General features: G+C 50.1%; 12 protein-coding genes and 1 pseudogene across 12 annotated transcripts; 11 read left to right on the top strand and 2 right to left on the bottom strand.

Moving 5' to 3' along the window:
- Positions 1 to 2578: 2578 nt before the first annotated feature.
- Positions 2579 to 5589, top strand: LOC129395863 (protein FAM90A15-like). The gene is made up of 4 exons (XM_055107288.1): positions 2579 to 2701; positions 3196 to 3395; positions 3854 to 3962; positions 4627 to 5589. The coding sequence occupies exons 1-4, from the start codon at positions 2579 to 2581 to the stop codon at positions 5587 to 5589; spliced, it is 1395 nt and encodes a 464-aa protein (XP_054963263.1).
- Positions 5590 to 18556: 12967 nt separating this feature from the next.
- LOC129395865 (protein FAM90A15-like) lies at positions 18557 to 20893 on the top strand. The gene is made up of 3 exons (XM_055107290.2): positions 18557 to 18699; positions 19158 to 19266; positions 19931 to 20893. Exons 1-3 carry the CDS (start codon positions 18557 to 18559, stop codon positions 20891 to 20893), a joined length of 1215 nt encoding a protein of 404 aa, XP_054963265.2.
- A 4620-nt stretch (positions 20894 to 25513) lies between these two features.
- Positions 25514 to 28524, top strand: LOC129395866 (protein FAM90A15-like). The gene is made up of 4 exons (XM_055107291.1): positions 25514 to 25636; positions 26131 to 26330; positions 26789 to 26897; positions 27562 to 28524. Exons 1-4 carry the CDS (start codon positions 25514 to 25516, stop codon positions 28522 to 28524), a joined length of 1395 nt encoding a protein of 464 aa, XP_054963266.1.
- Positions 28525 to 33162: 4638 nt separating this feature from the next.
- LOC134730861 (protein FAM90A15-like) lies at positions 33163 to 36173 on the top strand. The gene is made up of 4 exons (XM_063606542.1): positions 33163 to 33285; positions 33780 to 33979; positions 34438 to 34546; positions 35211 to 36173. The coding sequence occupies exons 1-4, from the start codon at positions 33163 to 33165 to the stop codon at positions 36171 to 36173; spliced, it is 1395 nt and encodes a 464-aa protein (XP_063462612.1).
- A 12300-nt stretch (positions 36174 to 48473) lies between these two features.
- On the top strand, positions 48474 to 51484 carry LOC129395867 (protein FAM90A15-like). Its single transcript, XM_055107292.1, has 4 exons — positions 48474 to 48596; positions 49091 to 49290; positions 49749 to 49857; positions 50522 to 51484. Exons 1-4 carry the CDS (start codon positions 48474 to 48476, stop codon positions 51482 to 51484), a joined length of 1395 nt encoding a protein of 464 aa, XP_054963267.1.
- Positions 51485 to 54456: 2972 nt separating this feature from the next.
- Positions 54457 to 59692, top strand: LOC129395868 (protein FAM90A15-like). The gene is made up of 6 exons (XM_055107293.3): positions 54457 to 54664; positions 54951 to 55107; positions 56064 to 56242; positions 56737 to 56936; positions 57395 to 57503; positions 58168 to 59692. Exons 3-6 carry the CDS (start codon positions 56120 to 56122, stop codon positions 59128 to 59130), a joined length of 1395 nt encoding a protein of 464 aa, XP_054963268.1. The 5' UTR covers positions 54457 to 54664; positions 54951 to 55107; positions 56064 to 56119; the 3' UTR covers positions 59131 to 59692.
- Positions 59693 to 63764: 4072 nt separating this feature from the next.
- LOC129395869 (protein FAM90A15) lies at positions 63765 to 66775 on the top strand. Its single transcript, XM_055107294.1, has 4 exons — positions 63765 to 63887; positions 64382 to 64581; positions 65040 to 65148; positions 65813 to 66775. Exons 1-4 carry the CDS (start codon positions 63765 to 63767, stop codon positions 66773 to 66775), a joined length of 1395 nt encoding a protein of 464 aa, XP_054963269.1.
- Positions 66776 to 71421: 4646 nt separating this feature from the next.
- LOC129395870 (protein FAM90A15) lies at positions 71422 to 74432 on the top strand. The gene is made up of 4 exons (XM_055107295.1): positions 71422 to 71544; positions 72039 to 72238; positions 72697 to 72805; positions 73470 to 74432. Exons 1-4 carry the CDS (start codon positions 71422 to 71424, stop codon positions 74430 to 74432), a joined length of 1395 nt encoding a protein of 464 aa, XP_054963270.1.
- Positions 74433 to 79061: 4629 nt separating this feature from the next.
- On the top strand, positions 79062 to 82072 carry LOC129395871 (protein FAM90A15-like). The gene is made up of 4 exons (XM_055107296.1): positions 79062 to 79184; positions 79679 to 79878; positions 80337 to 80445; positions 81110 to 82072. The coding sequence occupies exons 1-4, from the start codon at positions 79062 to 79064 to the stop codon at positions 82070 to 82072; spliced, it is 1395 nt and encodes a 464-aa protein (XP_054963271.1).
- A 4640-nt stretch (positions 82073 to 86712) lies between these two features.
- LOC129395873 (protein FAM90A15-like) lies at positions 86713 to 89723 on the top strand. Its single transcript, XM_055107297.1, has 4 exons — positions 86713 to 86835; positions 87330 to 87529; positions 87988 to 88096; positions 88761 to 89723. Exons 1-4 carry the CDS (start codon positions 86713 to 86715, stop codon positions 89721 to 89723), a joined length of 1395 nt encoding a protein of 464 aa, XP_054963272.1.
- Positions 89724 to 96895: 7172 nt separating this feature from the next.
- LOC129395835 (proline-rich protein 23D1-like) lies at positions 96896 to 99049 on the bottom strand (annotated as a pseudogene).
- A 9506-nt stretch (positions 99050 to 108555) lies between these two features.
- Positions 108556 to 113468, bottom strand: LOC129395874 (beta-defensin 107A). The gene is made up of 2 exons (XM_055107298.2): positions 112614 to 113468; positions 108556 to 109008 (listed from the first exon to the last, which is right to left on the bottom strand). Exons 1-2 carry the CDS (start codon positions 112681 to 112683, stop codon positions 108866 to 108868), a joined length of 213 nt encoding a protein of 70 aa, XP_054963273.1. The 5' UTR covers positions 112684 to 113468; the 3' UTR covers positions 108556 to 108865.
- An 8777-nt stretch (positions 113469 to 122245) lies between these two features.
- On the top strand, positions 122246 to 125741 carry LOC129395875 (beta-defensin 106A-like). The gene is made up of 2 exons (XM_055107299.1): positions 122246 to 122294; positions 125593 to 125741. Exons 1-2 carry the CDS (start codon positions 122246 to 122248, stop codon positions 125739 to 125741), a joined length of 198 nt encoding a protein of 65 aa, XP_054963274.1.
- Positions 125742 to 128353: the final 2612 nt, after the last annotated feature.

Here is a 128353-nt window from a genome sequence, read left to right as displayed (position 1 = left end):
CTTTCCGGATGTCTGACACCGTGGTTCTCCCCCTGATCCTAAGAGTAGCTGAGGTAGAGACTCACTGAAAGATCTAGGCAGGGAGATCCCATCATGCACAGGCTCTCTCCATTCTCTGACCTGGGAACAACTCTGAGCAGGATTCCACATCTAGGGGGCCTCGGAACTGAGCGGGATTTTCTGAGACACACCAAATGGCTGCTCCCTTTCCGCCGCTGTTGAGGGTCGTTATCTGGATTATCCAGATCACCTAGAAAATATCCGTATCCAGAATCAATAAGATCAACTCTCTGCTCCTCTGACAGCAGAAGGAGCAGGACCATAAGGAACCAAAGAGCGTGGAAGGAAACGATGTGACAGGAAAGCTCAGAGAACGGCCACAGGGGGTCGTCAGCAGGCCTTCCAACCTGAATCATGAATAATTAATGAAGCGCAAATCAAAGGGGACTCGAGTTTCAGCAGGAGCAATTCATCCAACGGGAGATCGCCGGAGGGCCAACACGATTGAGAGACTGGGAGCCGGGTGCAGTGTCAAAGGGGACGCGACTGGTTCCAAAGCTCAAGAACACCATGGGGTCACTTGGGCTACGTGAGAAAATGCCCCAGTGTGCTGGTTCATCATTCCGACTCCTGCCTGTCTCTTCCCGTCCAAGGAACATGGACCCTAAGTCGTGCAGCTGCAGATGACCATGGGCAGAATTAGGGGCCGTGGCACAAAAGTTCACCGACACGGGAGTTCCACAGAAGGTGCGGTGGATCTTCGCAAATCCAGAGACATGGCAATGGGACCCAGGGAATTAGAGCCTCACAGGCGTCCGGGAGACTTTTCAGGCATAATGCCTGGAGTCGCAAGACAAGCTGAAAAAGGAGCCAGGCACTGAAGGACAAAGCGTTGTTGACTTTCCTCATCTGTGTTTCCCAGTGCGGTCCAATTCACGGTGGTTTCCAAGCGCCTCCTGGAGGAGAAAACACATGAGGGTGCGGTCAGGGTTCTCTGCTGACAGACTTACCTTGGGGAAGAAAGAGAAGCTCTGAAGATGGATCATGGCCGTGACTGCACGTCAAGGAGAATCTCCTTGATGACACTGAGGCCCACGTCGAGATAGACTAAATGTGGTCCAATTAAAAGGTGTCTATTTTACCACATTTTTTAAAACAAAACAAAACAAAACAAAACAAAAAGATGGAAAAGAAGACAGGGGTACAGGCACCAGTGTTACATGTCTGACGGGGAGCATCTATTCTTCAAAGCTTGCAGCTGTACACGTAGGTTTTAGAATGTCTGTCAGCAGTGGACATGATCTTAGAGTGGGCTGTGCAGATAGACCTTTCCAGGTCACGTAATTGGATTAAGTTAATTGCAATGAAGGTACAGGTAACTGATTAGGTTAGGGTACGTTCCACGTCAGGTGACCAGAGACAGCATAAAAGGCAGCCTGGAAAGCAGAGGTCCCTCTCCGCCCCTTCCTCCGTCGTCCTGGATGCTGCATCGCTTCCAGCGGGGCTGCTCCAGCACCTGCCCATCTCAGCGCCAGCCGGGGAAAGCAAGTAGACGTGTAATTTCAGGTTAGTTTCACTGAACTATTGTTTTTTTCACGCAATCCCTGAGGGGTGTGGGGGTGGGGGGAAGAGACACAGGAGGCCGAAAGAAACCGATCACACTGGGGCTTGCTGGTGGGTTAGGATGTGTTCTCGTTACTAGTAATTCTTGCAACAGAAAACGAGAAAACATATCCGTCTCCACGTGTGGGATAAGACCAAGATGGGAATGCGAAAAGAAATGTACTGCAGCATGCTGAATTGGTGGGTAAATGGAAAAAGGACTTTGGAAAAAAGGGTGGTTTGCCCTTCAGCCGTGTAAGACGTCGATACGATGTGGCACTTGTTCCCCGTTTGTTCAGATGAATTCGTGTGGTATGCGTAAAATACCAGAAAAAATAAATAAGCAAAGAGGGGCTGGAGCTAAAGCCAAAAGGTAGAACAGGAAAGACCATCACCTGCTAGTGTGGTAGAGAGGAAGGTAACTTCTCTCTATGAATTTGTGCTTGGAAGTTGCCTAATGAAATGGCCAGAGTAGCGATTCAAGTTGTCACAGGAAGCATCCCATATCCCTGACTTCAAACAGACCTGCCAAAGGGTGGCGCAAGCCATGCCCTGTGTCTTCGATCATTCTGTCCGTCAAGGGAGATAGAATCACCGTGTCTTCTACCGGAGTGAATCGTGAGAGACCTAAGTCCAGTCTCCAGAATCAGTTGCTTGTTTGGGGTTGAAAGCTCAACTCCCCATACCTAGGCCACGGGCCCTGTGGCAGGTGCGGTTTACTCTTGGACTAGGTAGTCATGGCAGAGGAACACACAGTATCCGAGGATGCACACAGCACATTGTGTTCTACAGATTTGACCGACTGGTGGTGAGGTCTCCTCATGACCACACCGGCAGGGAGTTAGCAGGTGGCTTCCTGTGGGTGTGTGAATATCCAATGTGCTTAACCATCGACATGTGTGTGTTTGTGTGTGTTTCAGGTGACCCAACAGTCAACCCCTGAAAAAGGCGGTCACAAAACCCCCAGGCGACGAAGATGATGGCACGTCGGGACCCCAAATCTTGGGCCGAGAGACTGGTGAGAGCCCAGACCCTCCAGAAGCAGCGGAGGGCCCCAGTTGGGCCAAGGGCTCCCCCGCCCAGTGAAGAAGATCCCAGGGTAAGTCTAGCCCTGGATCTCTTGGGTATCGGGGTGGGGGTGGGGACGGGGGGAGGGGGTGTCACACGGTCCTCAGAGACTGGGTTGGATTCCAAAGAGCTCTGTCACCACCACCCAGGTTGCTTTTCCCATCCAAGGTGGGCGTGGCTTGGGACCTTCTCCCCGGCCCGATAGGTCCCTTGAGAGACTCTTGGGGGCAACCTCCCTTTCTACTTAGAGTCCTGTGTAGCCACGTTTGGCTGTGTTGTTGACTTCGGGTTCACCGTCGTGCCCCTTGGAACCTTGAGTCCTTCCTTTCAGAGTTCCTCCGTCACGTGGGCTTTGGGAGGGAACATCGTATCCGAACTCTCCCAGCACTTAACGGCCCCCATGCCGGTGTCCCCTCTTTGGAATCCTTATTCAGCTCTGAATTCACAATCCGTCCCAATGTGGACGTGGGATCGCTGCCTGTGGCTTCAGCTCACTCACCGACATCACTTCCTTTCCACCCACAGCTCAAGTGCAAAAACTGCGGGGCCTTTGGCCACACGGCCAGAAGTACCAGGTGCCCCATGAAGTGCTGGAAGGCAGCCCTGGTTCCAGAGACCTTGGGGAAAAAGGAAGGGAAGGAAAACCTGAAACCATGGAAGCCCCAGGTTGAAGCCAACCCGGGGCCCTTGAACAAGGATAAGGGAGAGAAGGAAGAGAGACCAAGGTGAGCAGTGGGAGGGGTTTTCACCACTCTTAGGGTACTGCCTCCTAAGGACATGGTGTCTCTGCACCTGCACACCGTGTGCCTTTCCGTCTCCGGGCCAGGGAAGGAACGCTGCAGAGAAATAGGCCGGAGCTCCGTGTCCTCCGGGGTTCCACACCCAGGAGCTCCTTTGGCTCTGGGAGATTCAGGGACGGGGAGAGGCGGGGGCGCTTCGTGCAGGTTCCCCACGACAGGGGGAAAAGCGATGGAATCCAAATCACAGTCCTTAGTTGGGAAGCCTAGAGGGCCACCTGGGGGACGGGAAGGTTGGCACGTGAGGGAAGGTGCAGAGGCGGAAAGGGCACCAGATGTCCATTTCTGTATCACAAAACACGGAACGGGGCTGGGCCCCACACAGGGTTCTCCCTGTCTCCTGGGGAAAACCAGGGGGCACGGCCTGACCTTTTTCTGTTCTGCAGGCAACAAGACCCGCAGAGGAAGGCTCTCCTCCACATATTTTCTGGGAAACCTCCAGAGAAGCCGCTGCCGAATCGAAAAGGATCCACGGAATCTTCTGATTATCTGAGGGTGAGTGTCACCCCGGGCCCCTGGTCCTTTTCTCCTCTAGGTCACCCTGGTTGATTTCCTTTCAGCTTCCCGTCTGCGGGAGGAAATCGGGGAACCCCTCTTTCTTGCCTTCTTGGGGTCAGGGACTCCACGATCCTTCCAGGTCAATTTGATTCCAGGCCAAGGCATCTGAAGATGCCGTATTTCCTGTTGCTTTCTTTCTGTCCAATTATGGCAAGCCTGCCAACAACATATTCCTAGCGGCATGAGGAAATTAGTCCCTCAGAGGCCCCAAACGTGGAGAAGGCTAAACCCAGGAACATGCATGTGTTCAGAGAAGACGTCCTGAGTACCCTTGAGCCACCAACCTGCCTTCGGAAGGGCATCAGTCCGTTCCACTTCATGGAAGGCTGAGTGGAGGCGCTTTGATCCAGTTAATGCCCAAGACGCGATCTTTTGAACAATGGTGTGCTTAGATCAGCTACACATAGCTCGAGAGCGCATCTTTCATGTGTCTTGTCCTGATCAGCACTCAGGTGGAGGGTCTGTCCCTACTTCCAAGGACCGCCTGTCGATACTGTACTAAGAATTTCATGGCGTGTGCACCTTGTCTTTGGATGTGCTTGATTTTCACGTTGGCTCCATGCGGAGGAACTTCTAACCTGTGTTGTTTCCTCTCTTTCAGGTTGCAAGCGGGCCAATGCCGGGCCACACAACCAGTAAGAGGCCGCGCCTGGGCCCTGTCCTCGCTGATCGCTCAGCTACCGAAAGGTCTGACAGGGGCTCCGTCTTGGCTTCGCCGTCTCCCCTCAGAAAAGCCAGTCTGAGCTCCTCCTCAAGTCTTGGACCAAAGGAAAGACAGACAGGGGCTGCGGCCGACATCCCTCAGCCTGCAGTCAGGCAGCAGGGCCCCGAGCCTCTCCTCGTGGTGAAGCCGACACACAGCAGCCCTGAGGGTGGCTGCCGAGAAGTTCCCCAGGCTGCCTCCAAAACCCACGGCCTGCTCCAGGCCATCAGACCCCAGGCACAAGACAAACGTCCTGCGGTGACCTCACAGCCCTGCCCGCCAGCCGCCACACACAGCTTGGGCCTAGGCTCCAATCTCAGCTTCGGGCCAGGAGCCAAGAGACCTGCCCAGGCTCGGATTCAGGCTTGCCTGAACTTCCCCAAGAAACCGAGACTGGGTCCCTTCCAGATCCCCGAAAGCGCCATCCAGGGAGGTGAGCTGGGGGCCCCGGAGAATCTCCAACCTCCGCCAGCCGCAACCGAACTTGGACCAAGTACGTCGCCCCAGATGGGCAGGAGGACACCCGCCCAGGTGCCCAGCGTCGACCGGCAGCCTCCGCACAGCAGACCTTGCCTGCCTACTGCCCAGGCCTGCACCATGTCCCATCACCCAGCGGCCAGCCATGATGGGGCCCAGCCTCTCAGAGTGCTCTTCCGGAGACTGGAAAACGGACGCTGGAGCTCCAGCCTCCTGGCGGCCCCCTCATTTCACTCTCCTGAGAAGCCGGGAGCCTTCCTCGCTCAGAGCCCTCATGTGTCAGAGAAGTCTGAGGGTCCCCGTGTTCGTGTCCCACCGAGCGTCCTCTATGAGGACCTTCAGGTTTCCTCCTCCTCAGAGGACAGCGATTCTGACCTGGAGTGAGACTGCAGGTGGCAGGGGCTCCTTGGCCTCCAGCTCCCGTGACTTGGAGGGGACTGTGGGACTGAGGAGTGCAGAGCAGAGAGCAGACTCTGTGCGGTGACTCCGAAGCTCCCCGGCTGTGGCGCTTCTGTGGATGTGGGAGTCCAGGCCAGGCAGGGAGCAGATGCAGGGGCTCTGCCTCATTGAATTCTGGTGAGGGACGTTGTAGTTCGCGTGGTTCTCCGGAAACGCGCCAGGAAAAGCTTCCGTGCCAGAGATTCGTTGCCTCAGAAACTGCGTGACGCGCAGGAGTCAGACTTCCGCTGGGACGTCAATAGGAAACTGGGGAATTACTGTGTATTTGCTCTCTAGATGACTGAATAAGGGAAAAGTTAGGGAACCCTGAGAGGTGCAGCCCTTCCGCTGTGTCCCGCCCTGAGAGCAGTGTTTCGGACGCTGGGAAGCGTGCTGTGCAGAGCGCTCTCGGGGTCTTTCCTCAGCCTCGAAAACTGGGCTGTGGAATGCCTTTGTACATGTGTGTGTTTAATTGGTTTTGAAGTGAATAAAATTCTCAAAAAGATGACATATTGTCTTTTGACTCTCATTCCGTGTTTGTGTTTAACTGATTTTCCGAGTGAAGGGGTGGCCTGCCCCTCCACACCTGTGGCTGTTTCTAGTCGGGTGGGATGAGAGACGGAGAGAAGAAATAAGACACAGAGACAAAGTATAGGGAGACAACAGTGGGTCCAGGGGACCGGCACTCAGCTCACCAAGGACCTGCACCGGCACCGGCCTCTGAGTTCCCTCAGTTTTTATTGATTATGATTTTCATTATTTCAGCAAAAAGGAATGTGGTAGGAGAGCAGGGTGATAATAAGGAGAAGGTCAACAAAAACAAACAAACAAACAAACAAACAAACAAAAACACACACGTGAGCCAAAGAATCTATATCATTACTAAGTTCAAGGGAAGGTACTATGCCTGGACGTGCACGTAGGCCAGATTTATGTTTCTCTCCACCCAAACATCTCAGCGGAGTAAAGAATAACAAGGCAGCATTACTGCCAACACGTCTCGCCTCCCGCCACAGGGCAGCTTTTCTCCGAGCTCAGAGTTGAACAAATGTACGATCGGGCTTTACACCGAGACATTCAGTTCCCAGGGGCAAGCAGGAGACAGTGGCCTTCCTGCATCTCAACTGCAAGAGGCTTTCCTCTTTGACTAATCCACCTCAGCACAGACCCATTACGGGTGTCAGGCTGGGGGACAGTCAGGTCTTTCCCATCCCACGAGGCCATATTTCAGACTGTCACATGGGGAGAAACCTTGGACAATACCCTGCTTTCAAGGGCAGAGGTCCCTGTGGCTTTCCACGGTGCATTGTGCCCCTGGTTTATTGAGACTAGAGAATGGCAATGACTTTTACCAAGTATACTGCTCGTAAACATTTGGTTAACAAGGCACGCCCTGCACAGCCCTAGATCCCTTAAGCCTCGATGTTATACAACACAGGTTTTTGTGAGCTCCAAGTTGGGTCAAAGGGGCCGCGGCAAAGCTACAAATGATCAACATCTCAGCAAAGCAATTGTTTAAAGTACAGGTCTTTTTCAAAATGGAGTCTCTTATGTCTTCCCCTTCTACATAGACACAGTGACAGTCTGATCTCCCTTTCTTTACCCTACATCCAAGGGCTTGAACATTTCTTGACTTGTTGGCAATCCAAATCGTTATGTCTCCGAAACAGAGTTGACTGAGGGGACCGCAGGGCTGGGCAGGACCTTTGACTTCGTATACAACCACAGGAGCAAGAAAACCTCAGCCCCACTCTACCAACACGCACCTAGTAAAATTCCGCCAACCGAATCTCACCCACGCTAACACGTGGGGAGCGTTGCTTGCACCACGAGTCCCCATTTGGCTCAACCGCCGATGCCAAGTGTGTGGTTCCAGTTGCGACGGCCCCCCGTGAAGTGGCTTCCGGATGTGCGAATGAACCAGGCAGAGTTTCACTGGCCAAATAGACCCCAGCAAAGCTGAAGTCAACTCCCACATTTGGGATGTACTTCAGAGGTAAAACATTCATCCCGTCTTCTTTCCGGATGTCTGACACCGTGGTTCTCCCCCTGATCCTAAGAGTAGCTGAGGTAGAGACTCACTGAAAGATCTAGGCAGGGAGATCCCATCATGCACAGGCTCTCTCCATTCTCTGACCTGGGAACAACTCTGAGCAGGATTCCACATCTAGGGGGCCTCGGAACTGAGCGGGATTTTCTGAGACACACCAAATGGCTGCTCCCTTTCCGCCGCTGTTGAGGGTCGTTATCTGGATTATCCAGATCACCTAGAAAGTATCCGTATCCAGAATCAATAAGATCAACTCTCTGCTCCTCTGACAGCAGAAGGAGCAGGACCATAAGGAACCAAAGAGCGTGGAAGGAAACGATGTGACAGGAAAGCTCAGAGAACGGCCACAGGGGGTCGTCAGCAGGCCTTCCAACCTGAATCATGAATAATTAATGAAGCGCAAATCAAAGGGGACTCGAGTTTCAGCAGGAGCAATTCATCCAACGGGAGATCGCCGGAGGGCCAACACGATTGAGAGACTGGGAGCCGGGTGCAGTGTCAAAGGGGACGCGACTGGTTCCAAAGCTCAAGAACACCATGGGGTCACTTGGGCTACGTGAGAAAATGCCCCAGTGTGCTGGTTCATCATTCCGACTCCTGCCTGTCTCTTCCCGTCCAAGGAACATGGACCCTAAGTCGTGCAGCTGCAGATGACCATGGGCAGAATTAGGGGCCGTGGCACAAAAGTTCACCGACACGGGAGTTCCACAGAAGGTGCGGTGGATCTTCGCAAATCCAGAGACATGGCAATGGGACCCAGGGAATTAGAGCCTCACAGGCGTCCGGGAGACTTTTCAGGCATAATGCCTGGAGTCGCAAGACGAGCTGAAAAAGGAGCCAGGCACTGAAGGACAAAGCGTTGTTGACTTTCCTCATCTGTGTTTCCCAGTGCGGTCCAATTCACGGTGGTTTCCAAGCGCCTCCTGGAGGAGAAAACACATGAGGGTGCGGTCAGGGTTCTCTGCTGACAGACTTACCTTGGGGAAGAAAGAGAAGCTCTGAAGATGGATCATGGCCGTGACTGCACGTCAAGGAGAATCTCCTTGATGACACTGAGGCCCACGTCGAGATAGACTAAATGTGGTCCAATTAAAAGGTGTCTATTTTACCACATTTTTTTAAAACAAAACAAAACAAAACAAAACAAAACAAAAAGATGGAAAAGAAGACAGGGGTAGAGGCACCAGTGTTACATGTCTGACGGGGAGCATCTATTCTTCAAAGCTTGCAGCTGTACACGTAGGTTTTAGAATGTCTGTCAGCAGTGGACATGATCTTAGAGTGGGCTGTGCAGATAGACCTTTCCAGGTCACGTAATTGGATTAAGTTAATTGCAATGAAGGTACAGGTAACTGATTAGGTTAGGGTACGTTCCACGTCAGGTGACCAGAGACAGCATAAAAGGCAGCCTGGAAAGCAGAGGTCCCTCTCCGCCCCTTCCTCCGTCGTCCTGGATGCTGCATCGCTTCCAGCGGGGCTGCTCCAGCACCTGCCCATCTCAGCGCCAGCCGGGGAAAGCAAGTAGACGTGTAATTTCAGGTTAGTTTCACTGAACTATTGTTTTTTTCACGCAATCCCTGAGGGGTGTGGGGGTGGGGGGAAGAGACACAGGAGGCCGAAAGAAACCGATCACACTGGGGCTTGCTGGTGGGTTAGGATGTGTTCTCGTTACTAGTAATTCTTGCAACAGAAAACGAGAAAACATATCCGTCTCCACGTGTGGGATAAGACCAAGATGGGAATGCGAAAAGAAATGTACTGCAGCATGCTGAATTGGTGGGTAAATGGAAAAAGGACTTTGGAAAAAAGGGTGGTTTGCCCTTCAGCCGTGTAAGACGTCGATACGATGTGGCACTTGTTCCCCGTTTGTTCAGATGAATTCGTGTGGTATGCGTAAAATACCAGAAAAAATAAATAAGCAAAGAGGGGCTGGAGCTAAAGCCAAAAGGTAGAACAGGAAAGACCATCACCTGCTAGTGTGGTAGAGAGGAAGGTAACTTCTCTCTATGAATTTGTGCTTGGAAGTTGCCTAATGAAATTGCCAGAGTAGCGATTCAAGTTGTCACAGGAAGCATCCCATATCCCTGACTTCAAACAGACCTGCCAAAGGGTGGCGCAAGCCATGCCCTGTGTCTTCGATCATTCTGTCCGTCAAGGGAGATAGAATCACCGTGTCTTCTACCGGAGTGAATCGTGAGAGACCTAAGTCCAGTCTCCAGAATCAGTTGCTTGTTTGGGGTTGAAAGCTCAACTCCCCATACCTAGGCCACGGGCCCTGTGGCAGGTGCGGTTTACTCTTGGACTAGGTAGTCATGGCAGAGGAACACACAGTATCCGAGGATGCACACAGCACATTGTGTTCTACAGATTTGACCGACTGGTGGTGAGGTCTCCTCATGACCACACCGGCAGGGAGTTAGCAGGTGGCTTCCTGTGGGTGTGTGAATATCCAATGTGCTTAACCATCGACATGTGTGTGTTTGTGTGTGTTTCAGGTGACCCAACAGTCAACCCCTGAAAAAGGCGGTCACAAAACCCCCAGGCGACGAAGATGATGGCACGTCGGGACCCCAAATCTTGGGCCGAGAGACTGGTGAGAGCCCAGACCCTCCAGAAGCAGCGGAGGGCCCCAGTTGGGCCAAGGGCTCCCCCGCCCAGTGAAGAAGATCCCAGGGTAAGTCTAGCCCTGGATCTCTTGGGTATCGGGGTGGGGGTGGGGACGGGGGGAGGGGGTGTCACACGGTCCTCAGAGACTGGGTTGGATTCCAAAGAGCTCTGTCACCACCACCCAGGTTGCTTTTCCCATCCAAGGTGGGCGTGGCTTGGGACCTTCTCCCCGGCCCGATAGGTCCCTTGAGAGACTCTTGGGGGCAACCTCCCTTTCTACTTAGAGTCCTGTGTAGCCACGTTTGGCTGTGTTGTTGACTTCGGGTTCACCGTCGTGCCCCTTGGAACCTTGAGTCCTTCCTTTCAGAGTTCCTCCGTCACGTGGGCTTTGGGAGGGAACATCGTATCCGAACTCTCCCAGCACTTAACGGCCCCCATGCCGGTGTCCCCTCTTTGGAATCCTTATTCAGCTCTGAATTCACAATCCGTCCCAATGTGGACGTGGGATCGCTGCCTGTGGCTTCAGCTCACTCACCGACATCACTTCCTTTCCACCCACAGCTCAAGTGCAAAAACTGCGGGGCCTTTGGCCACACGGCCAGAAGTACCAGGTGCCCCATGAAGTGCTGGAAGGCAGCCCTGGTTCCAGAGACCTTGGGGAAAAAGGAAGGGAAGGAAAACCTGAAACCATGGAAGCCCCAGGTTGAAGCCAACCCGGGGCCCTTGAACAAGGATAAGGGAGAGAAGGAAGAGAGACCAAGGTGAGCAGTGGGAGGGGTTTTCACCACTCTTAGGGTACTGCCTCCTAAGGACATGGTGTCTCTGCACCTGCACACCGTGTGCCTTTCCGTCTCCGGGCCAGGGAAGGAACGCTGCAGAGAAATAGGCCGGAGCTCCGTGTCCTCCGGGGTTCCACACCCAGGAGCTCCTTTGGCTCTGGGAGATTCAGGGACGGGGAGAGGCGGGGGCGCTTCGTGCAGGTTCCCCACGACAGGGGGAAAAGCGATGGAATCCAAATCACAGTCCTTAGTTGGGAAGCCTAGAGGGCCACCTGGGGGACGGGAAGGTTGGCACGTGAGGGAAGGTGCAGAGGCGGAAAGGGCACCAGATGTCCATTTCTGTATCACAAAACACGGAACGGGGCTGGGCCCCACACAGGGTTCTCCCTGTCTCCTGGGGAAAACCAGGGGGCACGGCCTGACCTTTTTCTGTTCTGCAGGCAACAAGACCCGCAGAGGAAGGCTCTCCTCCACATATTTTCTGGGAAACCTCCAGAGAAGCCGCTGCCGAATCGAAAAGGATCCACGGAATCTTCTGATTATCTGAGGGTGAGTGTCACCCCGGGCCCCTGGTCCTTTTCTCCTCTAGGTCACCCTGGTTGATTTCCTTTCAGCTTCCCGTCTGCGGGAGGAAATCGGGGAACCCCTCTTTCTTGCCTTCTTGGGGTCAGGGACTCCACGATCCTTCCAGGTCAATTTGATTCCAGGCCAAGGCATCTGAAGATGCCGTATTTCCTGTTGCTTTCTTTCTGTCCAATTATGGCAAGCCTGCCAACAACATGTTCCTAGCGGCATGAGGAAATTAGTCCCTCAGAGGCCCCAAACGTGGAGAAGGCTAAACCCAGGAACATGCATGTGTTCAGAGAAGACGTCCTGAGTACCCTTGAGCCACCAACCTGCCTTCGGAAGGGCATCAGTCCGTTCCACTTCATGGAAGGCTGAGTGGAGGCGCTTTGATCCAGTTAATGCCCAAGACGCGATCTTTTGAACAATGGTGTGCTTAGATCAGCTACACATAGCTCGAGAGCGCATCTTTCATGTGTCTTGTCCTGATCAGCACTCAGGTGGAGGGTCTGTCCCTACTTCCAAGGACCGCCTGTCGATACTGTACTAAGAATTTCATGGCGTGTGCACCTTGTCTTTGGATGTGCTTGATTTTCACGTTGGCTCCATGCGGAGGAACTTCTAACCTGTGTTGTTTCCTCTCTTTCAGGTTGCAAGCGGGCCAATGCCGGTCCACACAACCAGTAAGAGGCCGCGCCTGGGCCCTGTCCTCGCTGATCGCTCAGCTACCGAAAGGTCTGACAGGGGCTCCGTCTTGGCTTCGCCGTCTCCCCTCAGAAAAGCCAGTCTGAGCTCCTCCTCAAGTCTTGGACCAAAGGAAAGACAGACAGGGGCTGCGGCCGACATCCCTCAGCCTGCAGTCAGGCAGCAGGGCCCCGAGCCTCTCCTCGTGGTGAAGCCGACACACAGCAGCCCTGAGGGTGGCTGCGGAGAAGTTCCCCAGGCTGCCTCCAAAACCCACGGCCTGCTCCAGGCCATCAGACCCCAGGCACAGGACAAACGTCCTGCGGTGACCTCACAGCCCTGCCCGCCAGCCGCCACACACAGCTTGGGCCTAGGCTCCAATCTCAGCTTCGGGCCAGGAGCCAAGAGACCTGCCCAGGCTCGGATTCAGGCTTGCCTGAACTTCCCCAACAAACCGAGACTGGGTCCCTTCCAGATCCCCGAAAGCGCCATCCAGGGAGGTGAGCTGGGGGCCCCGGAGAATCTCCAACCTCCGCCAGCCGCAACCGAACTTGGACCAAGTACGTCGCCCCAGATGGGCAGGAGGACACCCGCCCAGGTGCCCAGCGTCGACCGGCAGCCTCCGCACAGCAGACCTTGCCTGCCTACTGCCCAGGCCTGCACCATGTCCCATCACCCAGCGGCCAGCCATGATGGGGCCCAGCCTCTCAGAGTGCTCTTCCGGAGACTGGAAAACGGACGCTGGAGCTCCAGCCTCCTGGCGGCCCCCTCATTTCACTCTCCTGAGAAGCCGGGAGCCTTCCTCGCTCAGAGCCCTCATGTGTCAGAGAAGTCTGAGGGTCCCCGTGTTCGTGTCCCACCGAGCGTCCTCTATGAGGACCTTCAGGTTTCCTCCTCCTCAGAGGACAGCGATTCTGACCTGGAGTGAGACTGCAGGTGGCAGGGGCTCCTTGGCCTCCAGCTCCCGTGACTTGGAGGGGACTGTGGGACTGAGGAGTGCAGAGCAGAGAGCAGACTCTGTGCGGTGACTCCGAAGCTCCCCGGCTGTGGCGCTTCTGTGGATGTGGGAGTCCAGGCCAGGCAGGGAGCAGATGCAGGGGCTCTGCCTCATTGAATTCTGGTGAGGGACGTTGTAGTTCGCGTGGTTCTCCGGAAACGCGCCAGGAAAAGCTTCCGTGCCAGAGATTCGTTGCCTCAGAAACTGCGTGACGCGCAGGAGTCAGACTTCCGCTGGGACGTCAATAGGAAACTGGGGAATTACTGTGTATTTGCTCTCTAGATGACTGAATAAGGGAAAAGTTAGGGAACCCTGAGAGGTGCAGCCCTTCCGCTGTGCCCCGCCCTGAGAGCAGTGTTTCGGACGCTGGGAAGCGTGCTGTGCAGAGCGCTCTCGGGGTCTTTCCTCAGCCTCGAAAACTGGGCTGTGGAATGCCTTTGTACATGTGTGTGTTTAATTGGTTTTGAAGTGAATAAAATTCTCAAAAAGATGACATATTGTCTTTTGACTCTCATTCCGTGTTTGTGTTTAACTGATTTTCCGAGTGAAGGGGTGGCCTGCCCCTCCACACCTGTGGCTGTTTCTAGTCGGGTGGGATGAGAGACGGAGAGAAGAAATAAGACACAGAGACAAAGTATAGGGAGACAACAGTGGGTCCAGGGGACCGGCACTCAGCACACCAAGGACCTGCACCGGCACCGGCCTCTGAGTTCCCTCAGTTTTTATTGATTATGATTTTCATTATTTCAGCAAAAAGGAATGTAGTAGGAGAGCAGGGTGATAATAAGGAGAAGGTCAACAACACCAAGAAAAAAAAAAAAAACAAAAAAAAACACGTGAGCCAAAGAATCTATATCATTACTAAGTTCAAGGGAAGGTACTATGCCTGGACGTGCACGTAGGCCAGATTTATGTTTCTCTCCACCCAAACATCTCAGCGGAGTAAAGAATAACAAGGCAGCATTACTGCCAACACGTCTCGCCTCCCGCCACAGGGCAGCTTCTCTCCGAGCTCAGAGTTGAACAAATGTACGATCGGGCTTTACACCGAGACATTCAGTTCCCAGGGGCAAGCAGGAGACAGTGGCCTTCCTGCATCTCAACTGCAAGAGGCTTTCCTCTTTGACTAATCCACCTCAGCACAGACCCATTACGGGTGTCAGGCTGGGGGACAGTCAGGTCTTTCCCATCCCACGAGGCCATATTTCAGACTGTCACATGGGGAGAAACCTTGGACAATACCCTGCTTTCAAGGGCAGAGGTCCCTGTAGCTTTCCACGGTGCATTGTGCCCCTGGTTTATTGAGACTAGAGAATGGCAATGACTTTTACCAAGTATACTGCTCGTAAACATTTGGTTAACAAGGCACGCCCTGCACAGCCCTAGATCCCTTAAGCCTCGATGTTATACAACACAGGTTTTTGTGAGCTCCAAGTTGGGTCAAAGGGGCCGCGGCAAAGCTACAAATGATCAACATCTCAGCAAAGCAATTGTTTAAAGTACAGGTCTTTTTCAAAATGGAGTCTCTTATGTCTTCCCCTTCTACATAGACACAGTGACAGTCTGATCTCCCTTTCTTTACCCTACATTTCTTGACTTGTTAGCAATCCAAATCGTTATGTCTCCGAAACAGAGTTGACTGAGGGGACCGCAGGGCTGGGCAGGACCGTTGACTTCATACACAACCACAGGAGCAAGAAAACCTCAGCCCCACTCTACTAACACGCACCTAGTAAAATTCCGCCAACCGAATCTCACCCACGCTAACACGTGGGGAGCGTTGCTTGCACCACGAGTCCCCATTTGGCTCAACCGCCGATGCCAAGTGTGTGGTTCCAGTTGCGACGGCCCCCCGTGAAGTGGCTTCCGGATGTGCGAATGAACCAGGCAGAGTTTCACTGGCCAAATAGACCCCAGCAAAGCTGAAGTCAACTCCCACATTTGGGATGTACTTCAGAGGTAAAACATTCATCCCGTCTTCTTTCCGGATGTCTGACACCGTGGTTCTCCCCCTGATCCTAAGAGTAGCTGAGGTAGAGACTCACTGAAAGATCTAGGCAGGGAGATCCCATCATGCACAGGCTCTCTCCATTCTCTGACCTGGGAACAACTCTGAGCAGGATTCCACATCTAGGGGGCCTCGGAACTGAGCGGGATTTTCTGAGACACACCAAATGGCTGCTCCCTTTCCGCCGCTGTTGAGGGTCGTTATCTGGATTATCCAGATCACCTAGAAAGTATCCGTATCCAGAATCAATAAGATCAACTCTCTGCTCCTCTGACAGCAGAAGGAGCAGGACCATAAGGAACCAAAGAGCGTGGAAGGAAACGATGTGACAGGAAAGCTCAGAGAACGGCCACAGGGGGTCGTCAGCAGGCCTTCCAACCTGAATCATGAATAATTAATGAAGCGCAAATCAAAGGGGACTCGAGTTTCAGCAGGAGCAATTCATCCAACGGGAGATCGCCGGAGGGCCAACACGATTGAGAGACTGGGAGCCGGGTGCAGTGTCAAAGGGGACGCGACTGGTTCCAAAGCTCAAGAACACCATGGGGTCACTTGGGCTACGTGAGAAAATGCCCCAGTGTGCTGGTTCATCATTCCGACTCCTGCCTGTCTCTTCCCGTCCAAGGAACATGGACCCTAAGTCGTGCAGCTGCAGATGACCATGGGCAGAATTAGGGGCCGTGGCACAAAAGTTCACCGACACGGGAGTTCCACAGAAGGTGCGGTGGATCTTCGCAAATCCAGAGACATGGCAATGGGACCCAGGGAATTAGAGCCTCACAGGCGTCCGGGAGACTTTTCAGGCATAATGCCTGGAGTCGCAAGACGAGCTGAAAAAGGAGCCAGGCACTGAAGGACAAAGCGTTGTTGACTTTCCTCATCTGTGTTTCCCAGTGCGGTCCAATTCACGGTGGTTTCCAAGCGCCTCCTGGAGGAGAAAACACATGAGGGTGCGGTCAGGGTTCTCTGCTGACAGACTTACCTTGGGGAAGAAAGAGAAGCTCTGAAGATGGATCATGGCCGTGACTGCACGTCAAGGAGAATCTCCTTGATGACACTGAGGCCCACGTCGAGATAGACTAAATGTGGTCCAACTAAAAGGTGTCTATTTTACCACATTTTTTAAAACAAAACAAAACAAAACAAAACAAAAAGATGGAAACGAAGACAGGGGTACAGGCACCAGTGTTACATGTCTGACGGGGAGCATCTATTCTTCAAAGCTTGCAGCTGTACACGTAGGTTTTAGAATGTCTGTCAGCAGTGGACATGATCTTAGAGTGGGCTGTGCAGATAGACCTTTCCAGGTCCCGTAATTGGATTAAGTTAATTGCAATGAAGGTACAGGTAACTGATTAGGTTAGGGTACGTTCCACGTCAGGTGACCAGAGACAGTATAAAAGGCAGCCTGGAAAGCAGAGGTCCCTCTCCGCCCCTTCCTCCGTCGTCCTGGATGCTGCATCGCTTCCAGCGGGGCTGCTCCAGCACCTGCCCATCTCAGCGCCAGCCGGGGAAAGCAAGTAGACGTGTAATTTCAGGTTAGTTTCACTGAACTATTGTTTTTTTCACGCAATCCCTGAGGGGTGTGGGGGTGGGGGGAAGAGACACAGGAGGCCGAAAGAAACCGATCACACTGGGGCTTGCTGGTGGGGAAGGATGTGTTCTCGTTACTAGTAATTCTTGCAACAGAAAACGAGAAAACATATCCGTCTCCACGTGTGGGATAAGACCAAGATGGGAATGCGAAAAGAAATGTACTGCAGCATGCTGAATTGGTGGGTAAATGGAAAAAGGACTTTGGAAAAAAGGGTGGTTTGCCCTTCAGCCGTGTAAGACGTCGATACGATGTGGCACTTGTTCCCCGTTTGTTCAGATGAATTCGTGTGGTATGCGTAAAATACCAGAAAAAATAAATAAGCAAAGAGGGGCTGGAGCTAAAGCCAAAAGGTAGAACAGGAAAGACCATCACCTGCTAGTGTGGTAGAGAGGAAGGTAACTTCTCTCTATGAATTTGTGCTTGGAAGTTGCCTAATGAAATGGCCAGAGTAGCGATTCAAGTTGTCACAGGGAGCATCCCATATCCCTGACTTCAAACAGACCTGCCAAAGGGTGGCGCAAGCCATGCCCTGTGTCTTCGATCATTCTGTCCGTCAAGGGAGATAGAATCACCGTGTCTTCTACCGGAGTGAATCGTGAGAGACCTAAGTCCAGTCTCCAGAATCAGTTGCTTGTTTGGGGTTGAAAGCTCAACTCCCCATACCTAGGCCACGGGCCCTGTGGCAGGTGCGGTTTACTCTTGGACTAGGTAGTCATGGCAGAGGAACACACAGTATCCGAGGATGCACACAGCACATTGTGTTCTACAGATTTGACCGACTGGTGGTGAGGTCTCCTCATGACCACACCGGCAGGGAGTTAGCAGGTGGCTTCCTGTGGGTGTGTGAATATCCAATGTGCTTAACCATCGACATGTGTGTGTTTGTGTGTGTTTCAGGTGACCCAACAGTCAACCCCTGAAAAAGGCGGTCACAAAACCCCCAGGCGACGAAGATGATGGCACGTCGGGACCCCAAATCTTGGGCCGAGAGACTGGTGAGAGCCCAGACCCTCCAGAAGCAGCGGAGGGCCCCAGTTGGGCCAAGGGCTCCCCCGCCCAGTGAAGAAGATCCCAGGGTAAGTCTAGCCCTGGATCTCTTGGGTATCGGGGTGAGGGTGGGGACGGGGGGAGGGGGTGTCACACGGTCCTCAGAGACTGGGTTGGATTCCAAAGAGCTCTGTCACCACCACCCAGGTTGCTTTTCCCATCCAAGGTGGGCGTGGCTTGGGACCTTCTCCCCGGCCCGATAGGTCCCTTGAGAGACTCTTGGGGGCAACCTCCCTTTCTACTTAGAGTCCTGTGTAGCCACGTTTGACTGTGTTGTTGACTTCGGGTTCACCGTCGTGCCCCTTGGAACCTTGAGTCCTTCCTTTCAGAGTTCCTCCGTCACGTGGGCTTTGGGAGGGAACATCGTATCCGAACTCTCCCAGCACTTAACGGCCCCCATGCCGGTGTCCCCTCTTTGGAATCCTTATTCAGCTCTGAATTCACAATCCGTCCCAATGTGGACGTGGGATCGCTGCCTGTGGCTTCAGCTCACTCACCGACATCACTTCCTTTCCACCCACAGCTCAAGTGCAAAAACTGCGGGGCCTTTGGCCACACGGCCAGAAGTACCAGGTGCCCCATGAAGTGCTGGAAGGCAGCCCTGGTTCCAGAGACCTTGGGGAAAAAGGAAGGGAAGGAAAACCTGAAACCATGGAAGCCCCAGGTTGAAGCCAACCCGGGGCCCTTGAACAAGGATAAGGGAGAGAAGGAAGAGAGACCAAGGTGAGCAGTGGGAGGGGTTTTCACCACTCTTAGGGTACTGCCTCCTAAGGACATGGTGTCTCTGCACCTGCACACCGTGTGCCTTTCCGTCTCCGGGCCAGGGAAGGAACGCTGCAGAGAAATAGGCCGGAGCTCCGTGTCCTCCGGGGTTCCACACCCAGGAGCTCCTTTGGCTCTGGGAGATTCAGGGACGGGGAGAGGCGGGGGCGCTTCGTGCACGTTCCCCACGACAGGGGGAAAAGCGATGGAATCCAAATCACAGTCCTTAGTTGGGAAGCCTAGAGGGCCACCTGGGGGACGGGAAGGTTGGCACGTGAGGGAAGGTGCAGAGGCGGAAAGGGCACCAGATGTCCATTTCTGTATCACAAAACACGGAACGGGGCTGGGCCCCACACAGGGTTCTCCCTGTCTCCTGGGGAAAACCAGGGGGCACGGCCTGACCTTTTTCTGTTCTGCAGGCAACAAGACCCGCAGAGGAAGGCTCTCCTCCACATGTTTTCTGGGAAACCTCCAGAGAAGCCGCTGCCGAATCGAAAAGGATCCACGGAATCTTCTGATTATCTGAGGGTGAGTGTCACCCCGGGCCCCTGGTCCTTTTCTCCTCTAGGTCACCCTGGTTGATTTCCTTTCAGCTTCCCGTCTGCGGGAGGAAATCGGGGAACCCCTCTTTCTTGCCTTCTTGGGGTCAGGGACTCCACGATCCTTCCAGGTCAATTTGATTCCAGGCCAAGGCATCTGAAGATGCCGTATTTCCTGTTGCTTTCTTTCTGTCCAATTATGGCAAGCCTGCCAACAACATATTCCTAGCGGCATGAGGAAATTAGTCCCTCAGAGGCCCCAAACGTGGAGAAGGCTAAACCCAGGAACATGCATGTGTTCAGAGAAGACGTCCTGAGTACCCTTGAGCCACCAACCTGCCTTCGGAAGGGCATCAGTCCGTTCCACTTCATGGAAGGCTGAGTGGAGGCGCTTTGATCCAGTTAATGCCCAAGACGCGATCTTTTGAACAATGGTGTGCTTAGATCAGCTACACATAGCTCGAGAGCGCATCTTTCATGTGTCTTGTCCTGATCAGCACTCAGGTGGAGGGTCTGTCCCTACTTCCAAGGACCGCCTGTCGATACTGTACTAAGAATTTCATGGCGTGTGCACCTTGTCTTTGGATGTGCTTGATTTTCACGTTGGCTCCATGCGGAGGAACTTCTAACCTGTGTTGTTTCCTCTCTTTCAGGTTGCAAGCGGGCCAATGCCGGTCCACACAACCAGTAAGAGGCCGCGCCTGGGCCCTGTCCTCGCTGATCGCTCAGCTACCGAAAGGTCTGACAGGGGCTCCGTCTTGGCTTCGCCGTCTCCCCTCAGAAAAGCCAGTCTGAGCTCCTCCTCAAGTCTTGGACCAAAGGAAAGACAGACAGGGGCTGCGGCCGACATCCCTCAGCCTGCAGTCAGGCAGCAGGGCCCCGAGCCTCTCCTCGTGGTGAAGCCGACACACAGCAGCCCTGAGGGTGGCTGCCGAGAAGTTCCCCAGGCTGCCTCCAAAACCCACGGCCTGCTCCAGGCCATCAGACCCCAGGCACAGGACATACGTCCTGCGGTGACCTCACAGCCCTGCCCGCCAGCCGCCACACACAGCTTGGGCCTAGGCTCCAATCTCAGCTTCGGGCCAGGAGCCAAGAGACCTGCCCAGGCTCGGATTCAGGCTTGCCTGAACTTCCCCAAGAAACCGAGACTGGGTCCCTTCCAGATCCCCGAAAGCGCCATCCAGGGAGGTGAGCTGGGGGCCCCGGAGAATCTCCAACCTCCGCCAGCCGCAACCGAACTTGGACCAAGTACGTCGCCCCAGATGGGCAGGAGGACACCCGCCCAGGTGCCCAGCGTCGACCGGCAGCCTCCGCACAGCAGACCTTGCCTGCCTACTGCCCAGGCCTGCACCATGTCCCATCACCCAGCGGCCAGCCATGATGGGGCCCAGCCTCTCAGAGTGCTCTTCCGGAGACTGGAAAACGGACGCTGGAGCTCCAGCCTCCTGGCGGCCCCCTCATTTCACTCTCCTGAGAAGCCGGGAGCCTTCCTCGCTCAGAGCCCTCATGTGTCAGAGAAGTCTGAGGGTCCCCGTGTTCGTGTCCCACCGAGCGTCCTCTATGAGGACCTTCAGGTTTCCTCCTCCTCAGAGGACAGCGATTCTGACCTGGAGTGAGACTGCAGGTGGCAGGGGCTCCTTGGCCTCCAGCTCCCGTGACTTGGAGGGGACTGTGGGACTGAGGAGTGCAGAGCAGAGAGCAGACTCTGTGCGGTGACTCCGAAGCTCCCCGGCTGTGGCGCTTCTGTGGATGTGGGAGTCCAGGCCAGGCAGGGAGCAGATGCAGGGGCTCTGCCTCATTGAATTCTGGTGAGGGACGTTGTAGTTCGCGTGGTTCTCCGGAAACGCGCCAGGAAAAGCTTCCGTGCCAGAGATTCGTTGCCTCAGAAACTGCGTGACGCGCAGGAGTCAGACTTCCGCTGGGACGTCAATAGGAAACTGGGGAATTACTGTGTATTTGCTCTCTAGATGACTGAATAAGGGAAAAGTTAGGGAACCCTGAGAGGTGCAGCCCTTCCGCTGTGCCCCGCCCTGAGAGCAGTGTTTCGGACGCTGGGAAGCGTGCTGTGCAGAGCGCTCTCGGGGTCTTTCCTCAGCCTCGAAAACTGGGCTGTGGAATGCATTTGTACATGTGTGTGTTTAATTGGTTTTGAAGTGAATAAAATTCTCAAAAAGATGACATATTGTCTTTTGACTCTCATTCCGTGTTTGTGTTTAACTGATTTTCCGAGTGAAGGGGTGGCCTGCCCCTCCACACCTGTGGCTGTTTCTAGTCGGGTGGGATGAGAGACGGAGAGAAGAAATAAGACACAGAGACAAAGTATAGGGAGACAACAGTGGGTCCAGGGGACCGGCACTCAGCTCACCAAGGACCTGCACCGGCACCGGCCTCTGAGTTCCCTCAGTTTTTATTGATTATGATTTTCATTATTTCAGCAAAAAGGAATGTGGTAGGAGAGCAGGGTGATAATAAGGAGAAGGTCAACAAAAAAAAAAAAAAAAAAAAAAAACACACGTGAGCCAAAGAATCTATATCATTACTAAGTTCAAGGGAAGGTACTATGCCTGGACGTGCACGTAGGCCAGATTTATGTTTCTCTCCACCCAAACATCTCAGTGGAGTAAAGAATAACAAGGCAGCATTACTGCCAACACGTCTCGCCTCCCGCCACAGGGCAGCTTTTCTCCGAGCTCAGAGTTGAACAAATGTACGATCGGGCTTTACACCGAGACATTCAGTTCCCAGGGGCAAGCAGGAGACAGTGGCCTTCCTGCATCTCAACTGCAAGAGGCTTTCCTCTTTGACTAATCCACCTCAGCACAGACCCATTACGGGTGTCAGGCTGGGGGACAGTCAGGTCTTTCCCATCCCACGAGGCCATATTTCAGACTGTCACATGGGGAGAAACCTTGGACAATACCCTGCTTTCAAGGGCAGAGGTCCCTGTGGCTTTCCACGGTGCATTGTGCCCCTGGTTTATTGAGACTAGAGAATGGCAATGACTTTTACCAAGTATACTGCTCGTAAACATTTGGTTAACAAGGCACGCCCTGCACAGCCCTAGATCCCTTAAGCCTCGATGTTATACAACACAGGTTTTTGTGAGCTCCAAGTTGGGTCAAAGGGGCCGCGGCAAAGCTACAAATGATCAACATCTCAGCAAAGCAATTGTTTAAAGTACAGGTCTTTTTCAAAATGGAGTCTCTTATGTCTTCCCCTTCTACATAGACACAGTGACAGTCTGATCTCCCTTTCTTTACCCTACATTTCTTGACTTGTTAGCAATCCAAATCGTTATGTCTCCGAAACAGAGTTGACTGAGGGGACCGCAGGGCTGGGCAGGACCGTTGACTTCATACACAACAACAGGAGCAAGAAAACCTCAGCCCCACTCTACTAACACGCACCTAGTAAAATTCCGCCAACCGAATCTCACCCACGCTAACACGTGGGGAGCGTTGCTTGCACCACGAGTCCCCATTTGGCTCAACCGCCGATGCCAAGTGTGTGGTTCCAGTTGCGACGGCCCCCCGTGAAGTGGCTTCCGGATGTGCGAATGAACCAGGCAGAGTTTCACTGGCCAAATAGACCCCAGCAAAGCTGAAGTCAACTCCCACATTTGGGATGTACTTCAGAGGTAAAACATTCATCCCGTCTTCTTTCCGGATGTCTGACACCGTGGTTCTCCCCCTGATCCTAAGAGTAGCTGAGGTAGAGACTCACTGAAAGATCTAGGCAGGGAGATCCCATCATGCACAGGCTCTCTCCATTCTCTGACCTGGGAACAACTCTGAGCAGGATTCCACATCTAGGGGGCCTCGGAACTGAGCGGGATTTTCTGAGACACACCAAATGGCTGCTCCCTTTCCGCCGCTGTTGAGGGTCGTTATCTGGATTATCCAGATCACCTAGAAAGTATCCGTATCCAGAATCAATAAGATCAACTCTCTGCTCCTCTGACAGCAGAAGGAGCAGGACCATAAGGAACCAAAGAGCGTGGAAGGAAACGATGTGACAGGAAAGCTCAGAGAACGGCCACAGGGGGTCGTCAGCAGGCCTTCCAACCTGAATCATGAATAATTAATGAAGCGCAAATCAAAGGGGACTCGAGTTTCAGCAGGAGCAATTCATCCAACGGGAGATCGCCGGAGGGCCAACACGATTGAGAGACTGGGAGCCGGGTGCAGTGTCAAAGGGGACGCGACTGGTTCCAAAGCTCAAGAACACCATGGGGTCACTTGGGCTACGTGAGAAAATGCCCCAGTGTGCTGGTTCATCATTCCGACTCCTGCCTGTCTCTTCCCGTCCAAGGAACATGGACCCTAAGTCGTGCAGCTGCAGATGACCATGGGCAGAATTAGGGGCCGTGGCACAAAAGTTCACCGACACGGGAGTTCCACAGAAGGTGCGGTGGATCTTCGCAAATCCAGAGACATGGCAATGGGACCCAGGGAATTAGAGCCTCACAGGCGTCCGGGAGACTTTTCAGGCATAATGCCTGGAGTCGCAAGACGAGCTGAAAAAGGAGCCAGGCACTGAAGGACAAAGCGTTGTTGACTTTCCTCATCTGTGTTTCCCAGTGCGGTCCAATTCACGGTGGTTTCCAAGCGCCTCCTGGAGGAGAAAACACATGAGGGTGCGGTCAGGGTTCTCTGCTGACAGACTTACCTTGGGGAAGAAAGAGAAGCTCTGAAGATGGATCATGGCCGTGACTGCACGTCAAGGAGAATCTCCTTGATGACACTGAGGCCCACGTCGAGATAGACTAAATGTGGTCCAATTAAAAGGTGTCTATTTTACCACATTTTTTAAAACAAAACAAAACAAAACAAAACAAAAAGATGGAAAAGAAGACAGGGGTACAGGCACCAGTGTTACATGTCTGACGGGGAGCATCTATTCTTCAAAGCTTGCAGCTGTACACGTAGGTTTTAGAATGTCTGTCAGCAGTGGACATGATCTTAGAGTGGGCTGTGCAGATAGACCTTTCCAGGTCACGTAATTGGATTAAGTTAATTGCAATGAAGGTACAGGTAACTGATTAGGTTAGGGTACGTTCCATGTCAGGTGACCAGAGGCAGCATAAAAGGCAGCCTGGAAAGCAGAGGTCCCTCTCCGCCCCTTCCTCCGTCGTCCTGGATGCTGCATCGCTTCCAGCGGGGCTGCTCCAGCACCTGCCCATCTCAGCGCCAGCCGGGGAAAGCAAGTAGACGTGTAATTTCAGGTTAGTTTCACTGAACTATTGTTTTTTTCACGCAATCCCTGAGGGGTGTGGGGGTGGGGGGAAGAGACACAGGAGGCCGAAAGAAACCGATCACACTGGGGCTTGCTGGTGGGGAAGGATGTGTTCTCGTTACTAGTAATTCTTGCAACAGAAAACGAGAAAACATATCCGTCTCCACGTGTGGGATAAGACCAAGATGGGAATGCGAAAAGAAATGTACTGCAGCATGCTGAATTGGTGGGTAAATGGAAAAAGGACTTTGGAAAAAAGGGTGGTTTGCCCTTCAGCCGTGTAAGACGTCGATACGATGTGGCACTTGTTCCCCGTTTGTTCAGATGAATTCGTGTGGTATGCGTAAAATACCAGAAAAAATAAATAAGCAAAGAGGGGCTGGAGCTAAAGCCAAAAGGTAGAACAGGAAAGACCATCACCTGCTAGTGTGGTAGAGAGGAAGGTAACTTCTCTCTATGAATTTGTGCTTGGAAGTTGCCTAATGAAATGGCCAGAGTAGCGATTCAAGTTGTCACAGGAAGCATCCCTTATCCCTGACTTCAAACAGACCTGCCAAAGGGTGGCGCAAGCCATGCCCTGTGTCTTCGATCATTCTGTCCGTCAAGGGAGATAGAATCACCGTGTCTTCTACCGGAGTGAATCGTGAGAGACCTAAGTCCAGTCTCCAGAATCAGTTGCTTGTTTGGGGTTGAAAGCTCAACTCCCCATACCTAGGCCACGGGCCCTGTGGCAGGTGCGGTTTACTCTTGGACTAGGTAGTCATGGCAGAGGAACACACAGTATCCGAGGATGCACACAGCACATTGTGTTCTACAGATTTGACCGACTGGTGGTGAGGTCTCCTCATGACCACACCGGCAGGGAGTTAGCAGGTGGCTTCCTGTGGGTGTGTGAATATCCAATGTGCTTAACCATCGACATGTGTGTGTTTGTGTGTGTTTCAGGTGACCCAACAGTCAACCCCTGAAAAAGGCGGTCACAAAACCCCCAGGCGACGAAGATGATGGCACGTCGGGACCCCAAATCTTGGGCCGAGAGACTGGTGAGAGCCCAGACCCTCCAGAAGCAGCGGAGGGCCCCAGTTGGGCCAAGGGCTCCCCCGCCCAGTGAAGAAGATCCCAGGGTAAGTCTAGCCCTGGATCTCTTGGGTATCGGGGTGGGGGTGGGGACGGGGGGAGGGGGTGTCACACGGTCCTCAGAGACTGGGTTGGATTCCAAAGAGCTCTGTCACCACCACCCAGGTTGCTTTTCCCATCCAAGGTGGGCGTGGCTTGGGACCTTCTCCCCGGCCCGATAGGTCCCTTGAGAGACTCTTGGGGGCAACCTCCCTTTCTACTTAGAGTCCTGTGTAGCCACGTTTGGCTGTGTTGTTGACTTCGGGTTCACCGTCGTGCCCCTTGGAACCTTGAGTCCTTCCTTTCAGAGTTCCTCCGTCACGTGGGCTTTGGGAGGGAACATCGTATCCGAACTCTCCCAGCACTTAACGGCCCCCATGCCGGTGTCCCCTCTTTGGAATCCTTATTCAGCTCTGAATTCACAATCCGTCCCAATGTGGACGTGGGATCGCTGCCTGTGGCTTCAGCTCACTCACCGACATCACTTCCTTTCCACCCACAGCTCAAGTGCAAAAACTGCGGGGCCTTTGGCCACACGGCCAGAAGTACCAGGTGCCCCATGAAGTGCTGGAAGGCAGCCCTGGTTCCAGCGACCTTGGGGGAAAAGGAAGGGAAGGAAAACCTGAAACCATGGAAGCCCCAGGTTGAAGCCAACCCGGGGCCCTTGAACAAGGATAAGGGAGAGAAGGAAGAGAGACCAAGGTGAGCAGTGGGAGGGGTTTTCACCACTCTTAGGGTACTGCCTCCTAAGGACATGGTGTCTCTGCACCTGCACACCGTGTGCCTTTCCGTCTCCGGGCCAGGGAAGGAACGCTGCAGAGAAATAGGCCGGAGCTCCGTGTCCTCCGGGGTTCCACACCCAGGAGCTCCTTTGGCTCTGGGAGATTCAGGGACGGGGAGAGGCGGGGGCGCTTCGTGCACGTTCCCCACGACAGGGGGAAAAGCGATGGAATCTAAATCACAGTCCTTAGTTGGGAAGCCTAGAGGGCCACCTGGGGGACGGGAAGGTTGGCACGTGAGGGAAGGTGCAGAGGCGGAAAGGGCACCAGATGTCCATTTCTGTATCACAAAACACGGAACGGGGCTGGGCCCCACACAGGGTTCTCCCTGTCTCCTGGGGAAAACCAGGGGGCACGGCCTGACCTTTTTCTGTTCTGCAGGCAACAAGACCCGCAGAGGAAGGCTCTCCTCCACATATTTTCTGGGAAACCTCCAGAGAAGCCGCTGCCGAATCGAAAAGGATCCACGGAATCTTCTGATTATCTGAGGGTGAGTGTCACCCCGGGCCCCTGGTCCTTTTCTCCTCTAGGTCACCCTGGTTGATTTCCTTTCAGCTTCCCGTCTGCGGGAGGAAATCGGGGAACCCCTCTTTCTTGCCTTCTTGGGGTCAGGGACTCCACGATCCTTCCAGGTCAATTTGATTCCAGGCCAAGGCATCTGAAGATGCCGTATTTCCTGTTGCTTTCTTTCTGTCCAATTATGGCAAGCCTGCCAACAACATGTTCCTAGCGGCATGAGGAAATTAGTCCCTCAGAGGCCCCAAACGTGGAGAAGGCTAAACCCAGGAACATGCATGTGTTCAGAGAAGACGTCCTGAGTACCCTTGAGCCACCAACCTGCCTTCGGAAGGGCATCAGTCCGTTCCACTTCATGGAAGGCTGAGTGGAGGCGCTTTGATCCAGTTAATGCCCAAGACGCGATCTTTTGAACAATGGTGTGCTTAGATCAGCTACACATAGCTCGAGAGCGCATCTTTCATGTGTCTTGTCCTGATCAGCACTCAGGTGGAGGGTCTGTCCCTACTTCCAAGGACCGCCTGTCGATACTGTACTAAGAATTTCATGGCGTGTGCACCTTGTCTTTGGATGTGCTTGATTTTCACGTTGGCTCCATGCGGAGGAACTTCTAACCTGTGTTGTTTCCTCTCTTTCAGGTTGCAAGCGGGCCAATGCCGGTCCACACAACCAGTAAGAGGCCGCGCCTGGGCCCTGTCCTCGCTGATCGCTCAGCTACCGAAAGGTCTGACAGGGGCTCCGTCTTGGCTTCGCCGTCTCCCCTCAGAAAAGCCAGTCTGAGCTCCTCCTCAAGTCTTGGACCAAAGGAAAGACAGACAGGGGCTGCGGCCGACATCCCTCAGCCTGCAGTCAGGCAGCAGGGCCCCGAGCCTCTCCTCGTGGTGAAGCCGACACACAGCAGCCCTGAGGGTGGCTGCCGAGAAGTTCCCCAGGCTGCCTCCAAAACCCACGGCCTGCTCCAGGCCATCAGACCCCAGGCACAGGACAAACGTCCTGCGGTGACCTCACAGCCCTGCCCGCCAGCCGCCACACACAGCTTGGGCCTAGGCTCCAATCTCAGCTTCGGGCCAGGAGCCAAGAGACCTGCCCAGGCTCGGATTCAGGCTTGCCTGAACTTCCCCAAGAAACCGAGACTGGGTCCCTTCCAGATCCCCGAAAGCGCCATCCAGGGAGGTGAGCTGGGGGCCCCGGAGAATCTCCAACCTCCGCCAGCCGCAACCGAACTTGGACCAAGTACGTCGCCCCAGATGGGCAGGAGGACACCCGCCCAGGTGCCCAGCGTCGACCGGCAGCCTCCGCACAGCAGACCTTGCCTGCCTACTGCCCAGGCCTGCACCATGTCCCATCACCCAGCGGCCAGCCATGATGGGGCCCAGCCTCTCAGAGTGCTCTTCCGGAGACTGGAAAACGGACGCTGGAGCTCCAGCCTCCTGGCGGCCCCCTCATTTCACTCTCCTGAGAAGCCGGGAGCCTTCCTCGCTCAGAGCCCTCATGTGTCAGAGAAGTCTGAGGGTCCCCGTGTTCGTGTCCCACCGAGCGTCCTCTATGAGGACCTTCAGGTTTCCTCCTCCTCAGAGGACAGCGATTCTGACCTGGAGTGAGACTGCAGGTGGCAGGGGCTCCTTGGCCTCCAGCTCCCGTGACTTGGAGGGGACTGTGGGACTGAGGAGTGCAGAGCAGAGAGCAGACTCTGTGCGGTGACTCCGAAGCTCCCCGGCTGTGGCGCTTCTGTGGATGTGGGAGTCCAGGCCAGGCAGGGAGCAGATGCAGGGACTCTGCCTCATTGAATTCTGGTGAGGGACGTTGTAGTTCGCGTGGTTCTCCGGAAACGCGCCAGGAAAAGCTTCCGTGCCAGAGATTCGTTGCCTCAGAAACTGCGTGACGCGCAGGAGTCAGACTTCCGCTGGGACGTCAATAGGAAACTGGGGAATTACTGTGCATTTGCTCTCTAGATGACTGAATAAGGGAAAAGTTAGGGAACCCTGAGAGGTGCAGCCCTTCCGCTGTGCCCCGCCCTGAGAGCAGTGTTTCGGACGCTGGGAAGCGTGCTGTGCAGAGCGCTCTCGGGGTCTTTCCTCAGCCTCGAAAACTGGGCTGTGGAATGCCTTTGTACATGTGTGTGTTTAATTGGTTTTGAAGTGAATAAAATTCTCAAAAAGATGACATATTGTCTTTTGACTCTCATTCCGTGTTTGTGTTTAACTGATTTTCCGAGTGAAGGGGTGGCCTGCCCCTCCACACCTGTGGCTGTTTCTAGTCGGGTGGGATGAGAGACGGAGAGAAGAAATAAGACACAGAGACAAAGTATAGGGAGACAACAGTGGGTCCAGGGGACCGGCACTCAGCACACCAAGGACCTGCACCGGCACCGGCCTCTGAGTTCCCTCAGTTTTTATTGATTATGATTTTCATTATTTCAGCAAAAAGGAATGTGGTAGGAGAGCAGGGTGATAATAAGGAGAAGGTCAACAAAAAAAAAAAAAAAAAAAAAAAAAAACACACGTGAGCCAACGAATCTATATCATTACTAAGTTCAAGGGAAGGTACTATGCCTGGACATGCACGTAGGCCAGATTTATGTTTCTCTCCACCCAAACATCTCAGCGGAGTAAAGAATAACAAGGCAGCATTACTGCCAACACGTCTCGCCTCCCGCCACAGGGCAGCTTTTCTCCGAGCTCAGAGTTGAACAAATGTACGATCGGGCTTTACACCGAGACATTCAGTTCCCAGGGGCAAGCAGGAGACAGTGGCCTTCCTGCATCTCAACTGCAAGAGGCTTTCCTCTTTGACTAATCCACCTCAGCACAGACCCATTACGGGTGTCAGGCTGGGGGACAGTCAGGTCTTTCCCATCCCACGAGGCCATATTTCAGACTGTCACATGGGGAGAAACCTTGGACAATACCCTGCTTTCAGGGGCAGAGGTCCCTGTGGCTTTCCACGGTGCATTGTGCCCCTGGTTTATTGAGACTAGGGAATGGCAATGACTTTTACCAAGTATACTGCTCGTAAACATTTGGTTAACAAGGCACGCCCTGCACAGCCCTAGATCCCTTAAGCCTCGATGTTATACAACACAGGTTTTTGTGAGCTCCAAGTTGGGTCAAAGGGGCCGCGGCAAAGCTACAAATGATCAACATCTCAGCAAAGCAATTGTTTAAAGTACAGGTCTTTTTCAAAATGGAGTCTCTTATGTCTTCCCCTTCTACATAGACACAGTGACAGTCTGATCTCCCTTTCTTTACCCTACATCCAAGGGCTTGAACATTTCTTGACTTGTTGGCAATCCAAATCGTTATGTCTCCGAAACAGAGTTGACTGAGGGGACCGCAGGGCTGGGCAGGACCTTTGACTTCGTATACAACCACAGGAGCAAGAAAACCTCAGCCCCACTCTACTAACACGCACCTAGTAAAATTCCGCCAACCGAATCTCACCCACGCTAACACGTGGGGAGCGTTGCTTGCACCACGAGTCCCCATTTGGCTCAACCGCCGATGCCAAGTGTGTGGTTCCAGTTGCGACGGCCCCCCGTGAAGTGGCTTCCGGATGTGCGAATGAACCAGGCAGAGTTTCACTGGCCAAATAGACCCCAGCAAAGCTGAAGTCAACTCCCACATTTGGGATGTACTTCAGAGGTAAAACATTCATCCCGTCTTCTTTCCGGATGTCTGACACCGTGGTTCTCCCCCTGATCCTAAGAGTAGCTGAGGTAGAGACTCACTGAAAGATCTAGGCAGGGAGATCCCATCATGCACAGGCTCTCTCCATTCTCTGACCTGGGAACAACTCTGAGCAGGATTCCACATCTAGGGGGCCTCGGAACTGAGTGGGATTTTCTGAGACACACCAAATGTCTGCTCCCTTTCCGCCGCTGTTGAGGGTCGTTATCTGGATTATCCAGATCACCTAGAAAGTATCCGTATCCAGAATCAATAAGATCAACTCTCTGCTCCTCTGACAGCAGAAGGAGCAGGACCATAAGGAACCAAAGAGCGTGGAAGGAAACGATGTGACAGGAAAGCTCAGAGAACGGCCACAGAGGGTCGTCAGCAGGCCTTCCAACCTGAATCATGAATAATTAATGAAGCGCAAATCAAAGGGGACTCGAGTTTCAGCAGGAGCAATTCATCCAACGGGAGATCGCCGGAGGGCCAACACGATTGAGAGACTGGGAGCCGGGTGCAGTGTCAAAGGGGACGCGACTGGTTCCAAAGCTCAAGAACACCATGGGGTCACTTGGGCTACGTGAGAAAATGCCCCAGTGTGCTGGTTCATCATTCCGACTCCTGCCTGTCTCTTCCCGTCCAAGGAACATGGACCCTAAGTCGTGCAGCTGCAGATGACCATGGGCAGAATTAGGGGCCGTGGCACAAAAGTTCACCGACACGGGAGTTCCACAGAAGGTGCGGTGGATCTTCGCAAATCCAGAGACATGGCAATGGGACCCAGGGAATTAGAGCCTCACAGGCGTCCGGGAGACTTTTCAGGCATAATGCCTGGAGTCGCAAGACGAGCTGAAAAAGGAGCCAGGCACTGAAGGACAAAGCGTTGTTGACTTTCCTCATCTGTGTTTCCCAGTGCGGTCCAATTCACGGTGGTTTCCAAGCGCCTCCTGGAGGAGAAAACACATGAGGGTGCGGTCAGGGTTCTCTGCTGACAGACTTACCTTGGGGAAGAAAGAGAAGCTCTGAAGATGGATCATGGCCGTGACTGCACGTCAAGGAGAATCTCCTTGATGACACTGAGGCCCACGTCGAGATAGACTAAATGTGGTCCAATTAAAAGGTGTCTATTTTACCACATTTTTTAAAACAAAACAAAACAAAACAAACCAAAAGATGGAAAAGAAGACAGGGGTACAGGCACCAGTGTTACATGTCTGACGGGGAGCATCTATTCTTCAAAGCTTGCAGCTGTACACGTAGGTTTTAGAATGTCTGTCAGCAGTGGACATGATCTTAGAGTGGGCTGTGCAGATAGACCTTTCCAGGTCCCGTAATTGGATTAAGTTAATTGCAATGAAGGTACAGGTAACTGATTAGGTTAGGGTACGTTCCATGTCAGGTGACCAGAGGCAGCATAAAAGGCAGCCTGGAAAGCAGAGGTCCCTCTCCGCCCCTTCCTCCGTCGTCCTGGATGCTGCATCGCTTCCAGCGGGGCTGCTCCAGCACCTGCCCATCTCAGCGCCAGCCGGGGAAAGCAAGTAGACGTGTAATTTCAGGTTAGTTTCACTGAACTATTGTTTTTTTCACGCAATCCCTGAGGGGTGTGGGGGTGGGGGGAAGAGACACAGGAGGCCGAAAGAAACCGATCACACTGGGGCTTGCTGGTGGGGAAGGATGTGTTCTCGTTACTAGTAATTCTTGCAACAGAAAACGAGAAAACATATCCGTCTCCACATGTGGGATAAGACCAAGATGGGAATGCGAAAAGAAATGTACTGCAGCATGCTGAATTGGTGGGTAAATGGAAAAAGGACTTTGGAAAAAAGGGTGGTTTGCCCTTCAGCCGTGTAAGACGTCGATACGATGTGGCACTTGTTCCCCGTTTGTTCAGATGAATTCGTGTGGTATGCGTAAAATACCAGAAAAAATAAATAAGCAAAGAGGGGCTGGAGCTAAAGCCAAAAGGTAGAACAGGAAAGACCATCACCTGCTAGTGTGGTAGAGAGGAAGGTAACTTCTCTCTATGAATTTGTGCTTGGAAGTTGCCTAATGAAATGGCCAGAGTAGCGATTCAAGTTGTCACAGGAAGCATCCCATATCCCTGACTTCAAACAGACCTGCCAAAGGGTGGCGCAAGCCATGCCCTGTGTCTTCGATCATTCTGTCCGTCAAGGGAGATAGAATCACCGTGTCTTCTACCGGAGTGAATCGTGAGAGACCTAAGTCCAGTCTCCAGAATCAGTTGCTTGTTTGGGGTTGAAAGCTCAACTCCCCATACCTAGGCCACGGGCCCTGTGGCAGGTGCGGTTTACTCTTGGACTAGGTAGTCATGGCAGAGGAACACACAGTATCCGAGGATGCACACAGCACATTGTGTTCTACAGATTTGACCGACTGGTGGTGAGGTCTCCTCATGACCACACCGGCAGGGAGTTAGCAGGTGGCTTCCTGTGGGTGTGTGAATATCCAATGTGCTTAACCATCGACATGTGTGTGTTTGTGTGTGTTTCAGGTGACCCAACAGTCAACCCCTGAAAAAGGCGGTCACAAAACCCCCAGGCGACGAAGATGATGGCACGTCGGGACCCCAAATCTTGGGCCGAGAGACTGGTGAGAGCCCAGACCCTCCAGAAGCAGCGGAGGGCCCCAGTTGGGCCAAGGGCTCCCCCGCCCAGTGAAGAAGATCCCAGGGTAAGTCTAGCCCTGGATCTCTTGGGTATCGGGGTGGGGGTGGGGACGGGGGGAGGGGGTGTCACACGGTCCTCAGAGACTGGGTTGGATTCCAAAGAGCTCTGTCACCACCACCCAGGTTGCTTTTCCCATCCAAGGTGGGCGTGGCTTGGGACCTTCTCCCCGGCCCGATAGGTCCCTTGAGAGACTCTTGGGGGCAACCTCCCTTTCTACTTAGAGTCCTGTGTAGCCACGTTTGGCTGTGTTGTTGACTTCGGGTTCACCGTCGTGCCCCTTGGAACCTTGAGTCCTTCCTTTCAGAGTTCCTCCGTCACGTGGGCTTTGGGAGGGAACATCGTATCCGAACTCTCCCAGCACTTAACGGCCCCCATGCCGGTGTCCCCTCTTTGGAATCCTTATTCAGCTCTGAATTCACAATCCGTCCCAATGTGGACGTGGGATCGCTGCCTGTGGCTTCAGCTCACTCACCGACATCACTTCCTTTCCACCCACAGCTCAAGTGCAAAAACTGCGGGGCCTTTGGCCACACGGCCAGAAGTACCAGGTGCCCCATGAAGTGCTGGAAGGCAGCCCTGGTTCCAGCGACCTTGGGGGAAAAGGAAGGGAAGGAAAACCTGAAACCATGGAAGCCCCAGGTTGAAGCCAACCCGGGGCCCTTGAACAAGGATAAGGGAGAGAAGGAAGAGAGACCAAGGTGAGCAGTGGGAGGGGTTTTCACCACTCTTAGGGTACTGCCTCCTAAGGACATGGTGTCTCTGCACCTGCACACCGTGTGCCTTTCCGTCTCCGGGCCAGGGAAGGAACGCTGCAGAGAAATAGGCCGGAGCTCCGTGTCCTCCGGGGTTCCACACCCAGGAGCTCCTTTGGCTCTGGGAGATTCAGGGACGGGGAGAGGCGGGGGCGCTTCGTGCACGTTCCCCACGACAGGGGGAAAAGCGATGGAATCCAAATCACAGTCCTTAGTTGGGAAGCCTAGAGGGCCACCTGGGGGACGGGAAGGTTGGCACGTGAGGGAAGGTGCAGAGGCGGAAAGGGCACCAGATGTCCATTTCTGTATCACAAAACACGGAACGGGGCTGGGCCCCACACAGGGTTCTCCCTGCCTCCTGGGGAAAACCAGGGGGCACGGCCTGACCTTTTTCTGTTCTGCAGGCAACAAGACCCTCAGAGGAAGGCTCTCCTCCACATATTTTCTGGGAAACCTCCAGAGAAGCCGCTGCCGAATCGAAAAGGATCCACGGAATCTTCTGATTATCTGAGGGTGAGTGTCACCCCGGGCCCCTGGTCCTTTTCTCCTCTAGGTCACCCTGGTTGATTTCCTTTCAGCTTCCCGTCTGCGGGAGGAAATCGGGGAACCCCTCTTTCTTGCCTTCTTGGGGTCAGGGACTCCACGATCCTTCCAGGTCAATTTGATTCCAGGCCAAGGCATCTGAAGATGCCGTATTTCCTGTTGCTTTCTTTCTGTCCAATTATGGCAAGCCTGCCAACAACATGTTCCTAGCGGCATGAGGAAATTAGTCCCTCAGAGGCCCCAAACGTGGAGAAGGCTAAACCCAGGAACATGCATGTGTTCAGAGAAGACGTCCTGAGTACCCTTGAGCCACCAACCTGCCTTCGGAAGGGCATCAGTCCGTTCCACTTCATGGAAGGCTGAGTGGAGGCGCTTTGATCCAGTTAATGCCCAAGACGCGATCTTTTGAACAATGGTGTGCTTAGATCAGCTACACATAGCTCGAGAGCGCATCTTTCATGTGTCTTGTCCTGATCAGCACTCAGGTGGAGGGTCTGTCCCTACTTCCAAGGACCGCCTGTCGATACTGTACTAAGAATTTCATGGCGTGTGCACCTTGTCTTTGGATGTGCTTGATTTTCACGTTGGCTCCATGCGGAGGAACTTCTAACCTGTGTTGTTTCCTCTCTTTCAGGTTGCAAGCGGGCCAATGCCGGTCCACACAACCAGTAAGAGGCCGCGCCTGGGCCCTGTCCTCGCTGATCGCTCAGCTACCGAAAGGTCTGACAGGGGCTCCGTCTTGGCTTCGCCGTCTCCCCTCAGAAAAGCCAGTCTGAGCTCCTCCTCAAGTCTTGGACCAAAGGAAAGACAGACAGGGGCTGCGGCCGACATCCCTCAGCCTGCAGTCAGGCAGCAGGGCCCCGAGCCTCTCCTCGTGGTGAAGCCGACACACAGCAGCCCTGAGGGTGGCTGCCGAGAAGTTCCCCAGGCTGCCTCCAAAACCCACGGCCTGCTCCAGGCCATCAGACCCCAGGCACAGGACAAACGTCCTGCGGTGACCTCACAGCCCTGCCCGCCAGCCGCCACACACAGCTTGGGCCTAGGCTCCAATCTCAGCTTCGGGCCAGGAGCCAAGAGACCTGCCCAGGCTCGGATTCAGGCTTGCCTGAACTTCCCCAACAAACCGAGACTGGGTCCCTTCCAGATCCCCGAAAGCGCCATCCAGGGAGGTGAGCTGGGGGCCCCGGAGAATCTCCAACCTCCGCCAGCCGCAACCGAACTTGGACCAAGTACGTCGCCCCAGATGGGCAGGAGGACACCCGCCCAGGTGCCCAGCGTCGACCGGCAGCCTCCGCACAGCAGACCTTGCCTGCCTACTGCCCAGGCCTGCACCATGTCCCATCACCCAGCGGCCAGCCATGATGGGGCCCAGCCTCTCAGAGTGCTCTTCCGGAGACTGGAAAACGGACGCTGGAGCTCCAGCCTCCTGGCGGCCCCCTCATTTCACTCTCCTGAGAAGCCGGGAGCCTTCCTCGCTCAGAGCCCTCATGTGTCAGAGAAGTCTGAGGGTCCCCGTGTTCGTGTCCCACCGAGCGTCCTCTATGAGGACCTTCAGGTTTCCTCCTCCTCAGAGGACAGCGATTCTGACCTGGAGTGAGACTGCAGGTGGCAGGGGCTCCTTGGCCTCCAGCTCCCGTGACTTGGAGGGGACTGTGGGACTGAGGAGTGCAGAGCAGAGAGCAGACTCTGTGCGGTGACTCCGAAGCTCCCCGGCTGTGGCGCTTCTGTGGATGTGGGAGTCCAGGCCAGGCAGGGAGCAGATGCAGGGGCTCTGCCTCATTGAATTCTGGTGAGGGACGTTGTAGTTCGCGTGGTTCTCCGGAAACGCGCCAGGAAAAGCTTCCGTGCCAGAGATTCGTTGCCTCAGAAACTGCGTGACGCGCAGGAGTCAGACTTCCGCTGGGACGTCAATAGGAAACTGGGGAATTACTGTGTATTTGCTCTCTAGATGACTGAATAAGGGAAAAGTTAGGGAACCCTGAGAGGTGCAGCCCTTCCGCTGTGCCCCGCCCTGAGAGCAGTGTTTCGGACGCTGGGAAGCGTGCTGTGCAGAGCGCTCTCGGGGTCTTTCCTCAGCCTCGAAAACTGGGCTGTGGAATGCCTTTGTACATGTGTGTGTTTAATTGGTTTTGAAGTGAATAAAATTCTCAAAAAGATGACATATTGTCTTTTGACTCTCATTCCGTGTTTGTGTTTAACTGATTTTCCGAGTGAAGGGGTGGCCTGCCCCTCCACACCTGTGGCTGTTTCTAGTCGGGTGGGATGAGAGACGGAGAGAAGAAATAAGACACAGAGACAAAGTATAGGGAGACAACAGTGGGTCCAGGGGACCGGCACTCTGCACACCAAGGACCTGCACTGGCACAGGCCTCTGAGTTCCCTCAGTTTTTATTGATTATGATTTTCATTATTTCAGCAAAAAGGAATGTGGTAGGAGAGCAGGGTGATAATAAGGAGAAGGTCAACAAAAAAAAAAAAAAAAAAAAAAAAAAAACATACGTGAGCCAAAGAATCTATATCATTACTAAGTTCAAGGGAAGGTACTATGCCTGGACGTGCACGTAGGCCAGATTTATGTTTCTCTCCACCCAAACATCTCAGCGGAGTAAAGAATAACAAGGCAGCATTACTGCCAACACGTCTCGCCTCCCGCCACAGGGCAGCTTTTCTCCGAGCTCAGAGTTGAACAAATGTACGATCGGGCTTTACACCGAGACATTCAGTTCCCAGGGGCAAGCAGGAGACAGTGGCCTTCCTGCATCTCAACTGCAAGAGGCTTTCCTCTTTGACTAATCCACCTCAGCACAGACCCATTACGGGTGTCAGGCTGGGGGACAGTCAGGTCTTTCCCATCCCACGAGGCCATATTTCAGACTGTCACATGGGGAGAAACCTTGGACAATACCCTGCTTTCAAGGGCAGAGGTCCCTGTGGCTTTCCACGGTGCATTGTGCCCCTGGTTTATTGAGACTAGAGAATGGCAATGACTTTTACCAAGTATACTGCTCGTAAACATTTGGTTAACAAGGCACGCCCTGCACAGCCCTAGATCCCTTAAGCCTCGATGTTATACAACACAGGTTTTTGTGAGCTCCAAGTTGGGTCAAAGGGGCCGCGGCAAAGCTACAAATGATCAACATCTCAGCAAAGCAATTGTTTAAAGTACAGGTCTTTTTCAAAATGGAGTCTCTTATGTCTTCCCCTTCTACATAGACACAGTGACAGTCTGATCTCCCTTTCTTTACCCTACATCCAAGGGCTTGAACATTTCTTGACTTGTTGGCAATCCAAATCGTTATGTCTCCGAAACAGAGTTGACTGAGGGGACCGCAGGGCTGGGCAGGACCTTTGACTTCGTATACAACCACAGGAGCAAGAAAACCTCAGCCCCACTCTACTAACACGCACCTAGTAAAATTCCGCCAACCGAATCTCACCCACGCTAACACGTGGGGAGCGTTGCTTGCACCACGAGTCCCCATTTGGCTCAACCGCCGATGCCAAGTGTGTGGTTCCAGTTGCGACGGCCCCCCGTGAAGTGGCTTCCGGATGTGCGAATGAACCAGGCAGAGTTTCACTGGCCAAATAGACCCCAGCAAAGCTGAAGTCAACTCCCACATTTGGGATGTACTTCAGAGGTAAAACATTCATCCCGTCTTCTTTCCGGATGTCTGACACCGTGGTTCTCCCCCTGATCCTAAGAGTAGCTGAGGTAGAGACTCACTGAAAGATCTAGGCAGGGAGATCCCATCATGCACAGGCTCTCTCCATTCTCTGACCTGGGAACAACTCTGAGCAGGATTCCACATCTAGGGGGCCTCGGAACTGAGTGGGATTTTCTGAGACACACCAAATGTCTGCTCCCTTTCCGCCGCTGTTGAGGGTCGTTATCTGGATTATCCAGATCACCTAGAAAGTATCCGTATCCAGAATCAATAAGATCAACTCTCTGCTCCTCTGACAGCAGAAGGAGCAGGACCATAAGGAACCAAAGAGCGTGGAAGGAAACGATGTGACAGGAAAGCTCAGAGAACGGCCACAGAGGGTCGTCAGCAGGCCTTCCAACCTGAATCATGAATAATTAATGAAGCGCAAATCAAAGGGGACTCGAGTTTCAGCAGGAGCAATTCATCCAACGGGAGATCGCCGGAGGGCCAACACGATTGAGAGACTGGGAGCCGGGTGCAGTGTCAAAGGGGACGCGACTGGTTCCAAAGCTCAAGAACACCATGGGGTCACTTGGGCTACGTGAGAAAATGCCCCAGTGTGCTGGTTCATCATTCCGACTCCTGCCTGTCTCTTCCCGTCCAAGGAACATGGACCCTAAGTCGTGCAGCTGCAGATGACCATGGGCAGAATTAGGGGCCGTGGCACAAAAGTTCACCGACACGGGAGTTCCACAGAAGGTGCGGTGGATCTTCGCAAATCCAGAGACATGGCAATGGGACCCAGGGAATTAGAGCCTCACAGGCGTCCGGGAGACTTTTCAGGCATAATGCCTGGAGTCGCAAGACGAGCTGAAAAAGGAGCCAGGCACTGAAGGACAAAGCGTTGTTGACTTTCCTCATCTGTGTTTCCCAGTGCGGTCCAATTCACGGTGGTTTCCAAGCGCCTCCTGGAGGAGAAAACACATGAGGGTGCGGTCAGGGTTCTCTGCTGACAGACTTACCTTGGGGAAGAAAGAGAAGCTCTGAAGATGGATCATGGCCGTGACTGCACGTCAAGGAGAATCTCCTTGATGACACTGAGGCCCACGTCGAGATAGACTAAATGTGGTCCAATTAAAAGGTGTCTATTTTACCACATTTTTTAAAACAAAACAAAACAAAACAAAACAAAAAGATGGAAAAGAAGACAGGGGTAGAGGCACCAGTGTTACATGTCTGACGGGGAGCATCTATTCTTCAAAGCTTGCAGCTGTACACGTAGGTTTTAGAATGTCTGTCAGCAGTGGACATGATCTTAGAGTGGGCTGTGCAGATAGACCTTTCCAGGTCACGTAATTGGATTAAGTTAATTGCAATGAAGGTACAGGTAACTGATTAGGTTAGGGTACGTTCCATGTCAGGTGACCAGAGGCAGTATAAAAGGCAGCCTGGAAAGCAGAGGTCCCTCTCCGCCCCTTCCTCCGTCGTCCTGGATGCTGCATCGCTTCCAGCGGGGCTGCTCCAGCACCTGCCCATCTCAGCGCCAGCCGGGGAAAGCAAGTAGACGTGTAATTTCAGGTTAGTTTCACTGAACTATTGTTTTTTTCACGCAATCCCTGAGGGGTGTGGGGGTGGGGGGAAGAGACACAGGAGGCCGAAAGAAACCGATCACACTGGGGCTTGCTGGTGGGTTAGGATGTGTTCTCGTTACTAGTAATTCTTGCAACAGAAAACGAGAAAACATATCCGTCTCCACATGTGGGATAAGACCAAGATGGGAATGCGAAAAGAAATGTACTGCAGCATGCTGAATTGGTGGGTAAATGGAAAAAGGACTTTGGAAAAAAGGGTGGTTTGCCCTTCAGCCGTGTAAGACGTCGATACGATGTGGCACTTGTTCCCCGTTTGTTCAGATGAATTCGTGTGGTATGCGTAAAATACCAGAAAAAATAAATAAGCAAAGAGGGGCTGGAGCTAAAGCCAAAAGGTAGAACAGGAAAGACCATCACCTGCTAGTGTGGTAGAGAGGAAGGTAACTTCTCTCTATGAATTTGTGCTTGGAAGTTGCCTAATGAAATGGCCAGAGTAGCGATTCAAGTTGTCACAGGAAGCATCCCTTATCCCTGACTTCAAACAGACCTGCCAAAGGGTGGCGCAAGCCATGCCCTGTGTCTTCGATCATTCTGTCCGTCAAGGGAGATAGAATCACCGTGTCTTCTACCGGAGTGAATCGTGAGAGACCTAAGTCCAGTCTCCAGAATCAGTTGCTTGTTTGGGGTTGAAAGCTCAACTCCCCATACCTAGGCCACGGGCCCTGTGGCAGGTGCGGTTTACTCTTGGACTAGGTAGTCATGGCAGAGGAACACACAGTATCCGAGGATGCACACAGCACATTGTGTTCTACAGATTTGACCGACTGGTGGTGAGGTCTCCTCATGACCACACCGGCAGGGAGTTAGCAGGTGGCTTCCTGTGGGTGTGTGAATATCCAATGTGCTTAACCATCGACATGTGTGTGTTTGTGTGTGTTTCAGGTGACCCAACAGTCAACCCCTGAAAAAGGCGGTCACAAAACCCCCAGGCGACGAAGATGATGGCACGTCGGGACCCCAAATCTTGGGCCGAGAGACTGGTGAGAGCCCAGACCCTCCAGAAGCAGCGGAGGGCCCCAGTTGGGCCAAGGGCTCCCCCGCCCAGTGAAGAAGATCCCAGGGTAAGTCTAGCCCTGGATCTCTTGGGTATCGGGGTGGGGGTGGGGACGGGGGGAGGGGGTGTCACACGGTCCTCAGAGACTGGGTTGGATTCCAAAGAGCTCTGTCACCACCACCCAGGTTGCTTTTCCCATCCAAGGTGGGCGTGGCTTGGGACCTTCTCCCCGGCCCGATAGGTCCCTTGAGAGACTCTTGGGGGCAACCTCCCTTTCTACTTAGAGTCCTGTGTAGCCACGTTTGGCTGTGTTGTTGACTTCGGGTTCACCGTCGTGCCCCTTGGAACCTTGAGTCCTTCCTTTCAGAGTTCCTCCGTCACGTGGGCTTTGGGAGGGAACATCGTATCCGAACTCTCCCAGCACTTAACGGCCCCCATGCCGGTGTCCCCTCTTTGGAATCCTTATTCAGCTCTGAATTCACAATCCGTCCCAATGTGGACGTGGGATCGCTGCCTGTGGCTTCAGCTCACTCACCGACATCACTTCCTTTCCACCCACAGCTCAAGTGCAAAAACTGCGGGGCCTTTGGCCACACGGCCAGAAGTACCAGGTGCCCCATGAAGTGCTGGAAGGCAGCCCTGGTTCCAGCGACCTTGGGGGAAAAGGAAGGGAAGGAAAACCTGAAACCATGGAAGCCCCAGGTTGAAGCCAACCCGGGGCCCTTGAACAAGGATAAGGGAGAGAAGGAAGAGAGACCAAGGTGAGCAGTGGGAGGGGTTTTCACCACTCTTAGGGTACTGCCTCCTAAGGACATGGTGTCTCTGCACCTGCACACCGTGTGCCTTTCCGTCTCCGGGCCAGGGAAGGAACGCTGCAGAGAAATAGGCCGGAGCTCCGTGTCCTCCGGGGTTCCACACCCAGGAGCTCCTTTGGCTCTGGGAGATTCAGGGACGGGGAGAGGCGGGGGCGCTTCGTGCAGGTTCCCCACGACAGGGGGACAAGCGATGGAATCCAAATCACAGTCCTTAGTTGGGAAGCCTAGAGGGCCACCTGGGGGACGGGAAGGTTGGCACGTGAGGGAAGGTGCAGAGGCGGAAAGGGCACCAGATGTCCATTTCTGTATCACAAAACGCGGAACGGGGCTGGGCCCCACACAGGGTTCTCCCTGCCTCCTGGGGAAAACCAGGGGGCACGGCCTGACCTTTTTCTGTTCTGCAGGCAACAAGACCCGCAGAGGAAGGCTCTCCTCCACATATTTTCTGGGAAACCTCCAGAGAAGCCGCTGCCGAATCGAAAAGGATCCACGGAATCTTCTGATTATCTGAGGGTGAGTGTCACCCCGGGCCCCTGGTCCTTTTCTCCTCTAGGTCACCCTGGTTGATTTCCTTTCAGCTTCCCGTCTGCGGGAGGAAATCGGGGAACCCCTCTTTCTTGCCTTCTTGGGGTCAGGGACTCCACGATCCTTCCAGGTCAATTTGATTCCAGGCCAAGGCATCTGAAGATGCCGTATTTCCTGTTGCTTTCTTTCTGTCCAATTATGGCAAGCCTGCCAACAACATGTTCCTAGCGGCATGAGGAAATTAGTCCCTCAGAGGCCCCAAACGTGGAGAAGGCTAAACCCAGGAACATGCATGTGTTCAGAGAAGACGTCCTGAGTACCCTTGAGCCACCAACCTGCCTTCGGAAGGGCATCAGTCCGTTCCACTTCATGGAAGGCTGAGTGGAGGCGCTTTGATCCAGTTAATGCCCAAGACGCGATCTTTTGAACAATGGTGTGCTTAGATCAGCTACACATAGCTCGAGAGCGCATCTTTCATGTGTCTTGTCCTGATCAGCACTCAGGTGGAGGGTCTGTCCCTACTTCCAAGGACCGCCTGTCGATACTGTACTAAGAATTTCATGGCGTGTGCACCTTGTCTTTGGATGTGCTTGATTTTCACGTTGGCTCCATGCGGAGGAACTTCTAACCTGTGTTGTTTCCTCTCTTTCAGGTTGCAAGCGGGCCAATGCCGGTCCACACAACCAGTAAGAGGCCGCGCCTGGGCCCTGTCCTCGCTGATCGCTCAGCTACCGAAAGGTCTGACAGGGGCTCCGTCTTGGCTTCGCCGTCTCCCCTCAGAAAAGCCAGTCTGAGCTCCTCCTCAAGTCTTGGACCAAAGGAAAGACAGACAGGGGCTGCGGCCGACATCCCTCAGCCTGCAGTCAGGCAGCAGGGCCCCGAGCCTCTCCTCGTGGTGAAGCCGACACACAGCAGCCCTGAGGGTGGCTGCCGAGAAGTTCCCCAGGCTGCCTCCAAAACCCACGGCCTGCTCCAGGCCATCAGACCCCAGGCACAAGACAAACGTCCTGCGGTGACCTCACAGCCCTGCCCGCCAGCCGCCACACACAGCTTGGGCCTAGGCTCCAATCTCAGCTTCGGGCCAGTAGCTAAGAGACCTGCCCAGGCTCGGATTCAGGCTTGCCTGAACTTCCCCAAGAAACCGAGACTGGGTCCCTTCCAGATCCCCGAAAGCGCCATCCAGGGAGGTGAGCTGGGGGCCCCGGAGAATCTCCAACCTCCGCCAGCCGCAACCGAACTTGGACCAAGTACGTCGCCCCAGATGGGCAGGAGGACACCCGCCCAGGTGCCCAGCGTCGACCGGCAGCCTCCGCACAGCAGACCTTGCCTGCCTACTGCCCAGGCCTGCACCATGTCCCATCACCCAGCGGCCAGCCATGATGGGGCCCAGCCTCTCAGAGTGCTCTTCCGGAGACTGGAAAACGGACGCTGGAGCTCCAGCCTCCTGGCGGCCCCCTCATTTCACTCTCCTGAGAAGCCGGGAGCCTTCCTCGCTCAGAGCCTTCATGTGTCAGAGAAGTCTGAGGGTCCCCGTGTTCGTGTCCCACCGAGCGTCCTCTATGAGGACCTTCAGGTTTCCTCCTCCTCAGAGGACAGCGATTCTGACCTGGAGTGAGACTGCAGGTGGCACGGGCTCCTTGGCCTCCAGCTCCCGTGACTTGGAGGGGACTGTGGGACTGAGGAGTGCAGAGCAGAGAGCAGACTCTGTGCGGTGACTCCGAAGCTCCCCGGCTGTGGCGCTTCTGTGGATGTGGGAGTCCAGGCCAGGCAGGGAGCAGATGCAGGGGCTCTGCCTCATTGAATTCTGGTGAGGGACGTTGTAGTTCGCGTGGTTCTCTGGAAACGCGCCAGGAAAAGCTTCCGTGCCAGAGATTCGTTGCCTCAGAAACTGCGTGACGCGCAGGAGTCAGACTTCCGCTGGGACGTCAATAGGAAACTGGGGAATTACTGTGTATTTGCTCTCTAGATGACTGAATAACGGAAAAGTTAGGGAACCCTGAGAGGTGCAGCCCTTCCGCTGTGCCCCGCCCTGAGAGCAGTGTTTCGGACGCTGGGAAGCGTGCTGTGCAGAGCGCTCTCGGGGTCTTTCCTCAGCCTCGAAAACTGGGCTGTGGAATGCCTTTGTACATGTGTGTGTTTAATTGGTTTTGAAGTGAATAAAATTCTCAAAAAGATGACATATTGTCTTTTGACTCTCATTCCGTGTTTGTGTTTAACTGATTTTCCGAGTGAAGGGGTGGCCTGCCCCTCCACACCTGTGGCTGTTTCTAGTCGGGTGGGATGAGAGACGGAGAGAAGAAATAAGACACAGAGACAAAGTATAGGGAGACAACAGTGGGTCCAGGGGACCGGCACTCTGCACACCAAGGACCTGCACTGGCACAGGCCTCTGAGTTCCCTCAGTTTTTATTGATTATGATTTTCATTATTTCAGCAAAAAGGAATGTGGTAGGAGAGCAGGGTGATAATAAGGAGAAGGTCAACAAAAAAAAAAAAAAAAAAAAAAAAAAAAAAACATACGTGAGCCAAAGAATCTATATCATTACTAAGTTCAAGGGAAGGTACTATGCCTGGACGTGCACGTAGGCCAGATTTATGTTTCTCTCCACCCAAACATCTCAGCGGAGTAAAGAATAACAAGGCAGCATTACTGCCAACACGTCTCGCCTCCCGCCACAGGGCAGCTTTTCTCCGAGCTCAGAGTTGAACAAATGTACGATCGGGCTTTACACCGAGACATTCAGTTCCCAGGGGCAAGCAGGAGACAGTGGCCTTCCTGCATCTCAACTGCAAGAGGCTTTCCTCTTTGACTAATCCACCTCAGCACAGACCCATTACGGGTGTCAGGCTGGGGGACAGTCAGGTCTTTCCCATCCCACGAGGCCATATTTCAGACTGTCACATGGGGAGAAACCTTGGACAATACCCTGCTTTCAAGGGCAGAGGTCCCTGTGGCTTTCCACGGTGCATTGTGCCCCTGGTTTATTGAGACTAGAGAATGGCAATGACTTTTACCAAGTATACTGCTCGTAAACATTTGGTTAACAAGGCACGCCCTGCACAGCCCTAGATCCCTTAAGCCTCGATGTTATACAACACAGGTTTTTGTGAGCTCCAAGTTGGGTCAAAGGGGCCGCGGCAAAGCTACAAATGATCAACATCTCAGCAAAGCAATTGTTTAAAGTACAGGTCTTTTTCAAAATGGAGTCTCTTATGTCTTCCCCTTCTACATAGACACAGTGACAGTCTGATCTCCCTTTCTTTACCCTACATCCAAGGGCTTGAACATTTCTTGACTTGTTGGCAATCCGAATCGTTATGTCTCCGAAACAGAGTTGACTGAGGGGACCGCAGGGCTGGGCAGGACCTTTGACTTCGTATACAACCACAGGAGCAAGAAAACCTCAGCCCCACTCTACCAACACGCACCTAGTAAAATTCCGCCAACCGAATCTCACCCACGCTAACACGTGGGGAGCGTTGCTTGCACCACGAGTCCCCATTTGGCTCAACCGCCGATGCCAAGTGTGTGGTTCCAGTTGCGACGGCCCCCCGTGAAGTGGCTTCCGGATGTGCGAATGAACCAGGCAGAGTTTCACTGGCCAAATAGACCCCAGCAAAGCTGAAGTCAACTCCCACATTTGGGATGTACTTCAGAGGTAAAACATTCATCCCGTCTTCTTTCCGGATGTCTGACACCGTGGTTCTCCCCCTGATCCTAAGAGTAGCTGAGGTAGAGACTCACTGAAAGATCTAGGCAGGGAGATCCCATCATGCACAGGCTCTCTCCATTCTCTGACCTGGGAACAACTCTGAGCAGGATTCCACATCTAGGGGGCCTCGGAACTGAGCGGGATTTTCTGAGACACACCAAATGGCTGCTCCCTTTCCGCCGCTGTTGAGGGTCGTTATCTGGATTATCCAGATCACCTAGAAAGTATCCGTATCCAGAATCAATAAGATCAACTCTCTGCTCCTCTGACAGCAGAAGGAGCAGGACCATAAGGAACCAAAGAGCGTGGAAGGAAACGATGTGACAGGAAAGCTCAGAGAACGGCCACAGGGGGTCGTCAGCAGGCCTTCCAACCTGAATCATGAATAATTAATGAAGCGCAAATCAAAGGGGACTCGAGTTTCAGCAGGAGCAATTCATCCAACGGGAGATCGCCGGAGGGCCAACACGATTGAGAGACTGGGAGCCGGGTGCAGTGTCAAAGGGGACGCGACTGGTTCCAAAGCTCAAGAACACCATGGGGTCACTTGGGCTACGTGAGAAAATGCCCCAGTGTGCTGGTTCATCATTCCGACTCCTGCCTGTCTCTTCCCGTCCAAGGAACATGGACCCTAAGTCGTGCAGCTGCAGATGACCATGGGCAGAATTAGGGGCCGTGGCACAAAAGTTCACCGACACGGGAGTTCCACAGAAGGTGCGGTGGATCTTCGCAAATCCAGAGACATGGCAATGGGACCCAGGGAATTAGAGCCTCACAGGCGTCCGGGAGACTTTTCAGGCATAATGCCTGGAGTCGCAAGACGAGCTGAAAAAGGAGCCAGGCACTGAAGGACAAAGCGTTGTTGACTTTCCTCATCTGTGTTTCCCAGTGCGGTCCAATTCACGGTGGTTTCCAAGCGCCTCCTGGAGGAGAAAACACATGAGGGTGCGGTCAGGGTTCTCTGCTGACAGACTTACCTTGGGGAAGAAAGAGAAGCTCTGAAGATGGATCATGGCCGTGACTGCACGTCAAGGAGAATCTCCTTGATGACACTGAGGCCCACGTCGAGATAGACTAAATGTGGTCCAATTAAAAGGTGTCTATTTTACCACATTTTTTTGAAACAAAACAAAACAAAACAAAACAAAACAAAAAGATGGAAAAGAAGACAGGGGTAGAGGCACCAGTGTTACATGTCTGACGGGGAGCATCTATTCTTCAAAGCTTGCAGCTGTACACGTAGGTTTTAGAATGTCTGTCAGCAGTGGACATGATCTTAGAGTGGGCTGTGCAGATAGACCTTTCCAGGTCACGTAATTGGATTAAGTTAATTGCAATGAAGGTACAGGTAACTGATTAGGTTAGGGTACGTTCCTTGTCAGGTGACCAGAGGCAGTATAAAAGGCAGCCTGGAAAGCAGAGGTCCCTCTCCGCCCCTTCCTCCGTCATCCTGGATGCTGCATCGCTTCCAGCGGGGCTGCTCCAGCACCTGCCCATCTCAGCGCCAGCCGGGGAAAGCAAGTAGACGTGTAATTTCAGGTTAGTTTCACTGAACTATTGTTTTTTTCACGCAATCCCTGAGGGGTGTGGGGGTGGGGGGAAGAGACACAGGAGGCCGAAAGAAACCGATCACACTGGGGCTTGCTGGTGGGGAAGGATGTGTTCTCGTTACTAGTAATTCTTGCAACAGAAAACGAGAAAACATATCCGTCTCCACATGTGGGATAAGACCAAGATGGGAATGCGAAAAGAAATGTACTGCAGCATGCTGAATTGGTGGGTAAATGGAAAAAGGACTTTGGAAAAAAGGGTGGTTTGCCCTTCAGCCGTGTAAGACGTCGATACGATGTGGCACTTGTTCCCCGTTTGTTCAGATGAATTCGTGTGGTATGCGTAAAATACCAGAAAAAATAAATAAGCAAAGAGGGGCTGGAGCTAAAGCCAAAAGGTAGAACAGGAAAGACCATCACCTGCTAGTGTGGTAGAGAGGAAGGTAACTTCTCTCTATGAATTTGTGCTTGGAAGTTGCCTAATGAAATGGCCAGAGTAGCGATTCAAGTTGTCACAGGAAGCATCCCATATCCCTGACTTCAAACAGACCTGCCAAAGGGTGGCGCAAGCCATGCCCTGTGTCTTCGATCATTCTGTCCGTCAAGGGAGATAGAATCACCGTGTCTTCTATCGGAGTGAATCGTGAGAGACCTAAGTCCAGTCTCCAGAATCAGTTGCTTGTTTGGGGTTGAAAGCTCAACTCCCCATACCTAGGCCACGGGCCCTGTGGCAGGTGCGGTTTACTCTTGGACTAGGTAGTCATGGCAGAGGAACACACAGTATCCGAGGATGCACACAGCACATTGTGTTCTACAGATTTGACCGACTGGTGGTGAGGTCTCCTCATGACCACACCGGCAGGGAGTTAGCAGGTGGCTTCCTGTGGGTGTGTGAATATCCAATGTGCTTAACCATCGACATGTGTGTGTTTGTGTGTGTTTCAGGTGACCCAACAGTCAACCCCTGAAAAAGGCGGTCACAAAACCCCCAGGCGACGAAGATGATGGCACGTCGGGACCCCAAATCTTGGGCCAAGAGACTGGTGAGAGCCCAGACCCTCCAGAAGCAGCGGAGGGCCCCAGTTGGGCCAAGGGCTCCCCCGCCCAGTGAAGAAGATCCCAGGGTAAGTCTAGCCCTGGATCTCTTGGGTATCGGGGTGGGGGTGGGGACGGGGGGAGGGGGTGTCACACGGTCCTCAGAGACTGGGTTGGATTCCAAAGAGCTCTGTCACCACCACCCAGGTTGCTTTTCCCATCCAAGGTGGGCGTGGCTTGGGACCTTCTCCCCGGCCCGATAGGTCCCTTGAGAGACTCTTGGGGGCAACCTCCCTTTCTACTTAGAGTCCTGTGTAGCCACGTTTGGCTGTGTTGTTGACTTCGGGTTCACCGTCGTGCCCCTTGGAACCTTGAGTCCTTCCTTTCAGAGTTCCTCCGTCACGTGGGCTTTGGGAGGGAACATCGTATCCGAACTCTCCCAGCACTTAACGGCCCCCATGCCGGTGTCCCCTCTTTGGAATCCTTATTCAGCTCTGAATTCACAATCCGTCCCAATGTGGACGTGGGATCGCTGCCTGTGGCTTCAGCTCACTCACCGACATCACTTCCTTTCCACCCACAGCTCAAGTGCAAAAACTGCGGGGCCTTTGGCCACACGGCCAGAAGTACCAGGTGCCCCATGAAGTGCTGGAAGGCAGCCCTGGTTCCAGAGACCTTGGGGAAAAAGGAAGGGAAGGAAAACCTGAAACCATGGAAGCCCCAGGTTGAAGCCAACCCGGGGCCCTTGAACAAGGATAAGGGAGAGAAGGAAGAGAGACCAAGGTGAGCAGTGGGAGGGGTTTTCACCACTCTTAGGGTACTGCCTCCTAAGGACATGGTGTCTCTGCACCTGCACACCGTGTGCCTTTCCGTCTCCGGGCCAGGGAAGGAACGATGCAGAGAAATAGGCCGGAGCTCCGTGTCCTCCGGGGTTCCACACCCAGGAGCTCCTTTGGCTCTGGGAGATTCAGGGACGGGGAGAGGCGGGGTCGCTTCGTGCAGGTTCCCCACGACAGGGGGAAAAGCGATGGAATCCAAATCACAGTCCTTAGTTGGGAAGCCTAGAGGGCCACCTGGGGGACGGGAAGGTTGGCACGTGAGGGAAGGTGCAGAGGCGGAAAGGGCACCAGATGTCCATTTCTGTATCACAAAACACGGAACGGGGCTGGGCCCCACACAGGGTTCTCCCTGTCTCCTGGGGAAAACCAGGGGGCACGGCCTGACCTTTTTCTGTTCTGCAGGCAACAAGACCCTCAGAGGAAGGCTCTCCTCCACATATTTTCTGGGAAACCTCCAGAGAAGCCGCTGCCGAATCGAAAAGGATCCACGGAATCTTCTGATTATCTGAGGGTGAGTGTCACCCCGGGCCCCTGGTCCTTTTCTCCTCTAGGTCACCCTGGTTGATTTCCTTTCAGCTTCCCGTCTGCGGGAGGAAATCGGGGAACCCCTCTTTCTTGCCTTCTTGGGGTCAGGGACTCCACGATCCTTCCAGGTCAATTTGATTCCAGGCCAAGGCATCTGAAGATGCCGTATTTCCTGTTGCTTTCTTTCTGTCCAATTATGGCAAGCCTGCCAACAACATGTTCCTAGCGGCATGAGGAAATTAGTCCCTCAGAGGCCCCAAACGTGGAGAAGGCTAAACCCAGGAACATGCATGTGTTCAGAGAAGACGTCCTGAGTACCCTTGAGCCACCAACCTGCCTTCGGAAGGGCATCAGTCCGTTCCACTTCATGGAAGGCTGAGTGGAGGCGCTTTGATCCAGTTAATGCCCAAGACGCGATCTTTTGAACAATGGTGTGCTTAGATCAGCTACACATAGCTCGAGAGCGCATCTTTCATGTGTCTTGTCCTGATCAGCACTCAGGTGGAGGGTCTGTCCCTACTTCCAAGGACCGCCTGTCGATACTGTACTAAGAATTTCATGGCGTGTGCACCTTGTCTTTGGATGTGCTTGATTTTCACGTTGGCTCCATGCGGAGGAACTTCTAACCTGTGTTGTTTCCTCTCTTTCAGGTTGCAAGCGGGCCAATGCCGGTCCACACAACCAGTAAGAGGCCGCGCCTGGGCCCTGTCCTCGCTGATCGCTCAGCTACCGAAAGGTCTGACAGGGGCTCCGTCTTGGCTTCACCGTCTCCCCTCAGAAAAGCCAGTCTGAGCTCCTCCTCAAGTCTTGGACCAAAGGAAAGACAGACAGGGGCTGCGGCCGACATCCCTCAGCCTGCAGTCAGGCAGCAGGGCCCCGAACCTCTCCTCGTGGTGAAGCCGACACACAGCAGCCCTGAGGGTGGCTGCCGAGAAGTTCCCCAGGCTGCCTCCAAAACCCACGGCCTGCTCCAGGCCATCAGACCCCAGGCACAGGACAAACGTCCTGCGGTGACCTCACAGCCCTGCCCGCCAGCCGCCACACACAGCTTGGGCCTAGGCTCCAATCTCAGCTTCGGGCCAGGAGCCAAGAGACCTGCCCAGGCTCGGATTCAGGCTTGCCTGAACTTCCCCAAGAAACCGAGACTGGGTCCCTTCCAGATCCCCGAAAGCGCCATCCAGGGAGGTGAGCTGGGGGCCCCGGAGAATCTCCAACCTCCGCCAGCCGCAACCGAACTTGGACCAAGTACGTCGCCCCAGATGGGCAGGAGGACACCCGCCCAGGTGCCCAGCGTCGACCGGCAGCCTCCGCACAGCAGACCTTGCCTGCCTACTGCCCAGGCCTGCACCATGTCCCATCACCCAGCGGCCAGCCATGATGGGGCCCAGCCTCTCAGAGTGCTCTTCCGGAGACTGGAAAACGGACGCTGGAGCTCCAGCCTCCTGGCGGCCCCCTCATTTCACTCTCCTGAGAAGCCGGGAGCCTTCCTCGCTCAGAGCCCTCATGTGTCAGAGAAGTCTGAGGGTCCCCGTGTTCGTGTCCCACCGAGCGTCCTCTATGAGGACCTTCAGGTTTCCTCCTCCTCAGAGGACAGCGATTCTGACCTGGAGTGAGACTGCAGGTGGCACGGGCTCCTTGGCCTCCAGCTCCCGTGACTTGGAGGGGACTGTGGGACTGAGGAGTGCAGAGCAGAGAGCAGACTCTGTGCGGTGACTCCGAAGCTCCCCGGCTGTGGCGCTTCTGTGGATGTGGGAGCCCAGGCCAGGCAGGGAGCAGATGCAGGGACTCTGCCTCATTGAATTCTGGTGAGGGACGTTGTAGTTCGCGTGGTTCTCCGGAAACGCGCCAGGAAAAGCTTCCGTGCCAGAGATTCGTTGCCTCAGAAACTGCGTGACGCGCAGGAGTCAGACTTCCGCTGGGACGTCAATAGGAAACTGGGGAATTACTGTGTATTTGCTCTCTAGATGACTGAATAAGGGAAAAGTTAGGGAACCCTGAGAGGTGCAGCCCTTCCGCTGTGCCCCGCCCTGAGAGCAGTGTTTCGGACGCTGGGAAGCGTGCTGTGCAGAGCGCTCTCGGGGTCTTTCCTCAGCCTCGAAAACTGGGCTGTGGAATGCCTTTGTACATGTGTGTGTTTAATTGGTTTTGAAGTGAATAAAATTCTCAAAAAGATGACATATTGTCTTTTGACTCTCATTCCGTGTTTGTGTTTAACTGATTTTCCGAGTGAAGGGGTGGCCTGCCCCTCCACACCTGTGGCTGTTTCTAGTCGGGTGGGATGAGAGACGGAGAGAAGAAATAAGACACAGAGACAAAGTATAGGGAGACAACAGTGGGTCCAGGGGACCGGCACTCAGCACACCAAGGACCTGCACCGGCACCGGCCTCTGAGTTCCCTCAGTTTTTATTGATTATGATTTTCATTATTTCAGCAAAAAGGAATGTAGTAGGAGAGCAGGGTGATAATAAGGAGAAGGTCAACAACAAAAAAAAAAAAAACACACGTGAGCCAACGAATCTATATCATTACTAAGTTCAAGGGAAGGTACTATGCCTGGACGTGCACGTAGGCCAGATTTATGTTTCTCTCCACCCAAACATCTCAGCGGAGTAAAGAATAACAAGGCAGCATTACTGCCAACACGTATCGCCTCCCGCCACAGGGCAGCTTTTCTCCGAGCTCAGAGTTGAACAAATGTACGATCGGGCTTTACACCGAGACATTCAGTTCCCAGGGGCAAGCAGGAGACAGTGGCCTTCCTGCATCTCAACTGCAAGAGGCTTTCCTCTTTGACTAATCCACCTCAGCACAGACCCATTACGGGTGTCAGGCTGGGGGACAGTCAGGTCTTTCCCATCCCACGAGGCCATATTTCAGACTGTCACATGGGGAGAAACCTTGGACAATACCCTGCTTTCAAGGGCAGAGGTCCCTGTGGCTTTCCACGGTGCATTGTGCCCCTGGTTTATTGAGACTAGAGAATGGCAATGACTTTTACCAAGTATACTGCTCGTAAACATTTGGTTAACAAGGCACGCCCTGCACAGCCCTAGATCCCTTAAGCCTCGATGTTATACAACACAGGTTTTTGTGAGCTCCAAGTTGGGTCAAAGGGGCCGCGGCAAAGCTACAAATGATCAACATCTCAGCAAAGCAATTGTTTAAAGTACAGGTCTTTTTCAAAATGGAGTCTCTTATGTCTTCCCCTTCTACATAGACACAGTGACAGTCTGATCTCCCTTTCTTTACCCTACATCCAAGGGCTTGAACATTTCTTGACTTGTTGGCAATCCAAATCGTTATGTCTCCGAAACAGAGTTGACTGAGGGGACCGCAGGGCTGGGCAGGACCTTTGACTTCGTATACAACCACAGGAGCAAGAAAACCTCAGCCCCACTCTACTAACACGCACCTAGTAAAATTCCGCCAACCGAATCTCACCCACGCTAACACGTGGGGAGCGTTGCTTGCACCACGAGTCCCCATTTGGCTCAACCGCCGATGCCAAGTGTGTGGTTCCAGTTGCGACGGCCCCCCGTGAAGTGGCTTCCGGATGTGCGAATGAACCAGGCAGAGTTTCACTGGCCAAATAGACCCCAGCAAAGCTGAAGTCAACTCCCACATTTGGGATGTACTTCAGAGGTAAAACATTCATCCCGTCTTCTTTCCGGATGTCTGACACCGTGGTTCTCCCCCTGATCCTAAGAGTAGCTGAGGTAGAGACTCACTGAAAGATCTAGGCAGGGAGATCCCATCATGCACAGGCTCTCTCCATTCTCTGACCTGGGAACAACTCTGAGCAGGATTCCACATCTAGGGGGCCTCGGAACTGAGCGGGATTTTCTGAGACACACCAAATGGCTGCTCCCTTTCCGCCGCTGTTGAGGGTCGTTATCTGGATTATCCAGATCACCTAGAAAGTATCCGTATCCAGAATCAATAAGATCAACTCTCTGCTCCTCTGACAGCAGAAGGAGCAGGACCATAAGGAACCAAAGAGCGTGGAAGGAAACGATGTGACAGGAAAGCTCAGAGAACGGCCACAGGGGGTCGTCAGCAGGCCTTCCAACCTGAATCATGAATAATTAATGAAGCGCAAATCAAAGGGGACTCGAGTTTCAGCAGGAGCAATTCATCCAACGGGAGATCGCCGGAGGGCCAACACGATTGAGAGACTGGGAGCCGGGTGCAGTGTCAAAGGGGACGCGACTGGTTCCAAAGCTCAAGAACACCATGGGGTCACTTGGGCTACGTGAGAAAATGCCCCAGTGTGCTGGTTCATCATTCCGACTCCTGCCTGTCTCTTCCCGTCCAAGGAACATGGACCCTAAGTCGTGCAGCTGCAGATGACCATGGGCAGAATTAGGGGCCGTGGCACAAAAGTTCACCGACACGGGAGTTCCACAGAAGGTGCGGTGGATCTTCACAAATCCAGAGACATGGCAATGGGACCCAGGGAATTAGAGCCTCACAGGCGTCCGGGAGACTTTTCAGGCATAATGCCTGGAGTCGCAAGACGAGCTGAAAAAGGAGCCAGGCACTGAAGGACAAAGCGTTGTTGACTTTCCTCATCTGTGTTTCCCAGTGCGGTCCAATTCACGGTGGTTTCCAAGCGCCTCCTGGAGGAGAAAACACATGAGGGTGCGGTCAGGGTTCTCTGCTGACAGACTTACCTTGGGGAAGAAAGAGAAGCTCTGAAGATGGATCATGGCCGTGACTGCACGTCAAGGAGAATCTCCTTGATGACACTGAGGCCCACGTCGAGATAGACTAAATGTGGTCCAATTAAAAGGTGTCTATTTTACCACATTTTTTTAAAACAAAACAAAACAAAACAAAACAAAACAAAAAGATGGAAAAGAAGACAGGGGTACAGGCACCAGTGTTACATGTCTGACGGGGAGCATCTATTCTTCAAAGCTTGCAGCTGTACACGTAGGTTTTAGAATGTCTGTCAGCAGTGGACATGATCTTAGAGTGGGCTGTGCAGATAGACCTTTCCAGATCACGTAATTGGATTAAGTTAATTGCAATTAAGGTACAGGTAACTGATTAGGTTAGGGTACGTTCCTTGTCAGGTGACCAGAGGCAGTATAAAAGGCAGCCTGGAAAGCAGAGGTCCCTCTCCGCCCCTTCCTCCGTCGTCCTGGATGCTGCATCGCTTCCAGCGGGGCTGCTCCAGCACCTGCCCATCTCAGCGCCAGCCGGGGAAAGCAAGTAGACGTGTAATTTCAGGTTAGTTTCACTGAACTATTGTTTTTTTCACGCAATCCCTGAGGGGTGTGGGGGTGGGGGGAAGAGACACAGGAGGCTGAAAGAAACCGATCACACTGGGGCTTGCTGGTGGGGAAGGATGTGTTCTCGTTACTAGTAATTCTTGCAACAGAAAACAAGAAAACATATCCGTCTCCACATGTGGGATAAGACCAAGATGGGAATGCGAAAAGAAATGTACTGCAGCATGCTGAATTGGTGGGTAAATGGAAAAAGGACTTTGGAAAAAAGGGTGGTTTGCCCTTCAGCCGTGTAAGACGTCGATACGATGTGGCACTTGTTCCCCGTTTGTTCAGATGAATTCGTGTGGTATGCGTAAAATACCAGAAAACATAAATAAGTAAAGAGGGGCTGGAGCTAAAGCCAAAAGGTAGAACAGGAAAGACCATCACCTGCTAGTGTGGTGGAGAGGAAGGTAACTTCTCTCTATGAATTTGTGTTTGGAAGTTGCCTAATGAAATGGCCAGAGTAGCGATTCAAGTTGTCACAGGAAGCATCCCTTATCCCTGACTTCAAACAGACCTGCCAAAGGGTGGCGCAAGCCATGCCCTGTGTCTTCGATCATTCTGTCCGTCAAGGGAGATAGAATCACCGTGTCTTCTACCGGAGTGAATCGTGAGAGACCTAAGTCCAGTCTCCAGAATCAGTTGCTTGTTTGGGGTTGAAAGCTCAACTCCCCATACCTAGGCCACGGGCCCTGTGGCAGGTGCGGTTTACTCTTGGACTAGGTAGTCATGGCAGAGGAACACACAGTATCCGAGGATGCACACAGCACATTGTGTTCTACAGATTTGACCGACTGGTGGTGAGGTCTCCTCATGACCACACCGGCAGGGAGTTAGCAGGTGGCTTCCTGTGGGTGTGTGAATATCCAATGTGCTTAACCATCGACATGTGTGTGTTTGTGTGTGTTTCAGGTGACCCAACAGTCAACCCCTGAAAAAGGCGGTCACAAAACCCCCAGGCGACGAAGATGATGGCACGTCGGGACCCCAAATCTTGGGCCAAGAGACTGGTGAGAGCCCAGACCCTCCAGAAGCAGCGGAGGGCCCCAGTTGGGCCAAGGGCTCCCCCGCCCGATGAAGAAGATCCCAGGGTAAGTCTAGCCCTGGATCTCTTGGGTATCGGGGTGGGGGTGGGGACGGGGGGAGGGGGTGTCACACGGTCCTCAGAGACTGGGTTGGATTCCAAAGAGCTCTGTCACCACCACCCAGGTTGCTTTTCCCATCCAAGGTGGGCGTGGCTTGGGACCTTCTCCCCGGCCCGATAGGTCCCTTGAGAGACTCTTGGGGGCAACCTCCCTTTCTACTTAGAGTCCTGTGTAGCCACGTTTGGCTGTGTTGTTGACTTCGGGTTCACCGTCGTGCCCCTTGGAACCTTGAGTCCTTCCTTTCAGAGTTCCTCCGTCACGTGGGCTTTGGGAGGGAACATCGTATCCGAACTCTCCCAGCACTTAACGGCCCCCATGCCGGTGTCCCCTCTTTGGAATCCTTATTCAGCTCTGAATTCACAATCCGTCCCAATGTGGACGTGGGATCACTGCCTGTGGCTTCAGCTCACTCACCGACATCACTTCCTTTCCACCCACAGCTCAAGTGCAAAAACTGCGGGGCCTTTGGCCACACCGCCAGAAGTACCAGGTGCCCCATGAAGTGCTGGAAGGCAGCCCTGGTTCCAGCGACCTTGGGGGAAAAGGAAGGGAAGGAAAACCTGAAACCATGGAAGCCCCAGGTTGAAGCCAACCCGGGGCCCTTGAACAAGGATAAGGGAGAGAAGGAAGAGAGACCAAGGTGAGCAGTGGGAGGGGTTTTCACCACTCTTAGGGTACTGCCTCCTAAGGACATGGTGTCTCTGCACCTGCACACCGTGTGCCTTTCCGTCTCCGGGCCAGGGAAGGAACGATGCAGAGAAATAGGCCGGAGCTCCGTGTCCTCCGGGGTTCCACACCCAGGAGCTCCTTTGGCTCTGGGAGATTCAGGGACGGGGAGAGGCGGGGGCGCTTCGTGCAGGTTCCCCACGACAGGGGGAAAAGCGATGGAATCCAAATCACAGTCCTTAGTTGGGAAGCCTAGAGGGCCACCTGGGGGACGGGAAGGTTGGCACGTGAGGGAAGGTGCAGAGGCGGAAAGGGCACCAGATGTCCATTTCTGTATCACAAAACACGGAACGGGGCTGGGCCCCACACAGGGTTCTCCCTGTCTCCTGGGGAAAACCAGGGGGCACGGCCTGACCTTTTTCTGTTCTGCAGGCAACAAGACCCGCAGAGGAAGGCTCTCCTCCACATATTTTCTGGGAAACCTCCAGAGAAGCCGCTGCCGAATCGAAAAGGATCCACGGAATCTTCTGATTATCTGAGGGTGAGTGTCACCCCGGGCCCCTGGTCCTTTTCTCCTCTAGGTCACCCTGGTTGATTTCCTTTCAGCTTCCCGTCTGCGGGAGGAAATCGGGGAACCCCTCTTTCTTGCCTTCTTGGGGTCAGGGACTCCACGATCCTTCCAGGTCAATTTGATTCCAGGCCAAGGCATCTGAAGATGCCGTATTTCCTGTTGCTTTCTTTCTGTCCAATTATGGCAAGCCTGCCAACAACATGTTCCTAGCGGCATGAGGAAATTAGTCCCTCAGAGGCCCCAAACGTGGAGAAGGCTAAACCCAGGAACATGCATGTGTTCAGAGAAGACGTCCTGAGTACCCTTGAGCCACCAACCTGCCTTCGGAAGGGCATCAGTCCGTTCCACTTCATGGAAGGCTGAGTGGAGGCGCTTTGATCCAGTTAATGCCCAAGACGCGATCTTTTGAACAATGGTGTGCTTAGATCAGCTACACATAGCTCGAGAGCGCATCTTTCATGTGTCTTGTCCTGATCAGCACTCAGGTGGAGGGTCTGTCCCTACTTCCAAGGACCGCCTGTCGATACTGTACTAAGAATTTCATGGCGTGTGCACCTTGTCTTTGGATGTGCTTGATTTTCACGTTGGCTCCATGCGGAGGAACTTCTAACCTGTGTTGTTTCCTCTCTTTCAGGTTGCAAGCGGGCCAATGCCGGTCCACACAACCAGTAAGAGGCCGCGCCTGGGCCCTGTCCTCGCTGATCGCTCAGCTACCGAAAGGTCTGACAGGGGCTCCGTCTTGGCTTCACCGTCTCCCCTCAGAAAAGCCAGTCTGAGCTCCTCCTCAAGTCTTGGACCAAAGGAAAGACAGACAGGGGCTGCGGCCGACATCCCTCAGCCTGCAGTCAGGCAGCAGGGCCCCGAGCCTCTCCTCGTGGTGAAGCCGACACACAGCAGCCCTGAGGGTGGCTGCCGAGAAGTTCCCCAGGCTGCCTCCAAAACCCACGGCCTGTTCCAGGCCATCAGACCCCAGGCACAGGACAAACGTCCTGCGGTGACCTCACAGCCCTGCCCGCCAGCCGCCACACACAGCTTGGGCCTAGGCTCCAATCTCAGCTTCGGGCCAGGAGCCAAGAGACCTGCCCAGGCTCGGATTCAGGCTTGCCTGAACTTCCCCAAGAAACCGAGACTGGGTCCCTTCCAGATCCCCGAAAGCGCCATCCAGGGAGGTGAGCTGGGGGCCCCGGAGAATCTCCAACCTCCGCCAGCCGCAACCGAACTTGGACCAAGTACGTCGCCCCAGATGGGCAGGAGGACACCCGCCCAGGTGCCCAGCGTCGACCGGCAGCCTCCGCACAGCAGACCTTGCCTGCCTACTGCCCAGGCCTGCACCATGTCCCATCACCCAGCGGCCAGCCATGATGGGGCCCAGCCTCTCAGAGTGCTCTTCCGGAGACTGGAAAACGGACGCTGGAGCTCCAGCCTCCTGGCGGCCCCCTCATTTCACTCTCCTGAGAAGCCGGGAGCCTTCCTCGCTCAGAGCCCTCATGTGTCAGAGAAGTCTGAGGGTCCCCGTGTTCGTGTCCCACCGAGCGTCCTCTATGAGGACCTTCAGGTTTCCTCCTCCTCAGAGGACAGCGATTCTGACCTGGAGTGAGACTGCAGGTGGCAGGGGCTCCTTGGCCTCCAGCTCCCGTGACTTGGAGGGGACTGTGGGACTGAGGAGTGCAGAGCAGAGAGCAGACTCTGTGCGGTGACTCCGAAGCTCCCCGGCTGTGGCGCTTCTGTGGATGTGGGAGCCCAGGCCAGGCAGGGAGCAGATGCAGGGACTCTGCCTCATTGAATTCTGGTGAGGGACGTTGTAGTTCGCGTGGTTCTCCGGAAACGCGCCAGGAAAAGCTTCCGTGCCAGAGATTCGTTGCCTCAGAAACTGCGTGACGCGCAGGAGTCAGACTTCCGCTGGGACGTCAATAGGAAACTGGGGAATTACTGTGTATTTGCTCTCTAGATGACTGAATAAGGGAAAAGTTAGGGAACCCTGAGAGGTGCAGCCCTTCCGCTGTGCCCCGCCCTGAGAGCAGTGTTTCGGACGCTGGGAAGCGTGCTGTGCAGAGCGCTCTCGGGGTCTTTCCTCAGCCTCGAAAACTGGGCTGTGGAATGCCTTTGTACATGTGTGTGTTTAATTGGTTTTGAAGTGAATAAAATTCTCAAAAAGATGACATATTGTCTTTTGACTCTCATTCCGTGTTTGTGTTTAACTGATTTTCCGAGTGAAGGGGTGGCCTGCCCCTCCACACCTGTGGCTGTTTCTAGTCGGGTGGGATGAGAGACGGAGAGAAGAAATAAGACACAGAGACAAAGTATAGGGAGACAACAGTGGGTCCAGGGGACCGGCACTCAGCACACCAAGGACCTGAACCGGCACCGGCCTCTGAGTTCCCTCAGTTTTTATTGATTATGATTTTCATTATTTCAGCAAAAAGGAATGTAGTAGGAGAGCAGGGTGATAATAAGGAGAAGGTCAACAACAACAACAAAAAAAACACACGTGAGCCAAAGAATCTATATCATTACTAAGTTCAAGGGAAGGTACTATGCCTGGACGTGCACGTAGGCCAGATTTATGTTTGTCTCCACCCAAACATCTCAGCGGAGTAAAGAATAACAAGGCAGCATTACTGCCAACACGTCTCGCCTCCCGCCACAGGGCAGCTTTTCTCCGAGCTCAGAGTTGAACAAATGTACGATCGGGCTTTACACCGAGACATTCAGTTCCCAGGGGCAAGCAGGAGACAGTGGCCTTCCTGCATCTCAACTGCAAGAGGCTTTCCTCTTTGACTAATCCACCTCAGCACAGACCCATTACGGGTGTCAGGCTGGGGGACAGTCAGGTCTTTCCCATCCCACGAGGCCATATTTCAGACTGTCACATGGGGAGAAACCTTGGACAATACCCTGCTTTCAAGGGCAGAGGTCCCTGTGGCTTTCCACGGTGCATTGTGCCCCTGGTTTATTGAGACTAGAGAATGGCAATGACTTTTACCAAGTATACTGCTCGTAAACATTTGGTTAACAAGGCACGCCCTGCACAGCCCTAGATCCCTTAAGCCTCGATGTTATACAACACAGGTTTTTGTGAGCTCCAAGTTGGGTCAAAGGGGCCGCGGCAAAGCTACAAATGATCAACATCTCAGCAAAGCAATTGTTTAAAGTACAGGTCTTTTTCAAAATGGAGTCTCTTATGTCTTCCCCTTCTACATAGACACAGTGACAGTCTGATCTCCCTTTCTTTACCCTACATCCAAGGGCTTGAACATTTCTTGACTTGTTGGCAATCCGAATCGTTATGTCTCCGAAACAGAGTTGACTGAGGGGACCGCAGGGCTGGGCAGGACCTTTGACTTCGTATACAACCACAGGAGCAAGAAAACCTCAGCCCCACTCTACTAACACGCACCTAGTAAAATTCCGCCAACCGAATCTCACCCACGCTAACACGTGGGGAGCGTTGCTTGCACCACGAGTCCCCATTTGGCTCAACCGCCGATGCCAAGTGTGTGGTTCCAGTTGCGACGGCCCCCCGTGAAGTGGCTTCCGGATGTGCGAATGAACCAGGCAGAGTTTCACTGGCCAAATAGACCCCAGCAAAGCTGAAGTCAACTCCCACATTTGGGATGTACTTCAGAGGTAAAACATTCATCCCGTCTTCTTTCCGGATGTCTGACACCGTGGTTCTCCCCCTGATCCTAAGAGTAGCTGAGGTAGAGACTCACTGAAAGATCTAGGCAGGGAGATCCCATCATGCACAGGCTCTCTCCATTCTCTGACCTGGGAACAACTCTGAGCAGGATTCCACATCTAGGGGGCCTCGGAACTGAGCGGGATTTTCTGAGACACACCAAATGGCTGCTCCCTTTCCGCCGCTGTTGAGGGTCGTTATCTGGATTATCCAGATCACCTAGAAAGTATCCGTATCCAGAATCAATAAGATCAACTCTCTGCTCCTCTGACAGCAGAAGGAGCAGGACCATAAGGAACCAAAGAGCGTGGAAGGAAACGATGTGACAGGAAAGCTCAGAGAACGGCCACAGGGGGTCGTCAGCAGGCCTTCCAACCTGAATCATGAATAATTAATGAAGCGCAAATCAAAGGGGACTCGAGTTTCAGCAGGAGCAATTCATCCAACGGGAGATCGCCGGAGGGCCAACACGATTGAGAGACTGGGAGCCGGGTGCAGTGTCAAAGGGGACGCGACTGGTTCCAAAGCTCAAGAACACCATGGGGTCACTTGGGCTACGTGAGAAAATGCCCCAGTGTGCTGGTTCATCATTCCGACTCCTGCCTGTCTCTTCCCGTCCAAGGAACATGGACCCTAAGTCGTGCAGCTGCAGATGACCATGGGCAGAATTAGGGGCCGTGGCACAAAAGTTCACCGACACGGGAGTTCCACAGAAGGTGCGGTGGATCTTCGCAAATCCAGAGACATGGCAATGGGACCCAGGGAATTAGAGCCTCACAGGCGTCCGGGAGACTTTTCAGGCATAATGCCTGGAGTCGCAAGACGAGCTGAAAAAGGAGCCAGGCACTGAAGGACAAAGCGTTGTTGACTTTCCTCATCTGTGTTTCCCAGTGCGGTCCAATTCACGGTGGTTTCCAAGCGCCTCCTGGAGGAGAAAACACATGAGGGTGCGGTCAGGGTTCTCTGCTGACAGACTTACCTTGGGGAAGAAAGAGAAGCTCTGAAGATGGATCATGGCCGTGACTGCACGTCAAGGAGAATCTCCTTGATGACACTGAGGCCCACGTCGAGATAGACTAAATGTGGTCCAATTAAAAGGTGTCTATTTTACCACATTTTTTAAAACAAAACAAAACAAAACAAAACAAAACAAAAAGATGGAAAAGAAGACAGGGGTACAGGCACCAGTGTTACATGTCTGACGGGGAGCATCTATTCTTCAAAGCTTGCAGCTGTACACGTAGGTTTTAGAATGTCTGTCAGCAGTGGACATGATCTTAGAGTGGGCTGTGCAGATAGACCTTTCCAGATCACGTAATTGGATTAAGTTAATTGCAATTAAGGTACAGGTAACTGACTAGGTTAGGGTACGTTCCTTGTCAGGTGACCAGAGGCAGTATAAAAGGCAGCCTGGAAAGCAGAGGTCCCTCTCCGCCCCTTCCTCCGTCGTCCTGGATGCTGCATCGCTTCCAGCGGGGCTGCTCCAGCACCTGCCCATCTCAGCGCCAGCCGGGGAAAGCAAGTAGACGTGTAATTTCAGGTTAGTTTCACTGAACTATTGTTTTTTTCACGCAATCCCTGAGGGGTGTGGGGGTGGGGGGAAGAGACACAGGAGGCTGAAAGAAACCGATCACACTGGGGCTTGCTGGTGGGGAAGGATGTGTTCTCGTTACTAGTAATTCTTGCAACAGAAAACAAGAAAACATATCCGTCTCCACATGTGGGATAAGACCAAGATGGGAATGCGAAAAGAAATGTACTGCAGCATGCTGAATTGGTGGGTAAATGGAAAAAGGACTTTGGAAAAAAGGGTGGTTTGCCCTTCAGCCGTGTAAGACGTCGATACGATGTGGCACTTGTTCCCCGTTTGTTCAGATGAATTCGTGTGGTATGCGTAAAATACCAGAAAACATAAATAAGTAAAGAGGGGCTGGAGCTAAAGCCAAAAGGTAGAACAGGAAAGACCATCACCTGCTAGTGTGGTGGAGAGGAAGGTAACTTCTCTCTATGAATTTGTGTTTGGAAGTTGCCTAATGAAATGGCCAGAGTAGCGATTCAAGTTGTCACAGGAAGCATCCCTTATCCCTGACTTCAAACAGACCTGCCAAAGGGTGGCGCAAGCCATGCCCTGTGTCTTCGATCATTCTGTCCGTCAAGGGAGATAGAATCACCGTGTCTTCTACCGGAGTGAATCGTGAGAGACCTAAGTCCAGTCTCCAGAATCAGTTGCTTGTTTGGGGTTGAAAGCTCAACTCCCCATACCTAGGCCACGGGCCCTGTGGCAGGTGCGGTTTACTCTTGGACTAGGTAGTCATGGCAGAGGAACACACAGTATCCGAGGATGCACACAGCACATTGTGTTCTACAGATTTGACCGACTGGTGGTGAGGTCTCCTCATGACCACACCGGCAGGGAGTTAGCAGGTGGCTTCCTGTGGGTGTGTGAATATCCAATGTGCTTAACCATCGACATGTGTGTGTTTGTGTGTGTTTCAGGTGACCCAACAGTCAACCCCTGAAAAAGGCGGTCACAAAACCCCCAGGCGACGAAGATGATGGCACGTCGGGACCCCAAATCTTGGGCCAAGAGACTGGTGAGAGCCCAGACCCTCCAGAAGCAGCGGAGGGCCCCAGTTGGGCCAAGGGCTCCCCCGCCCGATGAAGAAGATCCCAGGGTAAGTCTAGCCCTGGATCTCTTGGGTATCGGGGTGGGGGTGGGGACGGGGGGAGGGGGTGTCACACGGTCCTCAGAGACTGGGTTGGATTCCAAAGAGCTCTGTCACCACCACCCAGGTTGCTTTTCCCATCCAAGGTGGGCGTGGCTTGGGACCTTCTCCCCGGCCCGATAGGTCCCTTGAGAGACTCTTGGGGGCAACCTCCCTTTCTACTTAGAGTCCTGTGTAGCCACGTTTGGCTGTGTTGTTGACTTCGGGTTCACCGTCGTGCCCCTTGGAACCTTGAGTCCTTCCTTTCAGAGTTCCTCCGTCACGTGGGCTTTGGGAGGGAACATCGTATCCGAACTCTCCCAGCACTTAACGGCCCCCATGCCGGTGTCCCCTCTTTGGAATCCTTATTCAGCTCTGAATTCACAATCCGTCCCAATGTGGACGTGGGATCGCTGCCTGTGGCTTCAGCTCACTCACCGACATCACTTCCTTTCCACCCACAGCTCAAGTGCAAAAACTGCGGGGCCTTTGGCCACACGGCCAGAAGTACCAGGTGCCCCATGAAGTGCTGGAAGGCAGCCCTGGTTCCAGCGACCTTGGGGGAAAAGGAAGGGAAGGAAAACCTGAAACCATGGAAGCCCCAGGTTGAAGCCAACCCGGGGCCCTTGAACAAGGATAAGGGAGAGAAGGAAGAGAGACCAAGGTGAGCAGTGGGAGGGGTTTTCACCACTCTTAGGGTACTGCCTCCTAAGGACATGGTGTCTCTGCACCTGCACACCGTGTGCCTTTCCGTCTCCGGGCCAGGGAAGGAACGCTGCAGAGAAATAGGCCGGAGCTCCGTGTCCTCCGGGGTTCCACACCCAGGAGCTCCTTTGGCTCTGGGAGATTCAGGGACGGGGAGAGGCGGGGGCGCTTCGTGCACGTTCCCCACGACAGGGGGAAAAGCGATGGAATCCAAATCACAGTCCTTAGTTGGGAAGCCTAGAGGGCCACCTGGGGGACGGGAAGGTTGGCACGTGAGGGAAGGTGCAGAGGCGGAAAGGGCACCAGATGTCCATTTCTGTATCACAAAACACGGAACGGGGCTGGGCCCCACACAGGGTTCTCCCTGCCTCCTGGGGAAAACCAGGGGGCACGGCCTGACCTTTTTCTGTTCTGCAGGCAACAAGACCCTCAGAGGAAGGCTCTCCTCCACATATTTTCTGGGAAACCTCCAGAGAAGCCGCTGCCGAATCGAAAAGGATCCACGGAATCTTCTGATTATCTGAGAGTGAGTGTCACCCCGGGCCCCTGGTCCTTTTCTCCTCTAGGTCACCCTGGTTGATTTCCTTTCAGCTTCCCGTCTGCGGGAGGAAATCGGGGAACCCCTCTTTCTTGCCTTCTTGGGGTCAGGGACTCCACGATCCTTCCAGGTCAATTTGATTCCAGGCCAAGGCATCTGAAGATGCCGTATTTCCTGTTGCTTTCTTTCTGTCCAATTATGGCAAGCCTGCCAACAACATGTTCCTAGCGGCATGAGGAAATTAGTCCCTCAGAGGCCCCAAACGTGGAGAAGGCTAAACCCAGGAACATGCATGTGTTCAGAGAAGACGTCCTGAGTACCCTTGAGCCACCAACCTGCCTTCGGAAGGGCATCAGTCCGTTCCACTTCATGGAAGGCTGAGTGGAGGCGCTTTGATCCAGTTAATGCCCAAGACGCGATCTTTTGAACAATGGTGTGCTTAGATCAGCTACACATAGCTCGAGAGCGCATCTTTCATGTGTCTTGTCCTGATCAGCACTCAGGTGGAGGGTCTGTCCCTACTTCCAAGGACCGCCTGTCGATACTGTACTAAGAATTTCATGGCGTGTGCACCTTGTCTTTGGATGTGCTTGATTTTCACGTTGGCTCCATGCGGAGGAACTTCTAACCTGTGTTGTTTCCTCTCTTTCAGGTTGCAAGCGGGCCAATGCCGGTCCACACAACCAGTAAGAGGCCGCGCCTGGGCCCTGTCCTCGCTGATCGCTCAGCTACCGAAAGGTCTGACAGGGGCTCCGTCTTGGCTTCGCCGTCTCCCCTCAGAAAAGCCAGTCTGAGCTCCTCCTCAAGTCTTGGACCAAAGGAAAGACAGACAGGGGCTGCGGCCGACATCCCTCAGCCTGCAGTCAGGCAGCAGGGCCCCGAGCCTCTCCTCGTGGTGAAGCCGACACACAGCAGCCCTGAGGGTGGCTGCCGAGAAGTTCCCCAGGCTGCCTCCAAAACCCACGGCCTGCTCCAGGCCATCAGACCCCAGGCACAGGACAAACGTCCTGCGGTGACCTCACAGCCCTGCCCGCCAGCCGCCACACACAGCTTGGGCCTAGGCTCCAATCTCAGCTTCGGGCCAGGAGCCAAGAGACCTGCCCAGGCTCGGATTCAGGCTTGCCTGAACTTCCCCAAGAAACCGAGACTGGGTCCCTTCCAGATCCCCGAAAGCGCCATCCAGGGAGGTGAGCTGGGGGCCCCGGAGAATCTCCAACCTCCGCCAGCCGCAACCGAACTTGGACCAAGTACGTCGCCCCAGATGGGCAGGAGGACACCCGCCCAGGTGCCCAGCGTCGACCGGCAGCCTCCGCACAGCAGACCTTGCCTGCCTACTGCCCAGGCCTGCACCATGTCCCATCACCCAGCGGCCAGCCATGATGGGGCCCAGCCTCTCAGAGTGCTCTTCCGGAGACTGGAAAACGGACGCTGGAGCTCCAGCCTCCTGGCGGCCCCCTCATTTCACTCTCCTGAGAAGCCGGGAGCCTTCCTCGCTCAGAGCCCTCATGTGTCAGAGAAGTCTGAGGGTCCCCGTGTTCGTGTCCCACCGAGCGTCCTCTATGAGGACCTTCAGGTTTCCTCCTCCTCAGAGGACAGCGATTCTGACCTGGAGTGAGACTGCAGGTGGCAGGGGCTCCTTGGCCTCCAGCTCCCGTGACTTGGAGGGGACTGTGGGACTGAGGAGTGCAGAGCAGAGAGCAGACTCTGTGCGGTGACTCCGAAGCTCCCCGGCTGTGGCGCTTCTGTGGATGTGGGAGTCCAGGCCAGGCAGGGAGCAGATGCAGGGGCTCTGCCTCATTGAATTCTGGTGAGGGACGTTGTAGTTCGCGTGGTTCTCCGGAAACGCGCCAGGAAAAGCTTCCGTGCCAGAGATTCGTTGCCTCAGAAACTGCGTGACGCGCAGGAGTCAGACTTCCGCTGGGACGTCAATAGGAAACTGGGGAATTACTGTGTATTTGCTCTCTAGATGACTGAATAAGGGAAAAGTTAGGGAACCCTGAGAGGTGCAGCCCTTCCGCTGTGCCCCGCCCTGAGAGCAGTGTTTCGGACGCTGGGAAGCGTGCTGTGCAGAGCGCTCTCGGGGTCTTTCCTCAGCCTCGAAAACTGGGCTGTGGAATGCCTTTGTACATGTGTGTGTTTAATTGGTTTTGAAGTGAATAAAATTCTCAAAAAGATGACATATTGTCTTTTGACTCTCATTCCGTGTTTGTGTTTAACTGATTTTCCGAGTGAAGGGGTGGCCTGCCCCTCCACACCTGTGGCTGTTTCTAGTCGGGTGGGATGAGAGACGGAGAGAAGAAATAAGACACAGAGACAAAGTATAGGGAGACAACAGTGGGTCCAGGGGACCGGCACTCTGCACACCAAGGACCTGCACTGGCACAGGCCTCTGAGTTCCCTCAGTTTTTATTGATTATGATTTTCATTATTTCAGCAAAAAGGAATGTGGTAGGAGAGCAGGGTGATAATAAGGAGAAGGTCAACAAAAAAAAAAAAAAAAAAAAAAAAAAAAACATACGTGAGCCAAAGAATCTATATCATTACTAAGTTCAAGGGAAGGTACTATGCCTGGACGTGCACGTAGGCCAGATTTATGTTTCTCTCCACCCAAACATCTCAGCGGAGTAAAGAATAACAAGGCAGCATTACTGCCAACACGTCTCGCCTCCCGCCACAGGGCAGCTTTTCTCCGAGCTCAGAGTTGAACAAATGTACGATCGGGCTTTACACCGAGACATTCAGTTCCCAGGGGCAAGCAGGAGACAGTGGCCTTCCTGCATCTCAACTGCAAGAGGCTTTCCTCTTTGACTAATCCACCTCAGCACAGACCCATTACGGGTGTCAGGCTGGGGGACAGTCAGGTCTTTCCCATCCCACGAGGCCATATTTCAGACTGTCACATGGGGAGAAACCTTGGACAATACCCTGCTTTCAAGGGCAGAGGTCCCTGTGGCTTTCCACGGTGCATTGTGCCCCTGGTTTATTGAGACTAGAGAATGGCAATGACTTTTACCAAGTATACTGCTCGTAAACATTTGGTTAACAAGGCACGCCCTGCACAGCCCTAGATCCCTTAAGCCTCGATGTTATACAACACAGGTTTTTGTGAGCTCCAAGTTGGGTCAAAGGGGCCGCGGCAAAGCTACAAATGATCAACATCTCAGCAAAGCAATTGTTTAAAGTACAGGTCTTTTTCAAAATGGAGTCTCTTATGTCTTCCCCTTCTACATAGACACAGTGACAGTCTGATCTCCCTTTCTTTACCCTACATCCAAGGGCTTGAACATTTCTTGACTTGTTGGCAATCCAAATCGTTATGTCTCCGAAACAGAGTTGACTGAGGGGACCGCAGGGCTGGGCAGGACCTTTGACTTCGTATACAACCACAGGAGCAAGAAAACCTCAGCCCCACTCTACTAACACGCACCTAGTAAAATTCCGCCAACCGAATCTCACCCACGCTAACACGTGGGGAGCGTTGCTTGCACCACGAGTCCCCATTTGGCTCAACCGCCGATGCCAAGTGTGTGGTTCCAGTTGCGACGGCCCCCCGTGAAGTGGCTTCCGGATGTGCGAATGAACCAGGCAGAGTTTCACTGGCCAAATAGACCCCAGCAAAGCTGAAGTCAACTCCCACATTTGGGATGTACTTCAGAGGTAAAACATTCATCCCGTCTTCTTTCCGGATGTCTGACACCGTGGTTCTCCCCCTGATCCTAAGAGTAGCTGAGGTAGAGACTCACTGAAAGATCTAGGCAGGGAGATCCCATCATGCACAGGCTCTCTCCATTCTCTGACCTGGGAACAACTCTGAGCAGGATTCCACATCTAGGGGGCCTCGGAACTGAGCGGGATTTTCTGAGACACACCAAATGGCTGCTCCCTTTCCGCCGCTGTTGAGGGTCGTTATCTGGATTATCCAGATCACCTAGAAAGTATCCGTATCCAGAATCAATAAGATCAACTCTCTGCTCCTCTGACAGCAGAAGGAGCAGGACCATAAGGAACCAAAGAGCGTGGAAGGAAACGATGTGACAGGAAAGCTCAGAGAACGGCCACAGGGGGTCGTCAGCAGGCCTTCCAACCTGAATCATGAATAATTAATGAAGCGCAAATCAAAGGGGACTCGAGTTTCAGCAGGAGCAATTCATCCAACGGGAGATCGCCGGAGGGCCAACACGATTGAGAGACTGGGAGCCGGGTGCAGTGTCAAAGGGGACGCGACTGGTTCCAAAGCTCAAGAACACCATGGGGTCACTTGGGCTACGTGAGAAAATGCCCCAGTGTGCTGGTTCATCATTCCGACTCCTGCCTGTCTCTTCCCGTCCAAGGAACATGGACCCTAAGTCGTGCAGCTGCAGATGACCATGGGCAGAATTAGGGGCCGTGGCACAAAAGTTCACCGACACGGGAGTTCCACAGAAGGTGCGGTGGATCTTCGCAAATCCAGAGACATGGCAATGGGACCCAGGGAATTAGAGCCTCACAGGCGTCCGGGAGACTTTTCAGGCATAATGCCTGGAGTCGCAAGACGAGCTGAAAAAGGAGCCAGGCACTGAAGGACAAAGCGTTGTTGACTTTCCTCATCTGTGTTTCCCAGTGCGGTCCAATTCACGGTGGTTTCCAAGCGCCTCCTGGAGGAGAAAACACATGAGGGTGCGGTCAGGGTTCTCTGCTGACAGACTTACCTTGGGGAAGAAAGAGAAGCTCTGAAGATGGATCATGGCCGTGACTGCACGTCAAGGAGAATCTCCTTGATGACACTGAGGCCCACGTCGAGATAGACTAAATGTGGTCCAATTAAAAGGTGTCTATTTTACCACATTTTTTAAAACAAAACAAAACAAAACAAAACAAAACAAAAACATGGAAAAGAAGACAGGGGTACAGGCACCAGTGTTACATGTCTGACGGGGAGCATCTATTCTTCAAAGCTTGCAGCTGTACACGTAGGTTTTAGAATGTCTGTCAGCAGTGGACATGATCTTAGAGTGGGCTGTGCAGATAGACCTTTCCAGATCACGTAATTGGATTAAGTTAATTGCAATTAAGGTACAGGTAACTGATTAGGTTAGGGTACGTTCCTTGTCAGGTGACCAGAGGCAGTATAAAAGGCAGCCTGGAAAGCAGAGGTCCCTCTCCGCCCCTTCCTCCGTCGTCCTGGATGCTGCATCGCTTCCAGCGGGGCTGCTCCAGCACCTGCCCATCTCAGCGCCAGCCGGGGAAAGCAAGTAGACGTGTAATTTCAGGTTAGTTTCACTGAACTATTGTTTTTTTCACGCAATCCCTGAGGGGTGTGGGGGTGGGGGGAAGAGACACAGGAGGCTGAAAGAAACCGATCACACTGGGGCTTGCTGGTGGGGAAGGATGTGTTCTCGTTACTAGTAATTCTTGCAACAGAAAACAAGAAAACATATCCGTCTCCACATGTGGGATAAGACCAAGATGGGAATGCGAAAAGAAATGTACTGCAGCATGCTGAATTGGTGGGTAAATGGAAAAAGGACTTTGGAAAAAAGGGTGGTTTGCCCTTCAGCCGTGTAAGACGTCGATACGATGTGGCACTTGTTCCCCGTTTGTTCAGATGAATTCGTGTGGTATGCGTAAAATACCAGAAAACATAAATAAGTAAAGAGGGGCTGGAGCTAAAGCCAAAAGGTAGAACAGGAAAGACCATCACCTGCTAGTGTGGTGGAGAGGAAGGTAACTTCTCTCTATGAATTTGTGTTTGGAAGTTGCCTAATGAAATGGCCAGAGTAGCGATTCAAGTTGTCACAGGAAGCATCCCTTATCCCTGACTTCAAACAGACCTGCCAAAGGGTGGCGCAAGCCATGCCCTGTGTCTTCGATCATTCTGTCCGTCAAGGGAGATAGAATCACCGTGTCTTCTACCGGAGTGAATCGTGAGAGACCTAAGTCCAGTCTCCAGAATCAGTTGCTTGTTTGGGGTTGAAAGCTCAACTCCCCATACCTAGGCCACGGGCCCTGTGGCAGGTGCGGTTTACTCTTGGACTAGGTAGTCATGGCAGAGGAACACACAGTATCCGAGGATGCACACAGCACATTGTGTTCTACAGATTTGACCGACTGGTGGTGAGGTCTCCTCATGACCACACCGGCAGGGAGTTAGCAGGTGGCTTCCTGTGGGTGTGTGAATATCCAATGTGCTTAACCATCGACATGTGTGTGTTTGTGTGTGTTTCAGGTGACCCAACAGTCAACCCCTGAAAAAGGCGGTCACAAAACCCCCAGGCGACGAAGATGATGGCACGTCGGGACCCCAAATCTTGGGCCAAGAGACTGGTGAGAGCCCAGACCCTCCAGAAGCAGCGGAGGGCCCCAGTTGGGCCAAGGGCTCCCCCGCCCGATGAAGAAGATCCCAGGGTAAGTCTAGCCCTGGATCTCTTGGGTATCGGGGTGGGGGTGGGGACGGGGGGAGGGGGTGTCACACGGTCCTCAGAGACTGGGTTGGATTCCAAAGAGCTCTGTCACCACCACCCAGGTTGCTTTTCCCATCCAAGGTGGGCGTGGCTTGGGACCTTCTCCCCGGCCCGATAGGTCCCTTGAGAGACTCTTGGGGGCAACCTCCCTTTCTACTTAGAGTCCTGTGTAGCCACGTTTGGCTGTGTTGTTGACTTCGGGTTCACCGTCGTGCCCCTTGGAACCTTGAGTCCTTCCTTTCAGAGTTCCTCCGTCACGTGGGCTTTGGGAGGGAACATCGTATCCGAACTCTCCCAGCACTTAACGGCCCCCATGCCGGTGTCCCCTCTTTGGAATCCTTATTCAGCTCTGAATTCACAATCCGTCCCAATGTGGACGTGGGATCGCTGCCTGTGGCTTCAGCTCACTCACCGACATCACTTCCTTTCCACCCACAGCTCAAGTGCAAAAACTGCGGGGCCTTTGGCCACACCGCCAGAAGTACCAGGTGCCCCATGAAGTGCTGGAAGGCAGCCCTGGTTCCAGCGACCTTGGGGGAAAAGGAAGGGAAGGAAAACCTGAAACCATGGAAGCCCCAGGTTGAAGCCAACCCGGGGCCCTTGAACAAGGATAAGGGAGAGAAGGAAGAGAGACCAAGGTGAGCAGTGGGAGGGGTTTTCACCACTCTTAGGGTACTGCCTCCTAAGGACATGGTGTCTCTGCACCTGCACACCGTGTGCCTTTCCGTCTCCGGGCCAGGGAAGGAACGCTGCAGAGAAATAGGCCGGAGCTCCGTGTCCTCCGGGGTTCCACACCCAGGAGCTCCTTTGGCTCTGGGAGATTCAGGGACGGGGAGAGGCGGGGTCGCTTCGTGCAGGTTCCCCACGACAGGGGGAAAAGCGATGGAATCCAAATCACAGTCCTTAGTTGGGAAGCCTAGAGGGCCACCTGGGGGACGGGAAGGTTGGCACGTGAGGGAAGGTGCAGAGGCGGAAAGGGCACCAGATGTCCATTTCTGTATCACAAAACACGGAACGGGGCTGGGCCCCACACAGGGTTCTCCCTGTCTCCTGGGGAAAACCAGGGGGCACGGCCTGACCTTTTTCTGTTCTGCAGGCAACAAGACCCGCAGAGGAAGGCTCTCCTCCACATATTTTCTGGGAAACCTCCAGAGAAGCCGCTGCCGAATCGAAAAGGATCCACGGAATCTTCTGATTATCTGAGGGTGAGTGTCACCCCGGGCCCCTGGTCCTTTTCTCCTCTAGGTCACCCTGGTTGATTTCCTTTCAGCTTCCCGTCTGCGGGAGGAAATCGGGGAACCCCTCTTTCTTGCCTTCTTGGGGTCAGGGACTCCACGATCCTTCCAGGTCAATTTGATTCCAGGCCAAGGCATCTGAAGATGCCGTATTTCCTGTTGCTTTCTTTCTGTCCAATTATGGCAAGCCTGCCAACAACATGTTCCTAGCGGCATGAGGAAATTAGTCCCTCAGAGGCCCCAAACGTGGAGAAGGCTAAACCCAGGAACATGCATGTGTTCAGAGAAGACGTCCTGAGTACCCTTGAGCCACCAACCTGCCTTCGGAAGGGCATCAGTCCGTTCCACTTCATGGAAGGCTGAGTGGAGGCGCTTTGATCCAGTTAATGCCCAAGACGCGATCTTTTGAACAATGGTGTGCTTAGATCAGCTACACATAGCTCGAGAGCGCATCTTTCATGTGTCTTGTCCTGATCAGCACTCAGGTGGAGGGTCTGTCCCTACTTCCAAGGACCGCCTGTCGATACTGTACTAAGAATTTCATGGCGTGTGCACCTTGTCTTTGGATGTGCTTGATTTTCACGTTGGCTCCATGCGGAGGAACTTCTAACCTGTGTTGTTTCCTCTCTTTCAGGTTGCAAGCGGGCCAATGCCGGTCCACACAACCAGTAAGAGGCCGCGCCTGGGCCCTGTCCTCGCTGATCGCTCAGCTACCGAAAGGTCTGACAGGGGCTCCGTCTTGGCTTCGCCGTCTCCCCTCAGAAAAGCCAGTCTGAGCTCCTCCTCAAGTCTTGGACCAAAGGAAAGACAGACAGGGGCTGCGGCCGACATCCCTCAGCCTGCAGTCAGGCAGCAGGGCCCCGAGCCTCTCCTCGTGGTGAAGCCGACACACAGCAGCCCTGAGGGTGGCTGCCGAGAAGTTCCCCAGGCTGCCTCCAAAACCCACGGCCTGCTCCAGGCCATCAGACCCCAGGCACAGGACAAACGTCCTGCGGTGACCTCACAGCCCTGCCCGCCAGCCGCCACACACAGCTTGGGCCTAGGCTCCAATCTCAGCTTCGGGCCAGGAGCCAAGAGACCTGCCCAGGCTCGGATTCAGGCTTGCCTGAACTTCCCCAAGAAACCGAGACTGGGTCCCTTCCAGATCCCCGAAAGCGCCATCCAGGGAGGTGAGCTGGGGGCCCCGGAGAATCTCCAACCTCCGCCAGCCGCAACCGAACTTGGACCAAGTACGTCGCCCCAGATGGGCAGGAGGACACCCGCCCAGGTGCCCAGCGTCGACCGGCAGCCTCCGCACAGCAGACCTTGCCTGCCTACTGCCCAGGCCTGCACCATGTCCCATCACCCAGCGGCCAGCCATGATGGGGCCCAGCCTCTCAGAGTGCTCTTCCGGAGACTGGAAAACGGACGCTGGAGCTCCAGCCTCCTGGCGGCCCCCTCATTTCACTCTCCTGAGAAGCCGGGAGCCTTCCTCGCTCAGAGCCCTCATGTGTCAGAGAAGTCTGAGGGTCCCCGTGTTCGTGTCCCACCGAGCGTCCTCTATGAGGACCTTCAGGTTTCCTCCTCCTCAGAGGACAGCGATTCTGACCTGGAGTGAGACTGCAGGTGGCACGGGCTCCTTGGCCTCCAGCTCCCGTGACTTGGAGGGGACTGTGGGACTGAGGAGTGCAGAGCAGAGAGCAGACTCTGTGCGGTGACTCCGAAGCTCCCCGGCTGTGGCGCTTCTGTGGATGTGGGAGCCCAGGCCAGGCAGGGAGCAGATGCAGGGACTCTGCCTCATTGAATTCTGGTGAGGGACGTTGTAGTTCGCGTGGTTCTCCGGAAACGCGCCAGGAAAAGCTTCCGTGCCAGAGATTCGTTGCCTCAGAAACTGCGTGACGCGCAGGAGTCAGACTTCCGCTGGGACGTCAATAGGAAACTGGGGAATTACTGTGTATTTGCTCTCTAGATGACTGAATAAGGGAAAAGTTAGGGAACCCTGAGAGGTGCAGCCCTTCCGCTGTGCCCCGCCCTGAGAGCAGTGTTTCGGACGCTGGGAAGCGTGCTGTGCAGAGCGCTCTCGGGGTCTTTCCTCAGCCTCGAAAACTGGGCTGTGGAATGCCTTTGTACATGTGTGTGTTTAATTGGTTTTGAAGTGAATAAAATTCTCAAAAAGATGACATATTGTCTTTTGACTCTCATTCCGTGTTTGTGTTTAACTGATTTTCCGAGTGAAGGGGTGGCCTGCCCCTCCACACCTGTGGCTGTTTCTAGTCGGGTGGGATGAGAGACGGAGAGAAGAAATAAGACACAGAGACAAAGTATAGGGAGACAACAGTGGGTCCAGGGGACCGGCACTCTGCACACCAAGGACCTGCACTGGCACCGGCCTCTGAGTTCCCTCAGTTTTTATTGATTATGATTTTCATTATTTCAGCAAAAAGGAATGTAGTAGGAGAGCAGGGTGATAATAAGGAGAAGGTCAACAACAACAACAAAAAAAACACACGTGAGCCAAAGAATCTATATCATTACTAAGTTCAAGGGAAGGTACTATGCCTGGACGTGCACGTAGGCCAGATTTATGTTTCTCTCCACCCAAACATCTCAGCGGAGTAAAGAATAACAAGGCAGCATTACTGCCAACACGTCTCGCCTCCCGCCACAGGGCAGCTTTTCTCCGAGCTCAGAGTTGAACAAATGTACGATCGGGCTTTACACCGAGACATTCAGTTCCCAGGGGCAAGCAGGAGACAGTGGCCTTCCTGCATCTCAACTGCAAGAGGCTTTCCTCTTTGACTAATCCACCTCAGCACAGACCCATTACGGGTGTCAGGCTGGGGGACAGTCAGGTCTTTCCCATCCCACGAGGCCATATTTCAGACTGTCACATGGGGAGAAACCTTGGACAATACCCTGCTTTCAAGGGCAGAGGTCCCTGTGGCTTTCCACGGTGCATTGTGCCCCTGGTTTATTGAGACTAGAGAATGGCAATGACTTTTACCAAGTATACTGCTCGTAAACATTTGGTTAACAAGGCACGCCCTGCACAGCCCTAGATCCCTTAAGCCTCGATGTTATACAACACAGGTTTTTGTGAGCTCCAAGTTGGGTCAAAGGGGCCGCGGCAAAGCTACAAATGATCAACATCTCAGCAAAGCAATTGTTTAAAGTACAGGTCTTTTTCAAAATGGAGTCTCTTATGTCTTCCCCTTCTACATAGACACAGTGACAGTCTGATCTCCCTTTCTTTACCCTACATCCAAGGGCTTGAACATTTCTTGACTTGTTGGCAATCCAAATCGTTATGTCTCCGAAACAGAGTTGACTGAGGGGACCGCAGGGCTGGGCAGGACCTTTGACTTCGTATACAACCACAGGAGCAAGAAAACCTCAGCCCCACTCTACCAACACGCACCTAGTAAAATTCCGCCAACCGAATCTCACCCACGCTAACACGTGGGGAGCGTTGCTTGCACCACGAGTCCCCATTTGGCTCAACCGCCGATGCCAAGTGTGTGGTTCCAGTTGCGACGGCCCCCCGTGAAGTGGCTTCCGGATGTGCGAATGAACCAGGCAGAGTTTCACTGGCCAAATAGACCCCAGCAAAGCTGAAGTCAACTCCCACATTTGGGATGTACTTCAGAGGTAAAACATTCATCCCGTCTTCTTTCCGGATGTCTGACACCGTGGTTCTCCCCCTGATCCTAAGAGTAGCTGAGGTAGAGACTCACTGAAAGATCTAGGCAGGGAGATCCCATCATGCACAGGCTCTCTCCATTCTCTGACCTGGGAACAACTCTGAGCAGGATTCCACATCTAGGGGGCCTCGGAACTGAGCGGGATTTTCTGAGACACACCAAATGGCTGCTCCCTTTCCGCCGCTGTTGAGGGTCGTTATCTGGATTATCCAGATCACCTAGAAAGTATCCGTATCCAGAATCAATAAGATCAACTCTCTGCTCCTCTGACAGCAGAAGGAGCAGGACCATAAGGAACCAAAGAGCGTGGAAGGAAACGATGTGACAGGAAAGCTCAGAGAACGGCCACGGAGGGTCGTCAGCAGGCCTTCCAACCTGAATCATGAATAATTAATGAAGCGCAAATCAAAGGGGACTCGAGTTTCAGCAGGAGCAATTCATCCAACGGGAGATCGCCGGAGGGCCAACACGATTGAGAGACTGGGAGCCGGGTGCAGTGTCAAAGGGGACGCGACTGGTTCCAAAGCTCAAGAACACCATGGGGTCACTTGGGCTACGTGAGAAAATGCCCCAGTGTGCTGGTTCATCATTCCGACTCCTGCCTGTCTCTTCCCGTCCAAGGAACATGGACCCTAAGTCGTGCAGCTGCAGATGACCATGGGCAGAATTAGGGGCCGTGGCACAAAAGTTCACCGACACGGGAGTTCCACAGAAGGTGCGGTGGATCTTCGCAAATCCAGAGACATGGCAATGGGACCCAGGGAATTAGAGCCTCACAGGCGTCCGGGAGACTTTTCAGGCATAATGCCTGGAGTCGCAAGACGAGCTGAAAAAGGAGCCAGGCACTGAAGGACAAAGCGTTGTTGACTTTCCTCATCTGTGTTTCCCAGTGCGGTCCAATTCACGGTGGTTTCCAAGCGCCTCCTGGAGGAGAAAACACATGAGGGTGCGGTCAGGGTTCTCTGCTGACAGACTTACCTTGGGGAAGAAAGAGAAGCTCTGAAGATGGATCATGGCCGTGACTGCACGTCAAGGAGAATCTCCTTGATGACACTGAGGCCCACGTCGAGATAGACTAAATGTGGTCCAATTAAAAGGTGTCTATTTTACCACATTTTTTAAAACAAAACAAAACAAAACAAAACAAAAAGATGGAAAAGAAGACAGGGGTAGAGGCACCAGTGTTACATGTCTGACGGGGAGCATCTATTCTTCAAAGCTTGCAGCTGTACACGTAGGTTTTAGAATGTCTGTCAGCAGTGGACATGATCTTAGAGTGGGCTGTGCAGATAGACCTTTCCAGGTCCCGTAATTGGATTAAGTTAATTGCAATGAAGGTACAGGTAACTGATTAGGTTAGGGTACGTTCCATGTCAGGTGACCAGAGGCAGCATAAAAGGCAGCCTGGAAAGCAGAGGTCCCTCTCCGCCCCTTCCTCCGTCGTCCTGGATGCTGCATCGCTTCCAGCGGGGCTGCTCCAGCACCTGCCCATCTCAGCGCCAGCCGGGGAAAGCAAGTAGACGTGTAATTTCAGGTTAGTTTCACTGAACTATTGTTTTTTTCACGCAATCCCTGAGGGGTGTGGGGGTGGGGGGAAGAGACACAGGAGGCCGAAAGAAACCGATCACACTGGGGCTTGCTGGTGGGGAAGGATGTGTTCTCGTTACTAGTAATTCTTGCAACAGAAAACGAGAAAACATATCCGTCTCCACATGTGGGATAAGACCAAGATGGGAATGCGAAAAGAAATGTACTGCAGCATGCTGAATTGGTGGGTAAATGGAAAAAGGACTTTGGAAAAAAGGGTGGTTTGCCCTTCAGCCGTGTAAGACGTCGATACGATGTGGCACTTGTTCCCCGTTTGTTCAGATGAATTCGTGTGGTATGCGTAAAATACCAGAAAAAATAAATAAGCAAAGAGGGGCTGGAGCTAAAGCCAAAAGGTAGAACAGGAAAGACCATCACCTGCTAGTGTGGTAGAGAGGAAGGTAACTTCTCTCTATGAATTTGTGCTTGGAAGTTGCCTAATGAAATGGCCAGAGTAGCGATTCAAGTTGTCACAGGAAGCATCCCATATCCCTGACTTCAAACAGACCTGCCAAAGGGTGGCGCAAGCCATGCCCTGTGTCTTCGATCATTCTGTCCGTCAAGGGAGATAGAATCACCGTGTCCTCTACCGGAGTGAATCGTGAGAGACCTAAGTCCAGTCTCCAGAATCAGTTGCTTGTTTGGGGTTGAAAGCTCAACTCCCCATACCTAGGCCACGGGCCCTGTGGCAGGTGCGGTTTACTCTTGGACTAGGTAGTCATGGCAGAGGAACACACAGTATCCGAGGATGCACACAGCACATTGTGTTCTACAGATTTGACCGACTGGTGGTGAGGTCTCCTCATGACCACACCGGCAGGGAGTTAGCAGGTGGCTTCCTGTGGGTGTGTGAATATCCAATGTGCTTAACCATCGACATGTGTGTGTTTGTGTGTGTTTCAGGTGACCCAACAGTCAACCCCTGAAAAAGGCGGTCACAAAACCCCCAGGCGACGAAGATGATGGCACGTCGGGACCCCAAATCTTGGGCCGAGAGACTGGTGAGAGCCCAGACCCTCCAGAAGCAGCGGAGGGCCCCAGTTGGGCCAAGGGCTCCCCCGCCCAGTGAAGAAGATCCCAGGGTAAGTCTAGCCCTGGATCTCTTGGGTATCGGGGTGGGGGTGGGGACGGGGGGAGGGGGTGTCACACGGTCCTCAGAGACTGGGTTGGATTCCAAAGAGCTCTGTCACCACCACCCAGGTTGCTTTTCCCATCCAAGGTGGGCGTGGCTTGGGACCTTCTCCCCGGCCCGATAGGTCCCTTGAGAGACTCTTGGGGGCAACCTCCCTTTCTACTTAGAGTCCTGTGTAGCCACGTTTGGCTGTGTTGTTGACTTCGGGTTCACCGTCGTGCCCCTTGGAACCTTGAGTCCTTCCTTTCAGAGTTCCTCCGTCACGTGGGCTTTGGGAGGGAACATCGTATCCGAACTCTCCCAGCACTTAACGGCCCCCATGCCGGTGTCCCCTCTTTGGAATCCTTATTCAGCTCTGAATTCACAATCCGTCCCAATGTGGACGTGGGATCGCTGCCTGTGGCTTCAGCTCACTCACCGACATCACTTCCTTTCCACCCACAGCTCAAGTGCAAAAACTGCGGGGCCTTTGGCCACACGGCCAGAAGTACCAGGTGCCCCATGAAGTGCTGGAAGGCAGCCCTGGTTCCAGCGACCTTGGGGGAAAAGGAAGGGAAGGAAAACCTGAAACCATGGAAGCCCCAGGTTGAAGCCAACCCGGGGCCCTTGAACAAGGATAAGGGAGAGAAGGAAGAGAGACCAAGGTGAGCAGTGGGAGGGGTTTTCACCACTCTTAGGGTACTGCCTCCTAAGGACATGGTGTCTCTGCACCTGCACACCGTGTGCCTTTCCGTCTCCGGGCCAGGGAAGGAACGCTGCAGAGAAATAGGCCGGAGCTCCGTGTCCTCCGGGGTTCCACACCCAGGAGCTCCTTTGGCTCTGGGAGATTCAGGGACGGGGAGAGGCGGGGGCGCTTCGTGCAGGTTCCCCACGACAGGGGGAAAAGCGATGGAATCCAAATCACAGTCCTTAGTTGGGAAGCCTAGAGGGCCACCTGGGGGACGGGAAGGTTGGCACGTGAGGGAAGGTGCAGAGGCGGAAAGGGCACCAGATATCCATTTCTGTATCACAAAACACGGAACGGGGCTGGGCCCCACACAGGGTTCTCCCTGTCTCCTGGGGAAAACCAGGGGGCACGGCCTGACCTTTTTCTGTTCTGAAGGCAACAAGACCCGCAGAGGAAGGCTCTCCTCCACATATTTTCTGGGAAACCTCCAGAGAAGCCGCTGCCGAATCGAAAAGGATCCACGGAATCTTCTGATTATCTGAGGGTGAGTGTCACCCCGGGCCCCTGGTCCTTTTCTCCTCTAGGTCACCCTGGTTGATTTCCTTTCAGCTTCCCGTCTGCGGGAGGAAATCGGGGAACCCCTCTTTCTTGCCTTCTTGGGGTCAGGGACTCCACGATCCTTCCAGGTCAATTTGATTCCAGGCCAAGACATCTGAAGATGCCGTATTTCCTGTTGCTTTCTTTCTGTCCAATTATGGCAAGCCTGCCAACAACATGTTCCTAGCGGCATGAGGAAATTAGTCCCTCAGAGGCCCCAAACGTGGAGAAGGCTAAACCCAGGAACATGCATGTGTTCAGAGAAGACGTCCTGAGTACCCTTGAGCCACCAACCTGCCTTCGGAAGGGCATCAGTCCGTTCCACTTCATGGAAGGCTGAGTGGAGGCGCTTTGATCCAGTTAATGCCCAAGACGCGATCTTTTGAACAATGGTGTGCTTAGATCAGCTACACATAGCTCGAGAGCGCATCTTTCATGTGTCTTGTCCTGATCAGCACTCAGGTGGAGGGTCTGTCCCTACTTCCAAGGACCGCCTGTCGATACTGTACTAAGAATTTCATGGCGTGTGCACCTTGTCTTTGGATGTGCTTGATTTTCACGTTGGCTCCATGCGGAGGAACTTCTAACCTGTGTTGTTTCCTCTCTTTCAGGTTGCAAGCGGGCCAATGCCGGTCCACACAACCAGTAAGAGGCCGCGCCTGGGCCCTGTCCTCGCTGATCGCTCAGCTACCGAAAGGTCTGACAGGGGCTCCGTCTTGGCTTCGCCGTCTCCCCTCAGAAAAGCCAGTCTGAGCTCCTCCTCAAGTCTTGGACCAAAGGAAAGACAGACAGGGGCTGCGGCCGACATCCCTCAGCCTGCAGTCAGGCAGCAGGGCCCCGAGCCTCTCCTCGTGGTGAAGCCGACACACAGCAGCCCTGAGGGTGGCTGCCGAGAAGTTCCCCAGGCTGCCTCCAAAACCCACGGCCTGCTCCAGGCCATCAGACCCCAGGCACAGGACAAACGTCCTGCGGTGACCTCACAGCCCTGCCCGCCAGCCGCCACACACAGCTTGGGCCTAGGCTCCAATCTCAGCTTCGGGCCAGGAGCCAAGAGACCTGCCCAGGCTCGGATTCAGGCTTGCCTGAACTTCCCCAAGAAACCGAGACTGGGTCCCTTCCAGATCCCCGAAAGCGCCATCCAGGGAGGTGAGCTGGGGGCCCCGGAGAATCTCCAACCTCCGCCAGCCGCAACCGAACTTGGACCAAGTACGTCGCCCCAGATGGGCAGGAGGACACCCGCCCAGGTGCCCAGCGTCGACCGGCAGCCTCCTCACAGCAGACCTTGCCTGCCTACTGCCCAGGCCTGCACCATGTCCCATCACCCAGCGGCCAGCCATGATGGGGCCCAGCCTCTCAGAGTGCTCTTCCGGAGACTGGAAAACGGACGCTGGAGCTCCAGCCTCCTGGCGGCCCCCTCATTTCACTCTCCTGAGAAGCCGGGAGCCTTCCTCGCTCAGAGCCCTCATGTGTCAGAGAAGTCTGAGGGTCCCCGTGTTCGTGTCCCACCGAGCGTCCTCTATGAGGACCTTCAGGTTTCCTCCTCCTCAGAGGACAGCGATTCTGACCTGGAGTGAGACTGCAGGTGGCACGGGCTCCTTGGCCTCCAGCTCCCGTGACTTGGAGGGGACTGTGGGACTGAGGAGTGCAGAGCAGAGAGCAGACTCTGTGCGGTGACTCCGAAGCTCCCCGGCTGTGGCGCTTCTGTGGATGTGGGAGCCCAGGCCAGGCAGGGAGCAGATGCAGGGGCTCTGCCTCATTGAATTCTGGTGAGGGACGTTGTAGTTCGCGTGGTTCTCCGGAAACGCGCCAGGAAAAGCTTCCGTGCCAGAGATTCGTTGCCTCAGAAACTGCGTGACGCGCAGGAGTCAGACTTCCGCTGGGACGTCAATAGGAAACTGGGGAATTACTGTGTATTTGCTCTCTAGATGACTGAATAAGGGAAAAGTTAAGGAACCCTGAGAGGTGCAGCCCTTCCGCTGTGCCCCGCCCTGAGAGCAGTGTTTCGGACGCTGGGAAGCGTGCTGTGCAGAGCGCTCTCGGGGTCTTTCCTCAGCCTCGAAAACTGGGCTGTGGAATGCCTTTGTACATGTGTGTGTTTAATTGGTTTTGAAGTGAATAAAATTCTCAAAAAGATGACATATTGTCTTTTGACTCTCATTCCGTGTTTGTGTTTAACTGATTTTCCGAGTGAAGGGGTGGCCTGCCCCTCCACACCTGTGGCTGTTTCTAGTCGGGTGGGATGAGAGACGGAGAGAAGAAATAAGACACAGAGACAAAGTATAGGGAGACAACAGTGGGTCCAGGGGACCGGCACTTAGCACACCAAGGACCTGCACCGGCACCGGCCTCTGAGTTCCCTCAGTTTTTATTGATTATGATTTTCATTATTTCAGCAAAAAGGAATGTAGTAGGAGAGCAGGGTGATAATAAGGAGAATGTCAACAAAAAAAAAAAAAAAAAAAAAACACACGTGAGCCAAAGAATCTATATCATTACTAAGTTCAAGGGAAGGTACTATGCCTGGACGTGCACGTAGGCCAGATTTATGTTTCTCTCCACCCAAACATCTCAGCGGAGTAAAGAATAACAAGGCAGCATTACTGCCAACACGTCTCGCCTCCCGCCACAGGGCAGCTTTTCTCCGAGCTCAGAGTTGAACAAATGTACGATCGGGCTTTACACCGTGACATTCAGTTCCCAGGGGCAAGCAGGAGACAGTGGCCTTCCTGCATCTCAACTGCAAGAGGCTTTCCTCTCTGACTAATCCACCTCAGCACAGACCCATTACGGGTGTCAGGCTGGGGGACAGTCAGGTCTTTCCCATCCCACGAGGCCATATTTCAGACTGTCACATGGGGAGAAACCTTGGACAATACCCTGCTTTCAAGGGCAGAAGTCCCTGTGGCTTTCCACGGTGCATTTTGCCCCTGGTTTATTGAGACTAGAGAATGGCAATGACTTTTACCAAGTATACTGCTCGTAAACATTTGGTTAACAAGGCACGCCCTGCACAGCCCTAGATCCCTTAAGCCTCGATGTTATACAACACAGGTTTTTGTGAGCTCCAAGTTGGGTCAAAGGGGCCGCGGCAAAGCTACAAATGATCAACATCTCAGCAAAGCAATTGTTTAAAGTACAGGTCTTTTTCAAAATGGAGTCTCTTATGTCTTCCCCTTCTACATAGACACAGTGACAGTCTGATCTCCCTTTCTTTACCCTACATCCAAGGGCTTGAACATTTCTTGACTTGTTGGCAATCCAAATCGTTATGTCTCCGAAACAGAGTTGACTGAGGGGACCGCAGGGCTGGGCAGGACCTTTGACTTCGTATACAACCACAGGAGCAAGAAAACCTCAGCCCCACTCTACTAACACGCACCTAGTAAAATTCCGCCAACCGAATCTCACCCACGCTAACACGTGGGGAGCGTTGCTTGCACCACGAGTCCCCATTTGGCTCAACCGCCGATGCCAAGTGTGTGGTTCCAGTTGCGACGGCCCCCCGTGAAGTGGCTTCCGGATGTGCGAATGAACCAGGCAGAGTTTCACTGGCCAAATAGACCCCAGCAAAGCTGAAGTCAACTCCCACATTTGGGATGTACTTCAGAGGTAAAACATTCATCCCGTCTTCTTTCCGGATGTCTGACACCGTGGTTCTCCCCCTGATCCTAAGAGTAGCTGAGGTAGAGACTCACTGAAAGATCTAGGCAGGGAGATCCCATCATGCACAGGCTCTCTCCATTCTCTGACCTGGGAACAACTCTGAGCAGGATTCCACATCTAGGGGGCCTCGGAACTGAGCGGGATTTTCTGAGACACACCAAATGTCTGCTCCCTTTCCGCCGCTGTTGAGGGTCGTTATCTGGATTATCCAGATCACCTAGAAAGTATCCGTATCCAGAATCAATAAGATCAACTCTCTGCTCCTCTGACAGCAGAAGGAGCAGGACCATAAGGAACCAAAGAGCGTGGAAGGAAACGATGTGACAGGAAAGCTCAGAGAACGGCCACAGGGGGTCGTCAGCAGGCCTTCCAACCTGAATCATGAATAATTAATGAAGCGCAAATCAAAGGGGACTCGAGTTTCAGCAGGAGCAATTCATCCAACGGGAGATCGCCGGAGGGCCAACACGATTGAGAGACTGGGAGCCGGGTGCAGTGTCAAAGGGGACGCGACTGGTTCCAAAGCTCAAGAACACCATGGGGTCACTTGGGCTACGTGAGAAAATGCCCCAGTGTGCTGGTTCATCATTCCGACTCCTGCCTGTCTCTTCCCGTCCAAGGAACATGGACCCTAAGTCGTGCAGCTGCAGATGACCATGGGCAGAATTAGGGGCCGTGGCACAAAAGTTCACCGACACGGGAGTTCCACAGAAGGTGCGGTGGATCTTCGCAAATCCAGAGACATGGCAATGGGACCCAGGGAATTAGAGCCTCACAGGCGTCCGGGAGACTTTTCAGGCATAATGCCTGGAGTCGCAAGACGAGCTGAAAAAGGAGCCAGGCACTGAAGGACAAAGCGTTGTTGACTTTCCTCATCTGTGTTTCCCAGTGCGGTCCAATTCACGGTGGTTTCCAAGCGCCTCCTGGAGGAGAAAACACATGAGGGTGCGGTCAGGGTTCTCTGCTGACAGACTTACCTTGGGGAAGAAAGAGAAGCTCTGAAGATGGATCATGGCCGTGACTGCACGTCAAGGAGAATCTCCTTGATGACACTGAGGCCCACGTCGAGATAGACTAAATGTGGTCCAATTAAAAGGTGTCTATTTTACCACATTTTTTTAAAACAAAACAAAACAAAACAAAACAAAACAAAAAGATGGAAAAGAAGACAGGGGTAGAGGCACCAGTGTTACATGTCTGACGGGGAGCATCTATTCTTCAAAGCTTGCAGCTGTACACGTAGGTTTTAGAATGTCTGTCAGCAGTGGACATGATCTTAGAGTGGGCTGTGCAGATAGACCTTTCCAGGTCACGTAATTGGATTAAGTTAATTGCAATGAAGGTACAGGTAACTGATTAGGTTAGGGTACGTTCCTTGTCAGGTGACCAGAGGCAGCATAAAAGGCAGCCTGGAAAGCAGAGGTCCCTCTCCGCCCCTTCCTCCGTCGTCCTGGATGCTGCATCGCTTCCAGCGGGGCTGCTCCAGCACCTGCCCATCTCAGCGCCAGCCGGGGAAAGCAAGTAGACGTGTAATTTCAGGTTAGTTTCACTGAACTATTGTTTTTTTCACGCAATCCCTGAGGGGTGTGGGGGTGGGGGGAAGAGACACAGGAGGCCGAAAGAAACCGATCACACTGGGGCTTGCTGGTGGGGAAGGATGTGTTCTCGTTACTAGTAATTCTTGCAACAGAAAACGAGAAAACATATCCGTCTCCACATGTGGGATAAGACCAAGATGGGAATGCGAAAAGAAATGTACTGCAGCATGCTGAATTGGTGGGTAAATGGAAAAAGGACTTTGGAAAAAAGGGTGGTTTGCCCTTCAGCCGTGTAAGACGTCGATACGATGTGGCACTTGTTCCCCGTTTGTTCAGATGAATTCGTGTGGTATGCGTAAAATACCAGAAAAAATAAATAAGCAAAGAGGGGCTGGAGCTAAAGCCAAAAGGTAGAACAGGAAAGACCATCACCTGCTAGTGTGGTAGAGAGGAAGGTAACTTCTCTCTATGAATTTGTGCTTGGAAGTTGCCTAATGAAATGGCCAGAGTAGCGATTCAAGTTGTCACAGGAAGCATCCCATATCCCTGACTTCAAACAGACCTGCCAAAGGGTGGCGCAAGCCATGCCCTGTGTCTTCGATCATTCTGTCCGTCAAGGGAGATAGAATCACCGTGTCTTCTATCGGAGTGAATCGTGAGAGACCTAAGTCCAGTCTCCAGAATCAGTTGCTTGTTTGGGGTTGAAAGCTCAACTCCCCATACCTAGGCCACGGGCCCTGTGGCAGGTGCGGTTTACTCTTGGACTAGGTAGTCATGGCAGAGGAACACACAGTATCCGAGGATGCACACAGCACATTGTGTTCTACAGATTTGACCGACTGGTGGTGAGGTCTCCTCATGACCACACCGGCAGGGAGTTAGCAGGTGGCTTCCTGTGGGTGTGTGAATATCCAATGTGCTTAACCATCGACATGTGTGTGTTTGTGTGTGTTTCAGGTGACCCAACAGTCAACCCCTGAAAAAGGCGGTCACAAAACCCCCAGGCGACGAAGATGATGGCACGTCGGGACCCCAAATCTTGGGCCGAGAGACTGGTGAGAGCCCAGACCCTCCAGAAGCAGCGGAGGGCCCCAGTTGGGCCAAGGGCTCCCCCGCCCAGTGAAGAAGATCCCAGGGTAAGTCTAGCCCTGGATCTCTTGGGTATCGGGGTGGGGGTGGGGACGGGGGGAGGGGGTGTCACACGGTCCTCAGAGACTGGGTTGGATTCCAAAGAGCTCTGTCACCACCACCCAGGTTGCTTTTCCCATCCAAGGTGGGCGTGGCTTGGGACCTTCTCCCCGGCCCGATAGGTCCCTTGAGAGACTCTTGGGGGCAACCTCCCTTTCTACTTAGAGTCCTGTGTAGCCACGTTTGGCTGTGTTGTTGACTTCGGATTCACCGTCGTGCCCCTTGGAACCTTGAGTCCTTCCTTTCAGAGTTCCTCCGTCACGTGGGCTTTGGGAGGGAACATCGTATCCGAACTCTCCCAGCACTTAACGGCCCCCATGCCGGTGTCCCCTCTTTGGAATCCTTATTCAGCTCTGAATTCACAATCCGTCCCAATGTGGACGTGGGATCGCTGCCTGTGGCTTCAGCTCACTCACCGACATCACTTCCTTTCCACCCACAGCTCAAGTGCAAAAACTGCGGGGCCTTTGGCCACACGGCCAGAAGTACCAGGTGCCCCATGAAGTGCTGGAAGGCAGCCCTGGTTCCAGAGACCTTGGGGAAAAAGGAAGGGAAGGAAAACCTGAAACCATGGAAGCCCCAGGTTGAAGCCAACCCGGGGCCCTTGAACAAGGATAAGGGAGAGAAGGAAGAGAGACCAAGGTGAGCAGTGGGAGGGGTTTTCACCACTCTTAGGGTACTGCCTCCTAAGGACATGGTGTCTCTGCACCTGCACACCGTGTGCCTTTCCGTCTCCGGGCCAGGGAAGGAACGCTGCAGAGAAATAGGCCGGAGCTCCGTGTCCTCCGGGGTTCCACACCCAGGAGCTCCTTTGGCTCTGGGAGATTCAGGGACGGGGAGAGGCGGGGTCGCTTCGTGCACGTTCCCCACGACAGGGGGAAAAGCGATGGAATCCAAATCACAGTCCTTAGCTGGGAAGCCTAGAGGGCCACCTGGGGGATGGGAAGGTTGGCACGTGAGGGAAGGTGCAGAGGCGGAAAGGGCACCAGATGTCCATTTCTGTATCACAAAACACGGAACGGGGCTGGGCCCCACACAGGGTTCTCCCTGTCTCCTGGGGAAAACCAGGGGGCACGGCCTGACCTTTTTCTGTTCTGAAGGCAACAAGACCCGCAGAGGAAGGCTCTCCTCCACATATTTTCTGGGAAACCTCCAGAGAAGCCGCTGCCGAATCGAAAAGGATCCACGGAATCTTCTGATTATCTGAGGGTGAGTGTCACCCCGGGCCCCTGGTCCTTTTCTCCTCTAGGTCACCCTGGTTGATTTCCTTTCAGCTTCCCGTCTGCGGGAGGAAATCGGGGAACCCCTCTTTCTTGCCTTCTTGGGGTCAGGGACTCCACGATCCTTCCAGGTCAATTTGATTCCAGGCCAAGGCATCTGAAGATGCCGTATTTCCTGTTGCTTTCTTTCTGTCCAATTATGGCAAGCCTGCCAACAACATGTTCCTAGCGGCATGAGGAAATTAGTCCCTCAGAGGCCCCAAACGTGGAGAAGGCTAAACCCAGGAACATGCATGTGTTCAGAGAAGACGTCCTGAGTACCCTTGAGCCACCAACCTGCCTTCGGAAGGGCATCAGTCCGTTCCACTTCATGGAAGGCTGAGTGGAGGCGCTTTGATCCAGTTAATGCCCAAGACGCGATCTTTTGAACAATGGTGTGCTTAGATCAGCTACACATAGCTCGAGAGCGCATCTTTCATGTGTCTTGTCCTGATCAGCACTCAGGTGGAGGGTCTGTCCCTACTTCCAAGGACCGCCTGTCGATACTGTACTAAGAATTTCATGGCGTGTGCACCTTGTCTTTGGATGTGCTTGATTTTCACGTTGGCTCCATGCGGAGGAACTTCTAACCTGTGTTGTTTCCTCTCTTTCAGGTTGCAAGCGGGCCAATGCCGGTCCACACAACCAGTAAGAGGCCGCGCCTGGGCCCTGTCCTCGCTGATCGCTCAGCTACCGAAAGGTCTGACAGGGGCTCCGTCTTGGCTTCGCCGTCTCCCCTCAGAAAAGCCAGTCTGAGCTCCTCCTCAAGTCTTGGACCAAAGGAAAGACAGACAGGGGCTGCGGCCGACATCCCTCAGCCTGCAGTCAGGCAGCAGGGCCCCGAGCCTCTCCTCGTGGTGAAGCCGACACACAGCAGCCCTGAGGGTGGCTGCCGAGAAGTTCCCCAGGCTGCCTCCAAAACCCACGGCCTGCTCCAGGCCATCAGACCCCAGGCACAGGACAAACGTCCTGCGGTGACCTCACAGCCCTGCCCGCCAGCCGCCACACACAGCTTGGGCCTAGGCTCCAATCTCAGCTTCGGGCCAGGAGCCAAGAGACCTGCTCAGGCTCGGATTCAGGCTTGCCTGAACTTCCCCAAGAAACCGAGACTGGGTCCCTTCCAGATCCCCGAAAGCGCCATCCAGGGAGGTGAGCTGGGGGCCCCGGAGAATCTCCAACCTCCGCCAGCCGCAACCGAACTTGGACCAAGTACGTCGCCCCAGATGGGCAGGAGGACACCCGCCCAGGTGCCCAGCGTCGACCGGCAGCCTCCGCACAGCAGACCTTGCCTGCCTACTGCCCAGGCCTGCACCATGTCCCATCACCCAGCGGCCAGCCATGATGGGGCCCAGCCTCTCAGAGTGCTCTTCCGGAGACTGGAAAACGGACGCTGGAGCTCCAGCCTCCTGGCGGCCCCCTCATTTCACTCTCCTGAGAAGCCGGGAGCCTTCCTCGCTCAGAGCCCTCATGTGTCAGAGAAGTCTGAGGGTCCCCGTGTTCGTGTCCCACCGAGCGTCCTCTATGAGGACCTTCAGGTTTCCTCCTCCTCAGAGGACAGCGATTCTGACCTGGAGTGAGACTGCAGGTGGCACGGGCTCCTTGGCCTCCAGCTCCCGTGACTTGGAGGGGACTGTGGGACTGAGGAGTGCAGAGCAGAGAGCAGACTCTGTGCGGTGACTCCGAAGCTCCCCGGCTGTGGCGCTTCTGTGGATGTGGGAGCCCAGGCCAGGCAGGGAGCAGATGCAGGGGCTCTGCCTCATTGAATTCTGGTGAGGGACGTTGTAGTTCGCGTGGTTCTCCGGAAACGCGCCAGGAAAAGCTTCCGTGCCAGAGATTCGTTGCCTCAGAAACTGCGTGACGCGCAGGAGTCAGACTTCCGCTGGGACGTCAATAGGAAACTGGGGAATTACTGTGTATTTGCTCTCTAGATGACTGAATAAGGGAAAAGTTAGGGAACCCTGAGAGGTGCAGCCCTTCCGCTGTGCCCCGCCCTGAGAGCAGTGTTTCGGACGCTGGGAAGCGTGCTGTGCAGAGCGCTCTCGGGGTCTTTCCTCAGCCTCGAAAACTGGGCTGTGGAATGCCTTTGTACATGTGTGTGTTTAATTGGTTTTGAAGTGAATAAAATTCTCAAAAAGATGACATATTGTCTTTTGACTCTCATTCCGTGTTTGTGTTTAACTGATTTTCCGAGTGAAGGGGTGGCCTGCCCCTCCACACCTGTGGCTGTTTCTAGTCGGGTGGGATGAGAGACGGAGAGAAGAAATAAGACACAGAGACAAAGTATAGGGAGACAACAGTGGGTCCAGGGGACCGGCACTCAGCACACCAAGGACCTGCACCGGCACCGGCCTCTGAGTTCCCTCAGTTTTTATTGATTATGATTTTCATTATTTCAGCAAAAAGGAATGTAGTAGGAGAGCAGGGTGATAATAAGGAGAAGGTCAACAACACCAAAAAAAAAAAAAAAAAAAAAAAACACACGTGAGCCAAAGAATCTATATCATTACTAAGTTCAAGGGAAGGTACTATGCCTGGACGTGCACGTAGGCCAGATTTATGTTTCTCTCCACCCAAACATCTCAGCGGAGTAAAGAATAACAAGGCAGCATTACTGCCAACACGTCTCGCCTCCCGCCACAGGGCAGCTTTTCTCCGAGCTCAGAGTTGAACAAATGTACGATCGGGCTTTACACCGAGACATTCAGTTCCCAGGGGCAAGCAGGAGACAGTGGCCTTCCTGCATCTCAACTGCAAGAGGCTTTCCTCTTTGACTAATCCACCTCAGCACAGACCCATTACGGGTGTCAGGCTGGGGGACAGTCAGGTCTTTCCCATCCCACGAGGCCATATTTCAGACTGTCACATGGGGAGAAACCTTGGACAATACCCTGCTTTCAAGGGCAGAGGTCCCTGTGGCTTTCCACGGTGCATTGTGCCCCTGGTTTATTGAGACTAGAGAATGGCAATGACTTTTACCAAGTATACTGCTCGTAAACATTTGGTTAACAAGGCACGCCCTGCACAGCCCTAGATCCCTTAAGCCTCGATGTTATACAACACAGGTTTTTGTGAGCTCCAAGTTGGGTCAAAGGGGCCGCGGCAAAGCTACAAATGATCAACATCTCAGCAAAGCAATTGTTTAAAGTACAGGTCTTTTTCAAAATGGAGTCTCTTATGTCTTCCCCTTCTACATAGACACAGTGACAGTCTGATCTCCCTTTCTTTACCCTACATCCAAGGGCTTGAACATTTCTTGACTTGTTGGCAATCCAAATCGTTATGTCTCCGAAACAGAGTTGACTGAGGGGACCGCAGGGCTGGGCAGGACCTTTGACTTCGTATACAACCACAGGAGCAAGAAAACCTCAGCCCCACTCTACTAACACGCACCTAGTAAAATTCCGCCAACCGAATCTCACCCACGCTAACACGTGGGGAGCGTTGCTTGCACCACGAGTCCCCATTTGGCTCAACCGCCGATGCCAAGTGTGTGGTTCCAGTTGCGACGGCCCCCCGTGAAGTGGCTTCCGGATGTGCGAATGAACCAGGCAGAGTTTCACTGGCCAAATAGACCCCAGCAAAGCTGAAGTCAACTCCCACATTTGGGATGTACTTCAGAGGTAAAACATTCATCCCGTCTTCTTTCCGGATGTCTGACACCGTGGTTCTCCCCCTGATCCTAAGAGTAGCTGAGGTAGAGACTCACTGAAAGATCTAGGCAGGGAGATCCCATCATGCACAGGCTCTCTCCATTCTCTGACCTGGGAACAACTCTGAGCAGGATTCCACATCTAGGGGGCCTCGGAACTGAGCGGGATTTTCTGAGACACACCAAATGGCTGCTCCCTTTCCGCCGCTGTTGAGGGTCGTTATCTGGATTATCCAGATCACCTAGAAAGTATCCGTATCCAGAATCAATAAGATCAACTCTCTGCTCCTCTGACAGCAGAAGGAGCAGGACCATAAGGAACCAAAGAGCGTGGAAGGAAACGATGTGACAGGAAAGCTCAGAGAACGGCCACAGGGGGTCGTCAGCAGGCCTTCCAACCTGAATCATGAATAATTAATGAAGCGCAAATCAAAGGGGACTCGAGTTTCAGCAGGAGCAATTCATCCAACGGGAGATCGCCGGAGGGCCAACACGATTGAGAGACTGGGAGCCGGGTGCAGTGTCAAAGGGGACGCGACTGGTTCCAAAGCTCGAGAAGACCATGGGGTCACTTGGGCTACATGAGAAAATGCCCCAGTGTGCTGGTTCACCATTCCGACTCCTGCCTGTCTCTTCCGGTTCAAGGATCTTAGAACCTTACTTGTGTTATCCAGTTGTCGTTCTTTTTTTAGATACATATGCAGTGATACACTACTGTAACTATTTTTTTAATTTATATTTAGGCCTCTCCTCATAAGATACATTATGCAAGAGCCTTTCCATTATGTTTCAAAACACAGTAGCATCTCACTCTACACACCTGACATGCCTGGTTACTGTTTTATCCAACATGTTTGAAATCAGCAGTGTGATTGCCTTTTTTTTTCTACACGAAGGAGATAGAAACTTGTCTGTCCTCCTCAAAGTTGTGGCCCTGCATTTTCACAAAGAAATGCTGCCCTTATCATGAAATTTATTCTATAGGTATATGAAATACAAACCAAAAATTGAAAACAAAACTTAGTAATGGCAAGTGGTAATGTAAACTTGATGAGCCAGAGCAGAAGCGTGTCTCACTTCGAAGCAATCACAGCAGTCACCACTATTTCATCGTATAATTTCAGTATTTATTGAAAAGTATTGGCCTGGGGAGTGTTGGGAACCTGAACAAAGACAAGGACCTGGTCACAGCACGGAGAAAATGGTGAAAATCTCAGGGCATACATACAGTATCACGCTTAGGAATTATTATCCATACATCAGACCAATGACTACATGGACACCAGCAATCAAGGGGCTGTGTTAGCCCTGGGAGTGAGCAGACTTCTTCAGGTGAATTTTCACGCCACTGAAAGCATGCTGAAAGCAGAACCCTCACGTTGAGGAGTAAGGGATTCGATTGAGTGTGGTTGCATTTAAGAGGTTGAATATGGAAGAGAAATTCTAGGGGACACTGTGTGCCAAGTGAAATGGGAGCACTTTATTTAAACACCTTGCAGTTCTTCGTCTCCCTGCAGCATCTGGGATCCTCTGCTAGTGAGCACAATGGATCATGATGGGAAACAGCAAAGGGGAAGCAAGAGGTTCCTGGAATTACTCTCCCTCCACATTTTAGGGCATGCACTGACTAAGGATTTGGCCAATCTCTGATCTATCAATGTAAGTGGTGGATCTTGGCTACATCCCTTCTTGAAAAGACATCTTTATGCTCCGGTTGGAGAACTATGGTGAACCCTGTGGCAGACCTGAGTGCTGGACTTGGTGAAGGGTGCATAGGTCTGAGGCAGGAGTTGGGCAAAGTCTCCATCCTATACAGGCTGAAGCTGAGATTGGCTGGTCTAGGGAATCCCACTGGACTAGGTGTGGTTGGTAAAGGGTAGGGCACAGAGGAGAAAGTATGCAATGCACAGTAGGATTATTGAAAGAGAAGGGCTGAGCCAAGCAACATGGTTTTCTTGGGATCTCATCAAGGGCTGGTGACATACGGGTTCTGCCTCCCCCTCTTCTGCAGGTGAGGGAGGCACATTGTCTCTTTCATGTCTGAGGTGTCTCTGTCTTGAACATGGAACTCCAAGGTGAAGTCATCCACAGAGTGCTAGATGTAATCGATCTGCAGAGGGAACTGCAGGCCATCCAGTGACCTCAGGACATGCTCAGGCACGACCACAAATACACTGTTACCCAGGATCAGGGCAGGGCTGTCTGTGGGGACAGGATGAGGACATACTCTTCCAGGCTCAGTGTGAGTTCTGTCCCTTGTTCTGGGACCACGATGATGAACGTCTCTGTGCTGGAATTCTGCTGCTGCTGTGGAAAGACAGCCCTCAGTCCACTGCCTTCAAAAAAGACTGCAAATGATGCTCCTGGGGAGGGAGCTGGAGCAGCTTCACCCTCTACAACTTTAAAATACAAATTCCCTCCTAGAAGTGGCAGTCATGCTGACCCTGCTGAATGCACCACCACTGGATGTGTCTTGTGGCCTGGAGATTATGCAACATAGTCCTATCTTTGCTATCCATGAACATAGGGAGTTACCTGGGGTGATTCCAGGCCTGGAATGAATTCATGTGAGGAATTCTTTGAAGTAAGGGTGTTTCTGCATCTGTGGTGAGACCACAGTGAGGGAGGTTAAGGCTCCCCATCTTTTTTTCTTCTTTCTTTCTTTCCAGACACAGGAGATAATCAACAAAGACCAGGCTCCCTTTTAAATCCAATAAGAAACATTTTACAACCTACTCCCTCTCAAGTCTACTATCTGAAGGTTCCTCTGCACAGTAAAACTTGGCCTCCCCACCTCTTTATCTTAACCTAAAGATTTCCTTTCAATAGATCCCTGGTCTTAGATAAACTCATCCAATTATCAACCAGATAATTTTTAAATCTACCTATAAGCTGGAAGCCCCCCTCCTTCAAGTTGTCCCACTTTTCTGGATCAAATCAACGTATTTCTTAAATGCACTTAGTTGAAGTCATGTCTCCCTAAAATGTATAAAACCAAGCTGCACCCTGATCACCTTGGACACACGTTCTCAGAACCTCCTGAGGGCTGGGTCACATGACATGGTCAATCATATTTGGCTCAGAATAAATATCTCCAAATATTTTGCAGAGTATGACTCTTTTCCTCAACAAGGTCATGATGATTAGGGTCAAAATTCACTGATATGAAGGACAGCCCCAATTTCTTGACTCAGAGAAATAAAGCAAGAGAAAACACATGGAGGAGGAAGAGGAGGAGAGGAGAACCTGGAGCTCCCGCCTGCCCCTGGGTGAGTCCTGGAGGTGGAAGGAGAGGTACTTGATCCTGAGTTGGCCCCAGCTCCACCTGAAACAGAACCCTGGAGTGCCACTCCCTGAATGCGGCCCAGCTCTACCCAGGTTGGACACTCCCTTGCCCTAGAGCCTGGGTCCTCCCTGGCCCCTGCTACCACTGCTTCCTCAGAGCCCAGGCCCAGTGCACCACATCTGCCTCTGCACGGCTCTGGGAGGGCTGCACCAAGGACAATCTAGTCTCAGAGGGGACTTCCTGGACACAGGCGGGTCCTGACACCCTGAGGGCACAGAGGAGAATGGCCTTCACAGGGGCTGCTGTCTTGGGCCTCACAGAAGCGGCCTCTCCAGCGACCAGACTCAAAACCTACCCAGAGGCCCAGGCTGGTGAGGATGCCGTGGCTGGGCCTTTCATGTGGATGAAGGCAGTTCCCACCTCAGCCAACGTCCAAAACCCCGAGGAGAATCAAACCTGAAAGAGTCCCTGTCCTCCTTCCCAGAGGGGAAAGGCAGTTCCTGAAACCTCAGTAGAAGAGAAAATGCTGTGAGGGTTCAAGGGACCAAGGACGCCCTTCCCAGGCCAGCAAGGCCAGAGTAGGAGGAAGCTGCACCCACCTCCAGGGGACATGTGAGGTTTTAGAGGGTCAGGCAAGTCAAGGGCAAACGCCCTGAACTCCCCGCAGGGTCATGAGCACTCCCCACCTACTGGAGTTGGGCTCCAGAAGGCCAGGACATTATCCCTGCATCTCCCCTGCCTCCAGGACTCAGGCCTGAGCTCCCAGGTTGGCCAGGAAAAGCTAGTGGTAGCTCTAGCTGGCCATGGACATACAGGCTGGGACATGCAGGCCAACAAAGAGGTGCTGGGACCTCAAGAGAACTTCTAGACTTTCTAGACACTCCAGAGACACAGAGACATCCAGGCAGGACAGGGAGAGCCTGGAAGCAGCTGTGAGCAAGTGCAGGTGCCCGTCCCAACACACAGAGCTAAGCTCTGTTCAACCATTTTCTAAGCCAGACCAATCCCAGGGCCCAGAGGTGCAAACAGTGACCCCACTCAGGACTTGGAAGGAGGAGCACAGGAAAAGCTCCAAATTGGCCAAAAAAACTGTCAGAAATGTGGCAGTTATTTCATAAGTACATGAATAATAAACCCAAACAATGGAAAACAAAACTAAACAAAGGCAAATGTGAACGGAAACGTGATGAGTGAGAGCAGGAGAGTGTCTCAGTTGGAAGCAAACACAGCAGTCACCACTACTTCATTCAATGACGTCAAGATTTATTCAAAAGCATTGGCCTGGGGAGTGTAGGGAACCTGGACTAAGACAAGGAATGGGGCACAGCTTGGAGAAAAAGGGGAGAGTCTCAGGGCAGAAATAGAGCATCAGCCTTAGGAATTATTTATTGTGGCATCAGACCAATGACTACAAGGACATCAGCATGCAAGGGCAGTATTAGCCCCCGGGAGTGAGCAGCTGTCTTCAGATGAACTTTCAGACCACGTCATGCTGGAAGCAGAACTCTCACATGGAGCAGTCAGGGATTCGATTGAGTGTGGTTGGATGTATGTGCTTAAATAGGAAGAGAAAGTCTAAGGGACAGTGTGTGTGAAGTGAAATGTGAATGTTTTATTTGAACTCCCTGCGGTTCTCCCCCTCCCTGCAGCATCTGGAGCCCTCTGCTGTTGAAGACAGTGGGTGTTGATGGGAAACAGCAAAGGGGAAGCAAGCGGTCCTTGGAATTACTTTCTCTCCACATTTCAGGGAATGCACTGACTAAGGACTTGGACAATCTCTGACCTATCAATTCAGGGGGTGACTCTTGGTTAAATCACTTCCTAAAGAGACATCTCTGTGCCCTGCTGGGAGGCCTATGGTGAACCCTGTGATAGATCTGGGGACCAGGAGTTGGTGAAGGGGGCATACGGCTGAGGGAGGAGGTGCACAGTAGCTCCATACCATGCAGGCTGAAACTGGAGTTGGCTGGTCTAGGGTGTCCCACGGGACTAGATGTGGGTGGTAGAGGGTAGCGTTGGGGGAAGGCTGCCAGACAGCATGGAATGCACAATGGGGTTACTAGAAGAAAAGGGCTGATCCCAGCTTTGTGGTTTGCTGGGGATATCATCAAGGGCTGGTGATATAGGGGTGCTGCCTCCCGTTCTTCTGCAGGTGAAAGAGGCACATTCTCTCCTTTCATGTCTGAGATGTCTCCATCTTGAGCATGGCACTCCAAGCTGAAGTCATCAACGGAAGGCATGATGTACTGGATCTGCACAGGGGACTGCAGGCCATCTTGTGACCTCAGGATATGCCAGGAACAATCACAAGGACTGTGTTCTCCACGGTCAGCTGCAGCGCTGTCTCTGGGGCCAAGATGAGGATGACCTCTTCCAGGCTCAACCTCACTTCTGTCCCTTGTTCTAGGACTATGATGAGCTCCTCATTGCTGGAATCCTGCTGCACCCGTGAAAAGATGGCCGTCAGTATTCTCCAAAAAGGCTGCAAATGATGCTGATGTGGAGGGAGTTGCCAGGAGCTTCACCCTCTACAAGTTTAAAATACACTCCCTCCCAGAATTGACTCTCATGCTGACCCACCTAAATGTACATCCACTGGATGTCTCTTGAGCCTGAAGAGTGTGCAGCACTGTCCAATCTTTGCCATGCAAGGACATGTGAACTTATCTGGGGAGGTTTCTGGGACAGGCATGAATTCTGGTGTGGAGCTCCTGGAATTGAGGGTGTTTTGCAATCTTTGCCATGCAATGACATAATAACTTACCTGGGGAGGTTCCAGGGACTGGCCTGAATTCAGTGTGGAGCTCCTGGAATTGAGGGTGTTTTTGCACCTGCAGAGAGATCACAATGAGGGAGGTTAAGGCTCTTCCAGCAAGAGTCTCTTGGATTTCAGAATATGACCTTCAGAAATCCACAACCCAGCATAGGCCAGCCTCAGGACACCAGCCCCCATCAATCAAGCATGACTTTCCACTCATCCTGCAGAAAGCACCTTCTCCTTTTATAAGATTGTGAGACATGACACTGACCTCCAGGCAGGGAGATCTTAAGAAATATCAGGGAAATTTGCCTTACCTATATTGGTACCCTGCTCCACTTGGCGACGTTTGGGTGGATTCATTTGTGTGGTAGCCAAGCTGCAGGACAGAAAGGGATCCGTTAGTCTTCCACACAGAGTCTAATTCTCACAAGCCCAAAACTCCATTTATCATCCAGCACACATTCTTTCTGTGTTCCTCAGTCAAGTGCACTTGTGTTGGGCTCCAAATCCTACCTGCATCCCATAAGTCCTAATGCTCATCTCCCACCCTCAACTTTTCTAATGGCTTTTCCTATCGGTGAATGTGTGTGATAAGGGATGGTGACCACAGGAAACAGTTTGCTTTCTCAGGAGCCCATCCACCTGAGAAGGGACATCTAATTTGGTCTGAGGACTTTCAGGGAAGACGTTGTTATTTCAGGTATCTGAGCACCGTGTCTGTGCAGTTACAGTGTGAATGGAGTGAGAGATGATGGGAAATGTTTCATTTTCTAATGAGCACAGGGAAGAAATTTAGATCATGCCCACAGTTTACCTGTCTCCGCACAAGAGGTGACTTTCATTTAGAGAGGGAACATAGATCGACAGTGGGAGGAAACCTGAGATGAGCCCCCTGACAGGTCCAGAAACCCCCCATGCTGGCAGGATCCTATGGCCTCCACTGTGGGTCTCATGTCTCCGGCAGGTGTTCTAAATTTATAACGTTCAATGTCATGGCAGGCCAGGGTGCTTTCTCTGCCCTAGTTTGACCCTTTATCACACATTCACACCACACACACACAAATGCACACAGTCACACATAGTCACATGGCAACCTCCTGGCAACCCAAGGTAAACACACACTAACATACCTGCTCTCTCCTTCATTGACATTCTGCGATTCTGTCCAGGAATCACTAAGGCTTCTTTGGCGCCAGTAACCATACATGGTAAAGGTTCTCTAGACTCACTTGTATCAGAAAATTTCAATCTTAATCTTATTTTCTTATAAATCTATACAGTATATGACTTGATCTTTTACTTTTCCTGAAGAAGATGATCAGCTCAGCACATCCAGAACATGGAATAGTGTGCCCTGGCCTGGGACAGGTCGAATGACGCTATGGTAGAATGAAATCTTGGGCAAATCCCAAAAGTTTTATAATAGAGAGAGCTGTGGGCTCCCTTTGTCTCTCTTTGTCTATCTCATCTATCCCACTATTTCTTGCCCACGTAACTTTCACAATTTTTTTCAACACCTTCTACAAAGCTTCTAGAACTCTTTCACTATCACTGCTTTTCAAAATCCATCAGAGACAGCTTCCCAATTCTCAATGTTACCTTCTTTTTCAACCTCACTCTCCCTAGCTCCCTGGCTCTCTGGTTCTCTTTTGGCCTCTCTTTTTCTCCTTATCCCCTGGCTTCACATCTACATTCACAAGAAGAGAATGAAGAAGCCCCCTTCCCAATAAGAGTATGCCTTACACTGGGACTCCAAAATCTAAGCACACCCTGACAGGCACAGCCAGTGGAATGAGATCTGGGACGGAAGATCACAGGGCGTCACAGGACTGTGGCCGGTGATGTCCAAGCCGAGGGGGTTCTGGGGCCTCCCTGAGTCTGCGACTAAGGAAAGGCCTGAGGGCAGCAGGGCAGTGTCCCAAGAGACGCGAGGATGAAGGAGGGGTGCGGTCAGGGTGGAGGGCCTTAGAAGACTACTGATGTCTAAGAAATCCCGAAGCCAGCGGGAGGTTGCGGCCTTCCTCCTCCTGGCTTTGCCCACAAAGGGCCGCGAGGGGTGAGAATCCACTTCCGAGTGGGGACTTAGACGGGGCACTGGGTGGGGAGGGGAGAGGGTGAAAAGACAAAAGACACAAAAGCATGTCGGGGCACCAACCTCCCAGCGTCTGACAGCGACGTAGGGCTACTGCGGCTGAGACACGTAGGTGCGGGGATTGTGACGTCGGCAGTGACACCAGACGCCAGAACCTAGGAGTGGAGGATGGTGACACGGAGTTGTGAACAGAAAATATCAAAGTCCACTCCAGGAAAGGGGCTTTTCATCCGGAAAATCTGCATCCGGGTCCGCCGGAACCTGCGGTCTCAGGATGGGGTAGTGGGCCAGAAAGAGGGCAGAACCAGTGTGGACCAGGCCTGAGCTTCCCTGCTCTGTCCCCAGGGTGTATCGGGATCTGTCCCCACTTCCGGCCAGTGCAGCCTTGGTCTCCGCGTTTGCCACAACGCGAGTGTTTTACGTGCAGAGGGGCTACGCTTCTTCCACCAGCTGCAAGTTGAATGTTTCCGATACTTTATGGTCAGGGTAGTCAGACCACTTACAGTGGTGGATGACCCGGTTCATTCTGGACAAATTAAAAACAGTTTAGGAGGCTGGGTGCGGTGGCTCGCACCTGGAATCCCAGCACTTTGGGATGCTGAGGTGGGCAGAGTTTGAGACCAGCCTGGGCAACAGAGCAAGACCTTGTTTTCCACAAAAATACAAAAACTTAGCCAGGTGTGGTGGTGGATGCCTGTGGCCCCAGCTCCTCCAGAGGCTGAAGCATGAGAATCACTTGAGCCCAGGAGGTCGAGGCTGCAGTGAGCCGTGATGGGGCCATTGCACTCCAGGCGGAGCAACAGAACGAGACCCTGTCTCAAACCAAACCAAACAAAACAATAACAACAAAAGTTTATGGCAGAAGTTCTTCCTCTCTAGCGTGAGTGGGTGGAGCTGCACATCTTGGGTGGAGCTGCACATCTTGAGTGGAGCAGGTCGTGGCGCCTTCACTACCCAGGGACCCCTGGCTGGAGGTGGCTGGACCAGGACCCCCACCAGCCCAGTCAGAACGGGCCATTTATTGTCAGAACTACAGTGTGAATTGCCACAGTTGGCCGGTGGGGAGCGTGCAAATTCACACCAAGGATGAGGAATGTATGTTCCTTTTCTATTCCTCATTCACCCGGGAGGCAGGGACAAAAGCAAGGGCTCTGTTCCAGGGACTTCTTGGGCCAGGACCTGAGCTGGGCCCAGGAGGCCCGAATCATTGCTTTAAAAGAACAAAAGTTACTGTGTATATTAATAAATTCCTTTATCCATCTTTATATTTAATGTGTTCTTTTCACATTTCTTAAGATGAATCATAAATCTGAATTCCTTTGAGACAAACGTGGATGACATCCCCTAATTTTCTTAGGTAATCGTTTTAGAATATATTGTAATTTCACATATTTCAGTGTTCTCAGAGCTATTTGAAAAAATATTTTTAATTTAAAATATGGGATAGTTTAATGTTTTGTTTTCTGTTTCAGAGTATTTTGTGTCAACTATGGATATTGAGGCATGTAAAATGCGTACCTTTTAGGAAATACATGATTTTGTTTAGAACTAATGAAAAATTAAATGTTCAATATTTCCATGGACATTTACCAAGGGATGTCTACTCTCACACAAGAACATTTTTTAAAATAGCAAAACTGCATTTTCAATTTTCAATAGCCTCATTAATATCCTTAATAAATGTTAAAGTGAAATATGTAAGTTAGCATTTCATTTTCTACATTTTCTGATTTTCCTTTTTCTTAAGTGCATGCTAGCTGGATTTTGGAAAGACCAAATCCCAACTGTTCACACTGCAAAGATTTCTCAAAGATTATTTCCAAATGAGGGTACCCTTCGGGTTTTCCCATAACTAATACCAGTTTCTTTAAATTTTAAGTTTTTTTAAAACAATATATCAATATTTTGATTCAAAACGGACTTAAAATTTGAATAGCTTCCCTTAGGTAATTGAACAGAAAGAACACTGGGATTCATCAGGGTACTTGGGGGATCAGCCCTGCTCACTGCTTCTCCAGATTTCCAGAGCTAAGTTTGTTTCCCCTGAGCTGAGCTCATACCTCCCATAACTGCTGGGAAGTGGACACAGATTAAGGAGCCAGGATTGTATGCAATTTCAGTTGAAGAAATTCATACATCTGAGCCTTCCCATTTAGTTTTTCTGCAGCTCCCTCTCTCTTCACATAGGAGCCAAGTAATGTAGCTCTGCCTGTATGTACCGTTCAGACACTTCGACCTTCTCTACCAAATATTTTGTTTTTTGGTTTCTACAAAATATGAGTTTGGGGTGTCTTCAAATAGACTGAATTGATTCCTCTTGAGTCTGCATGGGACACACATTGTCTACATTTGGAAGCCCCTTACGAGAAACTAACCCACTAAATGAAAGTCTGGGTAAATTAAGGTCTGCTCACTGTGTCTCTGAGTCTCTGATTCCTTGCCTAGAAAATGGATCTGATAAAAGCTGAGGAGTGGGCTGGGTGCGGTGGCTCACTCCTGTAATCCCAGCACTTTGGGAGGCCGAGGCGGGTGGATCACGAGGTCAGGAGATCGAGACCATTCTGGCTAACGCTGTGAAACCCCGTCTGTACTAAAAGTACAAAAAATTAGCCGGGCGTAGTGGCGGGTGCCTGTAGTCCCAGCTACTCAGGAGGCTGAGGCAGGAGAATGGCGTGAGACGGAAGGCGGAGCTTGCAGTGAGCCGAGATCGCACCACTGCACTCCAGCCTGGGTGACAGAGCAAGACCCAAGAAAAAAAAAAAAAAAAAATGCTGAGAAGTGAAAAAAATGACAATGCATTGAAGCATAATTTTTAAAATTATGATTTATTATTACTATCTAAAACAAGATTTTCCTGTCCTACCTTAGAAAATTTCCTTAGCTTTTCCAGAAGAAACTACAACCCTACCAAAGCACAATGGTTGTAGGAAGGCTGTTTGATTGGGTCACTAAGAAGTCCTGACGAGAAGATGGTCCATCTAAAATGCAATGCAGTGTATATAAGGCAACATGTGTCCATATCACTTCCTGGGCATAACCAGCCCTACCTCCTCAGAGGGGATCTGATCCTAATGCACATGCATCTCCTTGGACAAAGGTAGGGAGTCTGATTCAGAGCTGCTCCAAAGCCTGTCCATGCAGAAGACTTTATACCTGTAGTTCTTGTTCCTACCTTGAATGTGAAGGAGTACACTCAGTTTCAGAGTGAGAGTTTTGATCTCTGTAAGTTCTATTTGAAAAGACCGGGGGTTGACAAAAAAAAAAAAAAAAAAGAGGTACAGCCAAGGATTGGAATAAAGTCATAGGAACAGAGACAAGCCCAGAAGAGCAGCAGTATTGAAGGAAAATGGGTTAGGTTGCTAAGATTGATGGTGATCCTTATAAGTCAGCCCCTGTTACACTGTTTGCCTTGGGTCCACAGAGCTTTGTCATAGCTCTCCCTTGTAAGTTTCTTAAAATCACTAAAGAGGCTTGCTTGAACTCAGGTGTCTGAGATCAGCCTGAGCAATAGAGTAACCCCTCATCTCTACTAAAATAAAAAAATTTAGCCAGACATGGTGGCATGTGCCTGTAATCATAGCTATGATGGTGCCACTGCACTCCAGACTGGAAACAGAATGAGATCCTGTCTCAAAAAAAAAAAAAAAAAAATCAGGAAAGTGCCCCATTTTCTACTACTCAGATCCTGTTCAGTTTCAGTGATGAAGCAGAGGTGGATCAAGACACCTGGAGCACCTCTTACTGCAGTTCATCTAAGTCAGCCTTTACCTGGCCCGCTCTGCAGTTCACACAGCCGGAAGGGCTTGTGCACGGGTTAGAAGACTACAGTTCTCTCTGTCATCAGTTTTCCTGGTTTCTCATACAGCCCCTTCTCCACATATAGATAGTGGAGATTTTGCCCAGGGGATTCCCTCAAGGTCTCAGTTTCATTAAACTTGTCAAGGCTTCCACAGATTGTTTTGCCACCTAGTGAGACTTGTTTCGAAAAAAAAAAAAAAGTGAAATGGGAAAAAAATTAAGTGGCAAATGAGAATGATAATAGTCCTCACAGGTGAAGGTGTCCATACAGACAGAAGATAGGTGGCTTCATTTTGGTCAGCAGCTCACCTGGGCCAGTGAAATGTCTTTGTTTGGATAAAAAGGACCTTTCTATACCTCGATATAGACAATCAGGGACAGAAGTGCACCATATGAGCAGAATGGCTTTCATAAGAGAACAGAGAGTCCTTAACATTTTCGGTTCAGTTCCCCAGAAGAATGAAAGTGAGCAGTTTTGAATGGAAATAATTGTCAAATGGGAACATAAACTACAAATATATTGGCAACAAAGGAAGTTTAGCAGCAATACTCCTTCAGTTTCAGTTAAAGTGATTTACGCTAAGTTGATAAACCAGTTGGTTTAAATGGTCACAAGACATTTTGTCTGTGAAACCTCTCTGGACCCCAATGACTCCAGTCGTAATTAGTCTAAATGCACATGTTCTAAACTCCCACAGGTCTCGGATCAGGCTGTAGAACTTAATACATGGAATGTTCATTTGCTGTACATGTGTCTGTCTACCCAATAAAGTTTGAGCTTCTGTTCCTGGGGTTGAGCAAGGTGAACCACTTGGTCATGCCCTCTCCATACCTCTTTTACAAATGGAAAAGTGCAACACAGTGATATGCCACTGGACATGAAGGCAGCAATCCTGCATTTGAGCCTGAATCTATTTCTGCAACTAACTGGAGGTGTGGGACAGAGATCAATGGATCTCAGATGCTTCTGTGTTCAGTGATCAACAGGTCTCAAATGTCACTGTGCAGGAGACTTAATTGGAAAAGTCATTTTACAAATTTAAATTCTTAAGAGATCCCCATTTGAAAGTGTTAGAGTGGGGCATAGAGCTCTAATTATAAGTATTCTAGGCTAGTTACACTGACTATAATTAACCAATATAGTTCTGGAAGCAGGGACTTAAGTGATCTCTAAGGCTACTTCTAGTTCTAATATTTGAGTGTTCTAAGGATTCGTAGACATCTGAATATAAATCTTAGACTAATTTTTATGGTTTGTCAATTCACATGGGTGTGTGTATGCTCATGTGTGTGCTCATAAATCATGAAAAAGTAGAACTATTCCTTTACTTCATGCAAAGTTCAATCCACAAATTATAAGTAAATTTTAGATAATTGGCAGTGAGGATGAATTTCTTAACACCAAGTATGACAGAGTAAGAGCAGAGGCTGAAGATAATAAGGCACTGATCTAGAACAACATCAGTGAGGAGAAAGAGGGAAGGAGATAATTGCATTAAGATTTACAGGGATTAATAAGCAATTTATGCAGATTAATGTCATGAGTAAATTGTGTGACTTATTCAGAAAAGTAAGCATTCCTGAGTAAACCTCTACTTTTAACCTGAATGTCAAGTAAATGATAGCAATATTTTCTAAGATTTAGAATATTAAATGAAGGTCAGATTTGGAAGCAAACCAATAAATTGCAATAAAGACATTACCTTTGAAGTGCCTATCAGAAATCCGCTTAGAGTAGCTCAGTAAACTTAAATTGGATACATAAGTAGTGGAAGGTTGAAAAGGCACAGAGATAACCATACAAAAGAGATATCGCCTTTTAACATACAGGAACAAAGGAGTAAAGTTACTCTCAGGGGCTAGCGCTCAAAATTATCTTACTTGTATGCAGCTAGAGCTTGAACCTATGAGGAGAAGACACAGTACCAGGCGCCCATGTCTCCTAGTGGGTTACACCACATAAGTCATGCTTCAAATTGGAAGGGAGCAATGTTCAATGACTGATGTGCAGGCAAATGAGGCAGAGGCACTTGATAGCCAGTGTTCAGACTTCTGAGGAGGAGACATGGTCCAACAGGTGCTTGGATAGACAAGGTGCATAGAAAAGCAGATTGTAGCTCAGCCGGTCCTCTTACAACCAAGGAGGTAGAGCTAGGATGCTGCTGGTCCTTTTCTGGCATATTTGTGGGGCTGCTAAGAAAGTGGAAAGAATATAAAGCCTGAAGCCTGGAGCCAACCATCTGCTGCTATTGGAATGGGGCTGACAAAAACGGCATAGGAACAGATGCCTTCACTCTTTGTCTTGTTTTCCACTCTCCTGCTAATACCTTTCATTAAAGGTGCTAACAAGAAGCTAACTGGCCAAGCAGTATGACAAATGCTGTTTTCAGAGTCCCAGCACAGCACCACAGAGCAGAGTAAAGAAATCATAAAAGTAAAGAAGTAACACCACGTCATTAGTCCATAAAGAGTGGGAACCATGAGAATGGAGGAGATTGTTTGGAGATAACACGTATAATAAGAAGAGAATGAAACATAGGTGAAAGCAATCCTAGCCAAGAGAATATGAGGAACAGTCAGCAAAGAAGACTGAGAATGTGTGGAGAAGACAAAGAGAAATGTCCAGCAGACAAACATTCCCATGGCCAGAAAAGAAAGAAATTAAGGTGCAGGAGATAGATCACCTTGTAAAATGTTTCAGAAAGGGCCTGAAGGATGAATACTGGCCATAGGTCAATGGAGTTGGCCCTGGTAATTTATTAAGGAAAAACTACTATTAACTGACTAAGGAGGTACCTGGTACCTTTATAAAGAGAAATTCCAGTAGTATGATGAGAGCTAAAATAATCTTCTTCTTCTTCCTCTTCTTCTTCTTCTTCTTCTTCTTCTTCTTCCTTCTTCTCCTTCTTCTTCTTTTGAAACAGGTTCTCTTTTTTTTTTTTTTTTGAGACAGAGTCTCCCCCTGTCACTCAGGCTGGAGTGCAATGGCATGATCAGGCTCACTGCAGCCTCAACTTCCAGGGCTCAGCCCCCAAGCAATTGGGACTATGGGTGTGAGCCACTATACCGGGCTTTTCTTTTCTTTTTTTTTTTTTGAGACGTAGACTTGCTCTTGTCACCCAGGCTGGAGTGCAATGGCATGATCTTGGCTCACTGCAACCTCTGCCTCCCGGGTTCAAGCGATTCCCCTGTCTCAGACTCCCAAGGAGCTGGGATTACAGATGCATGCCACCACGCCTGGCTGCTTTTTGTATTTTTAGTAGAGACGGGGTTTCACCAGGTTGGTCAAGCTGGTCTCAAACTCCTGACCTTGTGATTTGCCCACCTCGGCCCCCCAAAGTGCTGGGATTACAGGCGTGAGCCACTGTGCCCAGCCTAAATTTTTAAATTTTTGTAGAGATGGGGTCTCCCTATGTTGCCCAGGCTGGTCTCGAACTCCTGGGCTCAAAGGATCCTCCTGTCTTGGCCTCCCAAAGTGCTGAAATTGCAGGCATGAGCCTCCATGCCTGGCTTTAAGAGATTTCTATAGGTTGAGAAGGAAATAGGGTATAAAAACACTGGAGACAGGAAATGTATGCTATATTTCAAGTCATTTGACTGACAGAGAAAGAAGAGGAAATATTAAAAATGAAGAAACGAGAAAGTCTAAACACACTTAGATTCTCAAAGGCAGTTAGTTTTATCTGAGACAATGTTTAAGGAATTTCTAGGGAAAATGCAGAACAGAAAACTCCTCTGATTGAAACAGATAACTTTACATATTTTCCTCCAGCATAGTTTTCAGAATAAGAAAATTAGCACCATGAAGACAAGTGGCAATACCAGAAGATCTTTCAAAAACACATTTTATTTTTTATTTTAAAACATTTTACACATTGTCTTGTTCCAGATTTTTTTTTCTCCTTTATTTACATCTCTACAGGAAGCCAGCTTAACTGAATAGAGAAGGACATTTTCTAGAGCAGCGCAGAGGGATTTTACTTCTTCTGTTCTGGGATGGTGTACTATAAATCTTCTACGATGAAATGGTCTGTGATATATGCTTTCTTCTGCTAGAAAGCTGGGACTCCAAATTTTGGCAAATTAGGGAAAAGGTAAGCCTCAGTTTGCCATTGTTATGCTCTGAAAGGGCAGGGTTTGCAGGATTACAAAAGAGATTCTTAGAAAGTGTCTTTTTTTCTTTCTATGTTTTTTTTTTTTTTTTTTTCAGTTTGTTTCAATTTCTTCCTCCATTTAACTGTTCACCTGAACCCGCTGAGAAACATTCCATCTTTAGGACTGCCTTTTGTTGTTCTATTATCTTCCAGCATCCTATTTTGTGGACATGCTAAGCAGACAAGTCCAGAAAGCCCGAAGTTGGAATATAAATGTGACTAAGTCAGTAACTGTATAATCTTCTTCAGTCTCACTCTCCTCATTTGTAATAAGGGCACTGAATTCGATGACCTTTGGGGAACTTACTGCTTCAGAAACCCATGATTTGATCAATTCTCACTGCAAATGGCCAGAATGAAGATGTTGCTCAAGCTACAGCCAACTTGAATTTTGATATGGGTGCATTTCATTCTAAAACTTGATGTTTTAGATCGAACAGGTAAATGAACAAGAATCTAAACAGTTCCTACCTATAAAAGAGAGAAAGGAGTACATGACAGTGATACTGCTGAAGCAGCCACAATGAGCATCTAGCAGGTATTCCGTTTACTGAGAGGTTCAATCTGCTCACATTATAGATACCAGAATCTTGGCACAGAGGGCCCAATGTCCTACATCTGTTTAAAGCCAGAGCTATAACTTTAGAACTCAATTCACCTGAGTGCCAGTCCAACCATTCCATTCCATCTCTTTTATCTGTGTATTCAATGGCTCACTTTTATATAAAGTAAAAGAAATCATTAATAGGCCGTGTGTCAGGAACTGAGAGTGCAAAGGTCAACAAGATATAGTGTCTGCCTGGAAGAAGTTCACAGCCTAGGAAGGGTATCTCCTTGTAGCACTGGGAACTGGACAGACATGGCTTCAGATAATCCAAACTTTGCAGATCAAAGAGAGATGGTCCAGAGAGATTTATCCCACTGATATAGCAGCCAGAGAATCTTCACCTCTTTGTTTCTTGCAGCTGGTGCTTAGTTTTTAATGTTTCTTTCTGTTTTTGCAGCAAAATGGTGCTAATTCAGCTCTACAGCCCCCAGTCTTTACTTCAAAGGTAAGACATTCGGCTTCACAGTGACCTTCCATTCTCTTACTAATTAGTGCTCTATGAATTGCTGTCCTGGCTAAGTAAAGAAAGCAATTTGTCTTCAGTTATCTAGTAATTAGTAACTGTAAGATAAAATTACATCGCCCAGGCCAAATTCAGACTTCCTCATTACCATAACTCCTAGAGACACAGACTATAAACCTAGAAATTAGAAAAATCAGATGTTATCTGAACAGTCATGTCTGAGCTCAGACCCCTGGTACAATATAATCAATGTCCTTATTAAATAGCCAATTGGAAAAAAACAGAAAAGATTTTCATATGTCAAAATCATATCTAGCTTGTACAGAAACAGAATGTTTCTTCCAAGGAAGATGACAAAATACTTTCTAATTCCAATGAACGATCCTTACCAACAGATTTTTTTTCCCCTGTATCCAAATAGTCTCTGATTTATAGCAAAAGTTAAAGATTGTTCTGTTACATTATAGGCAGGCCAATAGTAGATCATATGCCCTGGCATATGATGTCAGAGTCTCACAGTTTTAGGTAGAAAGATAAACAACATGATGCTAGTCCTTCTCAATTTACTGTGCAAAGAACACCAATGGAATCGTGTATTTAGCTCTGGCAAGCAAATTTAGAGAGACATAGGCAATGTGTATTCATTCATAACAGAGATTAGGTTGAAGAGGAAAAAATATGTCAAAACAGGAATCTTTTTTAATTGGTAAGATACACTCTTAGGAAAAAATAGTGGAAGAAGTAGCAGTTCTTCTCAAAAGGAGTAATGTTTATTCCTGGAAATAACAACTTTGGGGGAGAAACAGTATATATTAGCTGCCATATATCTGAAATATTATCATGTGGAATATATTTTGTTAGTGCCAAGTTAAGGCAAAGACTAATGGAAAGAAATTGCAGGGACTTAGATTTCTGCTCAAATTAAGGAGAAAGTTTTGAATAGTCCAAAGTTGAACTTGGGATACTGTGAACTACAGATCACTTAAATTTATCAGGCATCTGGACAATCAATTGAGACACACACACGCGCACACACACACACACACACACATATATATATATATACATGTATAGGGTGTTCAATACTGAATTAGGGCAGAGAACAAAAAAATAAGTAGAAGAACAAATGACCAACAATGGTAAACTCTAACATAGCATAGAGTATGTGCCTGCCACTGCTCAAGCAGTTATACAGAGAGATTGTTAAACTGTCCCAAAGCAGTCATTTTTACCTTCAGACTTTTAGTCATAGAACCTCTGGGTTTAGCTGGACACATGAATACTTAGGTAATCACATCAGCTCCTAGCTTCCTATTTCTATATGTCCACATGAACAAATTTGGAAAAATGAAAAAGGAGTGGAATGATGTGAGCTGCTTCCATGTAATCTTAATCAGGTTCTATACTTTCTAACCCTGCCTGTTAGAATATCCTTGGAACCAAATAAAATGGTCAACTGTTTAGGATGGCAGGGTTGACCTTCAGCCCAAATCACAACATAACTTGGTGAAAAAGAACCCTCTACCCTCACCTAGTCAACTTAGCTATTTTTGGACTTTTACATGAAAGAAAAATAAGGTTTTGTCTTTCTTCAGTCATTCTATCATTAAGATTCTTTATTATAACAAGTTAGTTTCTAATTAATATAACAAGTTTATTCATCTTCAAAACAATGCTATTATTATTATCATTTATAGAATGGAAAGTAAAACACAGGGTGCATACAGCTTATAAAGATTAGCACTGAGATCCAAACTCATATAGTTTGGCCTAATAACCTATGTTTATTACCTTTTATATTGATCATTAAATTCACTTCTAACTCTGAGATTCTATGTGATTATGGTGATGGTGGTGGTTCTAATCTGTGCCCAAACTATGCTTACTATTGTAATTCAAATACATCTGAGATGAGTTTTGTGGACAGGGAGCTATTAGGCATCCACATCTATAGACTGATCTGAATAAATTGGAGTACTGATTAAAGTGGATGGAGAAGACAATTTTAAATGAGTTTATCTATTCTGGAGCATTGTCTGACATCTACAAAAAGATGCTGAGGGCAGAAAATCGGGAACTGATTTTACAACTGAGACTTTCATGGAGTCACTGAAACTTTCATGGGGACATTGTTCCCTGGCTCTGTTCTTTAGTTCTAGTCTTGCCTATTTCCAAATGTGCAAAACAAATACTACTTCCCAGGAAGCCTTTCTGCATTTCCTAGTTAGAACCAAGTTTCCACATCTATGACTTCTCTTTATACTTTGCATCTTTTATGGCACTTGTGAAAACTGTTTCATATTAAAGTTATTTGTGAATTTTCCTGTCTCATTGATATACTTACTTATACATGTTAAATGTATTGAAAGCTTATTTACCACTACAAGCAACCTATTTTCGAACAACACAGAAGGAATAGACTAATAACTTCAAGCAAATTAAGGTCAATGTCCATGCTTTATATTTTTACCTCTTCGTTTTACCTACCTTTATCATAGTGGACAGAACAATTTCTTACAATTGGTTAGCACACATTCAATATCTATTGGTTTTCCAGGACTACTGAGGACAGAATGTGTAATAAAGGAAAGTAGAAATTCAGGAGCCATGAAGGAACAGACAGGGGGCTTCATGATGCATGGAGAACCTCTAATAGGAAAAGCTTCACAACAGAAGGAACGAAGGATAGTTGAGGAGGTATGGACATAAACATTTCTTAGGAACAGAGTCGTGGTTGTATGAAGCAAAGAGAATCTCAAAGACGCAAAGACTTAAGAGAATAGTAAGCAAGATGTTAGTTTAGTGGTTTTAATGGCATAATTTTCAACCAGTGTGTGAAAGCCAAAAAGTCTAAAATAATGTATGGATAAGAGATTTGGACCGACGACTCAGACATGAAAAAAAATTAGCTGTCTAAGAATCTAGTAACATAACTTTAGTTTAATTTAGATTACAAAGGCTGTACTTCCCTAACTTAACAAATATGTTTGGCATTTCCTTGGATAATCTTTTCTTTCTTTCTTTCTTTTTTTTTTTTTCATTTTAAAGAAATCACTTTAGAATATGCTGGCCAGGCGCGGTGGCTCATGCCTGTAATCCCAGGGCTCTGGGAGGCCGAGGAGGGCGGATCATGAAGTCAGGACATCAAGACCATCCTGGCTAACATGGTGAAACCCTGTCTCTACTAAAAATACAAAAAAATTAGCCGGGCGTGGTGGCGGGTGCGTGTAGTCCCAGCTACTCGGGAGGCTGAGGCAGAAGAATGGCATGAACCTGGGAGGCGGAGCTTGCAGTGAGCCGAGATCGCACCACTGCACTCCAGCCTGGGCGACAGAGCGAGACTCCGTCTCAAAAAAAAAAAAAAAAAAAAGAATGTGCTGAACCTGGTTGCAGATTACAAAAGGAGGAAAGAGATCTAAAAGTACAAAGAAGTCTGAATTCCTTGGCAGAGCTGTTAGGGAAGTTGACTAGAAACTATTATGGATGGAGATGGTCCCGGTCAATGTGGTCCCATTGTTTTGTGTCTGAGCTCAGGAAAAGATTTTCAGTGACTGGTTTGCCTTGGAAACTTCAACTTTGTAAAAGTTGAGCTTTCATCTCAAAAGACAGATCCTGAGCAGACTGCCATCTCTACTTCTAGAAGAATTTCCCTCTTACCTTGGAAAATTTGAGCAAGAAGAATGAGAGCAGCAAAAATAAAGAAAAATATTTTCATGGCTCCAGGCATCAGTGGAGAGCTGATGAAGGAAGTGCAGTAGCTGGAATCAAGCTCTTTTATCAAGGGGCATTGATTAAAATATGTTCTACTGCTCTGAAGGGACTGGAAGTCATCCTCGATTTGTAATGTTCATTGGGAACATACTATTTTCCATGCTCCATTGATTAATGTGTGGGCTGATGGATCAGATTTTAACTAAACCACATTTGTGGGAAACAAACGCAGAGAACCCTGCCTTTCTGCCTGGAATATTCTATTCTGTGTCTCTGCTTAGACTTCTCTCATTTTTCCTTCAAGTCTTATCTCAAGTATTACCATGTCTATAAGATATATAGCCACCACGCTTTTCCTAGTACATGATTTTACATAAAATCTATTCTTAAAATAATAATTAAAACAAACACACAAAAACCTTTAATTTTAAGTTCAGGAGTACGTGTGCAGGTTTTCTTTCTTTTTCTTTTTTTTTTTTTTTTTTTTGACAGGGTCTCACTATATTGCGTGGAGTGCTGTTGCTTAAGGAGAAAAGGGTTAATCCATTGAAAATACATAAAAACCATTAACATGTTTTTATATTATTTGATTTAATTAAAGGGAGAAATAGACACTTCTATATTCATAGTAGAAAATTTTTACACCACTCTCTCAGCAACTGATAGAACACAGGGAAAAATTAGCAAAGTCATGCATGATCTGAACAATACCACCATTCCACTGACTGCATTGATATTTATAGAACACATCATAAGACAACTGCAAAATACACATTTTTTCAAGTACATATGATACATTCATAAAAATGAACCATATGCTAGGCCATAAAACAAATATTGATGTGTTTAAACACATTTAAATTCTTCAGAGTATATTTCTCACCACAAGGGGATTAAATTGGAAATCTATAAAATAAGCTATTTAGGATATTTTCAAATATGTGGAAATAAAGCAACATAATTCTAGATTGTGTTTGTATCAAAGAATAAATAATGAGAATAATTGGAAAGCATTTCTATATATCGAATTTTGTGGAGCACAACAAAACTATGACTTCGAAAGAAATTTGTATCCAAATACTTATTGTAGAACAGAAGAAATGTTTAAATCTATGACTTAAAATTATGCTCTAAGAACCTTAGAAAAGGGAACAATGTAAGCCCAAGTATGCAGAATAAGTGAAAAAGAAGTTATCACTACAGATCCAAGAAACATTAAACTAATATAAAAATGTTGTCAACAGGTATATGCCAAAACACTTCACAACTTACATAAAATAAAAAAATCTCTCAAAAATTTAACTTACCAAAATTGGCACAAGAATTAGCAGAAAATATAAGTATTTCTGTATCTCTTAAAGAAAGTAAGTGTGTTATTAAATGAAGAATGGCTTCTGCTTAAGATATAGAAAAACGTAAAGAAGATCATCCCACATGAAACAAATACACAGGAAAACACACGGCAGACTGCAAATATTCAGTTTCTTGAACTCATTGGAAAGCTAAGGTCACAAATCAGCCACCTACCTAGAAATATAAGAAAAGACAGGAACCTCCAAAAAATAAAGACCATGAGTGCTTGCTTACCTGAAGCAGATTACCCCCAGAATATGATTTAAAAGATTTCAGGTAAAGTCTGTAGAGAATTGCTAAGAGCAAGCATAAACTAGAGAAACAATATAAATGTCTGGGGTCACAGACAAAAGAGAAGTTCACACCAACTTCTAATGTCTTCTCCATAGACTCAGTAGGTGCTTACAAAAAAGATTAGAGTATTTCATGATGTAAGTTGGCCGAGGGGAACAGTAGCAACTGTGAGAAAGAACGAAAGCTTGCAAGAATCTTTCTCTTTTATGGAAAAGAAAGTCTTAATTTCTTAATTAAGAAACTGAGGGAAGAACAACAGTTGTTTGTATGGCACTGGTGAATGAACAATCTAAAAAAATGCAAAACAAAATATTAAAGCTAGGAGAACTAGGAGAAGGGAGCACATTAAAAAACAAAAACAAAGAACATCCTCTACCTTTGTCAACAGAGAAGGCATACATGCCTCCTGCCTTTAGAAAGATGACAGAATAACTGCAGCAAACTTCTCATCAAAAAATATGCAAGCCAGGACAGGTGTGGTGGTTCACGCCTGTAATCCCAGCACTTTGGGAGGCCAAGGTGGGCAGATCACCTGAGCCAGGAGTTTAGTTCGAGACTAGCCTGGGCAACATAATGAGACCCCTATCTCTACAAAACATACGAAAATTAACTGGACATGGTGGCAGGCACCTGTGGTCCCAGCCACTCAGGAGGCTGAGGTGGGAGGATCATTTGAGCCCCGGAGGCAGAGGATGGGGTGAGCCGAGATCATACCACTGCACTGCAGCCTGAGCTTCAGAGTGAGACCCTGTCTGAAAAAAAAAATCGAGGCAAAATAAAATAGAGTAACATCTTTACAATGTTCCAGTGGAGCCATTTGGCCCTGGGTTTTACTATGTGGGATTTTTGTTAGTGTTATTATTATCAATTCATGCACTTTATTTGTTATAGGTCCATTGTAGACTTTCTATTTCTTCTTGAATTAGGTTTGATATGTATGCATTTCTAGGCATTTATTCATCTAGGTTATCAAAATTGTTGCCATAAAATTGTTTATAGTATTCCTTAATAATATTAAAAAATACTTTCGTAAGATCTTTTGTAAAATTTCTCTTTCACTCATGATTTTAGTAATATGAGTATTCTCTTTTTTTCTTAGTCAGTCTAGTTAGAGGCTTGCCAATTTTGTTGATCATTTCAAAAAATAAATTTTTGTTGTGTTGGTTTATTCTATTGTTTTCTTAGTCTCTATTTCATTTATTTCCGTGCTAATATTTATTATTTTCTTCCTTCTGCTTGCTTTGGGTTTAGCTGGCTCTTCCTTAATTTTCTTGAGATGGAAGATAATTTACTGATTTTAAATCTATCTTCTTTGTAAATATAGGCATTTACAACCATACATTTTCCTTTAAGCATTGTTTTAGCTGCATCTCACAGTTTTGGTAAGTTGCTGTTGTGTTGTATATTTTAAAGTGTTTGGGGGTTCTCTTTAAAGTATTTTCTACATTCCCTTATGTTTTCTGCTTTGACCCATCATTTATTCACATTTATGCTGTTTAATTTCCACATAGTTGTGACTTTCCCAAATTTCTTTCTATTATCCCATTTTGTTCAGAGAACATACTTTGTATGATTCCTATCCTTTTAAATGTATTGAGGAGCTTGTATTTTAATCTAACATACAGTCTATTCTAAAGAATATTTCATGTGAACAGAAGAAGAATGTGTATTTTGCTGTAATTGGTGCAGTGTTCCACAGATGGCTTTGAGGTCATTGTTTTACAGTGCTATTCAAATCTTGTATTTCCTTGCTAATCTTTTTTCTAGTTGTTTTGTCTATTATTAAAAGTGGTATATTAAAGTCTCCTGCTATTACTGTTGACTTCTCTATTTCTCCCTTCAATTCTGTCAATTTTCCCTTCAGGTATTTTGGCACTCTGTTGTTAGGTGCATGTGTTTATACTTGTTATATTATCGTGATAGATTAACTTGCTAACATTACAAAATGCCCTTCTTCATCTTTAGTACCGATTTTGTCTTAAAGTTTGTTTTGTGCACTGTTGGTATAGCCACTACAGCTCTCCTTTGGTTATTGTTTGTATGGCAAATCTCTTTCCATCCTTTTACTTTCAGTCTCTTTGTTTCCATGAATCTAAAGTGTAAAGAAAAAGTGTTCCTGGACCAAACTGAGAGTTGGGCTGCTATTTCTCACAGCCCAATAACAAGATGCAAATAAACTCGGGAGGAAGAGAGTTTTTATTTCTGCAACCAGTTATAGGGAGAAGTCCTGGAAATTATCGCCAGACCAACTTAAAATTACAAAGTTTTCCAGAGCTTATATACCTTCCAAGCTATATGTTTATGTGTAAGTGTGCATTCATCTAAAGACATAAGTTATTAACTTCTTTTAATCTATAACTAAGGTCTGAGTCCCGAAGACCTTCCTCTGGAGCCTCAGTAAATGTACTTAATCTAAATGGGTCCAGGTGCTGGGGTTATTACCCTTACCTTGTCGCCTGCTAAATCACTGATATTTGGGGAGTTCCTTCAGACCTCCTGTAAACTTGTTTAATCCTAAACGGGTCCTGTTAAGAACTCCTTCATTAGTTTGTCATGCTTTAAGGCCCAGGAAAGGCCTAAGCAAAACTCTTAGTGGGCTTTTGTTACATTCCAGCCTTTATATCAGGGCACTGGCTTTTTAAGCTTTTAATATTTAACTTAACCCCTCAGTGGATACTAAAGCAGTTGTTATGGAGTCTTGCGTTAGTGAGACTTGGCCTGCCATGAAAGGGAACAATTTGTGACTAGGTGAGCACCTGTGGGAGGTGTCCTCTGCAGCTGCCATCTGGATGCTACATGAGGTCATTAGTGAGGTAATATCAGGGCACAGCTACTGGTCTACCACTTTGTATGACTCTGAGACACTCACAAGAATCTTTCATTAAAAGAAACTTCAACTAGGTTCCAGAGCATTTTTTTAAGATAAAGCAATGCAGTATTTGGAATGAGTAAGTAGTATTCCAGTTTCATGGTGTTCTGTAAGCTAGCAGCTGCATTTGCACTGTGGAGACCTGGGGAGGAAGACCATCTGCCAGCAGAAAATTACTGTGAACTGGACTCTTAAGACCAAATACCCCACTTCCCACTTCCCTGGGGTAATTCCTGTATAAATGAGGGAAACACTCTAGGTTTCTTGAGGGCTGTGTTTCAAATCTCTTTTGGAAAACAGTGGATCATATGTAAATACAGTGAATCTAAAAATTGAACCAATCAAGCATTAAAAGGGTTCCCCCAATGGATAGTTCCATAGAAAGAATTTAATATGTACAGATAAAGTGTTGGAAAAGATGACAATGCAAAGCGGGAGCAATGAGGCAACCCTACTGATAGTCACAGCAGAAATCTCCTACTGCCCTAAGGTTTGAGGAAAAATGGAAGGATTTGTGTGAGCCTGGGAGCAGCACTGGCTGGCAGAAGCTAAACTTGCGGTGGGACTGCCAGGTGAGTGCAGAAGACAGAAAAGCAGCGGCCTTGCTGAGCAGGAAAAGCCACTGCTGGAAAAGAGAGGGAGTCGGGGAGAAATTCACATTGTCCTTCCTTCTTCAATCTCCCATTCTCGTAGGAAACACGTTGACCAAAACTAGCCAGAAGTCAGGAAGCCTGGAAAATGTAGTTTGCAACTAATAGTTCCCATTTTACTCAGCAAAGCAGAAAAAAACAAGGAACAGATTTGAGCACAAAGAGACAAATAATAGGCCCAAATATTAAACAAAACATTGTTTAATCTCATACATTAAAACTAAGTAACCAAGTTCAAGTCACTGGTCATAGGGCTGGTAATTTTGGCCTTTATTTTGTGAAGCTGGATTTTATTTCACAAGGCAAAATTAGACAGTCAACCATTTATGCACATTCTGTGTTGAACATTTTAAGTTAATCTCTAATCATTTTCTTTCACAGGTAAATACACCATAAGTACTAGAATCAATGAATGATAATATTTAGACAAACCAAGAAATAATGTGAATATAAAAATAATGTATTATATTTGATAGAATTATTATTCCATTAACATAGTTAGTACATATAGATGGATACGTAAAACATGACAGCAATGTGCATAGCAGTTACTGGATCCTAGCTATGGCTCTGAAGAATTAACAGCCTCTTGAGCCTCAATATTTTCAAATGTAAATAGGAGTAATAAAACCTACCTCATAAGGTAATCATGAGTCATATGAGAGAAGTATGGAAAATACTTCATAAATTGTAAGGTACTCTACATATACATAGTAGTGGTATCTGATTGAGCAGATACTAGGTACACACTCATGTCTTGATGTTTTTTAAAGGTCATCTCGCCCAGCATGGTGGCTCATGCCTATAATCCTAGCACTTTTGGAGGCCAAGGTGAGCAGATCACCTGAGGTCAGGAGATCGAGACCAGCCTTGCCAACATGGTGAAACCTCATCTCTAGTAAAAATACAAAAATTAGCCAGGCATGGCGGTGTGCGCCTGTAGTCCCAGCTACTTGGGAGGCTGAAGCAGGAGAATTGCTTGAACCCGGGAGGTGGAGGTTGCAGTGAGCCAAGATCGAGCCACTGCACTCCAGCCTGGGCGACAGAGTGAGACTCCTTCTCAAAAAAAAAAAGAAAAAAAGTCATCTTTAAAAAATAAGCAATAAAACGAAACAAAGGGAGAAAGAAATGAGAATGATTCTGAGACTCACTCACTGTGTGATTTGGATAAGCCACATAACTTCTCTTGAACTTCTTTGAATATCCAGGTCTGCTTCTAAGGCCAGAAGTGTGCTGGTCTGGTTTGTCAGATCCTCTGTCTGCAGCAGAGAAAGTTCAGCCTGCAATTTCCATCAGGCTTCTCATTCTCCAAGCACTCCTTCCTGCATTTTCCCCGACCAAGCTTGCACGACTCACAGACAGCAAACTCACCTGTGCCAAGAAAGAGCTGCTGAGGGAGCTTTCCAGGAAATGTCTAGAAATGGGGAACATGTCAAAGACCACCAAAAAAAAAAAGGGACAGTTCGTACGTATGATTGCAAAGAATATTTTCAAGAATCAGCCCAGATTTTTCAAAAATAGTTTCTGCTTTTTGCAGTAGGGAGTTGGGGAGAGTTAATTTTTAAGCAACAGATCATCGCAATTCCTACTCTCCAAGTGTTTATAATCTTGCAGGGATCAAAAGTAAACCACAGACAGACAAAGAGACATACATATTACAGAACTATAAAAATACATACCTGATATGACTGTGAAGTTTACTGGACAAAAAATGGGAGGGGTATATTGTGGTTTTTTAAAGATCCTTGAAGATCAACTCTAGTTTGGGCCTAGTAACCGGCAGGTTAAGGTCCATATTCTCATTTGTCCAGTGGCCATTCTAGAAGCACCTGACTGCATTTTTAAATCAGTTTAGGGATCAAATGGAATATTATATGTAAATATTTTCATGATAATAATACCTACCACATAGGACTGTTTTGAGGATTACATGACAAAGTCCATGTAAAGTTTTTAGCAGGATGCCTGGTACAGAGCAAACACTCAAGGACTAGTAGCAACCTTAATATTTCTCACTTTGAAATTCTGTCTAAAACCATTTCAACTTTGTCTACAATATTTCTTTTAGTTTTGTTTACAATATCCTTTCTTTCTGTATAATATGACTTCAAAGAAAAAGAAAAGATCTGGGGGCTATTCGTTATGAATAGCTTTTCTGCAATGGTGCTGAGTTTTCATTGAGGCAACCTCTCTCTTTAATTTGAGCTTCCTTCAACTAACCTCATGCATTTGTGACATATATTATTACCAGACTTAGCAGCAGAGCTTTCAAGAGATGGGCAGGCATGTTCACAGAGCAGTGCTAATTGGCTGGTACAAGAATAAATCTAAGAACTTGGTTTAGTGAGCACCAACAGCTAATGGGAAAAGCCACTGAGTCCAAATCTCTATGGCCAAATTACAGTCCAGTCACAAAGATATTTTTCTGTGAAATCAAAAATATCCAAATATTATACTTGGAACAAGAGAAAGAGAAGAAGATAAGTTAGTGAACTGATTTTTCAGACAATTCTATTTCTGCCACTATCTCTGTCCCCTCTTTGCCTCCAGACATCAGAGAGAGCTAACAGCGGCAGAGTTCCTAAGAGAAAAAATAATTATATACAAGAGATTTAACTTACCTGATGGAAATGGTTGGGAAAAATCAAGTCCTGCCTGGCACCCTAAATTCAAAACAAAATACATTTTGAAAATTAAAATCAACACAGGAATTAACACTGTATAAAACACTCCCAACTTCACATGTGACATAGCATAACAGGAGACAGTAGATCACAGAGTTGCAATCTTTATTCTGTTTCTCAAGGCCAGCATTCCAGGTAACCAGCAAAAACAAATTACAAAAAAAAATACACTCTATGCTGTTTGCTCTTAGTAAATGTCACTGTAGGTCTAAGAAATTCCCATGACAGGTGCCATGAGAGCTTGACCATTAAGGTCAAACATGGAAGAATCAACAGGCTTTATAATCTGCCCAATCAAAATTCCATCCATTTTTACTTACCTGATGACAGTTGAACCAAAATGAAGAACATAGCAAATAGAAAAAAAAATGTCTTCCTGATCAGGGCCATCTTTTAGGGAAGACTCTTCAGAATAGAGATTGGGATTTCCTTGAGAAGACCCAAATGAGAGGCTCATTTTTATTTAAAAGTAATGGGGAGATGCTCTTGATCCGTGAAGTGAATCAATAAAACACAATTATATGCTCCATTTCCCAGGATAAAGGGATGATATCATGGATAATAACCCTTGGCATCCAGAAAGCCTTTTATTTTGGGGAGTCTAACTGGTGTAGTGGAAAGAACACCAGGCTAGAGGTTGAAAGAGCAGGGGCCATGTGAGTTTCCACCATACTAATGCAGGGGCCAGAAGATAGTGACCCCTTTCATCTCTTCCAGCTTCTGTTTTCTGGGAGAAAATAGGAAGCCACTTGCAAATTCTGCCTGCCTCTCAAAGTGTTGTAAGAATCTAGTATGATTATAATGCAAAAGTGTTTTGAATATGTGGAATGCTTGGAAGGAGGCCTGGTACCATGTAAGAACTCAATAAATGTGGACTCTCACTTTTCTAGCTTTCATTTTTATTCTCTACAAGTATCACAGGGAGAAAAGGAGGGGTAGCAATCATTTTGTCAAGTTAGCTCTGAAACCCCTTTCCTGTAAGATATCACCTCACGCACCAAAGCCATAATTACTGCATATTTTAAAATCATTAAGGACTTGAGTATTGGCCCAGATGGGTGGCTTATGTCTATTATCGTAGCTTTTGGGAGCCTAAGGCAGGTAGATTGCTTGAGCCCAGGTGTCTAGGGCAAGGCATGATGGTTACCAGCCCCTTGCTGCACCAACAGTGCCGTGGTACAGGTGAGCAGCATGGCAGGACCAAGCACGAAAAGCGTGCAGCATACAGCAAGATTCACATTTTTTAACAAATATATGCTTAGGTCAAGCCCTTTGCCAAGTTTACAAAGCTCAAAAAGACTGAATCTGGAATTCAGATTCCACCTCACTACGGTTCATCAGCTCTTAACTGAAGCATTGAGATATTGTATAATTACTCCCATTTTACATATGAGTAAACCAAAGCTGTTCAGGAACACAGCCAGGATTAGAAACCAAACTACTGGACTCCAGATTTTTTTATTTTTTCTGTGTCTGCCCTACTCTGTCCTCCCTTCATCCCCACTTTCCTTCTTGAAAACTTTCCAGAATCAGAAAAATGATGAGCTGTAGACTGAGTGACACCCACTGAGGTTGGGTGGGCTCTGCGCAGCAGAGCATGGAAATCCTCTCGTTTCTGCTAAGCCTCACTGATCAAGATGTTACTTGGTCTGGAGAAATGTATAAATGTGGGTGTTTGCTGCTCTTTCCTCATGGACACGGTGCTGATCTCTCAAGACCCACCCAGTCATGAGGACTTTCCTCTTTCTCTTTGCCGTGCTCTTCTTTCTGACCCCAGGTAAAATGGGCATCTTTACAGGGAAGGTGATCGGAGGTGGTGTCCCAGAGACAGGATCCCCTTCAGTGAATGCCTGGGCGTGATCAACCCATCTACTACAAGAGGTGATATCCCCCAACGCCTCTTCTGTAATTCCTTTGCATTTTACATTGTTATCTAGGAGGGGCTCTCACAGGTTTGAAAGAATAAAAGAAGGCCAGGAAAGATGCCTTTTGGCATCCCATCTCATGCTCACTAACAAAAACAAAAATTGAGAAAAAATTAAAAACAAGGATAGCAGTCTATGAACCTTTTAAAATGTAGTTATGGTAGAGATTGAGACAGGTAAGGAGAAGGGACAGGTAAGGATCTGAGCTTAGAGACACCTATGCACTCATGCCAGTCATGGCAACAGGTAAAGCAGCATAACTTGGACTGCCATTTCTTGATCACATATCATGAAGCCAAGTACTGTGATGAGAGCTTCACATAAAATGCATCTAGTCTTCCAGTGCCAGCGCCTTTAAGGAAAACTCTGTCTTACCCCTAATTTAATGGAAGTTAGAGAAAATCTTTTTGGGTTCGAAGGTCCATTTTACAAATTTTATTACAGATGCAGAAATTGTGCCTCAGATGGGCTCAGTGCTTCTCAGAGTCTTATAGATAACCAAAACAAAGCCAGGGTAGGAGCCCAACTGTCTTGCCACAGTAAGAGGCATTAAAGACACCCTTCCCATATCAAAACTCTCTTCATTTTCTCCTGCTCCTGGGAATCTCCAGTGGCTCCAATTGTATCCTCTTCAAAATTAAGGCTTAAGACCAGGCTCATGTGAGCCTCCAGAGAGCTGAAGAAAGGGATTCTCAGAGACCACAGTAAGTCCCAATTTGTGCCAGATACCAGTGATATACGATCCCAGGTATAATGCTCAACTTTTCACATCAGCTGCTCATAGCTGTGGTCTGTTTTGTGACAAGCCTGTGAGAGTAGATTCTGTGTCAAAACACGAGGATCTAGGACCCACAGTGACCTATGCCGTATTCAGGCCACTGGTTTTGATATGCACATTCGAAACTGGCCAGAGGTATCTTTTTCAGATCACTCATACTTATTATATAATAAGTCAAAAAAAAGATGTTATATACTACAAAATTATCTGTTAGATAATACTATAATTATAAAAGTATAATTAGTTACTATAATTACTATGTAATTACAGATACTTATCTATAATTACATAATGCTTGTTATATAATTATTAATCTAATAATTATCTATTAGATATACTAGAGTATAATACTATAATATAATAGTATTAGAGAAAATCTTTTTGGTTTAGTATAGTATTATAGTATAGCATAGTATATACTATAATTATTTACTGATGTTACAGTATGGTATTTTACTAGTATTATATACTATATAGTATTGTACTAGTATATATATATATATTTTTTTTTGAGATAGAGTCTCACTCTGTTCCCCGGGCTGGAGTGCAGTTTCACAATCTCAGCTCACTGCAACCTCTGCCACCTGGGTTCATGCGATTCTCCTGCCTCAGCCTCCTGAGTAGCTGGGATTACAGGCATGTGCCACCTTGCCTGGCTAATTTTTTGTATTTTTAGTAGAGACGGGGTTTCACCGTGTTGGTCAGCCTGGTCTCGAACTCCTGACCTCGTGATCCACCCTCCTCAGCCTCCCAAAGTGCTGGGATTATAGGTGTGAGACACTGCACCTGGCCAGATACTATATTATACTAGTATATTATTACTAGTAGTATTATATATTAGTATGTAGTATAGTATATATACTAGTATAATACTCTAGTATATAGTATAGTGTATATACTAGTATAATACACTAGTATATAGTACAGTGTATATACTAGTATAATACACTAATATATAGTATAGTATATATACTATTATAATACTCTGGTATATAGTATAGTATATATACTAGTATAATACTCTAGTATATAGTATAGTATATATACTAGTATGATAATATAGTATATATACTATATTATTACTAGTAGTATTATATACTAGTACATAGTATAGTGTACATACTAGTATAATACACTAGTATATAGTATAGTATACTAGTATAATACACTAGTATATAGTATATATACTACTATTACACACTAGTATATAGTATAGTATATATACTAGTATAATACTATAGTATACACTATTATACCAGTATATACTATAATACTAGTATTTTTATAGTATATACTAAGCTATACTATGATACTATACTAAAGCAAAAAGATTTTATCTGAATACCATGCTATAGTCTATAGTATAGTATTATATTAGTATCTGCCTTACTGTAGGGCAGAGAGAACATAGACCCCTGCCAGTGAGAGCCAGAGTTCATCGAGCTTTGAAATAGTGGAGTATTTTCACTTATGAACTGATGTGCTGATCCTGGATAATCATTAGTGCATATGCTGGCACTAATCCACCTGGCGGTAAGTTTTACGTAGATTTGAATTAGGCACCTTTATATGTTGACATTAAATGTATATACTTTATAGTATAGACATTAAATGCAATCTCTGTACATCTGATGCCTTCATTATATATACACAAATTGGGCAGCTCTAAAATGTTGATCCTGATAAGACGTGCTGTCTGTCCTTAACTTGAAGCAGGCTGCTCTTGGGACTGCTACTGATAAAGCCCTAAGGTGGGAACTGGAATTCTCCGCAAAATGAACTGAGAAAATCTTAGAAAAACATTCCCAACATGCTGCACCCTCCTTCTCTAAAGCACAAGTTTTCCGCAGTCGTTGCTTTGGTGAATATGGAGGAGAAATCAGGCTGAGCCTTCCAAGCAAGTTTCTATCTACCACAGTAAACTCATTCTCTTTTTGTATCTTTATCCCTTCCTTTGCTCTGGTCTGGAGCTATCTCCTCAGTCTCAGCTCTTGCTCTACTCTCACCAAGTAGCAGCCTCTGAGAGTGCACTAGGAAAATTAGCAGCCTCTGGGAGTGTATATGGGAACAAGTTGATAATTATCCCCAACAGATTTCGATTAAAGAACCATAGCTTACATTTCCCAAAGCTCCTACACAGCTTGGTCTCAAATGCTGGAAGACAAATGTATTCTTTACGGTATTTCACCCTGTGTGACTATGAGACTGAAATATCAGATAAAAATTAGGTCCCCTACCATCTCATCTACCGCTAGGATATGGCACTATGACAGCTTGTGAAAAAATCTTCACCAAGTAGTCATACAACTGTATCTGGTAAACATACATGTCTGAAAAGGGAATTAATCCAAATGGCTCCTTCCTTCGTGTAGCCAAGAATGCATTTTTTGATGAGAAATGCAACAAACTTAAAGGGACATGCAAGAACAATTGCGGGAAAAATGAAGAACTTATTGCTCTCTGCCAGAAGTCTCTGAAATGCTGTCGGACCATCCAGCCATGTGGGAACATTATAGATTAATGCAGAAGATTTAGGTTTCCAGAGAAGCATACATAACCTAGATCTTTTTACTCTTGCCTCTGCTGTAGGCAGACACTTTAATAAAAATAAATGACTGTCTTTGCTCAGTTTGTCAAGTGTTTCATTTAGAAAGGAGTACAACACTGCCTGACCTTGATGCTCCCTCCATCCCGGTTTATTTTTCTATCATTCTGGAGTAGATAAATTGTCCCAAAGCCATCTGATATTTTTCTTAAAAGAGGACTAGAAGAGACTAGAAATTAACAAATCTCTAGCTTGTACTCAGTCTAGTAAGTTGGCGCTTACTAACCTATTGACATGAAAGAAGTAAACAAAAGAAAATAAAGAAAAGAGAGAGAGGGAGGTGGAAAGAAGATGAATAGGTAGAGAAATGAGCACACTTTTTTTTAATACAAAACAAAATTTTATTCTTTTTTTTCCTTTTCTTTTTATTATACTTTAAGTTCTAGGGTACATGTGCACAATGTGCAGGTTTGTTACATATGTATACGTGTGCCATGTTGGTGTCCTGCACCCATTAACTCATCATTTACATTAGGTATATCTCCTAATGCTATCCCTCCCCCCTCCCCCCACCCCACAACAGGCCCCGGTGTGTGATGTTCCCCATCCTGTGTCCAAGTGTTCTCATTGTTCAATTCCCACCTATGAGTGAGAACATGCGGTGTTTGGTTTTTTGTCCTTGAAACTGGAAACCATCATTCTCATCAAACTATCGCAAGAGCACACTTTTTAAAAATTTTTACCATCATGCCATATGCCCACATAAATGAGCATACATTTACATGAATAGCTACATGAACGACAAATTGATGGATAGGCGGTCCATTTATCAAAGACTTTTATGTGTCACACACACACCTGTCTAAATTAATCATCATGACTCCATGTCTTTAATTGGGGCTAGTTAAATATTTTCTATAGACTTGTTCTCTACACGTAAGTCTGAGATAAAATTTGCTGACAGGCAAGGGAGTCATAATTACCTCTATGAGTCTCAGTAACTCCAGTGATTTAGACCCTCTTCCCCAAATCACTGCCTACGATTTTCCTAGGAACTGGCTGAGAGTTTACCTTCTGATTCTAAGCCTCAAAATTACTGTTATGGTGGGAATGTGTTCTTCCAAAATTAATGCTGAAGCCTAATCCCCACTCTGGTGATTAACAGATGAGGCCTTTGAGGAGGTGATTAAGCCTCAAGGGCCCTGCCCTCATGAATGGAATTAGCACCCTTATAAAAGAGGTTGAAAGAAACTGCCTTGCTCCTTCCACCATGGGAGGACACAGCGTTTATCTCTTCTGCGATGTGAAGGCTGAGCAACAAGGTGCTATCTTGAAAGCACAAACTGGGTCCTCAGGATATAATAAATCTTTTGAGGTCTTCCAGCCCCTAAAACTGTAAGTAATAAATTTCTATTGTTTATAAATCACCCAGTATAAGATATTTTATTATAGCAGCATGAATGGACTGAGACAATTACTTAGTTTAAGTAAGAATTTCCTATCATGTTTCCAGTGCTTAAGAGTTAGTTTTGGTTTCCTGCTGGCTCAGAAATCTTGCCTTAACTCCCCTTTAATTTTTCAAAGTCGAAAGATTTAATTCTATTAGAATCAATAACCCTTTCATGAAAAGGAAGTTTTAGTTACACTTTCTATTTTGAGATAATTGTAGATTCCTCTACAGTTCCAAAAATAATAATAATAATGCAGAGAGATACCCAGATCTTTTACTCTATTTTCCTCAATAGAAACATCTTTGTAAAACCATAGTGCAATATCACAACCAGGTTATTGACACTGATGCATAACATTTCCATTATCAGGAGGACTTCTCATGTTACCCTTTCAGAGCCACTCTCTCTTCCCTCACACCTCCACCTCCGTCTTAAACCCTGTATCAGTGATTTATTCTCCATTTCTACAATTTTGCCCTTTTAGGAATGCCATATAAATGGAATGTATATATCCTTATTAGACTGGCTTTTTTCAGTCAGCATAACTTTCTGGGGATTCATCCAGGTTGTTGCATTTATCAATAGCTCTTTCCTTCTTATTGTCGGGCAGTATTCCAGGATACGGATGAACCACAGTTTGTTTAATCACTCCCTCATCGTAGGCCATCTCTCTCTCTCTCTCTCTCCCTCCCTCTTTTCCCCCACTTCATTGCCTTCTCTTCTCCTCTCTACCTCTCCTTCTCTTTCTCTTTTGCATAGGGATATCTAATTGTTCAAGCACCATTTGTTGAGAAGACTATTCTTCCTCCATTACATTACCTTTGCTTCTTTGATAGAGAGGAGTTGCTTTGATCTTTTCTGAGCTATCCATTCTGTTCTGTTTCTCTGTTTGATCTATTTATTTATTGCTTCACCACTCCCACACTGCCTTCATCATTGCAGTTTTTTAGTGAATCTTGATATAAGGTAGTGTAAGTTCACTGTATTAACCCATTTTCACATTGCTATAAATAAATATCCGAGATGGGGTAATTTATGAAGAAAAAGAGGTTTAATGGACTTACAGTTCCACACAGTTGGGGAGGTCTCACGATCATGACTCAAGGCAAAGGAGGAGCAAGGTATGTCTTACATGGT

Source organism: Pan paniscus, chromosome 7, assembly GCF_029289425.2.
Source record: "Pan paniscus chromosome 7, NHGRI_mPanPan1-v2.0_pri, whole genome shotgun sequence".
Lineage (NCBI taxonomy): Eukaryota > Metazoa > Chordata > Mammalia > Primates > Hominidae > Pan > Pan paniscus.
Note: the sequence above shows the minus strand (reverse complement) of the source record. Positions and strands in the feature narration are given on the sequence as shown.

What these genes read in the sequence shown, in the direction of transcription:
- LOC129395863 (XM_055107288.1), top strand. Translation starts at nt 2,579, where the DNA reads ATGATGGCACGTCGGGACCCCAAATCTTGGGCCGAGAGACTGGTGAGA. An exon ending in CCAGTGAAGAAGATCCCAGG is followed by an intron (nt 2,702 to 3,195) that starts GTAAGTCTAGCC and finishes TTCCACCCACAG; the next exon opens with CTCAAGTGCAAAAACTGCGG. An exon ending in GAGAAGGAAGAGAGACCAAG is followed by an intron (nt 3,396 to 3,853) that starts GTGAGCAGTGGG and finishes TCTGTTCTGCAG; the next exon opens with GCAACAAGACCCGCAGAGGA.
- LOC129395865 (XM_055107290.2), top strand. Translation starts at nt 18,557, where the DNA reads ATGAAGTGCTGGAAGGCAGCCCTGGTTCCAGAGACCTTGGGGAAAAAG. An exon ending in GAGAAGGAAGAGAGACCAAG is followed by an intron (nt 18,700 to 19,157) that starts GTGAGCAGTGGG and finishes TCTGTTCTGCAG; the next exon opens with GCAACAAGACCCGCAGAGGA. An exon ending in AATCTTCTGATTATCTGAGG is followed by an intron (nt 19,267 to 19,930) that starts GTGAGTGTCACC and finishes CCTCTCTTTCAG; the next exon opens with GTTGCAAGCGGGCCAATGCC.
- LOC129395866 (XM_055107291.1), top strand. Translation starts at nt 25,514, where the DNA reads ATGATGGCACGTCGGGACCCCAAATCTTGGGCCGAGAGACTGGTGAGA. An exon ending in GAGAAGGAAGAGAGACCAAG is followed by an intron (nt 26,331 to 26,788) that starts GTGAGCAGTGGG and finishes TCTGTTCTGCAG; the next exon opens with GCAACAAGACCCGCAGAGGA. An exon ending in AATCTTCTGATTATCTGAGG is followed by an intron (nt 26,898 to 27,561) that starts GTGAGTGTCACC and finishes CCTCTCTTTCAG; the next exon opens with GTTGCAAGCGGGCCAATGCC.
- LOC134730861 (XM_063606542.1), top strand. Translation starts at nt 33,163, where the DNA reads ATGATGGCACGTCGGGACCCCAAATCTTGGGCCGAGAGACTGGTGAGA. An exon ending in GAGAAGGAAGAGAGACCAAG is followed by an intron (nt 33,980 to 34,437) that starts GTGAGCAGTGGG and finishes TCTGTTCTGCAG; the next exon opens with GCAACAAGACCCTCAGAGGA. An exon ending in AATCTTCTGATTATCTGAGG is followed by an intron (nt 34,547 to 35,210) that starts GTGAGTGTCACC and finishes CCTCTCTTTCAG; the next exon opens with GTTGCAAGCGGGCCAATGCC.
- LOC129395867 (XM_055107292.1), top strand. Translation starts at nt 48,474, where the DNA reads ATGATGGCACGTCGGGACCCCAAATCTTGGGCCAAGAGACTGGTGAGA. An exon ending in CCAGTGAAGAAGATCCCAGG is followed by an intron (nt 48,597 to 49,090) that starts GTAAGTCTAGCC and finishes TTCCACCCACAG; the next exon opens with CTCAAGTGCAAAAACTGCGG. An exon ending in GAGAAGGAAGAGAGACCAAG is followed by an intron (nt 49,291 to 49,748) that starts GTGAGCAGTGGG and finishes TCTGTTCTGCAG; the next exon opens with GCAACAAGACCCTCAGAGGA.
- LOC129395868 (XM_055107293.3), top strand. Translation starts at nt 56,120, where the DNA reads ATGATGGCACGTCGGGACCCCAAATCTTGGGCCAAGAGACTGGTGAGA. An exon ending in GAGAAGGAAGAGAGACCAAG is followed by an intron (nt 56,937 to 57,394) that starts GTGAGCAGTGGG and finishes TCTGTTCTGCAG; the next exon opens with GCAACAAGACCCGCAGAGGA. An exon ending in AATCTTCTGATTATCTGAGG is followed by an intron (nt 57,504 to 58,167) that starts GTGAGTGTCACC and finishes CCTCTCTTTCAG; the next exon opens with GTTGCAAGCGGGCCAATGCC.
- LOC129395869 (XM_055107294.1), top strand. Translation starts at nt 63,765, where the DNA reads ATGATGGCACGTCGGGACCCCAAATCTTGGGCCAAGAGACTGGTGAGA. An exon ending in GAGAAGGAAGAGAGACCAAG is followed by an intron (nt 64,582 to 65,039) that starts GTGAGCAGTGGG and finishes TCTGTTCTGCAG; the next exon opens with GCAACAAGACCCTCAGAGGA. An exon ending in AATCTTCTGATTATCTGAGA is followed by an intron (nt 65,149 to 65,812) that starts GTGAGTGTCACC and finishes CCTCTCTTTCAG; the next exon opens with GTTGCAAGCGGGCCAATGCC.
- LOC129395870 (XM_055107295.1), top strand. Translation starts at nt 71,422, where the DNA reads ATGATGGCACGTCGGGACCCCAAATCTTGGGCCAAGAGACTGGTGAGA. An exon ending in CCGATGAAGAAGATCCCAGG is followed by an intron (nt 71,545 to 72,038) that starts GTAAGTCTAGCC and finishes TTCCACCCACAG; the next exon opens with CTCAAGTGCAAAAACTGCGG. An exon ending in AATCTTCTGATTATCTGAGG is followed by an intron (nt 72,806 to 73,469) that starts GTGAGTGTCACC and finishes CCTCTCTTTCAG; the next exon opens with GTTGCAAGCGGGCCAATGCC.
- LOC129395871 (XM_055107296.1), top strand. Translation starts at nt 79,062, where the DNA reads ATGATGGCACGTCGGGACCCCAAATCTTGGGCCGAGAGACTGGTGAGA. An exon ending in CCAGTGAAGAAGATCCCAGG is followed by an intron (nt 79,185 to 79,678) that starts GTAAGTCTAGCC and finishes TTCCACCCACAG; the next exon opens with CTCAAGTGCAAAAACTGCGG. An exon ending in AATCTTCTGATTATCTGAGG is followed by an intron (nt 80,446 to 81,109) that starts GTGAGTGTCACC and finishes CCTCTCTTTCAG; the next exon opens with GTTGCAAGCGGGCCAATGCC.
- LOC129395873 (XM_055107297.1), top strand. Translation starts at nt 86,713, where the DNA reads ATGATGGCACGTCGGGACCCCAAATCTTGGGCCGAGAGACTGGTGAGA. An exon ending in GAGAAGGAAGAGAGACCAAG is followed by an intron (nt 87,530 to 87,987) that starts GTGAGCAGTGGG and finishes TCTGTTCTGAAG; the next exon opens with GCAACAAGACCCGCAGAGGA. An exon ending in AATCTTCTGATTATCTGAGG is followed by an intron (nt 88,097 to 88,760) that starts GTGAGTGTCACC and finishes CCTCTCTTTCAG; the next exon opens with GTTGCAAGCGGGCCAATGCC.
- LOC129395874 (XM_055107298.2), bottom strand. Translation starts at nt 112,683, where the DNA reads ATGCCTGGAGCCATGAAAATATTTTTCTTTATTTTTGCTGCTCTCATT. An exon ending in TCTTGCTCAAATTTTCCAAG is followed by an intron (nt 109,009 to 112,613) that starts GTAAGAGGGAAA and finishes TTCTTTACTTAG; the next exon opens with CCAGGACAGCAATTCATAGA.
- LOC129395875 (XM_055107299.1), top strand. Translation starts at nt 122,246, where the DNA reads ATGAGGACTTTCCTCTTTCTCTTTGCCGTGCTCTTCTTTCTGACCCCA. An exon ending in GCTCTTCTTTCTGACCCCAG is followed by an intron (nt 122,295 to 125,592) that starts GTAAAATGGGCA and finishes TCCTTCGTGTAG; the next exon opens with CCAAGAATGCATTTTTTGAT.